The 144,179-nt window shown below is 39.0% G+C and overlaps 5 protein-coding genes across 8 annotated transcripts; 1 reads left to right on the top strand and 4 right to left on the bottom strand.

The window, feature by feature from the left end:
* Positions 1–25,509: 25,509 nt before the first annotated feature.
* On the bottom strand, positions 25,510–33,896 carry LOC306773473 (glucoside xylosyltransferase 1-like). The gene is made up of 7 exons (XM_079263291.1): positions 33,665–33,896; positions 32,789–32,999; positions 32,531–32,662; positions 32,199–32,450; positions 31,971–32,094; positions 29,855–30,027; positions 25,510–26,844 (listed from the first exon to the last, which is right to left on the bottom strand). Exons 1-7 carry the CDS (start codon positions 33,856–33,858, stop codon positions 26,683–26,685), a joined length of 1,248 nt encoding a protein of 415 aa, XP_079119417.1. The 5' UTR covers positions 33,859–33,896; the 3' UTR covers positions 25,510–26,682.
* A 3,673-nt stretch (positions 33,897–37,569) lies between these two features.
* Positions 37,570–53,948, bottom strand: yaf2 (YY1 associated factor 2). Its single transcript, XM_079263172.1, has 4 exons — positions 53,826–53,948; positions 53,309–53,434; positions 40,370–40,525; positions 37,570–38,092 (listed from the first exon to the last, which is right to left on the bottom strand). The coding sequence occupies exons 1-4, from the start codon at positions 53,849–53,851 to the stop codon at positions 37,849–37,851; spliced, it is 552 nt and encodes a 183-aa protein (XP_079119298.1). The 5' UTR covers positions 53,852–53,948; the 3' UTR covers positions 37,570–37,848.
* A 415-nt stretch (positions 53,949–54,363) lies between these two features.
* zcrb1 (zinc finger CCHC-type and RNA binding motif 1) lies at positions 54,364–58,606 on the bottom strand. Its single transcript, XM_079263227.1, has 8 exons — positions 58,498–58,606; positions 58,298–58,398; positions 58,167–58,195; positions 57,915–58,026; positions 57,687–57,794; positions 57,432–57,541; positions 57,273–57,345; positions 54,364–55,016 (listed from the first exon to the last, which is right to left on the bottom strand). The coding sequence occupies exons 2-8, from the start codon at positions 58,379–58,381 to the stop codon at positions 54,873–54,875; spliced, it is 660 nt and encodes a 219-aa protein (XP_079119353.1). The 5' UTR covers positions 58,382–58,398; positions 58,498–58,606; the 3' UTR covers positions 54,364–54,872.
* Positions 58,607–58,651: 45 nt separating this feature from the next.
* On the top strand, positions 58,652–79,329 carry pphln1 (periphilin 1). Of its 3 annotated transcripts, XM_079263548.1 has the most exons (11): positions 58,652–58,690; positions 59,271–59,312; positions 59,463–59,527; positions 59,735–59,947; positions 63,452–63,513; positions 64,767–64,883; positions 65,257–65,435; positions 65,929–66,015; positions 67,845–67,900; positions 72,721–72,858; positions 78,340–79,329. In XM_079263548.1, coding segments are annotated over exons 2-11 (1,191 nt in total). In that variant the 5' UTR covers positions 58,652–58,690; positions 59,271–59,311; the 3' UTR covers positions 78,613–79,329. The 3 variants fall into 3 exon arrangements, with proteins under 3 accessions (XP_079119674.1, XP_079119676.1, XP_079119675.1); XM_079263550.1 differs by lacking the exon at positions 64,767–64,883; XM_079263549.1 differs by lacking the exon at positions 65,929–66,015.
* Positions 79,330–83,965: 4,636 nt separating this feature from the next.
* On the bottom strand, positions 83,966–114,789 carry LOC306773084 (prickle-like protein 1). 2 transcript variants are annotated; one of them, XM_079262809.1, is made up of 8 exons: positions 114,668–114,789; positions 92,948–93,145; positions 92,045–92,158; positions 89,912–90,049; positions 87,524–87,727; positions 87,249–87,435; positions 86,009–87,001; positions 83,966–85,916 (listed from the first exon to the last, which is right to left on the bottom strand). In XM_079262809.1, exons 2-8 carry the CDS (start codon positions 93,131–93,133, stop codon positions 84,949–84,951), a joined length of 2,790 nt encoding a protein of 929 aa, XP_079118935.1. In that variant the 5' UTR covers positions 93,134–93,145; positions 114,668–114,789; the 3' UTR covers positions 83,966–84,948. The 2 variants fall into 2 exon arrangements, with proteins under 2 accessions (XP_079118935.1, XP_079118934.1); XM_079262808.1 differs by lacking the exon at positions 114,668–114,789 and adding an exon at positions 95,791–95,842.
* Between the last annotated feature and the right edge of the window lie 29,390 nt (positions 114,790–144,179).

The raw sequence follows: 144,179 nt of genomic DNA, 5'->3' as shown, positions 1-144,179 counted from the left end.
TCTCCATTTACTCCAAACATTACAAGGGTGATTGTGTGGTTTCTACAGATGCTGCTCCTGCTGTGCCACCCATGTCTTTTAAACCGCATTCCCAGACCTTGCAATGCTAAGAGTCGCTCTTTTCAAATAAAAATGCATGCAGAGCTGTAAGACTCACAATAAAGGTGGCTCAACTTGTGTTTAATGAGAGGTATGAAATATTCAGAAGCCCAGCACCAGTAACACTTGAGATAATTGGAACAGAATACATAGAAAGGGCAGGGTGGTGGGAAACAAAAAAGACTAACTGTTCTTTGGTCTGATGGAGGAGAAAGATGATGTTATATAAATGAGAGCTCACAGTTTCTGCACTTAGTTGCATCAGCATGATTTCCATCTAGTTAATAGCATTTCACCGGAAGGACTGAATGTTAATCATCCGAACACCTGAAATTCACACCAAAAATTCTTTGGAGTACAGAAAAAAGCAAAAAAACAAAAAAAAAACATGTAAAACATGAATAACAAAACTGTGACATGGTGGCTTGTACATACATTTTTAATATTAAGATATGATTGAAAGCCTGTTTGCTTCTCTCCAAAACACAACAGGCATGATGGCGGCTGGTTACAGCTAGAAGCCAGCCAGTCTAAATCCTGGTTTATCCTGTAGGGTGAATGCTTTGATTGAACAGTGATGTGCTCAAGTATTGATCTGGCTGACTGCTCCTGTTCTTGCTTAGTTATTACTGGTTTAGTGAAGGCCTCATGATGGGCTTTGTGGTTCAGAGGGCTGTGCTGAGAATACTAGCCCTGCTCTGCTCTGCTGGGGTACTTCAAAGCTCCCTTGAGCCCAATACAAAAAACAAAAAGAAAAACACCGGAAAACCTTTTTTTAAAAGAAAAAACACATGCTCGTTAAAAAGGTTTAAAGACAACTAGGATATTTTTCCATGTAGACAATCAATGTACACCTGCTTGGAAAGTGGAAGCATTAACAGACATGTCAGGGTATAAATTGCAGAGTTTTGACTTAATAACTCGGGGAAAGCCATCTGACTGTGTGAGACTGTCACAGTTATTTCAGCAAACATATACTTAGATATCCAAAACTAGAAGTTGGGTTTATAAAAAGTATCCCAACTGTTGTTCCTCGTTCCATATTGTTTTATATGTTTAATTTGTTTTTATCTATTGTTTAATTATCTACTGGTTTGTCCGAAAGTGTTCTTATAGAAATGAAAATTCCTCAAAGATCCGCAACAACTTTATGTCAGATACTGTTAGAAAAAAGAGAATGAACAGGTAATGAAATTAGACTTGATTTAACCTCACTTTCAGTTTCATTTGCAGGGTTTTAGGCAAAGTTTGACCTGTACAGCATGAATTTATGAATCTATGCATATATATTAAAATATCAGATATGCCTGAATGCTTTCAGTGTTTGATTTAGGTCAAGACGCATCTTCACATTAGCATAGAACCTGCAGGTTTACAATACAATATTCTTATAGATGATAAATATCTTTGGCATTGTTTTAAGCAATTTGTTGCTGCTGATCACTGTTTATGTAAGTAGTTTTCACTAAACAGCTACTTATAAATTATGTGATTTATTTAAAAGAATAAAATAACATTTGAACCAAAAGGGAAAAGTATGCAGCAAAAGGTTGATAAATTTCACAATTTCAATCGGTTTGGTACATTTAAGACTTCAGGGTATAGATCATTGTACACTCAAGTGTTTTCACTATGTTACTTCATCCTCCTTCACAAGCAGTCTCTGGACGGCCCACTTGGAGGCGGGGACCCTAACCAAGTGCCATTAAGCCTGATGAAAGCAAATTGATTTCAGTGGCAAGAGGATTTTCAGAGGAACAAGTGCCTGTGTGAGATTATCTTAAACACGGACAAGGCGTGTTTTTGCTCTACTTGGTAACAGAACACAGATGGTGCTCCCTTCTTCTACAGCTCCTGTGAAGCTGTGAAAAATGAACACAGGAAATTAAACCCAATATGTCCCACTTGAAGCAATTTATCTGGGTTTACAAGAAGCTACACTGCGATGTTGTTGTTAAGTAGAGGGAACTCTAATCATGCTGAGAACAATTTGGGGAAAGTATGCTTAAAGTAGGCTACTTCAAGTCTTGAGTACTGAAGAAGAACAGCTGGAAAAAAATGACATGATCACCGCAGCAAACATTTCGTATCTTAACTGCAGGACGTGCTTGTTCATAGTGAGATCATATGGCAATGGATACCAAAGATTTGTTCATGAATGTACTTGTTAGGTTGTGGATTAACATGCATGTATTTTGTGATATTACAAGGAATCAAAATATGTAGCAATGTCTACACTAGAGGTCATCAATACACAGACCGCAGTCCAGATCTGGACCACAGACTGTATATAAAGAGATGGATGAAGCCTCCATGATGTCACCCGTAGGTTTCTGAAGAGCTGAATTGAAGCTCGGTGGTTCCTACCATCGCCATCTTGGGAGCGTCATGCACGTCGTCTCCCCTGGAAAATACAAATATGGGCAAAGAAGTGGAGCTGAGAGGGGAGCCATGGCGGATGATTGACATCGAGTGAACTCCGAGCTTTCTGTAGCTAACGGCTAACCGAGCTAACCCGGGAATAACGGGAGATAACAGGAGCTAACCAGCTAACGGAGGTAAGCGGGCTAAAGCTAAGTCACGTTGTTAGCCGGCTAAAAACCGCGGTTGTTCTACGTTCTTCTGACTTGAAGCCGGAGATCGGTACCTGTCAATCAAAAGGACACACCCCTAAATATGCCAAACTTCGAGATTAAATTACTTTTAAACGGGCGAGTTAGAAAAAAATTCCCTCGCCCCATAGTTGTCATGAATGTAAACCTGACCTATAACCAAAAAATGGATTTTTGAACCAGGCTGTAAACATGTTTATTTCTGCTGTGAAGTTAGCCTTTTTAACATGGGAGTCTATGGGGATTTGCTCTGTTTAGCAACCAGCCCCTAGTGGATGAAGGGGGAACTGCAGTTTTATGCACATCCACATAGGCTTCACTTTTAATTGCTGGAGGTTGCCGCTTGGTCTGGACCCAGGAGCTGTCCCGTACAAACTTGGACGTGAAGCCAAGACAAAGTTCTGATTTACAATATAATGAAGTACATCAATTTAAACAGGTGCAGCTTTTTTGGTTTAAGGGCTAAGTACAGTACACACACAGACCAGTTTTATGTGTTTACTGAGCCCTAATGATACCATTCAGTCAATCAAGTCTTTGCGTTCCAGCCGGTGAGCATAGCAACTCGGCAATGCAGACTTATGCACGAGTTTTAATTTGAGGAAAATAAGTTGGTAGAAAGATGAGAGAAAAAATGAAAAGTAGCAATTCATGTACTTAAAAAAACAAAAGAAAAATGTAGACAACCAAGCTGTAGAATGTTGGATATTAAGCTGGCTGTGTCACAGAAAAGTTGAGCAAAAGAAGGGGGAGATGGATAAAGTAAGAGAAAAATACATGTAAGACATGATTGTATTTCCTGCTGATTTTATTGTGAACAAGGTTTAAACAGTCACTCTGTGATTAGGCTGAAAATATTTTCCAATCAATGCCGATCGAATAAGCTGAGATGATTAGATGTTTATTGCCAACAATTTCCCTGACGTCATCATGTATAAATCTGTTGTTCATGCATAGTAATACATTTGTTTGCACTGACACTAGACCAGTTCAGTTTTTACTCACACAATACAAAACAGGATCCAACTTTTCATCTTGCACATCAGTACTTTTAGAATTTGTCTGGAAAAAATTTATATCCAAGGATGAAAATCAATAGAGGGTTTATGTGAGCAAAATAATCTAAGAACATTGGGGGGAATCAATAAAAGCAACTTTAAGCCACAGTGACTTCTTCGACAGCATGACAGAGAGCTGCAAGCGTTGAGATCAATCTTACTAATTAACTGTTTCATACAGCGCAGCTCTCCTAATATCTACTTAACAGCAGCTCAATAAAGACCAAAACTGGATATTCAAAGTATTGCTTTGGTCTCTCCCTCTGACTTAACAAATGTACACTCACGCAACGATCGATTGAGTCGCTCTTATGATTTGTCACGTTAATCCTCAACACTCAGCTGCATCCTCACATTTTGGTTCTCTGGGAGCAGGCCCTCTCCTGATCAGCAGGAGTAATTGTCTCACAAGTGATTGCCATCTGGCGATGTGAAGTGTTCTCCGACAATATGAAACAAACATGAGCTGTAAATGAATAAGCATTAACAGATGACAATGTAGTACAACTCCATGTTGGTGTTTCTTGAGGAGAACACCGTCTTCTGCTTCAGACTTCATCTATTCTATTCTACGATTCAATTCTAGTCATTTAGCAGATTTTTTTTTTATCCAAAGCAACTTGCATATGAGTGAGAACAATAGGAGCACGATATCAAACAGTAGAGGACATCATAGGAAGGTGCTAGTGGACTGTCCATCTGTTGTCTCCACGTTGGCGTAGAGAACTTATTTTCTTTCCCATTAACTTGTTTGCTAATTGGAACATCTTCAATGCCTCATCGATAGTGGGACCAAAAATATATTGAGTGTGCCTTATATTTCACAGGTCTAGGATTATTATGACCTCTCTGAATGTCTGCCTGCATATTCTGGATTCATAACCTCCCTACCAAAGCTCAGGGAATAAAAATACCATGATAAAAAGACAAGAGAAGGGGGAAATCTTCACCTCTGATTGGCTCTGATCCGCAGCTTCACACTGTGTTGTGTGTTGGTTTGAATTTCAAATCAGTTGTACATGAGACATCTGGTATGGCAAAGAAAAACACCATGAGAACTGGAGACAGTTGTAAAACTTGGAATATGGTGGAATTTGCTCTTATATGGTTTTTGTAATATCCTCAAAAATTTAGGAGTTTTTCACAATGCCTGAGTAAAATTAACCAGAAAAGCTGGATGAAAGTTGAGTCCCCCCAAATGTGTGACACTGGAATTAAGTCTCCCACAGAAGTTCAGCAATCACTAAGAGTTTTTGGTTTTTTTTTAATTAAGAAATTCCACACTTTTCAGCTCTAAGAAAACTGAAAGAGATGCATCCATCTCTGCATCACTGGAGTGAAACTATACTGGCTGATAAATCTTGCCTGAAAACCAGAGTAGCCTCCATCAAACTCACCCTGTGTCTTTGGCCTGCACCCAAGGTTGCTGGGAGAAAATCCTTGGGAAATAAATATGAAGTGGGTGACAAAACAACTAATGTGAGAGGCTGCTGTGCATTTAAAAAAAAACATAATTAGAAATACCTTGGACATTTCTGGCTGTTTGAGCAGCCGTAAACATGACCCATAAAAAAGCCAGAGGAGCTTCCTTTCACCAAATTCAAGTTCAATTAGATACAAAATTATCATAAAAAAGATTAAATTCTGGAAATTTGCAGCATTGCAGCATCATGAGCAATTTCATTTTGAGACAATATGTTTTATTCAGTTTCCTAACATTTTTCTAAACCTCATTCTTCTTCACAATAACCTAAATAATCATCTGTGTAATGATCGAAAAGAAATCCTTAACATGTATTAAATGAGTTGCCGAGAGCTGGGAAAGTTATGGTGCTCCTAAACGTTTTGCTGGTACACCCAAATGAACTTGTTTACAGTCTTTTACTGTAAACAAGTATGAACAACTGGTCCAAAGTTTTGATGGTACACTATCATTTTGTTTGTACACTCAGTACTGTCCTGGAGCCATTATTGCCCTGCAGCATCCCAGGAAGGAGAAATGCTCTTAGCTGCTTTGTTTTCCAGGCCAGATATCATATTACTGCTCTGTTTTACCTTTCTGCAAATTTTCTTTACTCAATCAATTATGCTCTAAAACTCAGGTTTTAGAGCATAATTATACTAAATTTTTGGGTAAAGATAATTTACTTTTGTTGTTAATTAATTTAAAATCAATTAAATTATCTTCACAACATGAATGGTTTCCATTTGTAACAAGTGATTGAGTTCTGTTTATCCAAGTTCATTTATGAAGTTAGCTCAATTCGAAAGTTTGATCGACTCGAATATTTTAGCACCAGTTGTCAAAGACTGCATATTCAGCAGGAAATGTGATTGCTATTTTACAAATTTGAATTATGTGCTTTACAATGTGTGTCTTAATTAAACAAGGATGTTAGTGATGTTTTGTTATGTTTGAATGTTAAAGTTTGCACCATTGGTGTGAAGGATGGCATGACATCAAGCTAGTTATCGCTGCAGCAGAAATAGAGTTGTTGACTGACGACTGATGTTTTCTCTCCGTATTGCTGTAAAAAGCTCAGATATTATAAACTAAACATGTAAAAGTATACACTTAGTTTTATCTTTTTTTTCATACTATACAGTATAATGTGAATGTTAATTTACTTTGGGATAAAAAAGACCTTTTTTTTTTTTTTTTTTTTTTTAAGAAAAAGCTTACTTTCCCCAATATTGCATCGGTGTTTGTGACAGAGGTGTGACACATTGTTTAGATGCAGCACAGCAGTAATTTGTTATTTCTGCCAAATGAAAATGTTTTTTTTTTTCTTTCATTTATTCATTTTCTAAAACACTCCAGCTAAGGGTTGCAGGAAACTTGAGCCTTGTCCAGCAATCATTGGACGAGAGGCAGGGCAGACTCTGGACAGGTCTCCAGTCCATCACAAGATCTAAAATGTATTTGTGACACAAAACTGCAGCACAGAGAAGCTGCTGTTCTCTGCAGAAACACACTGAATTAAAACTTCACAAACTGCTGCATACTGTGGCATTGTGACTGTAAACATTATGTCATTTTATGTTGTTTTAATCGACACAAACAACAGAACATGGCTGAATGATATATGCAACAATTTTCCAGCAGTCTAGATCGTGTTTACTTAAACTGTAGTACCTACTGCATGGTTATTAAATTCAATCCTACAGGTTTTCAATGTGTCCCTACTCCAACATGCCTTACTTTAATTAAGTTAATCCAACAGCATATGCTGTTCTGCAGAATGATTGATTAATTATAAGTCAGGTATGTTGGAGCCTGAATATACTAAAAACCTGCAGGGCAGAATTAAGAAGCCCCAAGCCAGTGTATTTTTTTTTAGGTAAAAGTGAGCTAAAACTGCAGTACTTGCAGAAAAAAACCATTGGGCTGTGATGACAAAGCAAATTATCAGATCGCTGATGCACTATGAGAGGGTATTGTATTGGAAAACAAAACTCACTGACAATTTAAAGTAATGTTACCATGTATTGGAAAGATATCAAAAGAATCTAGAGTGCCCCAAGTACTTCAAACTCCCTCAATGCCAATTTGATGGTATATGAGGGAAATTGGTATCCGCAAACCCCTCATACTGCAACCAATGGTGCCAAATGGGTCAACTGCACACTTTTCTGAATCGGACACACTTAACTTTGAAATGCCATTCAAGAAACCTGGAAAACTACACTGCTAAAAAAGAAACTAAACACTTTTAACCAGAGAATAGCATCAAGAGAGCGCAACTGCTGAATACTGATCTGATCAGTATAGCAGAGCTCTTCATCAGTTTGAACAGCTTTGAGGAGCAACAATTAAATGAAAAAAAGAGTAGTTTTAAAGGTGGAGACCACTGACAGTTTTCTCCTCCTTGTATCACTACTTGTATCATGAATAGTTGCCTGGACCTTACAGAGGTTGTACAGGCCGTCCATCATTAGGTGCCAAATGCCAAGAGTCTCAAGAGAGTTACTGCTGCAGTGCTGGACAGGTTCATAAAAGGTTTTTAACCCATCAGCAGGACTTGTTCAAGAAAAAGAGAGGATGAATATTCAGAGCTGAAAGAGGGAATTTAGTTAAAGTTTATGAAACACTATAAAAGCACTAAGAGCACATATGTGCCAACAAGTTCATTTCTACCCATATGAAGACTCCTTTTAAATGTTCCTGTGTCTAGGTTAAATCTAAATCAGTGAATCTAGGTTAAACTAAGACCCATTTTCAGAAAAAAACATAAAAATAGTATTTGCATAAAGCTGCTAAAAATACAGGCAAATAAATGCTGTCAAAAGCAGCATCCTTGTGTAATAAGGTAAAAAAAAAAAAAGAAAGAAAGAAAATAGAAAAATACAAAAACCTAATAATGCCATGATACCACTTATTGTATTTGTAGTATTTTTTTACACCACAAATCAGACATTATTTCTCTTCCCTTCCTCCTGCTATCATTATTTTTAAGGTTTATCCTCTCTCCTGCTTGTTACTAACACCAACTCTTCCCCGCAGGGCTCTCCATAATCATGTAATCCACCCATTCACCTTCTTAAATCTCTCTTATATTTACCTCCAAGTTTTCCTGAGGGTGTTGAGGCCTTCTAACAAACATTAAGTTACAGTTGAGCTAATACAACAAATCCAATCCTGCGTGGCTGATAGAGGAAAATACCTGAGGAAAGCCATGGGGGAGAAATGTGGCTATTAAAATCAAACTGCTTCTGCACATAAACACACAAAAACACCCTAATGGAACCCATTGACAACTTCCCCTCCCTATCTGAATCATTGGGGCCACATGTCTGTATTGTGTCACAACACATAATATAAATGCAAATGGTTAATCATCTTTTCTGTGGCCCACAGCCTTTCAGAAATCAACACGCATCCCTCAGCAGACATTCGTGCCATTATTAGGTTTGTAGGCAAACAATCTCAGGTACGATCAAATAATTAAACTTGCATTTTTGCATTGCCATGCCTTGTCTTCAACCAGCCAAGGGACATGCTGGCATAATGGTGTGTGGACCCTGCATGCTTTTGTAGAAAGAACCTCATTTTTTTAAAAAAAATATTTGCTCATATTTGTGTCTGAGGAAAAGTGAGGTTCTATATCCAAATTATTATTCTGTCTGTTGCTGCAATGGAAAGAGTGGGATGTGGATTATTAAAGAATATATCTTCATAACAGTAAAAATGGTTTTGTGCATAATGTGCAATACACTGTTTCCTTTCATTTTTCATGAAGGTAGAGAAGCTTAATTACAATTTAAAGCCGGTGTAGGCATTTAACCTTTTCTGACACCAATACATTAGCTGCTCTTCTTGCTCGATAGAAACACCAGGGAACAGATCCTCAGAGTCACACCAATTACTGCTTTGTGGTTGAAGTCGGCGGTCCCTCACACGTTGTTGGGAGAGAAAAGGGAGAGGAGAGTCCCACCTACCAGAGGTGACTGTATATGGTAATTAGGACAGAATACTAAGATACAGAAGCTGCATTTTTGTGGATTTCAAATCAAAACATATCCGATATTAGAGGTCAGCGTGGCTTTTTTTAAAACAGCAAACTTCCTCTCATTCATGCTTGTGGAGGGTAATGAAACCAACACATAAATATTTAATATCCTCAGTCTTCTAGATGTGTTTTGACAGTGATGGATCGTGTGTAGGAAGCCACATCTACCTATTAAAGCCATTTGATTCATCTTTTATAAGAAGAAGCAGTAAATTTCTAGGTGTTTTAGCCAGTTGAAGGATATCAAAACATTGTTTTGCAGGAGGGGCAATAAGGCTTGCAATTATTATGCAGAGAGACCCAGTTCTGGAGCAATCCCTTGTGATGAGTGAACTCAAACTAAAGGCTACAGTATTCGATTTGTGGCTTGCAGCACTTTATTTCTGAATAATCCCACCCACTTCCTGCATTCATAATTGCCTTCATGGTCATGTTGGTGGGGGATAAAAAGATGCTTTTGTGTCAAAAAAGACAATGTATTCATTTAAATGCTCCAGGCATGTGACTACTGATGATGGTAACAGTTTCCAAAGCTGTACTCACAAGTCAAAGAGGTCACTTCCTCCTTTGGTTGCCTTTTTTTTTTTTTTTTTAATTCACTTTTAGGCATGAATCCCTGAAGAATAAAAAGTGCAGCTTTAGTTAAGGAGCAATCAGAAAGCAAGAAAGAAACCGTGGAGAGGCAAACGCTTTAATGTATTATGAAGGTGAAGCAAAACAAACGAAGATTTTTTTTTTTTTACTGAAACATTGCCCAGATGCGTTGCCATTAAGCTCCCCGCTGCTTTACTCAAACAACTCAACAGATCAGAAAAGCAACTAATTCCCCTCAAGGCGCCGAAAACATTGTCTTGTCAAGGCCCCGCCCTTTTTTGTGCACGGTACATGGGCTCTCGCAGTGCATCTGTCAAAATGCATACTCTCCCTAAAGCATTCCCAGACACCTCTATCCAAGGACAAATCAATTAGCAGTGAACGACAGGCAGATGGTTTTGAGGGATGTCAGTGCCTGCGCCTCAGGTGAGAGGCATCGGATGGCAGCGAGCAACTGTCAAGTAGGATACTCGTCTGAGTGATTCCCCCTTGTCATCCACACACACACACACACACAAACACACCTCCCCAGAGCCTCTGCCAATATCAGACACATGCTGCCACAAAGAGGTCGCTCACATGATACTAAAATCAGCGCTCAGAGAAGGAGGGAAGTGTGAATATTTCATAGACATATTATCAAACCGAATCACAGATTAGCATTCCTTCCAATTTTCCTCAGGTGATGCTAAAGAGGCGCTGGGAATCTGGATTTTTCTCTCTTATGTTTGTGGATTTCAAGCCCAAAAATCTGGGATCAGACGGTGAATAATTTAAGGATGGTGACAAAAAAAAAAAAAAGTCACGTGAAATCAAACTTTTTAATCCAGGATTTCAGCATTGAAGTAAGAATGGCGTTCTTTGTGCTGACTGTGTACTTGCAGAGTGGCAATACATCAAGGCGCCTAATTATGATTTCCCAGCATCTTTCATTTTACCTTCCGACAGATGAGATAATGAACTAACCAAATTAGCCAAACTGCTTATCTGCAGATAACCCAGATGACCATTTGTTCACTTCGTAATTGAGGTAAAGCGGAAGCAGGAACAAAGGCTCCCTGTAAAAAAACTGTACAAAGAAATAATATGGAGCAATGAGGAATGATGAGAACCCGGTGGATAGAAAGGCTTTTTGGTGAAAAAGCCCATTTTCTACACTGCTATAATTAAGACAGACAAAGAAAAAAAACAGCACAGCACACAGTGGCAAGCTTGGAAAGACAATGGGACAGAGCTGCAAAGATAGGAAATTGTTTATTATAAGACAAACAGGAAAGAAAATGTAAAGAAGCTCAAGAGCATCTAATTTTCAACAGTGAAGGTGGAAAAATGCCATTCTGTGTCCTCATTTAATATTTTGGCTCACATCTCTTCCTCTATTGTGCTGTTTTCAAAATATTTTCATCAGCCTAGCATATCAACTCCACCTGTCAAACAGCCAGCTTCCAATCATGGAAATGGACTGGCATGACTGCCAAAAAGATCTTAAGGCTTGCTAATTGAGATTCATGGCTTCAAATACCAATCAGATAAAGTGATTAAGGCTTAGCTTGTCCAGATCTTTAAATCGTAGCTTCCCCTCCCAGAGCATCATCCTCTGATAGTTCATGTCTCATCCTTTCATTATTAAACTCTTTGTTTTGAAGCAGCGTTTCAAGGGACGACTTCGCACAATTAGAAGCTGTAATTATTCTTGTGCAGAGATGTAAATATAAACAATCTGCGTCTGTCCGTGTCTTCAATAAGCTTGAAGTGTGGGAGTCAGCGGCTGGGCAGCGATTTAGCCATTTGACTGTTAAATTACAGTCACAAAATGCACTGCGGGATGCCCACAAATAACCGCTTAGATGTGTGAAAAGTAGATTAACCATTTTCCTTTTTTTTTTCTTCCTTTTTTGAAAACAGTAAAATATTATCTTTTGTAATTGCTTTTGCATCCAGTCGTCTGATTTCCTGCCAGTCTCTTAGCAATATTTTTACATCTAATATACTGGAAAATCAATGGAGAAACTGATAATAACAGATGTGACCGATTTCTCAGGCATTGAAGGTGGTTATAGAAAGAAAAAGGAAATTGTGCCAAGTCTGTGACAATGATGCAAGTTCTTTTCTCTTTAGATCATAATATGACAGCCCAGATGGAATAATTATCATTTGTTTAGCACATCTGTTGTACAGGTGTAAGTAGGAGGAAACCGGGTGTTTAAAGCTGTGACATAAACATCAAATGAATGAATGATTAATATAAATAAATTAAATCATCATCAGATGAATAACAGACGAACCGTCTCTCAATTTACTTTGTTGCACATGAACAGAAAACATAAACTAAGAAGGTGTTTGCAGATTAATTTTTCTTTTTACTGTTAATTAATAACACAATGCTGAAGAAAAACAAAGGTATATTGCATAAGTACAGCATCCAGACCACCTGTGGTTTGAACACAGGTTTTGTTTGTGAAGTTTGGCTCATTTGGGGAGGTACGAATGCACATGCAACTATGTTCCAAATTAAAGAAGGTAACTCTGGTCTGCCTGCAAATGTAGCTCTTGGTTCGCTTGAAGTGAATCAAATACAAGAAATATATTACAATTTGCAGGACTTTTTGGTTAAACATAAGCAATACATACAAATGTGTTGGACAATAGGTGGCTTTAGGTGGGAGAAATGGCTCACAGTCATATGTGGAAGATCATGATGGAAGTTCTGTTTTATTGCATTGCCGCTAAATGAATTTTAATCACATTGTGAGGTGCCTAAAGATTACAAACTTTAGTTTTCAGTGTTATTGATCAGCTTACAGTAACAAAGTTTCTGACCTCAAAACTGCATTTCTGAGTCGTTTAAAGGAGACTGACATTCATTATACACATTCCGGGTCCAAATTTTCTCAGAGCTGTGTTTTGTTTTTACAGCACCATGACACACACCAGCAGCTGCAAGATGGACAATGAAAAAGCCGAAAGTGCAAAAATCTACCAAAGTTCAGTAGTATCGCTTTAAGCCATTTGCTCATATTGAGCTACAGCAAACATACCGTATTTGTTCATTCATTCATTCATTTTCCTAACCGCTTAATCCAATTCAGGGTCATGGTAGAGTTTATCACAGCAGTCTTTGGGCAAAAGGCAGGTTACACCCTGGACAGCTCACCAGTCCATCGCAGGGCCTACCATATTTGCTTTGTTTTATATTTGAGCAATTCAGTGAGTGTCAAAAAGACTTTTTAAGCAGCCAAGTTTACATATGTTTTGCTGTACATGTTGAGACGTAGGAAGTCAGACTTGGATCTGGTTTGCAGAAAAAACCCAGTTTTGCACAAAGACTTTGACCCATTTGCCTCAAGTCAAAACTCAAATATGGGAATGACATACCCAAGCTAACTGTGTTCCAGTAGCAAATTAGGAAATAGGTTTGCTGTCTTTAGCTTATCAACTCGATAATTTTGCATTACACTGTATTTTGTGCATGCCATAAACAGCATTGATCTGAGTTCAAATGGAGCCAAAAAAAAAGCTTACTGCTAAAACAGACACCCTTATTTAGATGTAACAACTTGGAAAAATACCTTTTATTCCGACTTAAACAGTCAAGAAATTTATAGTCAGAAACTTGTATAAATGTCACAGACTTTATCATATAAAGATTCCCATTTTACCCTGCCATTTTCTCCTTCAGACCCCATGCTGATGACAGCCAATTGCCTTCTTTATATCTCATTCTGTTCGAGGTTTGTTTATGTTAAAAGCTGTTTTTATTTCTTACTATTGTTACAAAATAATCCAAAGTGAACTCTGTAATGTGCAATTATAAACTAATTCCAGTACAATTTAACTGAAATACACAATAGATTCAAACAATTGAAGGACATGATCTTTTTCTTGTACACAGGCTACTAGACCAGATTTAAGTAATGAGAAAATATGAAGTTTTGTGCCCTTTTAATAGTATAACATTTGCTCAGTATACATGTATAAGAACTAAAACAAAGATAGAATATTTTGTTACAAAAATCTCAATATTTCAATAGTGGTAGAGTTAGATATCGTAACATATCAGACCCAGCAAATAATGATAAACAACTGCTTTTTGTGAGAAATTATGTCAGTTAAATTATAGAAGTAGAAAGATATCCAAACTTCAAAAGGTAAATATCTAAATAAAAGTCTGGTTTTCCCCTTTACATCTAAAGCATTGTGCCATTGTCTCTACTCTGTGTACAACAGGTAGGTTTTAGCAACAAGGATCCACCAGGACTTGATATTCCTTTCATTAAATGTGTAGCAGTAGTAAAGTAAATGCAGATAAGACAAAAAATAATAATAAAATAGTTTGTGTATGTTTCTAAGACCCTCCAATGTAGCATCATCTGAAAACTCATTGAGAACTCATTGGTAAATAGAAACGAGGTGCTATCATTCCCATGAATGACCTTGCACCACGGTGACAGCCTAATCACCACACTGAGAGCGCAAATCACTCATGATCAAAAGTTAAAGCCTTAATTACCATTGGCGCAAAGAAAGCAGCTGACAGCTGAAATAGTTTGAACTGATGCCACTCAAACAAAATGCAAGGAACTACTTTGCAAGCGCGACACTGGTGTCATGAGTTTGTGGTAAATTATGGTTCTAAGTTGTCATCATAGTGCATCAAGGCTCACTTAAGCTGCCATTGCTTCATTGCTGCCAAGTGAATACAGAAAAGTGTTTTTGTATGAATACAGTGACACTAAGTCCTCTCCAGCTGCTGGCTGAGTTCAGTAATTAATAAATTGTATGAAGTAATCTTTGGTTTTTCTTGTTGACTCCATCATATTCATAAATACATCTCAAACCAGCTGTGATTCTAAAAACATAGAGGGGGGGGGGGGGGTTCTGTACCCAAAATGTTAATTAAACCATGAATTGAATGTGACCGAGGGAAAAAGCAGCAGCTCGTATCTGATATCAGTGTGGAAGAAATGGAGCTCATGGAAAAAGGGAGGAGTCCATTCACCTTGAAGAACATTAAGCTGATGGCTGAAGCCAGTAACACACATTTTCAGGAGCATTCCACTGGATGTTAAATGAATTTTGCATTTCGACTCATTAACACCTCAATTAATGAATCCTTGCAACATGTAATCACTCTTTCGGACAACTGGATCATTGAGGGTGCAAAGCTTTAGAAGTCATCAAGCTGCGTATGACCTTGATTCAAGTCAGATTGAGTTATTTTTGGAGTGGCCAAGATAGAGCCATTTTTTTTTTTTTTCAATTGAGATGTTCGTCCTGCTGAGCCCACATATCAGTGTCGGCTTATTTTGCTTTGTTACCCTCGTCTTTCTCTCGTTGGGTCTCGACGTCTGTGCACTCAACAGCGTCAGTCACTGCTATTCGCCAAGTGCCAACTCAGTGGGGGGAATCCCATGGTGTTCCCAAACCAGCCGAGAGTCATAATCCCTCAGGTGTGTCCTGGGTCTCCCCCAGGGTCTCCTCCCAGAGGGACGTGCCCGAAACACCTCACCAGGGAGGAGTCCAGGAGGCATCCTGACCAGATGTCAGAACCACCTCAACTGGCTCATCTCAAACTAAAGACCATGTCATCATTTGTTGAACATTATATTTAGTTTCTCCCATTAAGCTGTTTTTTTCCACTTTTTGCATTTGCTACAACAGACTCAGAGCACATGACCAAAAACAAAACCAGAAGTACCAAGAAAAGCTGGCAGCTTACAATTCTACAGTATTTCAGATACTTTCCCGAAGTGACCACAAAATGCCATAATATGTGTACTTCTGGGTCTGGTGTTTAGACCATTTGTCTTGATGGGAAAATAACTTGGAGAGAATAAGTACATGGAAAAATAAAAAGCTGTTTATTTAACAATATAAGAGTCCATTGTTCTCCATCATGCACTTTCCTAAGACAATAAAACAAATGGATTGGATCCTGTTGTTAAACAGTACTTTTCCCAAAGAATTTTACCAGGAAAAGCCGTCCTTGTGATTACATTTCTTCCAATAAAGATACATCATTAATTTCTATTATAACTAATGCCAGCTGAATCAGCCTCTTTAACTGTTGACAGTCATGATACCTAAACCCCACTGAAACCATACACTCATACTGCATTTCCATGTTAACCTATGTTAACCAGAAAGTGATTATTGATGCGTTTTTTTCTCAACTGCTCCCAAAGATTAATATTTTTTTCAGACTTCAGCTGGTTCACATTTCCCCATCAAGTAATGTGCCTCATTTGTAACTATGTCTAAAAAATACATTGACAAAATCTGAAGTTACCTTTCTCTCATTGCCATTAGATCATTTACATGCTGGGATACGCTCCAGCTTCCCTGCAATCTTGAATTGGATTCAGCGGTTCAGAAAATGGATGGATAGATCATAAACTTCTTTATTCTCATTTAAAAGTTCATTCATCACTTTTGAATGTAGCTTACTTGTATTCAATAGTGCTAAACATCAGAAAAAATTTTAAAAAAAGAAGTTTTCTGCCAGAACGTTTCGGGGTAATGCTTCTTTTTGAGCTGAAGTTTGACCATCACTTCATCCGCTTGAGTTTTGGTAGTTTGTTCATGACTTTGGTCCAGGACTATATATAGCACCTGTTAGGTTTGTTCAATAGAAAACAAGCTGGATTTGAATTAAAATAATTTGTTATTCATTCTTAATGTGATACTGTACTACAAAACAATTCCTTAATTGAATCTTGTCCTATACGATGTTGTCTTACTAGATGTAGCCTGTTTACCATTATTTTGACACAAACAAATTATTATATAATTTCTGGCGAGTCTGTATTAGGTGATGATAGTGAAAATAACTAACTGACTGAGCTCAATAAATACAACTGGTGTCTGTTGCTTTCAAAGTACTACTGACAGGAGACATGACAGCATTGACCTTTTATTTCACTTCATTTTCCATACTAACTTTAGACAGTATGTATCCATCTTTGAGGGCAATAATTACGAGTTCTTCTAATTACATCCTCTTGTCAGTTTTCCTTCATTAGGATGCCTTGTTAGTCTCGTGTGTTGCTATCACGGACTGATCACAACCATCAGCCTCATATCCTGTCTCGTATCCTGCACCCGGAACAATGGGAGAGCTAAGCTTAATGAACATCACTGATAAACATTCAGATGATTAATGCAACTTGGCATTAAGCCAAGGTGCTGGAGCATTAGTTGTTATGTATTTTACTCATAGACTTCATTTAGGGAGCACAAACCAGGTGGTGATGGAACATATATGCCAGCTAAGCTTCACGCTTCACTGCTTAAACCTGGGGAAATGAATACAGCTGTACATAAACTGAAGGAAAGAGGAGCATTTAGAGTCTCCACTAAATTATCCATGTTCATGTGTGTTTTGTGTATTAGGATGATAAAATTGCTCACATTTTCACCTGTACATCTCATCACATAACATTATGGGGTAGTAAAAAGGATTTAATTAATGGGACAGATCCTTATCGTCATGGGAACAGATGGGAAGGATGTTGCTAGTATGTTTTGGCACCTTGAAATAGGTTGGAGAATTACATGGTGTGAAGCACTGCACACAGACACACGCACACACACACAGACACACAAAACCCTTCCATCTATTTGCAGCAGACATTTTGCTTTGTCTTAACAGAGCTTTACAGGCTTGCATGTGTGTCCAGGCAGATCAATAGGTACTCACTATAAAATGGACCCAGGCGTAAATTAACACACCAGGGAGCAGGGAGGCAGCACCAGGGTGTAATTTGGACAAACACACCTCTGCTGTCTGAGTAGACAACAAGTACTTAGGTGCAGAAGTTATTGTAATATCCTCATATTTAATTAAAGAAGGATTTATGAAGGCGTGTTAAAACAAGGTAAACATTATTTACTATCTTTAAACTCAAAAGTACAATGACATAGACTTGGCACAGCAAGAAAAAAAACCAATATGTTTGATTGATTAATTCTTTGTTGTAACAATGCTTCTTAGCAAGGATACAGAACTCTGTTTATTTCTCTCATAAATGATGTCACATTTGTAAGCAAAATACATGTATGTTATGAGCAGCAGAGTTGAGTGGGTTGTGCCAAACAGCTTTTTTCTGGTTTTTCTTCTGAAAAAATATATTGACTATTGAACAATTTATTTATTTAACAAATGAGGAATCAGTAACATGTAGAGGAACTACTGTGAACAAATACCAATAAAGAATAAATTGATTCAGAATAAAGAATTGGTGCTCTAAAATGAAAATGACAATGTTTGCAAGTTGGCCATCACAAATTCTGATGACATCAACAGATCTCTGTCTGCCCATAAAGCACATTTCATGGCTCCGTGCAACGCTATTTTTGCCAAATGGATCCTATTGTTTATTTACCTTAGATATCCACATTGTCTTTGCATTACATATATTAAACACATTTCTATCTATCCACATGTGCAATTTTTTGTTTCCATTTTATTTATTAAAATCTAATTTATTTATTTTTTTATATTTTAATATAATCCAGAGGTGGCCAAAGGCTAAAAAAAGAAAATATACAGATAATTGAATTATAAAAGTTGGTATTACATACAGCACAAAAACTCATTTTTATACTGTTGGTTGTGTGCAAACAATAAAAATGTAATTGTTGGTATAGAAATTATAGTAGTTTAATCAATTCCAGCCACAGTACATGCACATCATTTTAATGCAGCAGAGCGCTGTAGAAGCTTTGAGATTTACCGACCTAGGGAGTCAAGGACAAGTTTGGCAGTTTAAAGCCATTTTGTTGTGGACTAATGCACGTTTAAATGTAAAAGTAAAACTGGTTATGCCATAATTCATCACAATGCATATTAAAAGTGCAGATGAATACTAAACCAATTTTTCTAAATTTGCTACCCCTGACATGTTCAAATAATGCTTGGGGCCCCAAAAAGGCTCTTGCCGGCCCTGACTACTTCATCTCCTGCCTCAAATGCAAATTGAAGTAACTTCTCCTGCTCAAGGCACATTTTATAATCAGTCTAAGCTCATGAATCTTCATTTCATCTAAACTAAGACTGGGAGAAAAACGCTCTACCTAAAATGTTATCAAAGTGTTTAATAGTATGGTGCATGTGCTGCCTATAGGCATCAGCATCCCCTGCAGGCAAACTCTTGCTGCCGACCTCCCCCTGCATGCTGATCACACACACCTAATGTCTCACTGTATTCATAATTAAACATGCCATGTTGGTAAACGTGAAGTAAAATAAAATTACATCTCAAACTTCCTCTATGACTGTAAATAAATATGTAAACCATCTTTGACTCAAGCACAATGCTCTTTAGAGCCAAAAAGGGTGTGTGCACAACACACCTGCATAGATGCAAATATGTACACAGACACAGAAGAGACTTGCAGACATCGTCCCAAATTCGCTGTGTGCACGCAGACAATAGCCTCCAACTCCCCTCCAGCCTGGCAGGTAATTGCTGCCTATGGGGGGACAGGTGCCTCTACAATAGAGCGTCACTGTCCAGGCAGGCTCTATTCACTGCCACTGTAATTACCTAATTGAAAAGCCCACAAGGGAAGGGGAGATGTATGTGAGTGTGTGCAAGGAAGAAAGTGTGTGGAGAGTAGAGTAAAATATGAAGAAGATAAGCGCAGAGCTTTCAGAGTACAATACAGCTCCATACACTCACTCATGCTTGCACATGACTGCACATGCACATATGCTTCAGTGACAATTTGTTTGCACACAGGAACAAGTACGCACATGACTACACACAAAGAGGCATGATGTCTTTTCTGAATCAGATCACTCTGGGGGTAAATATTGTCTGGTGCTGTTGGGGGATGAAGCAAAGGAAGGGGGTTGTAATGGGAAATCTATTGTTGTACTATGAGGATGTAGCAGAGAAAAGAGGGGGGGGGGTCAAGGTACAGTGAAATATAAAAGCAGCAGGGTCACTCTCATTTTTTATGTCAGATTTTCTGTCTCAGCACCCACTCTGCTTTGGATTCCAGTTTCTAAGAAATCTATACGTAAAAAAAGAGCAGTGACTTTTTTGTGTGTTTTGAGTGTTATTTAAGTGTGTGCATGCGTTTTTTTTTTTCTACAAGCATATATTGCAACACATGCAAATCATTGCCCACCATGGTTCTCACATTCTCTGCATAAATGCAATAACCATATTAAATTAACAATAATTACTTGTGTGTTTGCCTCTTATTTCTAGAAATGTTAAGAAATCATTTTCAAGAACACTGAACTTACAGTGAAATGTTCTTTATTGCTCAGAAATTAGAGTAAAATGAACGTTTTTTGGATGACTGGATAGGTTACTGCTCTTTTGAATGAAAAATACACCAAAACATCCAAGTTATTACAATCATAAACAGAACTTTAATTTTATTTAAATAACTAATTTTGAATTACTTTCCTGTAGTGAGCCCTTAAAACTCCTTCTTAGCAAGAATTTGCTGAGAAGGACATTCACAAATTTCTTTTAAAAAGGGAGAAAACCATTTAAAAACCTCACTCAGGGAGGCCGGCCATCTGCCTTAACTGTTGGGGTGAGGGACATATGAGGGATAAAAGGACGGAAAAGCAGAACAATAAAACATTTTGGCATACTGATTAGGCCAGCAACAGAAGATCAGAAACGTAGCAGCTTGGAAACAAACCACAATGCTAATGTTAAACTTCATTAGTTCAAAGTGATATTTTTGCATAACTTTAAAGATAGAAATATTCTCAATATCCTCAGCAAGTTCCAAATATTGGGAACTGGACCCAAGACACAATGAAAGTTGCTTGTCAAGACCTTTGTGTTAGACAGGGAGTTTAAATTATTCTATATTTTTCCAGCTGCCATGGTAGCATTGTATGAGAATTATAATCCCTCTTGCTCGTTCCTGTTACAACTTTTAAATAATTTTACAGAATGGATTAAAGAACTACTGCCAACTTATATGAAACATGTTCATTCAATTCAGAAACTCTTCACAGACAAATACTATCTTGTAAATCTAATCTGGATCTATTTCATTTGGTTACCATAACTAGTCTTCACATATCTTTAATATTCTAAAGAAAAATCTCTTTAAATGAATGAGTAAAATCAACCTTGTTTTTCTTTTGGAGTTTTAACAATTTCACTATAGGCAGATATTCTTAATCACCAATATTCTGATATTGGTGGCCAGTAGGGGAAAAAGCTTATCAGGCTGCAGAAAATGTTCTTTCCCCCTTTTTATAATGTAGAATAAAATTGACAGAAAGGCTGAGAGACTCTCGAGTTTCTTTTTTTGCAAGCATAATAATCCATAACCGTAATGACAGAACGAGCTAATTGCCAGCTTAGCTTTATTCAGAGTTAACATATTTGCAAGGCATGACATTGTACTAACTGATCCAAAACTTTGTGTAAAAGTAAATATTGAAAGCTGTTGAAGCAATTTAACCTAAATCCAAGTTTTTATTTTATAATTTTTTGACCGCATGTAATAAGACCTGTTTATCTTGTAATGTAAGCCAGCTTGGCTCAGTGAAAGTGGCTTAGAAATTTTTTGAAAGACCCTTGACCTAAGCAGATCTAAATATCTAAACCAATTATAAAAGGTGGAATATTGTTGACATTTTCTTAGCCCCCACGTGCAGCAGCTTTAACCTTAGGATGCAGGAGCAGCTTATGGACAGAACAATGAATCTATAGCCTGTATTTTGACATATTTCTGCTTTGATATTCCTCTCAAGACACTTAAAAACCCTCCTGAACCTTTTTGTTTTATTCATCTTTTTTTAAAGCAACATCACTATAACCTTATATTTTATAAGACAATTATGTTGTTGTTGTCCTTGGATACAGTCACTGCACTGTAGCAGCCTTGTTTCTACCTAATGTGCCCATGGTACAAAGCAAAGCAGCTTTTATCCCCAAGGCACAAATTCAAGTGGGTATTCCTGAAATGTTTAAAGGTAAAGAGCTCTGCATCCTAATTCTCGAAAATGCTTTACTGCTATTTTTCTTAGCACCACACCCAAAGAAAATCTGTGTGGGTTTTTTTTTTTTTTGTAGCTGCAGTAGGGATGAGAATTCTATTTCCTTCCTCTGCTGGTGCAAAAATAAACAGAAAGCAGACACTGAAACTGGGTCAATCGCTTAGGTGTATTTCTAAGGGATTCTTGTTGAAATTATGTGTAAAGACAGGTGTTTAGGAGTATGAGAGGGTAACAGAAAAGGGGATAGAAAGGGTAAAATGAAAAGACTGGCAAAGAAAAAAATATAAATCAGACAGCCTGATGTCGGCTGGGGAATCCGTCGTGCTGCTGTTTACAGCAACACCATTTCTCCCAGAGCTGGATAGATATCATTTGGCTTGGCTTCATGGCATTAGCCATGTAGAGCCTGACAAACACTCGCAGTAAATAAGCTGTGAGGTAAATAAAGCAATCTGCTAAAATACCTGCCAATCTTTCTGACATTCTTTCTACTGAACGGATCACTGAAGCAAATTTAGTGTTAACGTGAGCAAAGTCGTTGCATTCCACCTCAGTGGGCATCAAACATACCCTGCAGTCATACACGTGTAAAAAAAAAAAAGTCTTGCAAAACATAGCAGTTTGTTTGTGGGGGACGTTTGGGCCTCTCATCTCCTGCAGCAGTGACATGTAGACTCTATTACAGCATGTAAATGACCCCCTGCTGTGTTGTCAAGAAGTATGGGAATGACATGCATGCTCGAGAATGCAGAGCAGAAGTTCAACCTAGCGCCATCATTTGTGTAGGTATGTATTTGAACATGTGTGCATTATATTGTGCATGTGTAAGATTTAATCTGTCAGAATTATGACTGTTTTGCCTTTCTGTAAGTAAATCCACATAAAGAGAAACTTCAAAGCACAAATATAAGCATAGAATTCCCTGAGACCATGATGAAATAGTTACTACTTTCCAATAGGACACACGTTGAAAGTGGTTTAAAATTCAATGATTGCTTTTATAAGGCTTAATGAATAATTTATTCTCTTATAGACCATTAGTTAACCATGAAACAAAACCTCGCTGGGCTCAAAAGAACAGTTTGAATTCTTTCAGAGCTGCAGAAGTGAAATAAAGACTGTATGATGAAACCACAGAGACTCCCTCATTGCTCTATGGGAGCTCGAGCATCTCTCAGATCATTGTTGGGTTTTATGGCTGTAGCTTTACAGACTCAGCATTCATCGAAAAAATGGTCTACATGTATTTTGGACAGAGAAACAACTTAGTGAGTCCTCGGTTTTATCAGCGACAGGGGCGTCGCTAGACATAAAGCTTTACTGGGGCCTGTGCCCAAGTAGATATCAACATTTTTCATGAAAACCTGCTGCTTCCAAATATTTTCTGGTATATATATACATATGTATATATATATATATATATATATATATATATATATATATATATATACATATATATATACACATATATATATATGTGTATATATATATATATATATATATATATATATATATATATACATATATATATACACATATATATATATGTGTATATATATATATATATATATATATATATATATATATATATATATATATATATACATATATATATATATATATATATATATATATATATATATATATATATATATATACATATATATATATATTGGTGGGGTGGCAGTGGCTCAGGAGGTAAAGCTGATAGTTCACTGGCCAGAAAGTTGGCAGTTTGAGCCAGACGGCCGGTCCCAAGCCTGGATAAATGTAGGAGTTGCACCTGGAAGAGCATCCGGCAAAAAACATGCAAATACAGCTTCCATGCTGGATTGAATCAGTAGGTGGGAGCAGGTGATTTGAAAGGGAAGGGCTTTATCCCTTGAGAAACGGACAAAGCTGAAAGGGAAGGAGGAGGAAGAGACTCAAATAACAATAATGCCCACTTACTGTAAACATTGTTATTCACAAATATAATCTTCTCTGGACATCTGAGTGTATGGAAATTCCTCACATTTAGAATTTTTTCAACAGCATATTGAACTTTCAAATCTAAATGAGACTTGAAGTCATTCCAGACCAGTTTTTCTTCTTTTTATCTGCTTTAGAGACATATTAAAAGGTACAGCCCACATTTCATCTTTAAACAATCTGCAAAATAAGGCTCACAATCTTTATGACAAGATGCATGATCACAAGTTTATACGATTTTTCTAGAGAGAGATTTTTGCCCTATGAGGGGCCCAATACAAAGGATGTACAGATATTGGCCTGTTTCCTACTTTGGTTTGTAAGGAACTGCAATATGGCTGCTTATTATCAATCATATTGCTTGCCTTGCACTAATGTATCAAGAGCTATATTTCTGCCTGAATATTAAAGACAGGCTGTTCATGCTGCACTTATCAAACTCTGTTTATCCTCTGGACAAAAGACACTCCCAATACCTCAGTGGGTGTTACATTAACAAATGCATTATGTTTTCTCTAAAACAGTCTCTGCTTGTCTTCTTTTGATGAAACCATTTTGAGGTTCAACTCTTGTTTTCATGCAACCTCCAGAAAGATCGAGCTCTAAAGCTACAAAGTACTCTGATTGCTGTATCGGGTATGATGGCCTTTTTCTTTTCTTTCATCACCAACACACTCCATCAGCCTTTTCTCTGCTCTCCCACTGTTCACTCATCGCTCCTCTTCAACACTGTGCCGGTGACAATAGCAAAAAATGGCCAACCTTACATGTAGTTTTTTTTCCATTATTTCTCTCTTTGTCCATCATGAACGCCCACACATGCACACACGTACATTTAATTATCCTGCAGTGTCCCCACTTTGCCTGCATCTTCCACTCGACCCTCTCTAAAAGCTGGAGGTCGCAGATTTATTCAAAACTCTTTCCCTTGCTGCTGTGAGTGCACAAAAGAAATAAATTCTGAGATAGTTATAACAGTATAAAACATGTAGTTTCAGGAAAATGAAACCTTGGAGTGTGTCCTATCAACATGAGCCTCGATTCAGACTATTGTCTCCCTCCCCATCCCTGGGGACCAGGCTTGTTACATGTTGCTTTCAGGCGCATGGGTCAATAGAGGTAATTGATAAGCTCTCATATGGATATATAGTGATGAATGAAGGACATTTCTGGTGCAATGAATCAAACTACCTCTGGAGCCATAAATGGACAACTGTATACCTCACCTAATGGGAATAAACATAAACTCATCCCCCGTAGTCAATGGCATGCAGCGTCATAGATGGACACCTATAGGGTTGCAATATTGGTCCATCACTTACACTTTATGAGCACCCCAGAACTGAGGCAGGAATAGTGAAACATCGGGCGGCCCAGTCATAGATTACTGGCAAGCCCATTGATCTGTCCAAGGAGGTGTTGAAAACATGGTCAATCTTCAAGTTTAGATCTTTATGATGTCAACAAAAAAGGCCTCTCCTTGATATATATATAAAAAAAAAAATTAAAACAGAAAACTCAGAATTTATTTTATCTTTTTAATTTAAATTGTATTCCTACATGAATCATTTTCATACGCTCACTTTCGTCTGTGAACTTGCAGATATGAAAAATGCTGCCCTCTGGTGGTTAAATACCAGATTGCTGCGCAAAAAATACAACAAACTCAAATGGTATTAAATGGTATTAAATGTTATAACCCAAATATCTGCAAAAATGTTACATGGCATCCCTATCTTGTAACCATACCAACACAAACATCCATTTCAAATACATTCAGCTGTGAAAATAAAACATCATTACAGACAAAAAAAAAAATTCTTTGGCATCAGAGAACTCATAGCTTACCACATTCTCTCATCTTTCATTACATGGATATGCTAACATATACAGCTACAATATCATGGTTAAATTCACATTCTCAAAATTTTTGTATGTCTAAACAGAAACTTGCATCCTTTTAGTAAAAAAATTTTTAAAAAGGCAAAAAAATTAAATTCAAGTCAGCTTATAATAAACACAGAAGTGGAGACATCAAATATGAAGATTATGACTTTATGACTCAAAACAGCTTTTTTGAGAAAAAAAAATATTGAGACAATTCATTCCCCCCCTCAACATCAAACATATTAAAATAATCCCAAATGAAATGACTGAACCATGTACAATGTTGTACAATTTGAAATTTATGCACATTTTTTAAATGGTCTTTGAGTGGTTTCTAAAAGATACAAAAAAAAAAAATAAAATGTGCTGTGCAAACATCTTGCAGGAAACCTGTCCAGCCGTGTCGGGGTTAACAACTCTTTTTAATAAGAGCATTTCACAAGATTCAATATATTCTCCAATATGGAAAGTCCAGCGCTACTCTTAGCTTAGGCACATTCAGTCAGTAAGCAAAAGTACATGAAGAAGAAAGTGATACAAGGAAGAGGCTTACTGGAATTAAATTTGGTAATGAAACACCTGAAGGATAAAGAAAATCCTTGTATTAATCTGTAACAAATATAAATCTGTGTTCATCACTCCAGTTGAAGTAGGTTTCAGGGATTTACATCATGTTTTTATCCAGAGCTAACGCAAAAGGTGAGCACTTATTAGTCTCAGTCTGACACAATCCCAGCTGTCTTTATTGAGCTTCAAGCAGCTGTTCGCCAGAAGAACTTCACACCATAGCTGCCTGAAAGCTGTCTGGAAATGGAACGGTTCAACAGCTTTGTCAGGTACAAACTTGTTGTTTTCTACGTTGCAGCTGTTGTGCTTTGTTGGAAAATAACAAAACAAGTCTGGCCCGTGGCACTTGAGTTGGAAGTTAGGCTGAAGCGCGGTCCTGCTTTTCTGCCTCCGTCTCGTCACTGTTCGCGTTGAGCTTTGCTGCTGACGTTCGCCAGGCTGTTTGTCAGGGTTTTCGTGAAAAGCATGTGAGATTTGCCGCAGTAAGTGTGTGTCGCCTTCAGCAATTCCTTCTCTAAAGGGCCCAACAAAGAAGAGACGGGGTCTGTGCCGAAAGTATACTGCAACGAGAGAATTTGTTCAATTTCTTTGAATTTTAAAGTAAAACCATGATAAAGATGCACAGCAAAAAGAAAAAAAACCTCTTGATATGTGCAGCTATGATTGAATAAATGGAATCCAAGCATTTCTTTTCCAGAATAAATGAAATAAACTAAACTGTTAAGGCCTGTCGATGTCCTTCGGGACAGCAAATCTGACTGGTCAGCCAGGCTAAACATAAAGCTCTCTGCGGTGCAGGAGCCACTTTAATGTTATAGAATTACAGTCCAGCTATAAGCAGAAATTGCAGTCGAAGTTTCATGTCTTCCCAATAATGAAGAGACCTTTACAATGCTCTGAGGAAATCAAAGGGGAATTAACATCTTTTATGCCAGCTCATTTGCTTGCAGTTGGATCCTTGATATTAGGTCACAAAAAGAATGGCGTTTTTACGAGTGCATACTTATACACACCCGCTGCTCGTAAAGTAGCATTTACAGTTGGTGTATTGATTTTGTGCGGCTGATGGGCCACGGCTGCTGCGCAGGCTCCAACTCCAAACCTACCGCCGGCTGTAAAAATTAACTGCTGCTTTTTGCAGCGGTGAGAGGGAGGAGGGGCCGCATGATGGACTGACTGCCGTGGTCTGCTTGAGACACAGACTGGGGAAGCAGAGCTGACTGAATCCGTGTTTCTTTGTCTAAAGATGGAGAGCATGAACACTTTGTCTCCACTTTATTGGAGGAGATTAACATCTGGAATAATAATTCTGGTTAAATTAGGAAGGCTAATCAGTCAAAGGAGGTAAAAAGATGTGATCTTTAGCTCGTAAATGATAGATGGTTTTTCTTTATTTGATGAACTGGAATATCAGATATGTGCCAGTTGATGGTTTCAGCATCGTGCAGCCATCACAGCAGAACTTTTTATATGAAGATAATGCAACTGCCTTGACTCCAACATCCTGCTGGTTCAATACAATTCAGCAGCTGTCGTTAATGTTATTAGTTATATTTATCTGCTGCTCACTTTGAGGGTATAAAAAAAAGAGGCTCATTTCAGAGCGGATCAGTGCTCGCCTGCGCTTCAGCCATCTTTAGCATGTTTCTTACTTAAAGGCACTTTAAAATGTGAGTTGAGCATTGTTTTAAGTTCAGTTTTCTGTTAATTAGTGGCTGTATTTGCATTCATGTCAGCATTTAAATAATAATCCCACTAAAACTTTATTGTTGATAAGACTGTCATCTCAACAGCATTTTTCTATCACAATAATCCAAACAGGGATGTATTTAGAGTAATTAATAATCTAACTAAGCTTTGGGGAGTTTGTAAATCTTGCACACATCATGTGATGGTCTCTGCATTTGTTGGTTTGGCTTATTGTAAGCAGCTTGAGGCTAAAAAACCCATAATTACTTGTTTTCCTAGACTAACTTGTTTTTAATCTAATATCCATCCATCCATTCATTTTCTTAACTGCTTACTCAAATTAAGGGTCACGGGGAAGCTGGAGCCTATCCCAGTAATCATTGGGCAAAAGGCAGAGCACACCCTAGACAGGTTGCCAGCTCTCAACTGAATATCTTAAATTCAATTAATAAAACACAACAATAATTTAATTTAGAAAGTGGTGAGTGGTTAGGACAAGACACAGGATTCCCTTGTTGTCTTTAGTCTGAGCCAGATGGTTTATAGTCAAACTTTTTCCAAATAAAATGTTCTCATCTGTATTGTTACCACACCTGATAACACACCAGTTCCTCATCAGAAATTAGCAATAAGCCACACTATATGTGTGCTCTCCAAGCAGCAAACGCTCTTTTAACAGACCTGCGTTGCCTCTTTTTCTAGCAACATCCCCTATTTTTAACCCACCTCACAATCCATGCCCCCTTGTAACTCCAACTACCCTTTGCAGATGCAGCTTGTTCCTTTCTGTGCAACCTTATTGGTGGATTAAAACAAAAGCCCCAGGTTGTATTAGTGCAAAGCAAGCCTAACCAGGCTTTCATTGTTTCTAGTGCTTGCAACCTTTCAGATTCCACCCAGCCTGCTACAACTCATAAACTCTTTGCTGTGGCACTTTTCTGAACCCTCGCTGCGAAGTACTGCTGTGCAAGCAGCCTGCAGATGAACGAGATGAAAAAAGATCTGTCCTGATATTAACCACACAAGAAAATTAATCCATAAGCCTGCATCCTCCTAGCAAACCAGAGCTGGTCACAAATCTATAGAAGTATTGCTGTCGGGGGGGGGACATTTGAGCTGCACCAGCACACTGTTCATGAACATGTGTGTCTAGTACTGTAATTGATCCTGTCCAATAAAGTCAGTCTTAACTGCGAGCCATGGATAAGCCATCAGCCTGATCTATGTTCAATAGGAAAGCAATGAGACTCCCGGCGTTGATGGCTTCATTAAGTAAACGCCACTTGTGTCGTCAATATCGTTATAATGCGGGTAAGCAACCCATAAACATCCTCATGGGGGAAATTAGCTTTCACTCCAGCCATCTGTATGTGGTGGAGGTTTGTGTTCTTCAGGGCAGGCATGAGTCCGAAGCACTTTGGGTCTTTAGGGTCAGCACCAATCCAAAATCTCATCCAGGAGGGTGAAGTGCCGAGGAGCAGAGGGGAGCAGGTGTTCAGCTAGGGTTACAAGGGGGGGAGGGGGGGCTTTTCATCACATGTTGAGCTAAATTACACCCACAAGACTTTGGAAAAATCTTGTCAAGACCTCTTTTTAAACTTTGATATGTCCTCGAGACTTTACGAGGCGCCTGCTCCTTTTCCCTCACTGATGAAAACAGGAGTGAAACGGGCACTCACAATAATGGCTCTCTCCTTTCTTTAGAAAGGGACCTGGTATTATGAAGCCAACAAAAAACTGACCAGCACGTTCTCATTACAGCTGCACAGATGCAAGTCTTGGCCAGAAGCACTTTGATCCAGTGTGAGTGCTGGCTCAACAACATGTTGGAATCAATATAAATGAGATGCATAACCCACACACTTGCGCACACATACCAACCTTTTTTATGGCCTCATAAACAGCCCTAAAAGCAGGCTGTTTGTTGTCATGGTAAACCCCTCTATTTCCATGCAATATGTAGATGCCATCCTCCTCAGCTGAGGCACAGTTACTGCCATAGATGCAATGATCTGGCCGATAGTTCCACTTGCACGGAAACTCCAGCAGCAACTCTAAAAACGGAGGGTACACACACACAAACACACACACAGAGCACTTGTTAACAAATAGTTTGAGTAAACCTAGTTTTGAGTGACACGATAGCTGCAGTAAGTTGCTGATTAATCTGTATGTTTACAGACATTTACACTCACTGGTCACTTTGCTAGTACTGGTATAGACCCCCCTTTCCTCTCAGAACTGCCTTAATTCTTCATGGCACTGATTCAACAACATTCCCCATAGATATTGGCCCTCATTGACATGATACCATCATGTAGTTGTTGCAGATTTCTCAGCTGTACATCCATGCCTTGAGGTGAATGTTGACTTGAGAAGGAACCAGAGTAAAGAAAACACTGTGTACATCATGGGGGGAATAGGTGGAAGGGGTGAAGGAATGCAAGTGACTTGTGGTTTAACTTGACAAGAACAACAGAAAATGCAACACAGAGGCATCTACAATAAGAGACAGAGCAGATTTAACTTCTGTTGGAAGCTGGGATCACTGTCTTCACCAAGCTGTTGCTGAAGTCTGTTGTGGAAAGCGCAGTCAGCAGTGCAGCAGCATCAGCACCTGAGACAAACTCCATTAAGACGGTTGGTTTTGTTCTGGAGATAACTCCACAAACAAACAAAATGGTGAGGAAAGTGTGTGTGTTTGGTGAGAGACTTTAAGTTCGCTGCCAGACAGAGGTATGAAAGGTTTCGCTGCCAGCAGCTTCCTTTGTAAATGACACACTTACTTAGGAATACTCAGGCTGTGGCATATTATGTTAAATTGGTACTAAGGACCCCAAAGTGGGCCAAAAGAAATATTCCTTGGACTATTCCACCACCTCCGTTGCTACAAGGCAGAATAAATCCATGATTTTCTTTATTTACACCAGATTCTGACACTATGATCTGAATGTTTTAGCTAGACCAGGAAACGTTTCTCCGGTCTTGTATTGTTTTGATAAATCTGCACAAACTGTAGCCTCAGATGCCTGTTCTTAGCTGACAGCAGTGGCGCTGAGTCTAGCCTTCTGCAGCTGTAGTCCATCTGCTTAAAAACTGGACGTGTTGTGCATTTTTGTATGTCTTAGTTGTAAATCAGAGGCTGTTTTAGTTACTATTTCCTTTCTATCATCTCCAACCAGTCTACCAAGTCTTTTCTGACTTTTTGACATCAGCTTGGGAATTTTGGACTTTACAATTGCAGCTAAATTCTTCATTCAGATGCTCAGTTTGATCTGCAGCAAGTCATCTGAACGATGTCATGTGACAGCCCTCTTAAACTTTGCTTTCCCTCCTTTTTACTTGTTTGTGTTTTATTCCTTTTGCAGCAGTTTGGTGGATGAAGCCCATCAAGGTGATCACCTGGCCGGCCCTCCTTACATTCCAGCCAATGCAGCCTGATGGTCCCTTTTCCACCTTCTCCTTTCCATGTTGGCTTTTGTTGAAAGCTTTACTTTTAGTTGACTCATAAATTCTGTTATTTTTAGTTGAAAATCCGTCTCGTTACATTTTTGTCATGGCTTTTTGCTTTCCCCGACCAACATGGCTCTAACAGTCTTCACGCCCAACTAATGCGATGTGATTGAGTGATTAGCCATTTGTGCAAAGAAAAGTTTTTAAACTCATAAACCTAATAAAGTGACCAGTCAGTGCAAATGATTTGAGTTTAGTTAAACATAAAGGGGAAAAAAGAGAGAAAAAATAAGGAAAGCATAACAAAAAAAATGCTTTGTTTTAAAGCTGTGGGAGAAAGCCAATCCTAACATATCCCATGTCTCAATATTTCCATGTCTCGATAACATATTAACATTCATTATTAGAAAATATAACCTATAATAAATCCTATTAGAATGAAAGCAGACAGTACTGATGCAACGGGGATAATATTTACAGTCATACTAATACTTAATAATAGTAATATGTTTATTCATGATGATCATGATGGATGCAGTCTTACCAGGGTTGTAGTGAAAAATGATATTAAGAAGATCCTGGTCTCCCCAGGTTATATTGAGTTTGTATTTCTGGAGTAAAGGCATCAGCAACTCTTCCCAACGCAGCCCCACTGATGTCATATCATTCTGTCGACACAGACCAGTCAATACAAGAGTCAGACTTCTACTTCAACCACTGAGGGGATGGGGACATCTTGTGGTGAATTAAAAGCAGCACATGGACACATTACCTTGAAGAATGCACTCCTCATTCTTGTCATGTTCATGACCATTACGCCTGAGTTGATGCCTGTCCTTCCATAGAATGGGTGCCGGGCAAAGCGGTTGTACCAGGCAATGCGGGGTTCCTCGTGCTCTGGGGCCATAGCAGCCAGCTGAGTGGAATTAAACTGGGAAAGGAAACCCCATAAACCATCTACAGGCTGCAGGAAGAGGATATCTGAGTCGACGTACACGATTGAGTCGACGTCCTTTAAGATCAGCTGCAATGCACAGAAAAACTGAGTAGCACATATATTGTGAGAAGAACATATTTGCACAGATTCTGTGATCAGAAACTCACAGGTAGGAAGAGCCTCTGAGAAGCGCAGGGTTTGAAGAGTTTCTTCCACTCTGCTGCATTCTCACTGGGGAAACTGATGGAGTAGATGGTGTAGTCAAACCTGGAGCGAACGAAACCAAACCACGACTCCAGCTGCAACACAGACAATAAAGAGTCGAGCAAGTATGGCACACACCCAACAAGCACTTCTCATTGTTTTGTTTTTTTTAAGTAGTAAGACCTGAATTACAGAAAAATGTTTTAAAAATTCCTTCTTACAACTTTCACGAAGTCGGCGTGGAGCTGATCTTCGGCAAAGATGTGCAGGTAGAGGTGTTTGATGCTGAAAAGCACAGCAGACTTGATCATGTTGAGAGTCTCGTCTAGCCTCTCCCCGCAGGCCACCACAGCTAGGTGCATGGGAGGCTCAGGTCTGTGCTTTACACTGTTACCAGCGGCTTCCATCTGACCGTGCTGACGCATGATGAACCTGAAGGAGAGGACATGGTTGGAGCTTGCATCTGTGATCATGCATAACGTGTCTAGATAGACCCAGGTTTTGAATAGAAGCAACAGACCTGAACACTACATCTCTAACTATATCATATCTTAAAATCAAATAACCAACAATCAAAGGATGTTGAAGTTATTTGTATTTATCATAGCTAACTCTAAGATGCTGTCCTTCATAGATGAACAATGAGGTTTTGGTAAAAGCAGTAATCTCTGCAGGGGGTTGAGACAACTGTTGCATCCTCTTATAAACCTTTAATTGTTTCTACTCATACCTTCAGATGTCTTGCAGCAACTACATGGCGTAACACATCATGTTTTTGTAAAATCACACCTTTTATGGACCGTTTCTCAACCATTAAAGACCTGTGTGGGTTGTGGGACGTAAGGAGTTTCCCTCTGTTGGTTTTAAGAAGAGGGGGAAACAAAAGCAGAGGCAGGAGCACACCTTCTTGTGCCCAGATCAAAATGCAAGCTACATCCCATATCTTGCAAGTTTTAGTATCTGCCACATTCCTATACATCGCTGATGTTGGGGCAACGGTCCCCCAACGTATCTGCCCTCGTTTAAAGTAATATTTTCAGCATCAACTCTTATAATTTCAACTTCAGCCCATAAAGGACTTGTACATCTAGCTGTACCTATTGTGCCGGTGTTGATTCTTTGGCCCAGTCTTGTCCGCGGTCCCTCGCCTGGCTCCGGGGTCTCTCGGTGGGTTGACGACCCTCTTCGCTCCGACCGGCACGTCCGAATAAAACAGTTTACTGTACACATACAAACCCGAAAATACGGCAAACACCATGCACAATATTAGTGCACGTATGTAACGCCGCATTATGAAGTTTGAAAGCGAATCTCGTAGCTGAAGTCATGACACAGAAAGTAGCGTTACGCGAAGCTAGACGCCATCATACATAACTTCCGATTAACGTTTAGAAAATAAAACTCTTGTTGGATGTGGCGGCGGTGACAATGTCGCCCTCTGGCGGTCAAGTTGAAGCATCGCAACTTTGTCACGCCAGACTTGACTGTTGTTACAAAGCAGGATGGATCTCTTATTGACACCAAAATCTGATACGACCACCTGAATACTCCAGCTTAAATGGAGACTTGAAAGACTAGGCGATGTTTTTTCAGTCTTCTTTACCGACAGCTGTCAGTGTGGCTTTCATAGGTTACTCAGTGCTGCGACCCATCTGCTTCAAGGTCAGACATCTTGTGTTGCGAGATGATCTCCTTCATGTCTTGGTTGGAGTTACCGATGCCTTTCTATCATCTGCAACCTGTATGCCCGTTCTCTTCAGACCTTAAGGCACTGTAATGCAGATATTTACCATTTTCTGCAAATCCTTGATGTTTGTGTGAAAACCCCAGTTCATCAGTAGTTTCTTAAATATTTAGATTAATAGCTAGCTATCTGGTTTGTCGATCTCCCGTGAGAGAAAATATATTAAACGTTAGTTTAGTCTGGTCAGCGTGGGTTTAAAAAAAAAAACAACAAAAAACCTTTACTTTGAAGGTTGCATACAAGACTTCCGGTTCTCCTCTGCTTCTGTCCATGAACCTGATGCAGCTCCTGCAGCAGAAGCAGGAGGCCAAGACCCTCCGTGGGGGAAGGGTGGGAGCCGAAAGTGAATGGGTCTTACCTCTGAAAAGGCTCATTCAGTGTGGCTTTAAGGGTGCTCTTTATTTAGTTCGGTTCAATTGTCAAACAAACCTGGACGTCAGTTAAATTTTCATTAAGTGTGGGAACTTTGCGTGTCTGTGGAGCTGGAGAGGGCACAAATGCACAACACTCAAACCAAAGTATGCAACAAAAACAGACGTATTTTTAGTAAATATGGGGGGAAAAAAAGCTATTTTTTTTGCGACAGTAATTCTGATGTCATACATGATTTTTATAAACTTGTTTTTAAGTTCCACGTAGTTCAGCTTATTGTCTGTAATGGTGTTTTTGCTTCCCATTTTAATGTTTGGTTTTGTGGTTTTGTTACAGCCTAAGTTGTTCTCTAAAATCTTGTATGGCTTAATTATCCATGTTAGGGTGTCATGTGTTTCTGTTTTTTGTTTGTTTGTTTTCAGTGACAATGACATGTTTCTTGTGTGGAGTTTGAAAACATGGCTTCTCTCCAGGTACTCCAGCTTCCTCCCACAGTCCAGAAACATACTGGCGACCTGACCAGGATGTACATTACCTCTTGCCCTGTAGCCACTGGTAAGGGCTAAGTAAGCACACACAGGAAAACAACTAACAACAAGTAAGACGGTGCTTTTAAAGGTCCACAGTTGAAGCGCATTCTTTATAACTATCTTATTTGGGTTAATAAACAGTAATAATAAAAAAAAAATAAAAAATAAAAAAAAAATATATATATATATATATATATATATATATATATTATATATATATGACTCCTGAGGGGGTAAAAACTGCTTAAGAAAGACACATTTTTCTGGTTTGAATATTTGTTATTTCCTTCCTCAGACATGTAATAACTAAGTTCACACATTTTTAACAAATAAGCATGGCAAAGTGGGGGAGAAAAAAAAACCCAAAAAACTATCAATAAGTGACACCAACACGTTATGTGTCTTTCTACTTTTTCCCCAAATGTTTATCAGAGCAGTTCTCCTTGTGTTCACACACACCTAGTCCCAGCTAGAGCAGCGAACCAAAGAGAAAACACATTAAACAATACTTACAAGCTAAGACGTAGCCTGTCCCACAATATATCAAGACTTTAATATAATCATGCCATGACAGTTCTCAGGATGTGTGCTAAAATGTGAAGTAAAAATCTCAACAACACTGATATGATGAATAATACAACCACGTCCAAACATTGTAGTACAATATTTTTTTTTTTAGAAATATCTATTTTCTCTTTAATTATTCTACAGGGTTTATAAGTTGTGTAGTTGGGTATATCTATGGTTGTTCTGCTGGGACAAGTCAGTTATTAAAATCCATCATACTGCAGGACTTCAGACACGGCTCATTAAAGTTCATGTCCAGAAGTGGGTTCTTCCCCATGTTGTATCCAAAGGGAGGGCAGAATCGGCTTCCTGTGCTTCTCCATTGGGACTTCAAGCAAGTGCAGCCCTGTTTGTGCAGCACAGACAAATCATAAGGAGCATTCTGGTGTCATTTTCAGCTACAGTGATAAACCCCACTTGAAATGAGCACATAAAAGAAAATTAAAAACACACAAATAACGTATGGTTCATCTGTAAGTTTACAAATCTGTGTAGAGTTCAATGTGGGTTCATCATATTCAAGAAGGTCGGTAGTGCTGGATAAATATGCTCAAAAAATTTAATCTGTAATCAGTAATTTCCCCACAATACCAGATGACATGAGGCCACAAAGGGGGTTGGCATGGTTTGCAACAGTGTTAAGGAAAGGTGGGTGCACGACAAGTGTGCAACTGCTGCTTTTGTAACACATCCTGCTGCCTCACTGATTTTAATTAAGGTACACGAACGCAACACAGCACCTCATACCTGCTGATGAAACATGAGCAGCAGCCACAACTATTTTCATGTTGCAGAACTAATTTACACTAATTTGTTGAGACTTCAGACTTCAGTGGAAAAGCGTGAACAGCACTTTTTTGCCTTGTGTGTCCCACAAAACAATCAGAATATGTTAACCTAAACACATTCAAATAAGCCTAACTGAGTCGGACCAGAGCAAATGCTTTTTTTTTTTTCCCACTTTTTAAAACTATATCTACAGTTTGGGATCCCAGTAGTGTTTAAGTGCTACTTCCTTGCACAGCCGGTTTGAGGAGGTACAGCTTGTGGGGGGTGATTAAATGTGGTGAAAGAGTGTCATTTCTCACCTTCTGAGCAGCATTATTATAGTTTTTTTTCTGTAATGAAGGCTGTTTAGGTGGTCTATTGGGGGTTTCAAGAAGCAGTTGTTTTTACATGGACTCAAAATTACAACACAAAATGGATGGCAGACATTAAAAAAAAAAAAAAAAAGAAAAAAAAAAAGAAAAGCAAATCATCACAAAATTAAACAAAATGACACCAGGATTAGCTGTTTTTTTTTTTTCAAATCACACTGTGCCTTTTCAGCCTTCAGTCAGACTTTCACAACCAAACCTGCTTAAAATATTAAATCCACCACAAGATTTCAGTCACTATGTTGTGTCCCATAAAAACAAAGAGAAGCCACTCCAGACGAGACGCAGTCCAAGAGGAGAAGCTACGAGTCTCAAGATCAAGAGTGGCAACTCTGTGTGTGGGCACTGAGGATTCAGGTCGAAACGGGTCCGTAACGATTCCAGATGGAGGCGAGAAAATTCCACACTGGGGGCCGACGAGGCCGCTCAATGATGAGAACATTAATAAACATACTGTAGAGGAGAAAGAAAGGGGGAAAAAAAAAAAAGAAGAATAGGGAAGATGATGATGAAGAAAAACGGGGATCCAGCACCTTGTCCAAATCTAGACATATTTCTCAAGTAAGTTCTGAAAAAGTTCCTCATAATATTCAAACTGTTTGAGAGTAAATATTCTCGCAGCAGGTTCGGCCAGTGTGTGGCATCCTTCTGGTTCCACTGGACAAATGTCTCAAAACGGCCAGCGAAAAGCTGCTTTTTGTATTGCTTTCTGGAATCTCTTTAAACTGACTCAATGTCTCAAATTGTTAGTACCTTTAAAAAAAAAAACAAGAAAAAAAGACAGACAGAAGCAAGAGTTTGTTCTGATGACCGTGCGGCTTTGCAAAAAAAAAAAAAAAAAGCAGGATGCTCCATTTGTGACCTAGAGATGATATGTGGGTGGATGCCAGGATGTTTGAAGGGGGGGTGGCTCAGTGGGATTCCCCGTTGACCGAGCTTCCCTCTCCTCGAGGCGAGGAAGAGCGGGACAGGCCCTTCTCTGTGTTTTCTGAGCTGGAGCCGTTCTGGCTGTGGAGGTCGGCCGACGAGGTGGAACTGGAGGACGTGGACGAGGGTTTGGCCTTCTCCTTAAAGTCCGTTATGATGACTGTCAGGTCCCCAACCGTCACCTCCAGGTGCTGGGCGCTGCTGCGGTCGATGTTTTTTAATCTCGGCCTAATGACAGAACAATAAAGAGAAGGTTTAAATGTATTTTGAATACAAAGAGCTACACAGAAAATCCTCCATTACTTGTTGTTTCGCTTTACAGGAGCCAGACTGCCTGATGATCCTTGTTTCAGGTGGTATCAACAATAGTTCTTCATGGTCTTCCTCAGTCATTCCTTGCACCTGAGCATCTTCAGTAAAATTCAGTAAATTAAGACCTTTTAACACTGACCTACGTATCATTCAGGCATAACAAAAGCGCCTAACTGAAGACATGAACCAATGTTGTGTCTACAAATAACACGACAACTTCCAAAAAGCTATAGGGTGATAACTTTATCTAATAAAGACACCTTAAATCTGGATTAGCCTCCATAGATGTCAACATTATTGGAGCTGTGTGAGATTGTTTTGACACAAGTGGGGGGGGGGGGGGGGGAAGCCTCTAGAAATCTGCTTCAAGAAACCTGAAGATTATTTAAAGAAATAAAAAGGTTGAATTGAGATGATTTAGGTAAGGATTAAACAACTCGGAAGCGTGCATTAGACCATTCTAAGGTACTCCGCGGAGTGCCTTAGAATGGTCTAATGCACGCTTCCGAGTTGTTTAATCCGCTTATACCTTGGTCCCACAAACTGTAAACACTAAAAGAAATAATTTATAATTGCTGTAAACTCGCTAAATGTGGTTAAACATAGGAACTACTTTTTGTTAGTTTTTGTGTCTTAGCAACCGTTGTCAAGAGAAATAGAATGCCATGCGCCATAAATAATATTTATTCACATCACACACTTCAAAAACAACCACAGAAATAGCTAGTAGGGAACAATATTTGTAAATATATATATCATACAAATTAAAAATTGGTTAATCTGCACAGGGGTTGGTAAATTAAAACTAAGTTGAATTAGATTCATTACAAATTACGCACTATTTTAAACCAAAATTTTTAACCAAAGAACAATAGGCTATCAAAACATTTAATAAACAGGCCTATTGAAAATTAAAATAATAATAATAATTAATAATGTATTAGGCTAATAAAACTATTTCAGTACAGAGAGTGGATCGGCAAACTGCGTGATGCGTAATTATGCATTGCGCATGCTTCAAACAAAATTTAACTGAATGTTCCCGTTGATTGTGCAATTATTAAAACACACTGGCGCCTTTTCCTCGCTGGATTTTTTCTTTGGCAGGGATGCTGCTGAGTCTTTTGTTGAGCCCGTAGACAGAATTTCGTGTTCTCTTCATCTTTTTCATTTTCAATCTTGTTGAGTTCTTCTGATGTTACCTGCTTGTAACGTTGCCTAGCTTGTTCTTTTATTGTTTCCTCTTCTTCCCAGTCATCATATGTTTTGTTTGGTCCAAAAATGTTAAAATTGACCTCAAAATCCATATTTCAGCGTCTTCTGTTATTATGTTATGGTCAGCCGTTGAAGCGTGTGTGACGCGTTGCTATGGTGACGCGCGCGGCGGAGGACTACGTTGGTGATTAAACTTGCCGAACTAACTGTGCGTTTAGACCAATCTAATGCACGCCAGTTGACATTGGAATTCTCACTGACCATGGTATAAATTGTGTTGAACAATGTACACTGTAATGGCTTTTATGTTGGCAAGTTTACACGTATCTCTGCACCTCATTTAAATCCATTCATCTATTCTATTGTGCTTATTCCAGTTCAGGGTCGCAGGAACTATTTCAGATTTTCCTGCCAGTTAACAAAAAAGAATAAAGATGTTGCCTCACGAATTTTGCAACACAAAGGTTACATGCTTGTAGGAGAAAAGAAAACTCAGTCCATATTACTGGTTTACTTCAATTTTATTTGAGTTAAATCTTGATAAATATCTCTTATGCCCTACGATGGACAGCTGGGATAGGCTCCAGCTTCCCCGCGACCCTTCATTGGATTAAGCGGTTAGGATAATGAATGAATGAATGAATGAATATTTCTTATCAAAATGACAAGATTTTTTTATTTTATTTTGGTATTAAGCCCAGAGACATACATAATGTTGGCACTGCTGACCCCTATTTTACTTTGTATTCATTGCTATCACACTCCTTTTAAATTCTCCATCCTAATCCTCAAACAAACAGAAACACTATATTGGATTTAATTCACTCAATCTCACTTAAAACTTCAGAATCTCACTTTAAATTTCATAATTTCTTTCCCATCCTTTCAAGACTTTATAAAATGTGACACCCTATAAGGAGTAACTTTAAAAAAAAAAAAAAAAAAACACCTAAAGCTAAACTTTGTGTCTCTCATTACCTCATCTTCTTGTGACTGTTCTTCTTGAGTGCCGGTTCTCTGTCGCTCTTGTCCCTCTCAACTCGCTCCTTCTTCTCTTTCTTGGGCTGCGACGGCAACACGAACTGCTGTGTGACCTGCTGCTGAGAGACGAGCTGCGAGACTGGACGAGGTTTCCTGATCCGGCAGGGAAGGATGGTGAAGACGTGAAGCAAGGGAAGAGAAAGTGAGAGACGAAATGTGGCAGATTAATGAGAAGGAAAATCACAGTGAGCACACGGCCTCATGCTTGCCTACCGCCGTAATAAAGAGCCAATAGTCGCTGCCAGTGCTGGTTAGGACGGTGCTGCTGAAGTGCTTTTAACACCGGCACTGAACAGCAACACACACACACGCGTTCTGTCATCAGGGAAAAATAACAGCATACCTGGACTTGTTTTAACACTCATACAGTCTAAATAAGACCCGTCTGCGCTCTCAAGATGACTTCACAATACCTTCATGTAAGGCTGCAAACTGCTATTCAACCTGATTTATGAATATTTATCAATGCAGCTTTCTAGTAACCATTAAATCCACATGAAAATACACAGCAGCATGTTTTACAGGTGAGATGAGACAGACACTGCTGCTCCCCCGCAGCCAGCGTCTCTAAGACAGATGTTACCGTCCAGCACGAAGGACGGCTCGTTCTGATGGCAATTAGGTTGTAGCTCATTGGCTGGGTGGTTATCTGGATGCAGGTTAATGATCTGGGGAGAAAGGCTGCTAGGTTACACACACACACACACACACACTCTTTGTATGTACGGGTTTCCTTGTGTGGGAATGAGCTCAGACGCTAGATCAAAGCGTAAGGTTTAGTTTAAAGAAAAAGCAAGTCTGCTTATACCTGATGCAACCGATACCTGCTTTTATCTTTCAGGCATCATGTGGCAAGAGCATTGCATCACCTTGAAGATACATGGGCAAAAGTGGAAAAAAAAAAAACTAATAACCATGAAGGTAAAGTCTTTGGTGCAATAAAAGCTAAGACTGAAACTTCAAGGATTGTTGCTTGTATCTCCTCCAGGAGATCTTCTACTGCAGCGTGTTTGGCTGCGAGGACATGGGAACAGAATCGAATCCACACCATATCTGATAGTGACCTTTTTTCATAGCTCAAAACTCATAACTGCCTGCTTCATTCAGTTGATCAATTAGCTGGTGTGTAACAAGATGCTTTTCTGTCTGCATGAATTGTTCGAGGTGTATTAACCTGGTAGAGGTGTTTCAGTGTCCTGAGCTGTAGCTCAGGAGGAAGAGCAGTTGTCCTTCAACAGGTAAGTTGAGGGATCGATTCCAGGCTTCCCCTGAAATGCCGAAGTATCCTAGGGCAAGACACTGCCCCCCGATGTGCCTATCGGGGTATAAGTGTGTAGAATGAGTGTGTGTGTGTGTGTGTGTGTGTGTGTGTGTGTGAATGGGTGAATGTGACAAGTAGTGTAAAGCGCTTTGAGTGGTCTGTATGACTAGAAAAGCGCTATAGAAGTACAAGTCCATTTACCATTTACGGTGTCTCTGAATGGACAAATATCTCTTAAGCGAGGACTCCCTGACTTTAAAACTGCGGAACTGACTTTGTTTGGTAGTTGCTAGACAAAGCACCATTTGGGAGAACACCTAACCCTTAAAACTGAAATCTTTTGGGGTTTTTTTCTTCTTGTTTTTCTATATATAATGTATATAGAAGCTCAATATCCTTTTTTTTTCTTTTTTTAAAAATCAGTCATTGCAGACATAATTTTTCTTTTTTCCAAGACAGATATTGTTGGCAATGTAAACAATAACAGTAGGACGCCGTCGATAAAAGGCCCACAGCATTAGACGGTACAAGTGTACACAATTCTGAAGTAATTACCGCCGTGCTGTCGTCGCTGCAACTGGATTCATTTTCAGATGAAACTCATAAATGTCAGGAAGACTTAACGACATTCAAAACTGTGTTTGGCATGTCAAGTCATGTCCATCTTTGCAAGATGTCAGTAATTTTTACACAAAGTACCTTTGAAAGTTGCTGCAGCACAATATATTGTAGGCTGTGAAGATATGCTTTTGTCCCGATTCGATGCAGATTTTTTTGGGTGCCGATTCAATTCTCATAATTCTTTGATATTGCTTAATTTTTTGGAAATTAACACCAACAAAAAAATTGTATAAAACTTTTTTTTGCTCATCATTTTCCCTAATTTCCAGTAGGAAAAAACAACACAGTAGCCAGATCATCATTCTGCTGCTATAATGCCCAAGGAGAAAAGTAAAAAGATCAAACAAAAACAATAAAAATGACAAATTTTTTAAATCGATTTTTTTTTAATTAAAAAAAAATTTGAATTTTTTTCTTTCCTTTAAAAAAAAAAAAAAAAATCACTTGTGAAGCAAAAAATCCAGATATTCAATTTTTTTAATTCCTTTTTCTCACCCCTAATATACTGAACGTTATCCCCAGCACAATATCAACACGGCCTCTTTTTGATGCACTCGGAGCAGCTCAGTTGATTTAAAGAGATTTTGTAGCATATCTGACTGAAGGCTGTTCAGTGAAAAAGGACAAACATGACAGCTGATGAGGAATGAATACGAATGAGGGAAGAGAAAAAAAAAAAGGACATTCTGTCACTTCTTATGTAATCAAGTGTAAATAAACAAAACTGTAATTACACAAAGTTCTGTCTTTTTGAGAAAAACACGCCCGTATTTCTGGGCTTGCTACAGAATAATTAGGACTCTGGTTACATTTTTTTTATGAAAAAAAAAACAACAACAACAAAAAAAACATTCATTGAAGGCAGATGACGACAATTTCCTGAGAAGCAGCTTTTCAAACAAAAAGGTCCACAAATGGCTTCAATCCATGGAACATAATGTACTTAAATGTTCCTCCTCACATCTTCATCCTGCAATGTCTACAGCCTTAAACATGATGCATTATGCAACCGGTTTATGTGATGCATGAGGGCTGTAATAGCATCTCTGTCAAGGACTCTGTGTGTTTTGTGGAGGGCTGGCGAGAGCCATAGCCGAGAGGCAAGTGTGCTGAAAAGGCCATCTGTTGAGACGGTCCACATTTCTAGCTATGATTCTTCATGCACATGCAAACACATTCGACGCACACATCGCAGCATGATATCTGCTGCACCCAAACATGAATGCAATTTAAAATGAAGTCCATGTGAAGAAATAATCACACGATTTGAAACGGATGCAATGGACTCAGACTGAGATTTGTACACATGACTGCACAAGTGCGTGCCAGCGTGCACACAGCAGAGAGGAGATGAAGCATGAGGGAATAATGGTGAAATGATATAAACAGGGTTTTCTGGGCCATATTTAGCAGCTTTATTAGTAATTAGACCCAAAGATAGCTTGAAAGCAGCAGCAGCACCATCGCCTCATGTTGTGAAATGTATCCAGGTCTAAATGCTGTACTGGTAAAACTGAGCAAAACCTGGCTTCCATGCCTCATAATGTATAAAAGCTAATTAGTGCTTGCCTAATTTAATCATAAGGATGACAACACAGAGCAAGTATGGAGTGGTTTTTAAATATATTCGACCTAACAGGATCCATCTGCAGAATTAGTCCGAGCAGCTGGACAAGCGCTGCGCTGCTTTGTGTCGCATTATTCGCCAAAACAAACCTTGGTGTCCTATTTAACTTGGTGGAAAGGCTTCCACCTCACTTTCAGTGAGGAAAATATGGGCTCACCTTTCTTGTTCTCAGAGCAAAACGATTGTTTAACAATTCTGGGATGACCTAAATTGGAGTCCAGCTTCAAAGAGGCTTTTTTTTCTTTTTTCCTAGAGATATCAACGCTCCCCATAGAAACTTAATGTGATGCTAACAAGGCAAGAGTGAGATGCAAATGGATCTCTTGACCTATATAGCTGTCTGGTTAGGAAAAGATGGCGAGATCCTCTAATGTGTCGGTCTTGTCAGCAAGATGAAGCAGAACTGATGCTCTTATTTTATAAATGAAAGGCAGAGGTTGTATCAAATGCTCTGCACTGAGTTTTTGAGTCATTTGCTGTTTCTTTGATATTCTACACCTTTTTCTGATCACACAACAGCAAACAGAGGCTGTTAATGTGTCAATAACTGTTGATAAACCTCTTCGATTTTTGTGTTCAGTAAATTTAATTGACTGTATCCAAAAAATGAGTTACTTCTGCTCATTAATGAAGGAAACCTGAGCTAGTTTTGCTTGAAATGCATTCTATCACTCCATCACCTGAGTCTAATAATGTTATGTGCCAACTGGGGTCGATGATAAGCACATCCCATCTTCTCAGCGTGTTTCAGTGAAGTTGTTAGCTTCCAACAGAGCCCGCTAAATAACCTGAAGGTGAACAAAAAAGGGGGAGGGGGGGTGAAATCCAGAGTAAACAGAGCTGCCTCTGTTAACCCAATCAAACAGTGTTTATCTTGCCACTTAGGCCTTCACTGCTGGCCTCCCTCTGGATGAAGAGTGTGTGTTTGTGTGTTTACTGGCTGCAAAAAAAAAAAAAAAAAAGCTGCACATAAAGTAACAGCTTTTTCTGTCTGACATTAATACTGGCTGTTGGAACAGCTGCTGAAGTCGATATTTGCTCCACTCGTGCCATCCATTCTGCAACAGCTAATGGAGTCTCGTGCTGGGAAATTAGGATGATACGAGGAGAGCTCACACACACACACACACACACACACACACACACACACACACACACCAAACTTACTTCAGAGGCGAAAAGGAAAGACAGACAATAACTGCAACCATTTGTTTTCTTCTCAGTTTGCAGGATGTTTTTAGGAAAACTGTATTCACTTGGGGTTTTTTTTTTTTCACTGACTTTAAGTTTCTTTATTTTTTCCATTGCACATGAATAAACTAAATAAACACGAGCCTAGCACTTGGTCTGGCATGCCAGTAACTGTGTTATGGAACCACAAGCTAAAGGCAATCATGCCTCGTCCTGCAGAATAAAGGCTGGGAAACCCCCCCCAAAAAAAAAAAACCCTTTACATCTTACTGACTGGGAACTGCAGCTGACCTCTTCTCAAATATGTCTCACACACACACAAACATGTGCACACATCGTCTGCGGCTATCTCACTCCTCTGGCCTTTTACACTCTTCTCCCTCCTTCTAAACAACCTGCTGACCTCGCACTCTTCCCCCTCCAACCACTGTTCTCCATTCGGAAAAGAAAAAAAGTCCTTTACTGCCGACGAGCTTATTATCAGAAAGACTATTCAGTTGTGTTAAATCACTTGTTAGTGAGATTAAATTATCTCTACACCTTCAGGGGTTTTCTTGTGATTAAAATGGACCCTAGCAAAAGGGAATCATAGCGCTGCGTTACAATCCTATAAGAATTGTAAATCCCTAAAACATCAGCAACACAAGTTAAACGAGACTGCTCAAGGTAAATTATTAATTAGCGGATTCAATATTTAGATAAATATAGTAAATAGTGGATAAAATCACTTACATTTTTACAAGCAGAGGTGTAATCTTGTAATATCTGATCAGACCAAAACACAAAGATGCAGCTTATCATCATTACATAACTTAGAAAATGTGTTTTAGTTAATATACAAACTGATTATTCCCTGCCTGTCCTGCCTTTGTTTTGTTGCTGGAGAAACACAAATGTTTGACCTTGAACTACTTCTTACTGTGTATTCGTTGCAAGTATTTTTTTTTTTTTTACTTATTTATTTTGAATAAAACATTTTGAGACAGTGATCCAAGCTCTCATCACGACGCGGCTCAGTTACTGTTACTCACTTTATGTTGGTCTTTCTCACTTATCTGTCTCGGCTCCAGCTGGTATGAAACGCTGCTGCGCGTCTTTTAACAAGTACACAGTACAGAGAACACAATTTGTCCTGTTTTAGCTTCACAGCACAGGCTGTCTGATCTTTTTAGAGTTCATTTAAAATTCTTTTATTTGTTTTCAAGATATTAAATGTGCCTGCCCTGTCCTATCTGTTGAATGTCCATTTCCCTTCCTGGTCACTCAGGTCAGCTGACCAGCTGGTCTTGAGTGTGCCAAGGGCACAATGTAAGCTCAGAGGGGACAAAGCTTTTGCAGCGGCAGCTCTTCGGCTGTGAAACTCGCTGCCACTGCATGCTAGACAGGAGTTCTCACTATCTCACTTTTAACTGTTTTATTAGTCAAATACAATTATTAATTTTTGATTTTTTTTTTTTAAATACATCTTAATCTAGTTTTTATTAGTTTTAGTGGTATTTATGCTGAAACTAGTAAAAACTGAGTAAAGAATCATCCAATGCATTATTAAAAACTGAAAGGGCGGTGAAGAACCATCATCTTCAAGGAAGAAATGCAGCTAAAAATAAGAAATCCTGAATGATTCACATCATTTCAGACCGTCTGTAATGGAATCTGAACTGCTGTTTTGGCTCCCTTGAAGAAGAGATCTTGTCATCTCAAGGCAACTTTGCTTGTAAAATAAATGTGAAATAAGATTTTTATAAACATGCTAGAGAGAATAAAAAGTTGGACTCTGGAGAAATGGAAGAAAGTCATGCGGTCTGAGTCCAGATTTAGCCTGTTCCAGAGTGATGGGAGCATCAGGGTAAGAAGAGAGGCAGATGAAGTGATGCAGCCATCATGCCTAGTGACTACTGTACCAAACTGTGGGGGCACGGCTATGATCTGGGGTGGCTGCAGTTGCTCAGGTCTAGGTTGAGAAATCGTTTATGTCCAAAGAATGAGGTCAGGTTATTCCATCAGTAGTTTTTTTTTTCTCCTTCCCTGATGGTATGGTCATATTTCAAAATAAAAATGCCAGGATTCATTTGGCTCAAACGGTAAAAGAGTGGATCACGGAGAGAATCCAGACCTTAACCCCATGCCTACAGGTTCTTAACCAAAGAAAGAAAACCATTAAACCATTTTAATCTAGATAAAATGACAGAAATGCCTGCTTAAAAACTGAATATTACTGCAATAACACACCTGCTATCTTGACTGCATGGGGGTCCGTAAAAATGAAGCATCTCGACAGATCAGTTGAGGCCATTTCATCCAATAAATACTTGATCTGATAATGAGGCGCAGGGGAGACGCGGCAGTACAGAAATCTGCAGATGTTTGGACTGTGCCTTATCAGCTATCAAGTGCATTGTGTGATGAGCAAACGGCTCACAGGACAGCTGATGGTCTGCAAATGCGCGTCAGAGCATGCGGTTCTAAACAAATCTCACCCCCCAACCACCCTCGTTCTGTGATGATTGTAAGATTGCTGTGAAATAACTCATTTTACGCACTGCTGAACGCCTTCAATCCAGGTGTGTATGTATGTGCATCAGGTTTTTTTTTTTTTTTTTTTTGTTTTTTTTTTTAAATCAGCAGGTTGAATGCTGCTCTTGGGAGCTCCTCCGACCCAATGATTAATGCCTTTCCCTGCCTCTACATGCTACCACTTTGTGTGTGTGTGTGTGTACAACAGAGAGACAGATGGCTTTCCACGTCCTGTGGTTTATGACACCTTCTACAGCCCGCTGGCCACACTACGCTACATTCTCTTTTCACACAAGCGCCTGCCTGCACAAACACATAGTGCCATGCATCAGTGTCACCGCAGTAATTACAGGCTTATCACGTAGCTATAATCTTCAGCCACATTGACGTGATAACAGCCAGATTCATTGTCTGCTGTGTACACTGTGTCTATGCTGTGTGAGTGCTAATATCAGTAGCCACACATCTGAACCAACTGTTCCACTTATTACAAGAGGTTATCGTTTGAATGCCGCAGCATCTTGAACTCTCTGCTTGGATATATTCTGCTTTACGTGTACGCAATCTATTGGAGAAGATACCATTTTCAATCATTTGTTTTATTCTTGCTACGCTTGTTTTGCATTCAAAGTAGTAGCTCATAAAACAGGTTTGTCTACTCTGATTACGCAATCTGACATTATCACAGTACCTATGCCCTTTTTCCTAAATCGGAAAAATAAAAGCTAAATGTGTTTCGTAACACTTTTCTGTCTTAGAAGCTTAGACTCACGGAAAAAAAAAAGTCGCACATCAAAGGTGTTGCAGAATAATGAAACCAAACCCAGCAGCACTTAAACAGAATGAAAACACATGCTTTTGAGGTGTTGCTTTCACTGATTTGCAGGTTTAGTGTAATCAAAGAAGGGAAAACATGCATTAGCACTGTCAAAAAAGAAAATAAAAGCATGTGGGGTTAGCTCTTGGGTGCATCGTAAATGTTGTTTTAGTGCACACCTTCCTTGTGATGTGGGCAAAGAATGTTGGGAAACCTGTATGTGATCCAGTATAATCATCTTCTTGGATAGACCTAAATTTTATGTTGTGAAATTTTCTCAGATTTCAGAATTCCTCTTTTGATCATATGATTGCGTGAAGAGCTCTCAATTTGGAAGTCTTAAAAATTAAATAAAATATAAAGAGTCGACTTGCAAATCTCTGCATCCTGAAATGATCCGAGTTTAATGTTGAAACTCTCATCAGGAGGTCTGACTGGAACCCAGACCTCTTTTTATTACAGAGATTGTGCGACTTTATCATACGTCCAAGTGCCATACATCTCTATTTATTCATTTTTTTATAAGTCGCGTGATATTAGACTGGCAATTTGAATAAAGTGGTAAAAATGCAAATGACGCAAATACACATGCCTTCTGACACGCCTCTTTCAGGAAGCTGATCTGCAAGATATCTGTTACATCTCCATCACACGTGGTGCTTCTAAGGTGGTCAGGGTGGCATTTGGCTGCACTTTTTTTAGAGATTTGATACCCATTATATTACCATGAAGATACATAACAGTGCTAATCTAGTTATATGGTAGCACTAGATTAGTTTCAATGTTGCAAAACCATGTTAAATCTGGAACCACATGTTTATTTTGTTGATGTGAAGTATTAAACTGCCCTGTGATGGACTGGGATACTGTTCATGGTGTCCCTGGGATAGGCTCCAGCTTCCCTGGGACCCCTAATTGGACTAAACAGTAAAGGAATATGGATAGATAGATGGATTAAAGTTTAAACTTGCTGTTATATGTAATCATTTCATCGTGCTCAAATCCTGTATTATTCTTAAAAGCAGATCAGATGCAAAATTGACATTATCCATTTCATCAGAACCTCACTAACAGCGAGGGTTAGACGGTGGTGGTCTCAGTAAATTTATGAGAATGACAACCATAAACAACGTCAGATGTGAAACAACTGTTTATAAAACTAACAGACGTGTTAATATTTAAACAGACATATTTCCTCTGAAGGGATTATCATTTGTAGTGTTTATTTATCTGTTGACCCTGCAGTAATTAAATATGATTCCTTAAACAAATTCTTCTTTGCATTAAAACAGTAGGCATTCAAATCCAACCCACACCATGAGGAAAGACTCGTCTCTGCAACGCTCTACCATGACTCACAATCTCCATTTCACACATCAGACAGCTCCAGCAGGCTGATCCTTATCTTATAACTGTAATGGATGTTGACTGAAAGGAGGTACTGGCAGGATTCCTAAAGTTCAAATAAAAAAAAAAAATGGCAAAAAATAATAATAAATTAATTATATAAAAAAAGGAATACTATTAAGAGATCTGAAGATGTGGCTAAAATTAAGTGGAAGCTTGCATTTTTCATCTTTTCCGTAACTTTAAAATAAGAAAAAGGAAAAATCCAGCATGACATAAGCTGGAAAAGCACAATAATGGGCTCCTTTTACTGCACATGGAGCTGCTGCAGAGCATGAAAAAAAAAACATCTAAAACAGCAGAATGCTGACGGGTTCCCGGCTAGTCAGAACAGCTCATGCTTCTTTAAGCAGAGCTGACGAAAACCTGGACATCAGTCACTCTGTCAGAAAGACGCCCGGGGTTAAGTTCAAATCCAGGGGAAAGAGGGAGAGAAGGGGGGCAAAAGATGGTCACGTAGATAAAGAAGAAATAACAGCGGAGAAGGGGTGAACACAACTAATAGGAACATGACCAGGCTCGGTGTCCTGACCTGCAGTAATATGCTGTAATGCTGCCAAACTGGCTCCTGAATGTGGAGAGTTTCCCTGGTGGCTCCGACTTGTCAGATCAGCTCAGTGAACTGTTGCAGGTGGTGTAGACACCAGAGAAGGTCACACACACACACACACACACACACACACACACACACACACACACACACACACACACACAGCTCTATTATACCCTGTGTATTATTTATCTAAGGAGAGCGTTAAGGTTGAACAGCTGTCTGTTTGCAACACTTTAAATGATCCGTTCATCTAAAACATGCTAGCTTTCCTTCTACATGTAAAGCTTTCCAGCAAGTCTCAGCCTGGGAAACTCAGCTATTATAGGAATCAAACCTGTGACCTTGCAGTTGTGTATTATGTTTTTAAAAGAAGGACTCTTACATCTGCAACGCTTGCTTTCAAAGTCTGGCTCTGAGCCCAATAACTTGAAGGAAGACTTTTTCCTCAGCAGAGACTTAAATTAATGACATTGTTTGATATGTTGTGATCCTTTAGGACTGCTTTAATTAAATAATGTGATTTAGCAGGTTGTGGTGGTGGAGCAACAGAATTTTTTTTCTGCACTAATTTACACAAATGTCTGCACTAGCTTTGCAGCAAGGGGAGTATTTTCTCTGCAAATGAAGGCAGAAAGGCACAGAAAGAGAGCGATTTTAATTAAACTTTTCTGCATGTGAGCAGGTTCTACTACTTTTTTTTTTTTTTTTTTTTCAAATTTGATTTGACAGATTTAGCAGAGCATCAGCCAGTTTCCATTTAGTCACACTGTCTTCCTTTTACATCATCTCCTCAGATAAGTGAGTCCAATTCTGCTGATGTATCCGTGTCTGCAGTGGGATTCAGAGCCTTGACACCCTGCTTTCAGTAAGCCGCCTGCTTTTCGACTCCTGCAGGAGATCATGTCACATCACACAGAATAGATCGCCTTTTATAAATCATTCATCTTCCAACTTGACAGACATTTTACATGCAACCACCATATCTCCCGCTGTAGTGCATTTTCTCTATTTCACATCTAGTCTTCAACCAAAGAAAAATACCAGATCCAGTTGAGCAAAGTGACATTTTGTGTCAGCGTTATGATCTGATTTAAACTACTTGTGGGGCTCTCCATGCTCCTGTCAAGCATTAATTCATTACCTCGCAGCAATAGCTCAGTCATGCTTATTTAGTAACCAGTGTAGGAATTGGCTCCACCATTTATATTCTGCATGTCGTTCGCCCTTTAGCACCTTCAGCTTGCTCGCATAGAAATCCACTTGTCCGGCATGTTTGTCCATTAACAGCTGCGATCACCTGTGCAGCCACTTTTTGCTGCAGTGCCAGACCACGTCTGGCATGTGTGTGTGTGTCTGTTCACGCGTGTCCTTCTGCGTGAGCGTAACCACAGTGCTCGAATACTTCTGCGGCAGCGTTGCAGCTGGAAAGACGGGGAGGTTATTGACGTCAAACCGAGACCTTCTCGCAGACAATTTTTCTAAATTTGTCGCTTAAACGTCAGGGGCTAGCGGCGAGGAATCTTCCGTCTTGAGTCCACGCCAACTCCTCCAAATTATCCAGATGGGGAAGACAAAGGATGCCACAGCTTTTAGTGTCAGGAGGATTCAGACAGGTTCTTGGCAGAGCTGAAAACTGCTACTATTGACCCTCTCCTGCACACAGACGAGTCAATGGAGTGTCCACGAGAATCAACACTTATGTGCAATTAGACGGGACTAAAAATCATGGAAGCATGTCAGCAACTTAAGCTAAACTCAACAACTGTGCAGCTGAGTGTTTATGAGTGCGCTTGCGATCAAATGTACATGCAGTCATGTCGAAAATTTGCATGATGAGAGCATCTGGGTGTGTGTGTGTGTGTGTGTGTGTGTGTGTGTGTGTGTGTGTGTGTGTGTGTGTGTGTGTGTGTGTGCCTCTGATGACAGCAGGCTGATTAAGCTGTTGCATAGTAATGAGCTACGGCTGTCTGTCTGGCAGCTGCTCTGACAACCTCTTTTCACAGCTAGCCCTCCCACCCACACACACACACACACACACAGAAATAAACACAAAAGGTATCAAAGATCTACTGTTGTTGCGTTGTGGCTTAATCATTGGGAAAGTTGTGCTAATGCAGAAGAGGATAATTAGTGATGCATTAAAGAGGTAGCTCATGTAACAACACATAATGTGTCCCACAGCCAAGGCGAGCAGATTACACTTCCTCTCCTTCACCCTTTGTTTTCCCCCTGATAATGACTGCCACTCTGTAATAACTGCAATTTCCTGTTTTAAATCACTTATGTCAGGGGAAACATCAGCCTCAGGCGCAGAGGGCACAAAGGGTGCACGTCCATGCTGTTTATTTGTACGTGCGAGCATCCATAAGCGAGTTCATGTGCACCCCTCTGAGAGCCATTTATTCCTCTCCTCTTGGTTACAAAAATCTCGGGGGCAAGAAGATGAATGTGTGCACCTAAGAGACGAAGCTCTTGTTGATATTACAGTGTCACCCACCTGGACAAAAACAGTCTAATGTGCAGAGTAAGGTAGAATTAGACAATTCAGCATAGTGAGTTGGACTGACTTTGCATACATTTTCTTTTACATGCACAAAAAAATTAATTGATAACTTAGTTGAAGAAAAGTAAAAAGGAAAAAAACAGCACTTTGTCTATGTATGGATTGCATACAAGATATTCACAACAGTCTGGTTTAAACATGTAACGTCATACATATATTTATATATATATTAAAAAAAACAATTTCTTGAATCAACTCCTGGTTCAAGCACACGAATTGCAAAGAGAAATAGGGTGGTATTGCCTCTGTATCCCTCGGGACCCCCTTACTAAGGGCCGCAAATGCCAAACACATCAAAGCTAGCGTAAATCCATCGCCTTACCTTGTTGATGTCCCCTTCCTGACATCACACATCATGCACTTAAAAGCCTCTGCTGTGTTCTTGTACGTGCACACGCTGCAGTCCCAAAACCCCTCGTCGGAGGAGGGCTTCGGTTGACGCTTCGGCCTTTAAAAAAAAAACAAAAGAAAAAAACAATACATGTAAAAACATAAAAAAAGAGAGATTTTTAAAAAAAAATACAAAATCGAAAGATAGTGGGAGAAAAGCAAATGAGACACGAGTGAGTTCGGCTCTCATCCGACGAGGCTATCGATAGCAAACATCTGGCTGAGCCTGTAGGATTTAGGAAATCATCTGCAAGCGCGCTGTGATCTGACACTGTAATTGCCGATGAGGTTTAACACCCGCACGCGGGCTCCTCGCACGCGCACATAAACACACGCAGAGAGAGGGAGAGACCGGAGAGAAAACCCATTTTTTTCCCCCCTGTGCGCTCGCCGATGTTCGCTCCCCTCCCCTAGCTTGAATTTTTAGGACACGCTGAGGCGCTAGTTACCTTGTGGGGCTCCTCTTGTCGCCCATGCCAGACCAGGGTTTATTTAGAAGAGCGGAGATGAGCAGAAGTGTGGTTATTTGAAATTATTTTAGCAAAGAAACGATGCGCCTGTGCAGCTCGGCTTCCAGCTGTCGTGGAAACTCCGCTTGGGAAATAAGCACGTGACTCGACGTGACCAATCAGAGGCTCGGTTACTTCCCGAGGCTGACATTCCTCTTCATGAATCAATGATGCGTTCACGTACACCATGTACGTTCCTAAATCTTTGTGTTGTGGCGGCTAAATAATTATGTGACTGATGTGAAAATTGAGCTAGTCTTTATGTATACGTCACAAAATAATTTATTCACATCAAATTATTTTCAAAGTTATAAAAAAGATACATAAAGCAAAAACTAAAAAGAAAATCTGAATATAAATTTTAGACATCAACGTGTAGAACATTTAACACAACACGATATACTCGTTTTGCGCCATAATGGTCTGTTTCTACATCTTGTAACGTCTAACATAGTTAATTTATACATTTATGCAATTCCCACTTGAAAAGGAAATCATTTTTTTCTGCCACTTCTTTCCGGCTGTGGTATACCATACATCTTGAACCTTTTTTGTCCCTGGCATCTCTGTTTTGGCCCAGTACATTACATGTCGCAGCTGTTTATATCACAATCGCATTTACCTGGGAAATCCTTGGCTCACTCTACATGCAGACATGGTGAAAAATAAATGGAAAAGTGACAATAAATATTAGAAGACAACTAAACAACTCGACTAGGGTCTTCATTAGTTCATTTTCACCCTGTTTTTAAAACAGAAGTCTTACATTGTCTGATTTACCTCTTTTGTTTCCTTATTTTCAGCAGATGGTCATACAATATACTTATATGCCAGAGACATCTATCACTACAATTAAATGAACAACAAATACATGAAAGAAAATTTAAAAAAAAAAATTGTTAAACTAAACATTCCAGTAAAAAAAAAAAAAAAAAAAAAAGACTCCATCCATAGTTAGTACTAACTGTAGCAAGAAGTTATTTAATATCAGTCACTGAGCTCTTCTTCATCGCTGAAGTATGCACTCTTTTTGATCCTTGGTTTCTTTGAGTCTGAGGATGTTGAAGCTTGAGCACTGTCCTCTTCTGCCTTCTTCTTCCGTTTTTTCTCCTCTTCTTCAATATGGGCTTGCTGGAGGGACAAAACAATGTTAGAAGGCTAATATGAGTGTCTAAGTAAATCTATTGATTTTACAGATTGTACTGTGAAGAGCAATTTATTGAGGTTTTCTCTCTTCTTGAGTCTGTGTGGTAAAAAAAAAAAAAAAAAAAAGCCAGACAAGTTAACATTGTAAAGCGGTCCACCTTTCATTCTCACTGACTTCTAACCCTATTGCAAGACAAAGATATTGTTAATTTAATATTCTTAGTGTAAAGTTATATATTCTTTATAAAGCTGTGTTTTGTTACATCTAAAAGCAGTAGTCAGCATCTCCAATTGGATGCATGTGAGACACAGAACAAATGTTTTAGTTACTGTAAAGCTTTTTCAGTGGGATAATGTATGGGCCAACAGATGTGATAATTTAGCAGGAAATGGACATATTTTAGTTAATTAAACACTGACCTCTTGTCAAAAGGGTTCATTTTCAATTAAGTTTAAATGTATGTAGAAGATGTGACCTTGTAAGTGTTGTTCCATTCTAAATTTACTGCCTCAGATATCATCAGGAGAAGAATAAGAGAAACAATTACAACTCTTTTTGCTTTTACAGACATTTTGTGGCAACCTGGAATGTTAGCAGCTCATCCTTTAAGTCTTTGGGGGTGAAAGATAGAACTACTGCAAATCAACGTTAGGCTGAATTCATGTTTAACTTGTCTACTCAAGAGTGAGGCAGCCAAGTCCCTCTGAAGATGATCACATGCAGTCCAAACATTAACAACCATGTGGACTGCTCATATATTTTTAAGCAAGCCTGATTAAATGTAATGCATGAAAAGATTCATCATAGTTGACTCAAAATATAGCATGAAAAGGACTCTGTGTGTCCAGTGTTCCTATTTTTAATCACATGTGAATGTAAGGCTCTAATATACAAAACAAAGACAGAAGAGGAAAATGTAGACTGTTGTTTTCCTCAAACATTTCCTGAGCAATTTTCTCAGAGTGAAGGGTTATGCTTGGACTGCAACAACGCTTAGGTTACTAGTAAAATGTTTCCCAGCTGAATACTGCATTGTAACTTGATATTAATATAATTCACATCACCTGTTGGCAGCAATGGGAATACCTGCATTAGAATAAACACTTTTTTCAGTAACCTTACTGACTATTGTAAGATGACATCAGTTTTTGCTTTGGGTGAACAGAGGTTTCACATTTGTTGGAACTGTATTGTGCTATTGCTACAGTGAAGAGGAGAATGAAGACATAGGGTTGAAACAGGATACTACTCTTAATGGCCGAGCAGAAGAAAATTTGATATGTTCTGTTTTGGCTGGGTGCAAGCGAATAAAGGAGCATCCCTTGTTTGGGCCCAAAGTTGTTCCCAAGTTATTTCTCTTTCTCTACCTACAACCTAGATTCAATTAATAGTTGATGCTGAAGACTCAAATAGCATTGCACAATAATTCTGCACAATGAAGCTCTCATTTAAGTGGAGAAATAACCAAGTGGCCTAAATGATAATTGACTTGATGAAGAGTAAAATGTCATGGCACACTTGGGTAAGCAGGAAGACGAGGAGATAGTCAGGACATCCTTCAGGTGGAGATTAGTGTCAATAATTTTTCTCTTAGAATTTAGCCTGCTAAGTTTATTTTTAATTCATTAGTCAAATAAAAAAATTCCATTTTATTTATTCCATTTATTATAATAAATAAAGATACAGATGAATTTCAACTTTGGTTAAAGGGAACATGTTTGAACATTTAAAAACTTATCACTATTTTCTTGTAATATTTACTTTTTCAAGTAATTAGTTCTTCAATAATTAAGCTATTGTTTCCTCACATCAGTGTCAAACCAGATGTTAATTACCATAATAATTATCAGTTTCAGAGACAGAAGGGTGGGGGATGAGAGAATGTGAGGAAGATATGATCAGGTGTGTGTAAAGCACTTTGTGCTGCTTTTGGTATAAAAATGCTTTATGTATTAAAAGGTTTATTTTAAAGAAAGTTGTAACTCTTTCTTGTTACTCTTTTACTAATGCTGTCACTTTTATGGATAAGTAACCATTAACTACTATTAATTACTTTCTTTAAAAGTAACAAACTCAACACTGCCTGCTAGTGGTATTAATGTTAATACTTCTAATAACTTTAATAATACCTGTCTATATTATTAAAGCCCCAAAATGTTAGGCCGTTGTACTTCAAATAAAATTGTTTAATAAAATACTATGAAATATAAAAGGTCTCCTTTGTATTTATGCAGCCTTACCTGAAAGGCAATGGCTTGACTTAAACTATCTAAAGCTGGGTCCTCTCCCTCTTCTTCACTCTCTTCCTCTTCACTAGATGGAAGAAAGAAATACTCTGAGAAACAGACAATAATTAAAAAAGGAAAAAAAGTGACATTATTGCTCACAAAAATACTTACACATGCTCAGGTTGTTGTACCCTTTTCTTCTTTTTCTTTTCCTTCTTCTTCGGAGGTTCTCTTTCTCCAAGTATATTTTTGGGGCACGCATAGCTTAGATGTCCCGTATCCTGAGATTTTTTTTTTAAATAAAATAAACAAATAAATAAAACAAGGATTTTTATTCAGGAGTGACAGAAATAAACATACCTGCATTTGTAATTAAACAAAAGCTTCTATTCCACAAATGAAAAACAAAGTTAAGTGCACACTCACCCCACATTCATAGCATTTAGACTTGTCTGTGTAGTTTCGCCTTCTTATAAACTCAGCTGCTCGTCCATTGTCTATGGCAATGCTGGCTTTAACTGTTCTGCCAAATAACTAGAAGTGACACACAATTTCACCCTGAAAAGTCAGCTTCCATGGAAGAAAGATCACTGGAAGGTAAACTGTATCTTGCGATAAGTGGCATCATGCATGTGAAAACTCTTAAACGCTCACCTGTTTGTTGTTCACTGCTCTTGCACAGTTATGAGCTGATTCTCTGTCCAGGAAGAGAACAAATGCCACCCCTTTACTCTGTCGAGTGTGTTTGTCCTTAACAATGGTAACCCTGAGGTGCACATATTATGAAATTATTCATGTATCTGGACCTGAAGACCTTATGCTGAATTTAGAATCATAAATACGGACAATTAGGGATTGCAAACTATGTTTGAGAAGTTTAACCGCTTTTTAGACAGGATTACTTACTTAACAACTTTTCCATACTTAGAGAATAGCTGAAATGATAGTGCGTTAGACGTTTGCAAACAGGCAGTGAGGAAATTCACTCTTTTATTAAACAAATTTAGCGCCATGTATATTAGTAATACTTAAATTACCTTGTGTAAGTCATTGTTTGTAAGAGAGAATGGCAGGTTTGACACATAAACTGTGCTTTTGCTTGGTGCTAAGCCTCCGCTCATTGCAGGAAAATACGACACTGCAAGACAAACACATGCTGATTATTATAAAGTCTAACGAAATGAGGCCATTCAATACGCCTTAAATGTTATAACGTTGCACTCATGAAATTACTTACCAGTGCAGATATCACTGATATAATACGATTAAAAAACATTAAAACAACATAGTTGTGGTATTTTGTACTAGTCTTCAGATTTAACGAATAGAAACAAACTGGATATCTGTCGCATTTTGATGACGCGTACGTGTTGCCCAGTAAATAGCCGTAGCCACCGGGGAAGGCTAGGGTAACTAAACCATACAGGAAGGTGAGGTTGTTTTGCAATTTCGTGGACAAATATTTAGCTTTTGTTGGTTTTTAGCATGCATTCATCTTGCGATGACCATAAATTACCGTATGTAATTTTTCAATTTTTTTTCCTTTTTTAAATTATTTAATTTTTTGTAGCTACAAAGATAAGCTAACCTGTTCATCCTCAATTACAACAGGGCTAGCTAATTAGCTTTTCTAGCTTTGCCTTTTGCATAGATTTGCATCGGCGTCATTATCAGCACAAAAAAGAAAAATGAAAAATTGATTTGTTGCTGTTACATTTGGGTGCCATATAGAGCAAAGTGCTTCTGAATAAATGGACAAATGGGAACCCGACGCGTTCAATCAAGTGCAAGAATAAACTTAAGCCGGTTCAGTTGTTGGATCACTTTTTAAAGCAATGTATTTTCTTACATTTGTTTATTTATTTTGCTCTATACTTGGTTATATTTAAAGCTATATTTTGGGATTTTCCGCAAACACCTTCTCTTATATCGTGTGCATTTTTCAATAAGCTCAAGTTTAAGCAGCCGCTTGAAACCATGTACATTAACGCTGTATGAATATCTTTACAGATTATTTTGAAGATTTTTTCACAGAAGCCCTTCAGTCAAAAAGTAAGTTTGCTACCAACTCTTCCAAGAGCATTTTTTCAAAACTAGTTTGATCTTGATAAAGCCTGTTGGAGAAAATGAGATGAACCCTTGTCTTAATCATTGTTTTGTGTACAGTACACACATAGCATCTTTCATTCATGTCATTTGCAGTGACATATAGAAGAGACAGAAGTATACGAGAAGTTTATGACGAGCGCTTTTTACCAGATAGGCCGGTGAGTGATTTACAAAATATATCTTTTCTACCTGTTTTCAGATTCCAGTACAAGTAGCACAGTTATTTACTCTTTTTATCATTATTTTGTAAGCAACATTGAGTTTTCCTGCCAAATTATTTGGCAAATACATGGAAAAAGTTGCAGTAGTTTATTGTTTTAAAACGAAGTTTAAATCAAAATGATAAACTATACCTATCTGTATAGGGTCCGTATCCACGGGCAGCTGGAACGGTGGAAAGAAGAGGCCCCTTTGGAAGGCCAGAGGATGAGTATGGTCGGGGTGGCTACGACTATGAAGGAGGTCCCCGTTTTTATCCTAACGGTGGTGGTCCCCGACCTTACCATGAAGATCAGAGGGGCTACCAAGGTGATGGCCTTCATTTTCCTGAGCGAAGAGCCATTCCACCAGCTAGGAGGGTAAGACTGTCTAATAAATTTGTTCTATTTATTAGTATTTTTATGCGTAAAATAGCTGTATGGATTAATTTATAAGGAAAATCCGAAGGATTAAGAATGATCCACACTGCCCAAGTATAAAAAGAATCTGAATTAATTAAATTTAGTTTGTTGGTCCACAGTTAAAGATTTTATAGTTTTCGGTTTGACTTGAAATATTGTGTAAAATTTTAATACAAGCAGAATGCAATGATTAGGAAATTATTTGAGCTTCCTATTTGACTGACTATACTCAAAGTGAGCATGAAACTTTGAAAATAAGATTTTTTTTATTTAAAAGCTATGTTAATCAACATATTGGTCAGGAATTTGTAAAATTAGTGACTGAAAGCAGACTAAAATTGTGATTTTTTTTTTTTTTTTTAAAAAGTTGTTTGTCATCCTTTGGGCTGTAAATGACTGATTCAATTTTGGATGCATCAAGACATGGACGTAGAACATTCTAAATTCATCCACAAATGTTAAAAACAAAAACACAAAAACATCATCATTAAAGGTAGGGTCGGAGATCCTGGAAAAGTAGTTCGAGCAATCTATAAGTACACAATTTAAATGTCTAAACCCCTTTCTTCAGACTTCTCATTGAAGCCATTCCTCCAAATCATAGACACATTCAGTGCTTGTTCCTGAGGGATCACGAGTGTGTGCACCATATTTTAGTGTAATATGCAATTCATTCCCAAACACAGTGTCCCAACCCATTATTGGGTTGCGGGTGATTATATGTGAGTTGCCAAATAAAGTATTTTCCCTTCAGTCCGCTGTCCTGATCAGCATTTGAAGGTGCAGTTAGCCTCTCTGCCACATGAGGAAACTTATTCATTTTTAACCACACAATGGTTTCCGATCTTCCCGGAGTCTATCCCCGGTAGCCAAAACAATTTTAACCTGTACTGTATATTTACAGTTAAAATTAACTGGCACCTAATCTTATAAAGTTCAAGCAATATAGTAGAAATGCTCTTGGAAAACATGTCCTATCCTACCTTTAATGTGTTATTGTTGACAGAATACAGAAATGAAAATGTGAAAAAACAATAGTAAAGTGGTTGGACATCCTAAAGTGTTTATAAGCTGGTTAATTGAGAATTCAGACTAGTAACTTCTGCTTTTATACCCAGCACAAGGAAGCAGTTTGATGTCTCTGAGAATGAATTAAACTTGAACTTTTGAACTTTTTGGCAAATGTGAGAAACTGTGAGAGATTCTCATAGACATAACTCCATCCAAGTTAAAACCATAAAGCACTAAAACAAACATCTGCGGGGCCCGATATCACTTTTAAGGTCATGTTCACAACTTACCTTTTGCCGACAAATTTAATTTTTGTAAAAGGTGCCGTGTTCTCCTGGATAAAAAGGGAAAAGATCATTAGTTTTGTATCAGTGCAAAGTTTGTTGTTGTTTTTTTTTTCTTTTCGAAACAAAAACATCATGTGGGACTATACAAGTACATCTCAGAAACTTAGAATAAAAAGTTTTCGTCACTCGTTTATGAATGTGAAAACTGTAATATTATATAGATTCATTACACATAGAGTGAAACATTTATTTCTTGAAATTTTGATAATTGTGGCTTACAGATAATGAAAACCCAAAATGCAGCGTCTCAGAAAATTAGAATATAAGATCAATGAAACAGAAATGTCAGGCTTCTGAAAAGTGTGTTAATTTCCATGCACTCAATACTTGGTTGGGCCTCCTTTTGCATCAATTACTGCATCAATGCAGAGTGGCAATGGAAGCGATCAGCGTACAGCACTGCTCAGGTGTAGTGGAAGCCCAGGTTGCTTTGATAGCAGACTTCAGGTCTTCTACATAGTTGGGTCTGGTGTCTTTCATCTTCCTCTTGGCAGTACCCCACAGATTTTCTATGGGGTTCAGATCAGGTAAGTTTGTTTGCCAATCAAGCACAGTAACACCATGGTTACTGAAGCAGCTTTTGGTACCTTTGGCAGTGTAGGCAGGTGCCAAGTCCTGCTGGAAAATAAAATCGGCATTTCCATAAAACTTGTCAACAGAAGGAAGCATGAAGTGCTCTAAAATGTCCTGGTAGATGTCTGTGTTGACTGTGCACTTCAGAAAACACAGTGGACCAACATCCGCAGATGACATGGCTCCCAAATCATCACTGACTGTGGAAACTTCACACTGGACTTCAGGCAACATGGATTCTGTGCCTCTCCACTCTTCCTCTAGACTCTGGGACCTTGATTTCCAAATGAAATGCAAAATTTGCTTTGATCTGAGAAACAGTCCAGTCCTTTGTCTCCTTAGCCCAGGTGAGATGCTTCTGTTGTTGTCTCTGGCTCAGGAGTGGCTTGACATGAGGAATGTGACATTTGTCGCCCATGTCTAGGATTCGTCTGTGCATAGTGGCTCTTGATGTGCTGAGTCCAGCTTCAGTCCAGTCCTTGTGAAGCTCCCCAAATTCTTGAATAGATGTTGCTTGACAATCCTCTCAAGGCTGCGTTTATACCTTGTGCTGGTGCACCATTTCCTTCCACTCAACTTTCCATTAATATGCTTGGATGCAGCACTCTGTGAACAACCAGCTTCTTTAGAAATGACTTTTATGGCTTTCCCTCCTTGTGGAGGGTCAATGATCGTCTTCTGGACATCTGTCAAGTCAGCAGTCTTCCCCATGATAGTGTAGCCATCTGACCCAGACTGAGAGACCATTTAAAGGTTTAGGTATTTTTATGTTCTGCAGGTATTTTGAGTTATTTAGTCGATTAGGGTGTAACACTAAGTTTTTCTACAATATTCTAATTTTCTGAGACGTTGCGTTTTGGGTTTTCATTATCTATAAGCCACAATAATCAAAATTTCAAGGAATGAATATTTGAAATGTTTCTGTGTAATGAATCTATAAAACATATAGGTTTCACATTCTGAAATGATTGACAAAAAAATAATGAACTTTTACATAATAATCTAATTTTCTGAGATGTACCTGTATGTAAAGTGGTCATTTGCATATCTATAAAGGCACCATTAACACAGATATAAATGGGGAAAAAAATACAGGTTTGGAATAATATCTTCTTCAGGATAAGCTAACATGTAAATGTGCCTGCCTTTATTAGAACAGCACAAAACAGCTGACACTGGGAGTGTCATTACAAAGGCGACTCCAAGCTGCTGCATCTGAAATCCCTTGTTTACTGAATTTAAGAACATTTCACATTTAAAAGTAAGCACTTATTTTCCAACATTTATGGAGTTTTGTTCAAATCAGCTAATAGAACAGCAACACTTGTCCCAGCTCTCGAGTGTTGCTAGCTTCAACTGTGAAATAAGCGTATTTTTATGTCTAAAATTAATTTTGTGGGTTGAACATTTGTCATGTTGTCTATACGGTTTGCTATTAAGGGTTTAACTGCCGGGGAAATAAATTCTATTTTTGTAGCGTGCATACTTGCAATTAATTGAGGGGTTTTGCACCTTTTTCATTGTTGTGTAGGAGGACTATCCTTACAGAGTGTCAAGGGAGGACCAACACTCAGGGCGCCCTTTGGAATTTGGGTAATTTTCTTCTGTTTATATGTGAAGAACTAACATTCTTACCAGAAAACCCACTATTATTTACTACAAATTATGGTATTACTTTGCTTAAATCCAGTTTTGAAAGCAGAGGATAGACTATTCACATGCACTTTTTGAACAAGTCCTCTGCATTTTAGTTTGTCCTGTTTAGGCAGAAGGGATAGCCCCAGCAGGAGTTGGCCTCCTCCTTCCAGGTTGTTTGTTTACATAGTAGCAAAATATAAATCATGGACTATTTCTGACCCAGATTGGCCAGCTTCACCTTATTCACATGTCATGGTGTCATCTGAAATAAAAAGTCACGTATTGCAGATTATATTTAATTGTATGTTTATTGAAAGTATAAAAGAAACATATTTGTGCATGTTGGTGCCAAATATTCAGAATACATTCTGAAAGTTTGATTTAAAGGAGGCTGAAATGAGATGCTTTTATTATTTGGCTTTCAGATTTTGGAAATGTATAGAGTGTATTCTACTAATACTAAAATCACATTCAAAATAGGAGGGAGAGCATCAGGGATATTATTATTGTGGACACATTTTATAAAGGAAATAGTTTATGCAGAGGAAAAAATTCAAATATAAAAGAAAAATGAAAATGAGTTGCAAAATTAGCTATTTAACATGCTCACAGGAATACAAGGCTCTTACTTAAACAGTCCCATCTAGGAGAGAGAAATTAGGTTAGTTGTATTGATTATTTTGGTTCATGTGGTGCACTAACTTGTAAATTTAGTCAAAGAAACACAGAGATATTATTTTAAATATAGAAGTGCTGCAAAGAGTGATGCAAGTTCTACCTAAACAGCAAAAGAACAAATAAATAAAGGCTGCAAATATTTATTTTTCAGCTGAGAAGGATTTGTTATTGTGAAGCAGCGGAAATTTGAAACAGGTGAGGTATCATCTCTCTGGATTCCCTGAAAGATCTGCTGAGGCGGCATTTTTTGAGAAAATGAAGCATTATTTATCTTTTCTCTTGCTTCTAAATTCACAGAGGAATATCATGAAAATCCATTTAGCACAGATTAAAATCCTCTTGCTCAGCTGCAGAATACTGTTTTATGATGTCAGGCGTAAAGTCTTAATTGCACTTGGCAAGGGTGAACTGCTTATCTCTTGCTTTCACAATAAACCTTTTGCTTGTCTAATTAGAGCTCCATCTTTTGTAACTTGTTAATCTACAATTTGTGTTTCCAACCACAAACATTTCTTTCCAAACCCATTCAGTGCCCGTGCACCGCCTCCTCACAATGTGCGAAATCAGGGCATCTATCCAGCGGCCCGATCACTCCCAGAGAGTGGAGAAGACACATTAGTGCAAGCCATCCGGAACCTGGACAGAGGGTATGAATATAGATCTGCTGCATCAAATGGTCAGAACAACCTCTGATCATTACTAAGTATATATTACATGTTAACTACTAGAATGAAAACCCAGCAATATCTGTCAGTCATTATTTACAAGGACATACAGGGAACAACAGTAGTTATCAATATAGTTCAATTCATTTCAGACTAATTGCATGTTGACTTGAACTGCTAGATGGCAGCATTGTTGTGCATGAACATAAACTAAATGGAGTGTCACAGCTGTAGTGTCAGAGGTTTGGAACCTAAAAATGATGCTATGAGATGATGCAGAATGGCTGTTTGCTGGTTTGGATTTGTCAGATCTGATCCACATATCGCCTCATTGTGGTTCTTTTATTCTTTTCAGGGAGGAGAGAGACCCCTACAGGAGAAAAGCAGCCCTATTTCCTCCCCTCAGAGAGCGTTCTCCAGTGCGCCGAGATGTGGCCCGCTCCCCCCACAGCCGCTCTGGTTCCAGCGTAAGCAGCAGAGGATACTCTCCAGACAGAGCCAAAAGCCTGCCTTTTCCCTCACAGCAAGGAAAGAGTATGTAGAAGGTTTAGATTCCCTTTCACTGCAGTCGCATGACGCTGTAATAAATGAACTGTAAATGGCTCGATGAGCTATTTATAGTTGGAACAGGTTATAATACAACAAAGTGATGCCAACAAGATTGGATATAACTTTGAACGGCGATAGTTTAAATGTGATAAGCACTTGCATTACTTGGATTATTATAACAGACCGGCAAATATGTGAAGCAAGGCTAAATACAGAACACAATTAAACAAGATAAGATTGTTGTTTAGCTTACAAAATTTTGGCAGAACTCCTGTCTTGCTTTGTCCTTACAAAGAAGACAGTCACCAGTGAGTGAGACATCAATCATTTCAAAAGCTTCATATAGATTATTCAAACCAGAAAAAGTACCACAATTTAGACAAATATTTAAAGCCCCAGAAATGTACCTTCATTGTTTCCCACTTCTATCATTTCATTGTGTCTCCCTGACTGGATATCTGGCTGATTGGCTTTTCAGGCGTGGACGGTCCAGAGGGTCACACAGGTCTTTCTGAGCAGCTCTGGGGGGCGCTCTTTCCTCAGCAGAGTGGACATGACACTTTGGGTCTGTACACTAAAGACATGTGAACAAGCTTGGACTTGGGTGATGTTCTCACTTGCATCCTTGTTGATTCAGAGAATCATGAGATGAGAAGGATGTAAAGAACAAATAAAGTTAAAGTATTATTACCAGATTGGAACTGACATTTGCAGGAAACCATGAAAAGGAAAATCAGCTCCATTAAATTGAGGTGTTTTTTTTTTTTTGTTTTTTTTTTGTTTTTTTAACACAGATTTTATTTATTTGTTTATTTTTGTTTCACCCAGGTCTGGAGTGAGTTGCATCATGAATTTAGTTAATTAATTCAAAGATAGCTGGAACTTTCCTACGTTAGGATGTTCATGCCTTTTTCATTTCCTGTTAAGGAGATACTTCAGCACTTTTAGTTTCTTCTGCACTCATGCATGCCCAACAATCCCTGAATTAAGTTACATTCTCAGATTTTATTTCTGCTCTTTCTTTAATAACGGGACAAAAGAAGTGCTAAGGTGTGTCCTTGCTTTCTGCATGCTGTTTTGTTACCCTCTAAGCCTTAAAAGTTCCCTTTTTTCTTCAAGTATTTATGTTGCTATTCTCAGTGTTGCTTATCTCTCCTTACATTCCCATTTTAACTGGTGCTTTTCTCCCTGTGAGATGAGTGTGTAGTGTACATTGGAACAGAACAGTGCTATATTTTAGTGTTGTTTTAGCAGACTTAGATGTTTATTTTTAGAGCAGGATGATAAGAGTTATGTGTTAGCTTAGCATTAGGGCAGTGAGTTTAAGCACGACCCCTTAGTTCCTATGACGTACAGAGCTGGTGACTTTGCGGTTTGGTCTTCCTGCAGGGTTTGAAGAAATTTATTCTCAGACCAAGATAACTGGTAAGTACAGCCAAGTATAGTTGTTGTAGAGAGCAGCGTTTGACCAGGATGAGATTTAAATGGCCAGGGCTTCAAATAAATAATAGGTTTCAGAAATATTTCCCCTCATCACGCTCATTGATGAGACTGCCTGCTGTCTTCATTATTTTATTCTAATAATTAGCAGTCACTGTTGTGTGGCTATCAGGAGGTCATACATCATATTATAATGGGCTGGCATGTTAAATAAACTATACTGTGCATGTTATTTCAGTCCAGATCAATGAAAACAAAATGAGGTGACATGCAGAGGATTTGTTTCAGGTATATTAAAAGTTTACCGTCGTTAAAACTCGATCTATTCCCAGTCTGAGTAACCCGAGTGGACAGAAAGCGTTTCTAATGTGTCCTGCAGGCAGCCCGGTCCATCTGCCACTTTGTCAGGGCTCATAAAGATGCCACCAGGTCGTGTGTAGAAGTTGAGGGAAAAGGTATAGGATGTCTGATTGATATTCCTGAAGCCAAAGCTGCCACTCTGGGCTGTTTTCGTTTCATTTCTCAGAGTTTAGAGTTCACAATTGGTGTTAGTTGACCACAAATCCTTGGACAATGGACATGCTTGTAGCTTGTTTCAGGAAAAAAAAAAAGAAAAAAAGAAAGATGGTACAAGAGCTAAAGAAAAGATGAGCAACTGGAGATTTGCTGGTGTCCTTAACATGTTTGGAGTCTGGAGCACAACTATGACCCATCTGTTTCTTACCATTTCTAGCTTGGGTAGAAATCGTAATCATTATTGCCATAAAGCAGATTAAAATGCATTTATCAGTCATACTAATTCTCTCTTTCCATAAAAATTCTGCTTTTCTTCCTTCTTGTCATCATTTTCTTAACGCGCATCTTATTTTTCTTCTGGAACAAACCTCACAGTAGCGCTGTTTTGAAACTTCAATGTTAATTCTCTTGTCTCCTGCTGTCGCCCTAAAACTGTAGACAAAATCCCCGGCCTGTCAAGAGAAGGTTCTCCACATAGTGCAACATCTAATAAGGTGAGATCAAACAAAAAAACACAAGATGAACATAAAAGGTCTGTTTTCCTATTTATTGGTTGCCATGGATTCTGCTTTTGTCGTTGTACAGCATGGTGCATCTGGAACTTCTTAAGGTCCGTCCTTCCTATAAGCGTTTAGTCCTGCTAAAGCATGTTAATGGGTTTTAAAGTGGTGCTTACACACAGCATAAAAGCCATCGGGCCTTCGCTTTGTTTACCTGCTGTGTAAGCAGACTTCAGTCACAAGAACTTTTAATGGCATTGGGAAAAGGGTCAAGTGTTGACAAAGTTTGAAGAAAGTACTTTTTAAGCATTGAGTGTGTATATCTCATGACTGAGTTGCAAATAGTAGTTTGTTTTGCTGATACCATCCATCTTCAGTTATGCAGAGGAGTGTAAATGGATTCAGATGTGATTAGGAGCAGTGTGTCTAGCAGTGGCCACCCAGAAGTATAGGGTTAAGTCAGTAGCCCGAGTCATAACTTTATCACATGATCTTAACTGCAAAGCCAGCAGAAGTCCCTGTGGAGCTCACCGACATGTGTTTACGCTGTTTACAACGAACAATCATTTCCTTATACCAGTGAAAAATATGTCTGTGTGTTGCTGAGTGTCTGGTAGAAGGAGCAAGTCAGCAGTCTTGTGATTTTTTTCCCCCTTTATTTTATTTTTCTTTTTAATAAAATTTTGTGCAGCACAAAGCTCAGAGGCAAAGTCCTGACATACCTTTCAGAAGATTTTATGACTAGTTTGCGAAGTGCAGGACAAACCTGAGAGATTCCCATGTCAAAGAACTATTTGCCCTCATCTGCTCAGACATATGAAGGAGGAGGCAGTGTAAGGGTTTTTAGAGTTAAACATATTCTGCACTGACTTATTCCATTACTAAAACTTACTGTGGAAATAACAGCATTCAGTGAAGTTTGATTTGGCCAATGGCTCTAAGAAGTTTTGATACGTGTAGACAAATACCAAATTTCTACCATGTCAGAAATATAAGTGAATGAGTTATTGAGTTAGTTTAAGTGCATTGCCAAAATTCACTATGGATATGTTTGACAAAAAGTCACAATGTCAATTAAGGATTATCTCATAAGGTTCATGCATTTTCTGACAATTTTGGGGGTTAATTGTTCTTGTAAGTATTACTTTGTTTTCATTTGTGACAGGGTGTGTTGGTAGTGTATACACGGTGGATTCAGGGTGGGATAAATGATGCGTTTGGCAAAACTGAAATTTCTTTAATTTTTAGGCATTATTTTGAATTGCACACTATTTGGATAAAAATTATTAGGCCACCATTGTTCATCTTCATCAATTTGTTTGTTTTCCAAACAAATTTACCTTTAATTGACCCAGGCAGGTGAAATGTACATGACATTTAGATCAATCACGGAGGTCTAAAATGTTTTCTGCAACTGTATGTGTTGTTTTGTTTTGATGCCTCCTGTCATTGAAGTGTCAAGTTATAAATGTTTTTTTTTTTTTTTTTTTAAGGTGGAGTATGTAAGATTTTCAATATTTCAAAATAAATTAACTAATAAAATAACTACAATCATTATTAAATAGTTTTTTGAACATGTGGGTTCCAGTCTGTCCATATGTGATGCGTTTTTAAATTACAAGTTTAATTAATGACAAATGACAAAAAGCACTTTTTTTTTTTTTTTTTTTTTTTTTTTTACTGGTAGGCAAACATTTAAGAAGGGTCTTTGTCATTAATTAATTAAACTTGTAATTTAATAACACATCAAATATGGACAGACTGGAACCTACATGTTTTTAAAAAAACTATAATTATAATTGTAGTTATTTAATTTAGTTTGTTTTTTGTTGTTGTTTTTTTTTGTTTTTTGTTTAAATATTGAAAATCTTACATACTCCACCTTTAACCAGAAGTTATTCTCTGAACATTTAATGTTTGCACTATTTATAACGGAGAAAGATCTATGAAGCAGAAGCACATCTAACTTTGGCATGATATGTATGACAGGAATACATGCTGTACTATAAAGTTTGTGTGCACTCCTATGATGTTCTGCTTCTCTAAAAAAAAGAAAATTCTTGAGAAGGCTGACTTTTATGAGTAATGATAACCTCTTTGATGGCTCGAAGGTGTAATGAATGCGGGCTTATTGCAGGTTGCTGCTGTTTCACATAACTGGATGGAATTGCGTGTAAATTTGCAGAAACCTTGCAAATGTAATGTTATACTTAAACTCTAATACTAAAAGCTTAGCTGCTCTGAAGTCATAACAATAAACTGCAAGTAATAAAAATACATTTCTAGTTTACTCCTATTGAATAGAAAGACCAGCAGGCCTGATGGAAAGCATTATGAGATCTTTTAGTTCAATTTTCCATCAGAGCATCAGCCGTTCTGGTGTTCTCCACGGTCTGTGGTGAATTTGTGGTTGTTCCTTGCAAGTCTAAAGACTTTAAACCGGCTCTGCTTTTGTATTTACTGCTTTAAAAGTGAAACTTAGAGTCCCTGACACAGAACCGACAAACTAACATTCATTACTTGTAACATTTTTACAAGTAGAGCATAAATCCACTTTGATTAGAACGGCTATAAAACTGCATCTTAAGCTGCTGCTTTAATGTCAGTCGTTTTAGGGTTGTGTTGTGGTTTTCTGTGAAGTAATTCTTAAAACGTGCCATTAGATCACAAGCGTTTACATGTGATAGCACCATTTAGAAGAACTCTCCGGGCAGATATGTTTTCTGTGCTTTGGGTTTGCTAATTTATAAAGCCGAGTGATCAATAAGTGTCGCATGATGTGGAAATGTCTCTACAACCTCTGCATTTTTCAAAGAGCAATCGTTCGCAACCCAATCAGCTACTGTGGTGCCCTGCCCTTACACACGCATATCTATTTCTACGACTGTTTGCTCTTGCCCGTGGTGCATTGTTGTTCTCTGTACTCTGGGCACAACCCTGTAACCTTGACCAAGATGAAAGGCCTGCGCTGTTCCCCAGTAAAAGCTTGATCTCATGGCCCGGGTCATTGCCTGCTGTGGAGATTCAACAAACACACACACAGGCTTTCTAGAGCCATCCTGGGCTAAATGACCAAAGAAGGGGACCTAAAGAGCAGCTCCAGCGCTGGCTGTGAGCCAGGGTGGTCTAATGTGGGGAGAACTGGTCCTGAAACTGACTAAAGGTCACCAGAATAGTTCATATCTGACTCAGTTTTTCCAACCACATTGATCACTGAGATCTGTTGAAACGGGACCAATCTAATCACTGCATGAGTGGATGTTGTCATGTTTTGCTTTTGAATTCTGTTGAACTTAATGTAGCAACCCCTTTAATACCCAAAAATACACTCTGTTGCCAACTACTTTGGCTCTGCATTGTTAATTGGAAGCACTGGTGCCAAAGGGTGTGACCCGAGACCGTTCCTTTCCCCCCTCGACATATTTGGTAGCTTGAGACATATGCCATCAAAGAGAAATAATTCATTTAAGCACAGAGACGATAAACCTCCAGTTGTGACGACTAGTTTTACATCCAACAAAGTAAGAGTTTAATATCTCTAAATGTACAAAACATGTTTCTTTACTTTTAGTTCTACATTGAAATGGGATTAGTCACACCCCTGGATTTGGGACATTTTGATTTAAGCCAGTTTGCAGAAATTGTATGTACCAAGCTTTGAATTGAGCAGAACATTTCCAGGTTAGGACGCACCCAGCCACTTGATATGAAAGGCTGAGGCAGAATTTTTTTTTTTTTTTAATTTATATATAACCAAGGCGAAGGAGGCTGCAGACTTACAAACTCAATCTCTCATATGTGCACAAGCTCATCCAAGGGACTTCTCCCCAGCGTTGCTTCAGGGAGTGATAGAGAGAAATAATTGGATGACTCTTTTATGAGTTGTGCTTTTTATTTTAGGCCACACTCTGCTTTGTGATGTACCATCGCCTGTAATATCTTTACTCGGCCATCTAGGGATGGAATATGACTTTTTCTGTGGCCTGTTTCCTGTTAATCTACGAGTGGACTTTTGTCATGGTTGGGTAGCTCTGCTCCGTGGCCTTCAGACTATAATAGTATCAGAAAATGAGTAAAGAAATTGAGTAGTGATCCAAGTTGGCCTCATTTTTCCCTTTTGCACTCTTTTGGCTTTCACAGTCAGATTTAAGATGCTCGAGTTTCCAGTCTGCCCACAAGGAAGCTAATCTTGTGGTTGTTCTATTCTCTGAAGATACTGTTTAAAACCACTGCTGAATTTTCAGCTCTGTAATTTTGCGCATGATGGATTAGTTTACCAAAACGCAGTGTGTTTATCCATTGTTTCTAATCCGAAAACCTACTTGAATGTTGAATTGGATATTTTTTAAAAGCATTAATTGCTGAATGTTTTGCTTGAATTTGTTTCTGTGAATTATTTTCAGTCAGATATTCCCCAGTGTAAACTCTGCCTTTCCTATTTTAGAAACTACAACAGTTAGGATTCACCTTTCGTCACTACTCAGCATCATCTTTTCTTTGATAAGAATAAACAGTCTTCGAGATGGTTCACAGAATTGCACACGTGTGGATTTAAGTTACTGACTCACAACCTTTCACATCTTATCCTGTGCTCTTTGTCGTGTATTTGCAAGCATTATCTTGATTTTTGTCAGAGTATTTGTCTTTTCTTTTTTTTTTTTTTAAATTGTCACTTCTATGATTGTCTGCATTACGTTATTTGATAGATGGGGTGTTTTCATGTCTCTCTCGCCATGTTGAAAATAACTTTTGCATTTGCTTCTTTTTGAGCTTTGCTTTAGCTGTGACTCACATCTTTTACCTTCTCCCTTCAGGAGGAGAGCCATCCTCCAGAAGGAGAAAAAGAGGAGCCAGTGGTGGCTCCTGCCGTTGAAGAGAGCCAGAAGTCCACAGACAACTTTCAAGAGAAGCGAGCTCTAGCCATCGCAGCCAAAGCCCAAGAGATTGAAAAGGTATTGCTGAAAAATGAGGATCTTAACAAATTAAAAATAAGTTTTCTTATATCATGATCTAGAAACTTGATTCGATTGATTGCTGCTGCAAACATTCTTTTTTTCTTATCCTGCAAACAACATACAGTTTCTTTCTACTGTATATTATCTACAAAGCCATAAAAGTTACTATGTTGTATTGAATGGAAATGCAAGCATATGTTAAGCATTCAGTCGATCTTAGTCTGGAAAATTCAGCTTTTCCAGTCCTCTCATTAAAAATTGCTAATTTGTCAGACTTTTCTATAAATGTCAGCTTGGGCCATTCATGGCACAGAATATATATACTTGGCTCATGTTTCCATACATGTGGTGGCATTGGCTTCTCTAAATCACACATGATTATTACACTGAATAAGCATTACTGAAGCAGATAGCTATTGGATGCTGAACCAGGCAGGAAATTAACTTAGTTTGGGAATTGTACATCCTGTAATTCACTTATTATTCTCTCTGCTACCAACCACGTGAAGTGATGGTGCAGGAAGACGATCTTTTTGGGACCATAGGATCAGTTTCTGATCGCACAGGGCGCAGCTCTGAGTTTGATTCATTTATGGAAATTTAAAACAGACACCTCCTCATGGAAAAATCCAGAGCAAGGCCGCTGCTAAACACAGCTTCGGCGTGACGTAGGATTATGCTTACAATAAAACAGGAGGTAGACCACTTAACAGAACTCAAACCACCTCAGGCTGGTGGTTCTAACTGTTGAGTTATCTAATGAATACCATTCCTGCACCAGAAACCGCTACCGCTGGTTTACTGAGAACATTAAACTTGAGCTAGCGCTGCCCTGGAGCATACATCGAGCTCATGCATTAAAATGCACCGCTGCACCTAAAGGCTGTTGTGTTGATGTTGCTGACGTTGCAGCTTGTGGCCTCTCTGTATAACCCACATCTGTCTCGCTCTCTGTCCTACATGTGTCTTCCTTTACTCATTTTGTGAGACAGTTACTTAATATTTGAGCTGATTATGGTTTGTTCTGTGAAATATGTTTGTCATACAGATCTATCAGAAGTCTTGAGGTTCATTAATGAATTGTATTAATGTCTGGGAAGATAATGGTTTAAAATGAAAATGGAGAGGGGACAATGTCTCCAACTTTCACAGGAATATGAACTTTCAGGCTTTCTATCCACAGTTTCTCATTCTTTGATAACCATCAATTTCTGCCTACAGTTCCAGTCCCTCCCCCCCCCCTCTGGCTTTTTGTGATATCCAGATCATGTGCAATGAAGGTTGTTTGTTATTTGGCAGCTCTCACTCTGTCTTTCATGAGAGGCAGGATTGTTTGGTCATAGAGGGGGAAAAAAAAGCAATTGAATCAACATATTTCTTGACTTTAAAATTAAAAAGGGGGGAAAGATCGTGGAGTGAAACGATGCCATACTTCCATTTTTATTTTAGAGAGGGAAAAGTATTGAACTAATCAAAAACAGAGAGACCTGCTTTCACATGTTTACGCTCCCAAGTGGCCAACATATCAACCAGCTGCTGTAAAATGTAAGAGAACTTGTCTGATTGCTGGCGTGAATTTCCCAAAGGTGCACAACACTCAGCTCAACACATTGAGGTTTGCCATTCATTTTCTGTCTGCAATAACAACATTCACTTTCACATGTGCTCTGCAAAGTGGCAGCTGTATTCCTCATGCAGTAGGCGCTTGTTTGGAGCAACTTGACAAGTGCCAGCCAGATGTTTTGGCTTTTTGGACTCTTATCTGGTCTCGCCATCTCTTCAACACACACAGGCACAAGATAGCAGAATCCAGCAGTCTCTCCAAAGTTAGCTAGCTGTCTTTTACTTCTCACAGATCACAGGCTCGGCTTTCCATCATGAAGCAGACATCGTGCTGGGCTGCGTTGAGCAGTTATGTTTGCGTGGCTGTGTGAAGCCGGCCTGCTGAAACTCAACCTGAGCGCGCTCTCTTTGTCGAAGTTGACTTTGGCTGCTGCACTGCCAAACTGGTCATAGTGAGTGACAAGGCATGGGAGGCTATAAAGGTTTTGTTTTACGCTTCATCACTCAGGCTTTGACAAAAAGGGAGTTTTATATCATTTATGGAAGAATATAAATAGTTTTGGCCACACGACAGCCTGCAAGGCCCCAGTTCGTGCATCTTTGTTCTGTTTCTCTCATTTCTGAGGCCAGGCATTCTCTCACACTTCTAATATTCACCCATAATTTCCTAAAAAAAATAAAAATAAAAAGGCAGTCTAAAGGAGAATTTTTTTCTGCAAGGGAATGGGCAGAAATGAAGGTAGGACAAGGAGGCACATGTCCCCTAAACCTTGAAGAACCAACGAGTTTTCCCACTAATATGTCCCACTTATCGCCAACAAGTAGAAAACTAGGATAACTTTCCAGATAACTTAACCAGATAACTTTGATTATTTATTAGTGTTGTGAAATATGGAGGTCTTGCACCTTTTAGAATCATAGAAATATAAAGACAGTAGTGTTAAAATCACCTCAAAGGGCAGATCTATACATGAAGTCAAGAGAAGAATATTAAAGTAAGTGTTTGCCTGATAATTTGTTCTTGAAAAGATTTTTGTTGATGTTGAGGTGAAATACCACTCATGTCAGAAGGTAGACACACAAATTCCTGACAGATGCTCCACCCCGAGTCCAGAACTGGTCTTTTCCTTCCTGATTGGATAACAGGAGGATTTGAGGAAATGTGTTTGAATACAGGAAAGCACGTTTTCATCACATTGTTGTAGAAGAACAATTTTTCCTACATTGAAGTTTCTGCCCACTCACTGATTAGATACTTCCTGACTTCATTTGACCAATAAATCCACTCTGTTATCTGCTGTCAGCTTAGACTATAGGACAAAGATAAAGACTATAAAGGAAGGTTCCCTCTTACCAAACTCGGCCATCAGTGGAAGTGACAGAGGGTTCGTGCTGATCAGTTGGACTGATTATTACATAACAAAGTTCTACTGGATAATTTTCTGTGCATGAGGAATATATAAAGACTCCCAGAGGAGATGGGTTTGTTTGTCCTGTAAGAGTTTGTATCCTGGTTGTCGCTACAAATTTCCTCTTAAGAATTATTTAATGTATTACTTTTGCTGTTCGTTTGTGTAAAACTTCAAGGTTTCAGCTTGAGTTGCAAAGAAAAAAGAAAAATAAATAAATCTAAATTTATTGTAACTTTGTAGATTTAACTAAGTGATTTCTGTGGGATAAATGCAACTTTAAAGTAGTCTTTTTCATGTAAAGACTTGATTAATTTATAAATAGGAAGTATTTGTAATGATATCTAATAGAGACAAGTAGCTAAATGCAGTTTAAAATAAGAAGAATGTGATTAAGCCTCAAAGATTTTTTTTTTTTTTTTATCAATTTATTTTATTTTTACTACTTTTGGCATAAAATGTAGTCTTTGGATGTAAAGTCCAGTTAATTAAATGATCAGTCATAAAACATATCAGCTGTAATTGTCGGAGGACATTTAAATAACAGACAAGAAAGAGATTTCCTGCTCAACATCAGAAAACATTCTAAAGCAATAGTTGATAGTTTGGAGATCCTGTTTTGGCTGCTTCGTTTTTTTGGGGTTTTTTTTGTTTGTTTTTTTGCTTTCCATCAAACTCTTTACAATCAGCGGTCATTACAGTTTTTCTTAGAGCCACATTAGAATGGCAAAGTCAACAAGAGACATTTTTTTAACCATAAAAACACAAAAACGGCCAATTAGAATATTCCTTTTTTTTCTATCATGATTTTTAGTATGCAATACTATAAGTAAAGAGTATTTTCCCCATCGTGGCCCTAATACTGTGTCGTGCTTTTGTATTGTTTTTATTGTTTGTTTTTTTTCCTCTCTCTTTCTCATAAAACTTGCTGTCTGCCCCACATGTCCTTCTCCATCTTTTTTTGTTAGTCATATTTGGCAGTCATATTTTTCTGAGGAAATGCATCACTTACTGTCTCTTCATGTGTGTGTATATATAGTCAGACTGGCATTGGATACTGGGTGTGGCTTAACACTTCAACTACACAGCCAAGCATTGTTGTCAAGTTGGTGATACTTTCCATGCTTTAGTAAAAGAAACAAAAATTGTGTATAAATGTTGCATGGCTTTACTGCGCTGTATAAAACATCTAAATGACATATATTTTAATTTAATTATTCCATTATTTTACCAACATCGGCTTACTGTTCACTCAAAAAGGCAATTAGTGGAGTACTTCTAATATTTGGCAACTTTTAGCAGGCCTTAACCTCTCTTCCAATCTTGTGTTTGGATGAAATAGTCTTTTGAAATATTCATATTATATTATATTTATTGCTTGTATTTTTTATGAAATCTTGATTTGCTTAGCTGCATGAAGGTCAAGATCTGCACGAGTAACACGAGTTGAACAAAACTCAGCTCAAGTGTGATCAACTCGATATTTGAACTCCAGGTGAACTCAAAATGCAGTCTGAGAAATTTCTGGAACTACAAATGTTATCAGCAGATTTTTCATATCACATGCAGATGTATTTCTACAGATTACATCACTAATATCTCCCCATTAAGTTGTTTCTTTCCAGTAAAGATTTATAAACTGCTAAATGCATCATTTGAAATTTTGTAGCCAGTGTTAATATATCTGTAAATCTTGACTTGTAAGCTTTTAAGTTCCAACATCTGGTGCAATCAACTGTTGGTAAAGCTCCACTTTGGACATAAATTTCAGTCTTTATGAACCTTGTGAGTGTTTGCTCTTATACAACAGCAGGCATGTTCAATTTTCAATGCATATTCTGGAAAGATGCCATCTGTTGTTGCAAGCATATTAACTCTGTTTGACAGCAGATCTTTATTTGGGATCGCTTCTCTTCTCCAAGCATGTGCCCTGTTCTAGGAACATTGTGGAAATCTATAAATAAGCCAGCGAGTTCGAGCGCCCTGCAGCACAGAAGCCACCGTCGGTATCCGGCGAATGAGAAGTTGCCCTTGCCTGGCCTAATTTTACACAGCACATGCACATGTGCACATGTGTAAACACATGCAACAACACATAATTCTCATCTCCTGGATGTGTTTGTGTGTCTGCCGGCAGCATGTAGACTTGATCTGATAAGTAGATGTGTTAGTGGGTTAACTCACTTCCACTGACTCAGGAAGAAGAAATGACTTGGTGACTGTTGCCACAGAGACAGACGATATAAAAAAAGGAAAGTTAAGTCTCTCTGATGATGGAGTATTTACACCAAGGTGAGGGGTAGTGCAGGAAGGAAAGGGCTCCCCCCCCCAACACACACAGTTATTAGCTTTTATCTGAGAGCTCTTGGACTTTTTCCTGAAATCTACATCGTTATATCTGTATAAATGTATTTGAGTGTTATATGACAATAAATTTATTCTCTAGTTCAACTATAGCAGACAAGGAGCTTTTATAATTTCTAATGACCTCTCTCTTCACATCCAGGTGTACCGTCAGGACTGCGAAACGTTTGGGATGGTGGTGAAGATGCTTGTGGCTAAAGATCCCAACTTGGAGAAACAGCTACAGGTTCCCCTCAGGGAAAACCTCGGAGAGATCCGCGAGCGCTGCCTAGAGGACCTCAAGAACTTCATCAGTGAGCTGGATGACGTGGTCCGGCAGTCAGAACCCTCCTCCTGTGACTCCGCCACACCCTCTACATCCCTGACGGCGCATAAACTCTCAAAGACAGGAGTCAACCACAGCTCAACTTACTGATGCATTAGCCTAATCTGCTCCATTAATGTGAGACTAAGCATGGTGGATTTAAGCGGCCTGGATTTGGGATCGCTGGACTGAACATTCTGAAGCACAGCAACCTCAAACATAACTCATCACAGAGATGAACAGTGTTATTTTTCATCAGATCATTTTTACCTTCAAGGAAATTATTAGAAATATTACTGCTCGTTTTCAGTTTAAATGTTTTTTGGTTTTTTTTGTTTTGTTTTTTTTAAAAAAAAGGAAATTGTTTATTTAATTTGACACAAATCTCCCATTGCTATAATGGTTCATGCCTTGTTCAATATTTAACCTTGTCTCATGTTTTTTTTATTTTTTTTTTTTATTTCTCCATTTTCAAGCAGGATTACACTTTCGTTTTGTTTTTTTCCTCAGTTATGTGAATTCTTCCTTTGTAGCATTCAGATGTATGAGTTGGTGCTGCTAAATTTATCACAGTTCAACCTTGTATAAATCTGTACTGTTGAGAAATACCAATTGATTTCCATTTCTTTGTGTTGTTTGTTTTTCCAAGTTAAAATCCTTAATCCCTCCCACAAAAACTCAAATCTAGATTTATTCTTATGATATAAATGGTAACAACAATGGTTTTATGGTGATCTCTAAACATATTCCTTAAATATATTCTGTCAGCATTGCAGATCTAGCAGTAAAGTGTTCTGTTTCTCAATAAAAAAAATAAAAAAAAGTTAAATTTCATAAAAAAAAAAAAATAAAAAAAAAGACACATTCTGGTATTTTTTGTAATGGGAGATTTGCATAACTATTCAGGAAACATACATTATGAAAACAATCTCACTTTCCAACACATTTTGATACTGTATGAAATATGAATAAAAAATAATGGAATGATGTCCAAATCTTAATCAAGTTCTTATTTACCATAGATTATAGAAAGTAAATGTTCAATTTAAGACATTTTACTACTTCATAAATATGTATCGGATAGCAAAGACTGAAAAAGTACATTGCCTTAAAAAGAAACGACTGAAACTAATTGGTTACCAACAACATTTCAATTACTGATTGGTTAATTAAAAAACAAGCTCCAGAGATGGCCTTGGAAGCAAAGGTTACCAGAATAATAGAAATCTGCTGAGTAATTTCAGAATTCTCTTTGATTAAGGTAGAATTGTAAAAAATCCTTTTTAAACTGTTTTCAGTGCATCATATCAAGATGCATACAGTAGATGCATGTGATATTACAGTTTATTATTATGGTAATCACTGCACAGGACCAGTTAATCTTCTAAAAATCATTGTCTGGGCATGCACATAGCGGCATCCACAAATACAGGCTAGAGTTCTATCATCCAAAGAAGAAGCCATATGAGCCATGATTCAGAGATGCTGTGTACTTCTCTAAACAGATTGAAATAAACTGAGACAAAGTGGAAAACTGTTTTGTGGTCCCAAAAACATCAAAACATGAAATTCATGTAAAAAGTCTTTCAGAACAAAGGTGAGACAGAAAACTATTGTCAGCTTCCTTGTGTGTGCTCATACTAGATAAATAAAACCTGATTCTTATTGTTGACTTAAAAAACATACAGTCATATTCACTATATATATTTTAGTTTAGATCCATTTACCATTTTCTCTGGATTGCACTGGAGAAGGGCCATCTTGATTGTTGTGAACATGGTTTAAAATCTAGCATCTCTGATGGTATGGGGGTGCATCCATCCATCCATCCATCTTCTGCCGCTTATCCGGAGTCGGGTCGCGGGGGCAACAGCCTAAGCAGGGAAGCCCAGACTTCCCTCTCCCCAGCCACATTTGCCAACTCTGCGGGGGGGATCCCGAGGCGTTCCCAGGCCAGCCGAGAGATATAATCCCTCCAGCGTGTCCTGGGTTTTCCCCGGGGTCTCCTCCCAGAGGGACGTGCCTGGAACACCTCACCAGGGAGGCGTCCAGGAGGCATCCTGACCAGATGCCCGAGCCACCTCAACTGGTTCCTCTCGATGCGGAGGACCAGCGGCTCTACTCTGAGCCCCTCCCGGATGACCGAGCTCCTCACCCTATCTCTAAGGGTGAGCCCGGCCACCCTGCGGAGGAAACCCATTTCAGCCGCCTGTATACGAGATCTCGTTCTTTCGGTCACGACCCACAGCTCATGACCATAGGTGAGGGTAGGAACGTAGATCGACTGGTAAATCGAGAGCTTCGCCTTCTGGCTCAGCTCCTTCTTCACCACGACAGACCGGCGCAGAGCCCGCATTACTGCAGACGCCGCACCGATCCGTCTGTCGATCTCGCGCTCCATCTTTCCCTCACTCGTGAACAAGACCCCGAGATATTTAAACTCCTCCACTTGAGGCAGGACCTGACTCCCGACCCGGAGAGGGCAATCCACCCTATTCCAGCTTAGGACCATGGTCTCAGATTTGGAGGCGCTGATTCTCATCCCAGCCGCTTCACACTCGGCCGCGAATCGCTCAAGCGAGAGCTGGAGATCACGACCAGATGAAGCCAACAGGACCACGTCATCCGCAAAAAGCAGGGACCCAATCCTGAGGCCACCAAGTCGGATCCCCTCAACACCTCGGCTGCGCCTAGAAATTCTGTCCATATAAGTTATGAACAGAATCGGTGATAAAGGGCAGCCTTGGCGGAGTCCAACCCTCACCGGAAACGAATCCGACTTACTACCGGCAATGCGGACCAAGCTTTGACACCTGTCGTACAGGGACCGGACAGCCCTTACAAGGGGGTCCGGTACCCCATACTCCCGGAGTACCCCCCACAGGAGCCCCCGGGGGACACGGTCGAATGCCTTCTCCAGGTCCACAAAACACATGTAGACTGGTTGGGCAAACTCCCATGCCCCCTCCAGGACCCCAAAGAGGGTATAGAGCTGGTCCACTGTTCCGCGACCAGGACGAAAACCACACTGCTCCTCCTCAATCCGGGATTCAAATATCCGGCGGACCCTCCTCTCCAGGACCCCTGAATAGACCTTACCAGGGAGGCTGAGGAGTGTGATTCCCCTGTAATTGGAACACACCCTCCGGTCCCCCTTCTTAAAAAGGGGGACCACCACCCCAGTCTGCCAATCCAGCGGTACTGCCCCCGATGTCCACGCAATGCTGCAGAGGCGTGTCAGCCAGGACAGCCCCACAGCATCCAGAGCCTTAAGGAACTCCGGGCGGATCTCATCCACCCCCGGGGCCTTGCCGCCAAGGAGCTTTTTGACCACCTCAGCGACTTCAGCCCCAGAGATAGGAGAGTCCACCCCTGAGTCCGCCAGCTCTGCTTCCTCATCGGAAGACGTGTTGGTAGGATTGAGGAGGTCTTCGAAGTATTCCTTCCACCGACCCACTACGTCCCGAGTTGAGGTCAGCAGCTCCCCATCTCCACTGTACACAGTATTGACGGAGCACTGCTTCCCCCTCCTGAGCCGCCGGATGGTGGACCAGAATCTCCTCGAAGCCGTCCGGAAGTCTTTCTCCATGGCCTCGCCGAACTCCTCCCATGCCCAAGTTTTTGCCTCGGCAACAGCCAAAGCCGCATGCCGCTTAGCCCGCCGGTACCCATCAGCTGCCTCCAGAGTCCCACAGGCCAAGAAGGCCCGATAGGACTCCTTCAGCTTGACGGCATCCCTCACTGTTGGTGTCCACGAATGAGTCCTGGGATTACCGCCACGACAGGCACCAACGACCTTACAGCCACAGCTCCGGCCGGCCGCCTCAGCAATAGAGGCACGGAACACAGCCCATTCGGACTCAATGTCCCCCGCCTCACTCGGGACATGGTTGAAGCTCTGCTGAAGGTGGGAGTTGAAGCTCGCTCTGACGGGGGACTCAGCCAGGCGTTCCCAGCAGACCCTCACAACATGTTTGGGCCTGCCAGATCTGACCGGCCTCCTCCCCCACCACCTGAGCCAACTCACCACCAGGTGGTGATCAGTTGACAGCTCCGCCCCCTTCTTCCCCCGAGTGTCCAAGGCATGTGGCCACAGGTCCGACGATACGACTACAAAATCGATCATCGAACTGCGGCCCAGGGAATCCTGATGCCAGGTGTACATATGGACACTCTTATGTTGGAACATGGTGTTCGTTATGGACAATCCATGACGAGCACAGAAGTCCAATAACAAAACACCATTTGGGTTCAGAGGAGGGGGACCATGCCTCCCAATCACTCCCCTCCAGGTCTCACTGTCATTGCCCACGTGAGCATTGAAGTCCCCCAGCAGAACAATGGAGTCCCCAGAAGGAACACCCTCCAGCACTCCCTCCAAGGACTCCAGAAAGGGTGGGTACTCTGAACTGCTGTTCGGTGCATAAGCACAGACAACAGTCAGGACCCGTCCCCCCACCCGGAGGCGGAGGGAAACTACCCTTTCATCCACCGGGGTAAACCCCAACGTGCAGGCACCAAGCTGGGGGCTGATGAGAAGGCCCACACCTGCTCGGCGCCTCCCACCATGAGCAACTCCAGAGTGGAAGAAAGTCCAGCCCCTTTCGAGGGTACTGGTTCCAGAGCCCAAGCCATGCGTCGAGGTGAGTCCAACTATATCTAGCCGGAACCGCTCAACCTCGCACACAAGCTCAGGCTCCTTCCCCACCAGAGAGGTGACGTTCCACGTCCCTAGAGCCAGCTTCTGCAGGGACGTGGAAGCTTCTGCGGATCGGACCGCCAGGGTCCCCGCCCCTTGCTGCCGCCCAGCTCACACTGCACCCGACCCCTACGGCTCCTCCCGCAGATGGTGAGCCCACGGGAGGGGTATGGGGGGGGTGCGCATTACCAGTAATATAACTGGTGACTTGAATAACTGGAAAGACACCAAGTGCAATAGCAACATATGCCCCTCTTCAGACAAGGACTTGCATATTTTAACAAGCTATAAGCTACTATATACCACCTGTTACATCATAACTATATGAGTTGTAGATACTACATGGCCCTGCAGTCCAGACCTGTCAAGAACTAAAATCATTAGGTGCATCATTACATGTAAAGCACAACAAACGAGTGTAGAGCAGCTAAAATCATATCAGATAAGAGTGAGACAACATTCTTCTTCTACAATTGGTCTTTTTACTTTCCCAAAGCAGTAAACATGTCCCCTTCATGTTGCTGCTATCAAACTCAAAATCATACATTTGTATTGAAATGATAAAATGCCACACTCACAGCAATGTTTTTTTTTTATGTTCTGTGGTGAATAAAACATTGCATAATATACTGTTTTCATTGACATTTAATGCAAGTTAACATTTTAAACAAGGGTTGTACTTTCAAAAAGATATATCCATTAAAATCCAAATATTTGTTGCACATCACTGTCAAGAAAAGACTGAAATCTGAGGTTGATAGTGGATCCAAACTCAAACAGAGCATTTATAAAGCTTTAAAGAAAAATATTTATTACAAGCGTCTTTACATCACAAAGCATTTGTTTGGTTATGTCAGAGGACTAACAATGAGCAAATGAAAAAACAGGTGTTTCAGGAGTTGGTTTATAAAAAAAACAACAACAGGTGTTTCAGGAGTTGGTTTATAATTTCTACACCAAAACTCAATAATGTGGAACATGTTTTACCAGACACTGAGTGAAATTCAGAAACATGGCACTTTATTGTGAATAAAACGGCACCAGGTTCATTGGTTCTCAAATATTAACAAGTTTTTATTCTTTTTTTTTTGTATTTATCTAGAACTGCTAACTTTTCTAAATCATACACTTCAAACAAAACATTTCTTGAAACCTTGGATATAAAAATACCAGTATTAAAATCTTAACTTAGTATATACATTTTCATTTTGTGCTACTGTGCATTAAATAATTATTTGGTTAGTTTCTATTTTCTACTTGAATGATCACCTTCTGTACAGTCACTGCATTTTTAATGCACAAATACAAAGGTTTTGGATGAGCATTAACCATTAAAAACAACAAATAAACAAGAAATTTAATAGTAAAAGCTGAAATGAAAAAATGGGTTTAATATCAACTGTACATCAGCTCCACCTGGATAGTCTAAAAAAGGCCTCTAACATGGGTCCAAGCATCTTATTAGTGCTGAAATTTGGTAAAAGCCAGTATCTAGGTCAACTTTGCATGTTTATTTTTTGTTGTTGTTGTTTGTTTGTTTTTTGTTACCTTGCATTGCACAGATACATTTTCTTTTCTGTCTCAGCTATTACAACTTTGTTCTTTCAACTTGCCAGATGTGATATGGAAATTGATATGGCCAAGTACATTTTATTAGCGCTGCCTTTTTAAAACCAAATTTGTCTGTGAGGCAATTACAAAGAAATGAGCTAAAAATCTTCACTGTTAATGTCAAAGCACAAAAGTTGTTAAGAAATTATACAATTTTTGGAGCGTTGACTCTTCCGGCGACCAGTCTGTTGGCCATGGCTCTGGGAAGTGAGGGCTGTGACTCTTGTTGGGTAGTCTTCTGCATAGTAGCGCCCAGCAGCTCTTGGCTGAGGGATTGGCTGGCCCAGGAAATAGCCCTCCTCCTCAGAATCAGAAGATGAGGAAGAACAAGTAGAACACCAGTCGTCTTCATCTCTATGGAAACCCATGACATGTTCAACCCGTGGGTCACTTTGCATTGCGCTGCGAAGCATATAGTCAGATCGGGTTTGGGAGTAGGCAAGGGGCAACATGTGTGAAGGGGGCTGGGGCCGCATGGCACCAAATGGAGGATTTACCAGTTCCTGCTGCTGGGGCTCAAACAACCTCTGTGCTCTTTCCATTGGCATCATGTGAAGAGCATTATACGAGCGGGTTTTGCGGCTCCTGCGGTGCCGACCCTGTCGGTGGTGGTGCTGCCTGCGGCGCCCATGATGACTCACCGAGCAGCTTCTTTCTCTGCCCATCTCATCTGGGCAGTATGCCCTCCTCTGTGGTTTCTCACTCATTGGGTGCTTTGCAATGCTAATCTCAAAGTCTTCATTGTATCCATTGTCCACAGTGTCTTCTGAGAACTTGACCATCTGAGGTGGCCTGGATTGCGACTTACTCCTCCTCAGAGCTGGGGCTTGAACAAAGGATGAAGGGAGGCCATCTGAATGTGGAGACAGTGGGTGAAGTCCTCCAGATGGGCCTCCTCTGATTGCAAGGCCCATTTCCGTCTCTGTCTCATCAACTCCCTTTTCCATGTTGAGGTTGAGAGAGTTGGCACTGTGGTGAAGGTGAGAGGAATTGAATGTCCCCATGTTGCTCATCTTTTCACAGTCTTCTCCCACGGAGGGATCCTGCATGGCATGAAGCGTGTAGACAACTGGTCTATCTCTGTTATCTCCATCCACTGATGCACCTAAGAATTGTGGACAGAAGAGATTTGTTTTAAGTGTGTAAGTGATCTTTAAAGTAGGTAATGGAATCCATGCAACCCAACACAATCCTTACCAGTAATATTTGAGAGCGCCAGGGAGTCCATGGAGTCTCCAACACCCTTCTCGGCCCTCCTCAGCTCATCAGCAATGCATTCAAGGGAGTCTTCGTACCACTGCCTGGTGTCTGGCCAGAAAGCCTGCCCTCCTGCTCCAGACTGGTCCTGGTCTTGGTCCAACTCCAGTTCTTGGATTTTTCTGGCACTGGCAGGACCTGGATGACTCCCATAGGCTGAGTCTCCAAGCCCATCCTGCGACTGAGCCCAGTACATTTCAGGCAGGTGCTTCTTGTCCATCAATCCAGGGCTAAGGCTGTTGGTTATGGATTGACTTGAAATCTGGCTCTGGGTGGGACTGGCTGGGGTTGGAGAAGAAGCATTAATCCCCATAGATGTAGCATCGGGCTTAAGCCAGGGATCAGAGACATTAATCACCCTGTCACTAGTAGGGCTGTGGGATTTTAGGGTCGGCTGCTGAAGTTGGTGTAGCATCCCACGGTCACCAAACTTGAGCAAGAGCTGAGTCATGTAGTCCTCATGTTGAGCCCACTCCTCTGGATCCTCCTCTCCTCTGGCATCCTGCTCCTCTCGCTCCCTCCAGAACCGCTCCTCTTCCAGGCCAAGACAGGCAAGCTTACGCCCCACAATATCAATATCGCCATCAGCATCTCCGTCACCCTCGGCATCCTCAAATTTGTGCTCATATGAGGGGACGGTGGCAGGAGGGTTAAACAGCTGCGACTGTCTCCACTGTTCAGCAGGCCTGCTGCTCTTCCCCATGCGGACACTCCGCCGGGATTCACGTGAACGGGCTGACTGGAATGCAGAATCTGATGAGTCTGAGGCGTGAATATCTTCCCCCTGACTACAAGCCTTTGAGCAATAAATACGGCCTTGCTTGGGCAAGAATGGGCAACCCAGCAAGGATGTTTTACACTGGGCACAACAGAAGCACTGATCAGTCGCATGCCAATGTACACCTTCATATGTCATCTGGGCATGGTCAACACCTAAAGGATTGTTTGATCAAAAGAAAGACTCATGTTAGCAAGATTGTGTTTTCAGCCTGAGGTACAGCAAGACTTGTTTAGCTCCCTATCCCAGTCTTCCTAATGGCTCTAGCCCTACATTTTGCAGAGGTTTAAGTACCAATATCCCTAATGTAAGGGATTAAAAAATATTGGGTTGTCATGATTCCAAAATAATAACCAGAAAAACAGGTACAAAGATTTTTCTCACATCTTCCAAATAGCTTACCAATGTTTTCACCACAGGCCTCACAGTACTCTGCATAAAGTGACTCAAAGCAACCACAGCAAAAGGGTCGTCCATCTTTCATGATGTACCGCTGCCCACCCAGCATCGTCCCGCACTCAAAGCAGGCAAAGTGCTTCATGTGCCAGTGACGACCCTCCGCTTCAGTGCACTCATCTGCAAAGATGATCTTAGAGAAAGATTCATACCACTGTTAATTCTATGTAGACTTACAAACACTGAAGATACTCGTTAATGCAAGTCACACTGCCACCCACCTCATCACACGAAGAGCATCTGGGTTTGAGAAGTTCAGCGTGGTGTCTTCCGCAAAGGATCTTGCCATTTTGGTAAAAATAGATCAGATCCACCAGGAGTTCTTGACATGTGGTGCAGACAAAGCATGCTGGGTGCCAGCAGGGGCTCGGTCCAGCTCTAGAGGCAAAAATTGCCATTTCTCCTCCATTTATACCACCACAACACTGTCAAACACAAATAATAGATAATGCCATGAAATTCACATTTTAAATATATATTCTTGGGCATATTATTGTTAAAAACATTTATGTTGAATGATACCCTATAATGAAAATCAAGCGAGGGTGGCTGTGAATAACATTTTAAAATTGGCATGGACTATAATCATTGGCTAGAGATAATGGCAGCATAAACAAAGGGGAAAGCTGTTACCAAAAACATATCATATATCTACTGGAGTTGCATTCACAGTGATAGTATGACAGGAGCCAAGCAACAGGTGATCATACGAGAAATGCCAAGGAATATGATCCACTTAAAACAAATCTGTGAATCCAAGGCAATCTTTATTGAGGTAAATGAAACTGAGGCTGCTATAAAAAAAAAAAAAAAGGTAGTGCTGTTTGGATCTTTTCAGCGGAAGACACGTGAATTCACTGACTGAATTTATGAATTCACTGACTGAATTTTTAAGCAATAAATTCCTTTTACTCAAAACAAACAATGTTGATGAACTAAAAGCTAACAAGACAAATTCCAGATTAAAGTTCAGGTTTTTATTTCTTGTTTAATCAATGGTTGTTTCACTTCAAATATTCATTGGACAGCATCTTTGCCTTTAAATATTAAATAAAGAAAACTGTCCTTGGTCTTATGAGAAAAGATCTTATGACTCCATAGTGACTATCAGGGTGTCTAAATGTGGAGCCTTTATATAACTAAGCATATTTTTGAGACAACCATAGGCAGCTATAGAATAGGATGCCCAGCTGTTAGCCATTATTACGAGTTTGGACAGTTAAGGGTTTTAGATCCGAGAGTGTCGTGTGTCCGTGTAAGTCAAGACATAGGGAAACTGGAGAAGTGTGTGTATGGAAGTGTTTTAATGCCTTAATATGTCCATTGGTTAACAATAGAGCATGTTTATAGAGCTTTCATGAATGTGCATGCATGCATTTCTAGGATGTCTGTGTGTTTCTTTCCGCTGGTGATCCTGTGAGTTTTTTCCGCGCGTGTGTGACCTTGCATCCCTTCTGTTAGCATCTGTGTCTGAGTGGTGACAGACTGCATCTCCCTTTTCAGGGGGAATTAACGCAACTGCATCTCATCTACTCCTTCCGGATGCCTGGCAGAAGATGTGGCTCACTCACTTGTCATGGATGAATTCAGCGGAAGCCACATAACACCAATATTTATGTTTCGTGTAATGGAAGGAAGTTTGTAAGAAATATGATCCAGGATGGATTTAGTGGCACTAGATGTTATGCTCAAAACAGCATTGCTAAATCAAGAGCACAGAAGGGAAGAGGGTCAAGCTTTAGGGCTGTTGCCATTCTTAAGTTTGTTCAAAGCTGATTATGACTCAACCACACTTTCTAAATGGATTAAAGCATCCCAAAAGTCCACATTACCAAGAGGATTATATATATATATATATATCTATCTATATATATAGATATATCTATATATATATCTATCTATCTATATATATATATATATATATATATATATATATATATATATATATATATATATATATATAGATATATCTATCTATATATATATATATATATATATTTATATATATATATAGATATATATAGATATATATAGATATATATATCTATATATATAGATATATATAGATATATATAGATATATCTATATATATATAGATATATATATATAAAAAACAACAACATTTCTATAAAAGTTTGCCATTAAATGTCTTGAAACCAGCTGCACTCACAGAGCAGATCTAATTATCCCAGTTAATATGGAATTATCTGCCACATACTGTGACTTGTTCTGAAAAAACTCAGGAAAAAGAAACCCAAAACAGGATTTTAAGACTCTGCTTAAGAGTTACTAATTAACCTGATTATTCTTTGCAGTCTGTCTTGCTGTGATATAGATGGGTGGCAGGAAATTGGTTGAACTCCTCATGAGGAACTGGCCTCTCCGCACAGCTTAAACAATTTCCCCGTTTCCTCTCCTGCTCTAATGAGGAAGTTTATGTCGGTGATTAAAACCACTATGTTAGCCAGTCAGGATTGAGCCTCAGGCTGCCATGGACATTTGCACATGATATAAATAATGGAAAACCCACTGGTTGGTTTCTTTGTAACAGTTATCTTGGGGTATACATATGTGTGCAGAAGCCTGATTGTGTTTCATGAAGGACCTACATTTTCACAGCGGGTGTGTTGCAGAGCTCTAGGAAGGATCTTGGGTATCCCTCGCCCCAATGCCTCCCTCTTCCTCTGCGTGCTAAACATGTGGAGCTCCCGCTTTTCCTCTTCTGTTAGAGAGTGGCAATAGCGCACCTGTTGACAATATATAAGTAGATAAATTTACAAAGGGAAAAAAAGAGGTCAGGTTATGGCTACAATGTAAAACTGGCAGGGAGAAAGCTAAATTAGTACTTCAAAACATCCACCCATTACTGATGATGGTCCTGCTTTCATCTTTGCATGCAACTTTGGGGACGAGCATTTCACAAAGTCCTTATATGGCTGAAAAAGGGTTTAATTAAAGCTAATTTCCCCCCACAAAGCCACTTTGAAAAGATGGCATGAGCAATACATAAACCCTTCCTCTGTGTTTAGAGATGGGGATGAAGGTTAAGATAAAAGACCTAGACTTGTCCTAACAACCAGTTCAGTTGTTCTCTAAACAACAGTAAACGATGGCGGTGTGCGAGCTCACACACACTCACTGTCTCTTTTTCTCCCTTTCATACACATGGTGCTTATCCTTCCTAACCACAGCTACGCAAGGAATCTTCCAGCAGTTTGACTCTTTGATAGCCAGGTTTGCCAACAAACATCATAAAACCACTCAGGCAAACACCGTTTGCATGTGTTGAGTGTACCTATTGTGTATCTTCCATATGTGCACAAAGAGACCATCTCAGTCAGCAGCACCCCTTTCCAACTGTGGCAATAACCCCCCATCATATCTCCTAATGTAAACTCTATTAATGAAGACGTGAAAGGAGTGCCGGTTTACACACCATAAAGCTGTTATACAGGCGAGAAAGACGTGTTTTACTGTTACACAACTTTTGCTGATATTGTCTTAGTTTTATTAGAAAACACTAGCAAGACTGTGTAGACTTTACTCAGCTGCATGCTTTAGCTAAGCATTGCAATCCAACAGTGATAAATAAAAATAAAAAAAAGTTTTTTACTCTTTACTTTAACAAACTTCAAATTGTAAAACAATTTCAAAATTTGTGTGAATATAAAATGTTTTTTTTAGTTTAAGGACATTAGCTAACACTTAATAGCTTTAGCTTAATTAGCCCCCTTTTCTTCTAGCTTTCTTTAGTTTTGTGTTGTGTAAAGTACCCGATGCTGCAAACTACTTTTTTGTTAAACAGTTGATTTAAATAATTTCCCTCAAACACAAGTGTAAAATTTTGTGCAAAAAGTAAATGTCTTGGGTATAATTCAAGAACTTTAGCTAACATTTGTTTTTTCATAATGATAGTGTTACAGATACTCTTTTCAGACTTAATTTAACAAATTTTTTTGGTCATATGGTTTTAATTGTAAAATCTTGTAAAGATTTACAAGATTTTTTTTGACATTGTAAAATGTAAAGCTTTTTTGGTTTAATTTGGGAACCTCACATTTTTTCAGCTTTTCTTTTTTTTTTTTTTTTTTTTTTTTTACATTGTGTAAGATATCTGGTACTATTTTCATGACCATCTCCAAATCAAACTGACCCTAAAATATGATATTAAGAATATACGGACACCAACTTTGTTACTAACAGCACCAATTAACTATTAGCACCAATTTCTTGTATACCCACATTATTCCTTATTCACTAAAAAGTACTAAGAGTCATCTGCCGTCAGAGATCACTAATTCACAAGTGCAGTGTCAAACAAATGTGCTGATTTACACAACTTCTTTCTCTATTTTCTGCTAGGTTAACACTAAGGATCCTGTAACACGCAGTTGTTAATGCATTCGAACTCAGAGCCATTTGCAAATCCACTCCATACAAAAGCTGAAATTTCGTACCCTGTCTTTCACTATACATTCACACAGGACTGCTATGACTAACAGCAATCTGCCAATAATAAATGGAAACCATCTGTAGTGGGAAACAAAGCCTAAAAGTACCTGGTTTCTAAAGGAAAACAAAGTGTATAAACTGAAAAATCTGAAGCAATGGAGTTATTGTACTTTCTTCTGAACAGATCATATTTATCAGATTTTTACTGCTTAACTTTTTACTCTCTCATTTCCCTGCTGCTCACTCCCACACTGTATTTCTTACGTTGTTTTCTTTTTTTTTTTTTTTACCTCATTGTCATGTGGCGGCAGCTGATCGAGAAGCTGACGGATCCTGTGCTTCTCTCCTGGGCTATTGACATACGGCACTTTGTCTTCAGGCAGACAGCAGAAGTACATCTGGACCTGGATACCGAAACACATGCATGAACTTAATCAAATAAAGAAATGTGGAATCTAGTCAGATCATTGGTAACGTCTTTGCTGAGCGGCTTCAGGTGGAAAGACAGGAAAGTCTTTTGCCCTCAGCCAAGCATAGCAATGCATGTCCTTCTTTTGTGCCTCTGTGGGCCAAACATGTCAATCTATATCCAGTCACAGGCGCCTGACTGTGAAATCTCTCCACACACAAAGAGACTGCAAGGGACTGTAAATGTTAATGTTTGCCTTGGTTAATTTCCCTTGACAAGAGAAACGGAAACATGAGGAAAATGTCTTTGGAGCTTTGCGCTTCCACGAACAAAATGTCCCAGTACTATTTTTTTAAGTGAAATTAAATGAATATGTGTATCTTAAATACACACGATTAAATCCAAAGCCAGATGCTACACCTCCGCTTGCACCACTAATCCGCTGGTAGGGCATGGGCAATATTAACCTTGTTTGAACTGTACCCTTTGCAATTAACAAACTGTTTTAATTTTTCTAGACTTTGTCTACAGGTTATTAAAAAATGGAAGTGGTTTGCTGAGGGTTAGCTTTGAGAATGAACAAGACAAAAAAAGAGATGCATTGTTTTTAAATCATCATATTTACAGCTGTGATGAAGCGGCAGCCTGTCCAGGGTGAACCCTGCCGCTTGCCTGCTAACTGCTAGGATAGGCTGCAGTTTCCTTGCAACCCTGAACTGACATAAGCAGTATAGAAAATGATAGAATAAATGAATGAAGATAATAATGGAAGAAAATCTCTAACCTGCTCAGGCCTGAGTCCTGGTGGCACCCAAGCATACTCCTCCAATGCACATCCAGAGTCATCATCTGAGGTGGAGCTCCTCTGAAATCCCACAGACACTTTTCCCACCTTTCCCAATGCGCGAGCATCCATGTCCGGGCCTCGAGGTAAAGGGCGTTCCCCTCTTTCGTTGCGCTCCAGGTTCATTGCACAAGTGTGCTGCAAACAAAAAAAAAAGGAATTGAGGATTCAAACTGACATAACCTGCCTTTTACTTTTTATATTTTATGTTTAATCCCTCTACTGCTAGTTTAATATATTTCGCTTTAATTACCCATAAAGCTCTGGATTTCTACCTGCAATACAGACTGGCTGGGACTCTGTTGATTTAGGACTTTTTTTCATACTTTTCTAAATTCCTCTGCAATTCACTGTTTCTCAACCGTCACCCTGATTCATTTTATTTCTCAACAAGATAATTGTTTTTATCCTGGCAGTGTTGTAAGACTTTAACATGATGGCCTGAAAAACATGAGATGAGCAGAGAACAAACAGTGAAGAAAGATCAGTTTCTCCTGGTAACACAAAATCCCTTCATAATTCAAACCTCTTCAGTCACAAATAACAGAATAACCCATCTGTTGTTTCCCGTTAATGTTCACACGAAGACAAAGCAGAGGGAGTGGACTCTGACATATGAGAAACAACTTTTCCAAATGAAGCAACAATCTTCTAAACAACATCCATCCAGCAAGAATCTACATACAGCAGCACTGCAAACAGCTTTTTATTTTTCACCCCTTTTACAACCTGATAACAGTTGGGTTGGTACGTGAAAAGGGACTCATTGGTCCTGCTGTGGTTTGTCTCGCCTCCACCTTCAGCAGTAGCTTCCTTATCTGAGCAGCTAGTTCTCCAGAGTCCTCACAAGCTGATAACAGAGCTCAAGGTGTTGAAAAGGCCACTTGTCCATTGGCCCTGCCAGGCTCTGCCTCTTTGACATGTAAATCCACACCAGAATGAAACTTGTTTGGGGAAAAAGACAGACAGAAACCTAACACTTGCTCTTCAAACTGTATGTAGATTAGATCTTTAACATACGAACGGCACTCCGAGGGGGGGAAAAAAAGTCTTGATAAGTTCGACTGACTGATAGGTTTCAAATGCTTAAATGGTTTTAAATTTAAATAGAGGCAAAGTAAAGGAGCCAGGTGAGGCGGGGGTTGAATTATGTTGAAGTCAGTAAAACTGATTTTTGGGTTATTTCTGCTCTATCAGCCTAATTATAATCTTAGAGTTGTCCTGTTAATGAAGGATTTGATGTTTGTAAACACTTTCAATTTAAAGACCACAAATCATCTGCAAAGCTAAACTCTGAGGCCCTATCCCTCAAAGATATGTCACCCTCCAGGCTTCCCATATCACACCATGTAGTTAAACCCCAGTAACAAGACTGGGCACAAATTAGGACTCTCCTCAATTAGCATACAAGGCTGCAGAGCTCAGAATTTAAAGATCAGAAATGCAGTTAAAAGTCAACCTACAGCTCTTATCACGGGACGAAAGGGTATTTGAGAGTCTCTTTGTTCTTCAGCAACTAATCCATCACGTTTTATGGTAGGACAGATACTGTTATCACGCAGAAGCTTTTTTTTTTTTTTGGCTTGTCCCACGTTATCTCATCTAACCAAGTTAAGATTGGTAAACACTGTGATTAAATAAAGTAATCTTTTACTTTTCTCAAGATAATTTTGTGCAAATAAATAAAGACACATATGCATATTATATAAAGTTGTCGAAGAAATTGTGCATTGTTCTCTGCACTTCATTCACCACAACAAAGCTCTTCTCATTATCCCATTAAAACAAAACTAGAAATAGTATGACAGACTTTTAAACCTTTATAAAACTAAAGACCAATACTTTGATCCTGACAAAAAATAAATATTTATAAGTGTACTTAATTTCTTCACTTTTTGTGTACTTATGCTGGTCTACTTTCATGTGCTCAATTTTTGTGCTTGCCCTTCAGTTCTGCTGCCTCTCGTCCTGTGAGCCACAGGGAAAAGGTGACTTCAGATTCCTGAGCCAACATACACAGCCACTCACATTTCACCATGTCACCACTTGGCAAAAACACAATGGCCGTCTTTGTCAAAAAAACCAAATCAGAAAGTCCACCGATTCCACCTCAAGATGCAGACCGTGGTGAAGATGTGACAGAGGAAGGTGAAAAAGGTTAAAAAGGGAAAATGATTTTTTTTTTCTTATGAAATAGGTGTCTATAGAGTAACAGTACTGTGACTGTGTAAACACAGACCACATGTTGACCTTAAGCTTTACTGATGTTTTTAGAAGAGATCTTACTGAACTGAAAGCAACACCAGGCAAACTAAAGGAACATTTTGCAACTCCATAACAGTCTTCAAGATGGAGGACGTTGATTAAAATTTCAAACTGTTAAAGGCTGATGTGCCTGGGTCAGATGCGAGGCATCTGAGCTAAACTTAAAACTACCTCTTTTGCAAATATCATCAGGATTTATTCAAGGAAATCTACTGCATAGCAGAGTTCAAAGTCTGAGGTAATTGCTCTTCGAATGCTGAAGATTATTGTTTTAAGGTCAAATGAGTGTGAAGGAATACACAGGAGATGCAACACAGCTGGAGAAAGACCACCTGCACAGACTGTACACACAGACATAGGATGCCAAACCTAGACAAGGACAGAAATGCACAAACACAGGATCACAATTATCAACACATAAAAGCAATGGTTTGTTGTGCTAGAACACAGTGGATGTGTTCTCCAATTTAAAATATGTCTGCATTGCAAGTTTATGGAAGTATGTTTTTTTTTCTTACCTCCAGGAAAATCATCTCTCTTTCCAATTTAGCATAAAGCCCTTATTCACTTCCACATTCCCCTGGTCACACAGCCCCCCAGCTTTGGCTTCATTTCTGCAGCATCAAGCTCAGTGAATCCGTGCTCTAATAAGATCCAGATCAGTCAGGAAGTATCCCCCCCAACAACACACACAACCCCTCTCTAGTCTTGCTTTTGAAATTCAATGTTAGTTTAGGAGAGGAGGAGAGTTTAAGTGGCCAACTCTGTCGCAGTTGAGGGGAGCAACGTGTTTAGCAGTCCAAAAAATGTAAAACTCCAAAGGAGGAAAAGGCAGAGAGGTGGCGTCTCTATCAGGAGTGACTGATCCCTCTGTGTGTGTGTGTGTGTGTGTGTGTGTGCTCTCAGGGCAGCCGAGCCTTGCCAGCCCCTCCCTCATTCCTCTCCTCCGCCTGCCACTGCACTTCAGTCTCACACACACACACACACACACACACACATTTACACACATTTCAGAGTCAACAACCTCTTTGCCCTCCCTCTCTATCTCCACACCCCTTCCTCCACCAGCACGACACCAAAGCCCTCCATCCTACACCCCCTCCCCAACTTGGCAACAGGATTCCTTAGAGCCAGATGACATGTCTACTTTCCACTCATTTCTTTGGTCAAGCAGTTTGCCTTTTGCTCTAAAATATTTTGCTACTCAGCTGTTCTTTCTTAACCGTGCAGAGGAAGTGTGTTTTCCTCCCTTTAAAGCTGATATTTTCACATTAATGTAAAAGCATGACAAGCCTCACTCTTCTGAAGGTTTTTCCATGATAAAATGTCTTTTGTTAATGCAAATATGTGTGTAGTGCCGCTCTGTCATTAAAGGCTCCAGAGGTTATCCAGTCAACCAAAGTCAATTGCTTTCAAAATGTCACATTTATTTGTATTCAGCAGCTGATGAGATCACGCTGTGCATAGTTAATGTGCTTTCACCCCATCTGCTCCATACCAAACAGATAATTTGTGCATAAATCTAAGGATTAAAATTCTTCAAGGTTTTCAGAGAAATAAAGCACTTGATTTGAAGTGATTGACTGACATCACAAAGTCAAAACATGGAACTTTAAACATTATGTTTATGAACAAGTGTCAGCCACTAGGGACAGTAGACACAAGCTATAATAATAGCATATGGTTGGATTGCTTTCCTGCTTAGTTTCTGTCTCACATAAATACACACACACACAGCACTGAGAATGCAACGTCAAAATCATCCGGTGAGGTTTCTATTCATCAATTGCAACTTTAAAATAATATGGCTGGTGATCTGAAGGGACCTACAGGAACCACCAGCTTGTGAAAAATAATTCAGATATTTAAAAAAGTGATTATTATTATTATTTAGAGCCTATACTGCAAGACTATTACTTGTATTACCATTGTTATGATATTGCACTCTTTTGCAAAGGCATTTAGTTAGTCATACCGTTTCTGTAACTGATTGTAATATTAAAAAGTTATGGTCTAATAATAGTTTTGATGGTGCAAAGATCATCTCAATATTTGATAATAACCAACAATACAGTTTTGTTTTACAACTATATATAACCAAACCTGAAATATATAGTTGTAAAATATAAACTGTGTTGACCTAGGCAAGAGCAATGCCAAATACCAAGCTAATGCTAAACACTCATTTGGAGACTATGAGGATAAACATCTGGAAAGCTGGATATAATGGAATTTAGACAATATGGTAGAAAATAAAAAAAAAACCAAAAACAGCTGACATTTGGAGAATGATTGACTAATGTGTGGATGACGGAAACCAAAAAATAGAGCAACATAACACACCGTTTTTGATGTAACACAGAAAAAAATCGTATTTGTCTCTGGTTGCGTGTGAGCTGTACTGTACAACACTCCCCCTGCTCCCACGATTTCTAGTGGTACTGCTTCATTTGCTGCTTTTAGGTATGCAGCTGCAAACCTACTCAAACCTTCTGAAATATACATGAAATGAATCCAGGGGACAGACAGCAGCCTCCATCTGTTTGTGTATTTAGTAAAAGCTAATTAGCACACAACTATTGCAAGACTGTGAAGTGAATACTGGGTGTATCCATACTTTTTGTCATCCTGACAAAAGCCCTTAGCTAGTTGCTAACTATGTCAGAAAACCAAAACAATAAGCTAAAGGACTATAAATCTCAGTAAAGCTGATAAGTGCTGTAATGGCCCTTACAATGAGAGCTGACACCTGACTGACTGTATTCTTTCTCACACACAAACCCTTCCATAACAATCCCCTGATGTCGTCTTGGTGTTTCTTGGGTTAAATATTGACCATGCTTCCTCCTAAGTCGGCCCCATCCATCTCAGGAAATTCTCATGCACACGATCTGTGTGTTCACTCTGTCACCAACATCATCACCCCCTTTTTGAGTTCTGAATGAGTTAGAGGAGTGGGTCCCCCTCGTTTTCATTCTCACTTCAGCTGATCACAATGACACTATTGTCAAACAACACTTCACTTCAGGAAACAATCCAGCAGATGTAGCGGTGCAGAAATTCATTCCCCAAGTGAAAAGTTGCACTAGTAATGGTAAAAAGTGAAAATTTCCATCTGAACTGTGCAAAAATGCAGTGCAGGACAGCAATCTGTCCACAAACCAAATTCCTTGAATATGTCTGAGGACATTTGTTGTGATTATTTGGTCAAGTCCTACATCATCTGTCATTGTGAAAAGCTGAAAAGCAGCAATGGCTTCATTTACAGAGTCAAAAATGACAAATGCGTTGACTCAATTGTCTTGTAGACAAAGATTCCCTCTCCTCTGACAACTCCACAAAGTTTACTTGCAGAGAGGGCAAAAGAGCTGTTTGTCACACGCCAGATGACTTGTTAAAAATGAGAAATGACTCAGTTGGCTAATTAGCTTGGGAAACTGAGAGAGATCCTCTGTGTGCTTTGCCCACATGGTCTTCTTTCCTAGCATAGCAAAGGATATTTGAAAAGGAGAGGAGAGGGAAGTTGAGTCTGAGGATAGACCTTTCAGAAAAGCTCATCTGTTTCCAGGGATTTGGCATTGCAGTGCACAAGCCATTCTGCATTAAACCCTCCTAATAATGTTTCCTTAGATCTGCATCTGGATATGCATTTCAGAAGCTCTACAAATCTCATCCAGGGAGATGGGTCAAGAGGAAAACTTCTTCTTTTGTGACAGACAGGTACTTAATTCAGATAATGAAAACAGGCAATGAGTGGGTGAAGAATGCTCCTCCTGCTTTATCCCAGACAAAAGGCAGAAATCTGCCTTTCAGACTGGGCCTGGGCTTGTGGCCAGAGACCTATGGTTCTTTATAAAACACAAGAGGAAAGTTGACCTTGCTGTCTCATTTGTTTCCTCCTAAAGGGAAAGAGGGTGCCAAAGTGTGAAAAATTAATCTTTTTTAGAGGATTTTAATTGATAGTATTGCAGGAGTTAGTAAAAACTAGTAAAAACTATATGCATCCTATGTCACACCAGGTTCTTATGGCTTAAACCCATAGCATCTTTACTTCCTAAAATTAATTTATAGCTCAAAAGACAAAACAAAGGGGAAAAAAAAGAACCAAATGAATGTGTCTTGGTCATTATAAGGCAAATGACAATGTGTATGTGTCCTCTGAAAAGCTATTGGACGCTTGCAGTGAACAGATAGTGCCCTCATTGCATTCAGATGTCACAAACTGATGAGCAGGAAGCTACTAATGGAAAGTTTATGCAGTGACCTTTGACCCAAGAGTTTAGTTTATGCAGGCATTCAGATGAGACATCATTAAACAGAAAAACTGGAAGCATTTGTGTTGCTTAAAATGATCACTTATTCCAAAATTCAGCTACAATGAAGCTTAATATCTTTAAAAAAACAAAAACAAAAAAACAACAACTTTTGAACAAAAACCTTTTCATTAAGTCTCTTCTAAAACTTTCAAAAGCTTTTTTTCTGGCAGGTCAGACAATATCTTGTGACTTTTCTGCATCTGTAATTCAAGACCAAGTCTAAACGACCCACTTACTTCACATGTGCACAGTCTTCACACAGCCGGACCACTTACTAGTCTGTTCTAGCAGCACATTTTTAACTATCTTTTTGGATCACAACTCCGCAGGTAATTCAGCCTTTTCTTGATCTTCATTGTGCTGTGTTTACAAAGCAAACACATGATTACCAGGAAGATTGTGCTGTGTTTCCATGTACACCAGTCTTACAAACCAGTAGGGCTTCATTCCCAAGAGGCAAACAGCCTGATCTTTTAAAAATAGGTGTCAGGGGGTACGTCCCTTTTGGTTGTTAAATTCAGAACTCCAGAAGGACAGTAACATGTCTCAACACGCTGCAGGGCAGACCAATCTCAAACATAGCACGGAGGCCATTCCATATTCTAAAGGGGCATCAAGGGCAAATACACAATGAAATACACAAGACTGAGCAAATAGTTTCACAGGATTAAAACCAGAATCAGTGTCTGAAGTTTATACATTTATAAAACTGTTTTCAAAGGTCATAAATACTGATAGGGTGTGAGTCTCTGATTCTGAGCTAGGGCGAGTTGGTATACATGGGAGTTGCCTTCGTGTTTGGTGGTCTATCTTTCTTCTCCTTCTCAGTTGCTGCAAAAAGTGAAGTAGTATGCTCGTGTTGAGCTGCTACTTCAAATTTATAATAAAAATAGCTGCAAAATTGTTCGTTTTTATGTACTTTTTACAAGTTACGACTGAAAAGACGAGAAGCAGGGAGCCAACTTTGTTTATTTCTGGTATACGTCATACGTCACATGCACCCTCTGTCCAATCAGAACCCTTCCCAACCCGCAGCTCTAAAGAAGAATTAAGTCAGGACGTTTTTCATGTAAACCTTCGTTCGGAATTATTATTTTTATGTAAACTTGTAGGAGAATACGTTAATTCTGAATTATTAAATTCCGAATTATTAATTCCAAATAAAAAAAAACATCATGTAACTGTAACCACTGTGACATTAACAAGGAAAGTACAGAGAAACATGAGTAGAAACAATGTTTTATTCTGAACAGTTTAAATGAGCAATTTCCACAATGGCTAACCAACAGCTTCAACAAAGATCAGATTCACATAAAGAGCCTAGGACTATGTTGAAAATCACATCTACTATAATTCCAACATTCAACCCTATTCAGCTCAATTCCTGCTGACAGATGCTTCTCAGCAGCCTTTCATGTCAGGAAATGGATCTTAAGCCCTCTCTAACAGGGTCCACCGGCTCAACTTGCTGTCTATCAGGTCTGTGGAGTTGCTTCCTAGTGGTCCTGCCAGGTCAGTGTTAATATTCTTTGACACTGACCATCTGAGTGTAATTCAAGTTTCAAGTCATAAAGAAAGCTTCTTCTGAGATTTGTTAACCACTACAGGGTGTCACCAAAACACCTTTGGGACAGTAGAAGAAACAATAAAAATGCTATAAAATGCAGGAAATTGTCAACTGGGAAGTGAGCATTGGGGTACTGGTTGGGGTTAAGTTTGAAAGCCTCAGATTTAGATTTTTTTGTTTGTGGACATCTTTGCTTTTTAATATGTTGAATAGAAAATGATTTCCTAAAGGATATCAGAGCAAAGTTGTTTGATTATTACCACCTTTTGTAGTGTTGCAAGACCATGAAGGCAAGGCTTATTTAAGCATGGCTTAGATAAATCAAATGTGTAAACACTACTAACGAGAAACATAATCAACAAAAAACTGGAGCAAATCTGCTGTAAAGCTCTATTGTACCAAGATACACCTTCCTAAATCCTCTGGCACTGCTAACAACTTCAAACTCTTGATTTAGGATTATGCTCCTATAGGTCTGCCGTACTCCTGTTCCATGCAGGGTAAAAGATTGTAAGAACTCAACCTGTGCAGAGGCAACACATTCAAATGCTGCTTAAAGTTAGCTTATCTTAAATATTTCAATTCCACCACAAAGTATTTCTGCCTTTTTTTATGTGACAGGACAAAGCTAAACTGTAATTTTGAATCATTTGTGTCACAAAAACTGCCATTTTTACTCAAATGAGAGCCAAATGTTCCTATAGGATGACATGCAAAAGTCTGCCATGATCGGGCTTTACACTAGCACTGCAGCAGAAGTGGATGTGATACCACATATATGAATAAATGGTGCAGATATTGTCTGAACATTAAGCTCCATGTTATAAAGTCTTTGTAATGTCTGAATCAGCTCATGTATAACAGGACAGGTAATGTTTCTGAAAATTCCCAGGAAGCAATTTCACACTGATGCCTTTTCACATCACTGGCATACAATGGAAAAAATGCAGACGTGTGAGCCTGAGACATATTACAAGGACAGGGATCCTCTGTCAGCTGGGTCAGATGCTAAAACCAAAACCCAAGTTATCTGTGCACTACCCATCTCCTAAACAAAGTCAAGTATTTCTAGAAGTACTTGTCACTACCTCGTCTGACCAGAACTATTATCAATCATCAGCTTATATGCACCGAATCCTTTTGATTTTATTTATTCATTCCCAAATATTTTGTTTCTCATGGTAGGATAATTCACTGCATAATTATCATAATCCCTGTTTCAATATGGCTTTACATTTGTATCTGTTACTCTCTATTGTGTTGTCTATTCTGCTGATCCCAGAACATGAAGGCAATCTTTTTGAAATTTCAGTGGATATTTTGTAAATCCCTGCACAACTCACAGACTGATCAGAATACACTGAGGAATCATGCTATTTCAGGGCTGATGGGTAATTAAAAATAATGCAGACTTAACCCATACATTATTACAACCATCCTTTATGATTTAAGTCTTATTTGAACTGCTTATTATGTTTCTCCATAACCTGAATCGAAGGACGTCATAGTCCTAGATGTCCCTGCAGGCTAAAGTATCCTGTCAAGTTGGTTGATTTTAGAACATTGAAGGGTTATATATCAAGTGGGAGAAAACAACTGATGAAAGGTAATTAAACTAATTGCTATGCTTTTTAAAGTCATCTTTTTTAATTACATATCAGTCTAGTAATATTTCATTGACTCGTCTTCTAACGCTACAGGATGTCAGTATTGAATATTGTTTTTCCTTCAGGTCTTTTTTTATTCTTTTTTTAAACACATCTATGAAGTGCATTTAAACATTTTACCTCCCCACAATTATTCAATGTCCCCTAGTTTTTTTTTGTTTTTTTTTTAAATTTTATTTCAAGATCCAATTTATGCTTCCTTCACAGGTATGTCCATTTCAAGCATTGTCATACATTGCTACTTTCTAACTCAATGTGTCTTTTACATTGCCATGGTTATGAAGTCAATTCATTCACTAGTGGGCAGTTCTGAGTTCAGAGTTCACTCCTGTGTTCTGAAATCGGTGTTGGACACTGGTTGGTGGTGGTTATGCACCACTATAAAATTGTTTGCAACTGCCCAACACACACACACACACACACACTTTAAAAGCTCTTGCCAATCTCTTTAGGTGTGGTCTATAGAGATGGCCTTCTTCTTCTTCCTCCCATTCCTCTTTTTCCTTTCTGGTTTGTTTCTTTTGTTGGTCACATGTCAGCTATACCGGCAAACACTGACCAAATGGTTTCTGGTGGTATTGCTGTGTTTGCTGCACCAAGCAGCAGATTAACAACGCCTCTGAAAAACACACCAATTCCATGCATAAACTATGCAGGAGACAGAAGAGAGTGTCTGTCCATCTTCGTCTTGTGCGTTGAACATAAATGTGCCTTTATCCTGGCAGCTGAACAGATTAGATGTTTTGCTATAAGGTTATATTGAGAAGAGTAATGATACATAGAGCACTCACTCTTAAAGTTTAAAACAGTAGAAAACTATAGAAATGTCTGTTTTTTTTGTCATGCAAACTGTGTGTATTTGCTGGCATGTAATGGTGTCTGTCAGTCTGTGAGGCAGAAAAAGGAGAGCAAGGAGAGTCTTGTGCATCCCATCCAACTCTAATTTGATATTGTTAAGTGATGCAATCCCTCTTTAATAAAAAGCCAGAGGACATATTTACTACAGCTTGTGTATGTGTGTTTGGTTTTATGTCATTACGGGGACCAACTTCTGTTCAAAGTCTTTTTTATGGGTTAACACTTGGTTTTAGGGTTTAGGTTAAGAATTTAGCTTTTAAGATTAGGGTAAGGAGATTTGTGCCAATGGAATGTTCCCATAAAGATATTGAGACAAATGAGTGTTAGCATGTGCTTTTGCATTGTATGATGTGTGCATATGTATTTTAAAAAATGTAATGATATTTTCTTTCAGAGGAACTTTTTTTAAAACTTTGCAGAGACAAAAGAACAGGCAGATGTATCATAAACCAAATGAGGAATAACATCATGGCAGGAAAACACCGAATTACTTCACTTGAGTGGTGAGTAAAAAACGAACTCCATGATTGGGCCTCTGGTGGAAGGCTTATAGACTGTATTAATTTCCACTGAATACATTGTGAAGTTTTTCAGCTGCTCTAAAGGAGCTGCTATTAGCCCACACATTTCGGACTGACAGATGGCAAAAGATAAGAAACCAGTTTGTATTACTTTGTTGACAGAGGAATACAAATGAAGCTTCTGCAGCACCTGTCAAAACTAACCTTGTTTTTTGTTTTTACAGAGTAACAGATAGCTATGATTTAACAGAGATTGTTACCACACTACCCGAATGACATTTAGCTCTTCTACCACTTCAATCATTCATTTGATTGAGATGCAGTGTGCGTTTTCTCAGCCAAAAGAAACTCAATTTCCCAAGGGAAACAAAGAGATTAACAATAACAAAAAGAAGGTGAAGCACAGTTAAAATCAGTCAAATCTGATGACATATTATACGACTCAGGCTGGGAAAGCTGTTTGTGCAAATTTTTATGTGAGTAGGTAAATGATGGTAGGTTACATGATGTTACATGATGTTTTTTAATTCAGAATTACATAATTCCGAATTAACGCATTCTCCTGTGAGTTTACATGAAAATAATAATTACGAATGATGGTTTACGTGAAAAACGTCCTCACTTAGCTCCTTTTCAGAGCGGTGGGTTGAGATAGGTTCTGATTGGACAGAGGGTGCACGTGACGTATGATGTATACTGGAAATAAACAAAGTTAGGCTCCCTGCTTCTCGTCTTTTCAGTCATAACTTGTAAAAACTACATAATAAGTAACAGTTTTGCAGCTTTTTTTTTTTCATGAATTTAAAGTACCAGCTCAACACGAGCATACTACTTCACTTTTTGCAGCAACTGAGAAGGAAAAGAAAGATAGACCACCAAACACGGGAGGCAAAACAACGCGCATCATCGGGACAGGACAAGGTAACGAGCATGCGCAGAACTACTGGAATTAACTTAGAGCGGAATAAAGGTTTACATGACAGAGGAATTAAATAGTTTGGGATTAAAATGCAAATTAATTAATTAATTAATTAATTCTATTCTGAATTAAGTTTAATTCAGAATAGAAATTTGCATTAGGAATTAAATTTGCATTAGGAATTAAGTGTTTACATAGTCATTTTTAATCAGTTTAAAGATGAATTAAATTTTTATTCGGAATTAAAAACTCCCATGTAAAACGCAGCAATTGTGTTTACTCTATGTGCCACACCACCACCCCGCCATGACTTTTGCATCGGAGATAGATGTAGGCCGGGGATTGGGGTTGTGTACACAGAGGTTTAATGATAGGACCCTGGAGGGATGGCACATTAGTCAAGTGGAACATACAAACACACACTGACACATACACACACAAACCATTTGTGTCGTACACAACCAACACCATCACTTTCCCATGATTTAGCATTGGAAACACTGCAAGAGCTGGGAAAGACAGGCCCGACCATGTTTTGTGGCCCTGGAGCACTTTGTCACACTGGCTATAATTTGGTCTACATGTGCTGGCACAGTTCTCAGCCCTGCCAAGCACTGGAGAATGATGTGTGTTTAAAGCCATGTAACTTTCTCAAAAGCACTTTTTTGTTTAGGCTCTGGTATATTACTAAGTCAGTAATTAGAAGATTTTAAAAATAGATAGATGAGCCATTGAGTTATATCCACATTGGCAACAGGAACGTTTTGGTGGTGGGATTGGATGTCACAGGGGTGACAGATATTAAGGCTATGTGTTGTATTAAAATTGCTTTTAACTGGGCTTAAATAAACTCGCAATTACAAGGAAAGTGGCATGACTGGCCATTTTGCAGGGTTTATGTCTCCCTCCTCTCCCAGGGACTGTGGTTGGATTTGGCCTAGCAGCCGCTGATGGCATTCCACATGAAGCCTCTAGTTTTGGGTTGTGTAATTTTGAACCCTGTCTTACACTCTCTCTGTCTTCCCTTTTACAACGAACCCCCACCCAACTTGTCTTTCTTTCCACTCACCCATATCCTTAGTTGGCCTCTGTTAATTCAGACCTACCTGACAGTTCTGACTTAAACCTTCTGGGTTTACTATCAGTTCCACTCAGCGACAGGCTTTGCTCTTTAAACACACTCTGAAGACTAATCTGCAACAGATGGGAGATGAAGCAAGGAGGAAGTATAAAAAATACATTTTCTCTGAACTAAACTATAGGGTTTCTGCTAAGTTCCATGCAAAGCCTTAGGGCTGTAATGATGTGCACATTGGCAGCTTCTAGGGGTTTAACAACACAAATTACTCATTATTTGTGTTGCCTATCAACTGCTTATTAGGTATAAGCAGTTGATAGGCAACCAGATGTCTGTATATATTTTAGGTTGAACACTTTAGTTCTTCTCCATAGAGGACATGCAGACACTGTATTAAACAGATGTAAACGTCTGCATAAATAAAAACATATGCAGTCCCACAAATTTGAATCAATGACTATAGGTGCAGAGACAAACAGGGCCCCACATGTTGTATTTTACGGGTGGCTGGTTACAGATAATGAACCCTTTAGCCTTCAGTTTACCATGGGGTTTTTGAGGTCATTTGTGTAAACAGAAAAGACATTTATTTACCACCTCATTAATTGCATTTAAACTCCTTTCCACAGGCAAAAATCCCCCCAAACTAAAAAAAAACAACAAAAAAAAAAACTTCATCTCAAGCTCTCACTGGCTTACCTCTTCTCCATCTCTGAGAAGTGGAACTGTCCAATGTAAATAATATCCCACTTTTTGTTGCCTTGACAGGTAGGGACTTGTTTAACAAGGGAGAAGTAATTTAAAATTAGGGTATTTCCTTAACAAGAAAGAAAGATTTCCAATTAAGATACAGGCCCCATTTAGACAAGAACAGCTTGCATATGTATAAACAAATGAACTTGGTGCCAAAAGAAAGCTGTAAATAAAATAAAAAGGAATATAATAACTATGTTTTTTGCTATGCACTTTTTCATTATTAGCATTTACTAGTATTCACTCCACAGAAATTTCTGAGAAAGCATTTTACTAAGCTAAATGCAGCTAAATGCCAACTATCCTCCCAAATAGCAGCATGACTAAGAACTACTACTAATACTATGACATGTGGAGTTCAGTGGGTTTTTTTTTATATATTTTTTTTTTTACATAGATCAGGAGTCTTCTGTGATCCAAGAAACTTGCGAAAGTGAATCAAAACTATGAAGTTGCTGGCTAGGAAAAAAAAAAATCACTAAGCCGAAGTAGTTCTTAAAATTCTTGATAGAGTTGCGAAGAATTACCCAACCAGGAGGTATTTTACATTAGATTAGATGTTCTTTCCACAGCAAGAAGTTCAGGGTGTTTTAAGGTAGCTAGCTCCAAAAATTGCTGGACATTCAGCAACTGATTAACCTCTGAGCAAGCTATATATAGCAAAAACAAGCAACCTATAAGAAACAGAATGAGGAACAACAGACTGCTACTCACAGTGTTTGGCCATCAAGAACATAACCATTGTTTGATCAGCTGATCCAACAAACAGCAATGAAACAGCCATCTTGGATACGTTCACAAGCCACATTGCTAAAGCTGCTGTGAAATTAATTCTTCATTTTCTGTGTCTGGTAAATTTCACAGTAAACCGGTAGTATAAAGGCTAAAAAGGCCAAATTTTTAATGCCTGACCTTCATGACCTGCATTGGAAAGGCAGTTATTACCAGCTGATCAGCTTTTGTTTAAAGATATTGATTTACAGCTGCCTCAAAGAGCATTTCAGACTAAAAAAAATAGACTCCTACAAATACTCAAGCAAAAGTAAATGTGCCACTTTTAGCCAATTAGGTGAAATCTTGTCATTTTCCCCACCCTCACTTATGCTGTGTTTATCACAACAGGCCATTTCCTGACTCCCGGTGGCATCAGATTGGAGGGAGGGGAGCCATTTCCCCTCTCAATGAATTAAAAAGCTGGTTTTTCCTTTGGGATGATGCAAGCAAACATGGAGACACAGTGACAGACAAGGCATGCCTCAAGAGGCCTCTGCAGAGACAGGCGACCACCCAAGGTAGCGTTAACTAAATGTTGAATCTCTCTGAAATTGTCCAACTTGCATTTTTCACAACGCTTCAGATGTCTTCCACATGACATCTGCTCCTGTTTAGCGAAGCAGATTGACAATCATCAGTACACAGATTGAAGTGAGCATCCTGTGCCATCTGAGGCTTCATGCATTTTGACAGAGGTGAAATGGTAGAGTGAAGGAAAGGAAAGCAGAGAAATGCAGAGAGAAGGGAAAGCAGCAGATTGTCCCTGATTAAACCTGACTTGGGACATTGAGCTCAGGGGTTTGTCCAAGCCTCAAAGGGAAAATGTCTAACACATGAATCCAATTTAAGGAAAAGAGGCCAGCATTTATGTCATGTTTTTATCCTTGAATCACAAGTACAACTTTTTTGTGCTCTGGTTTTGAAATATTCATACAAACTAAGTTGTTTTTGATGTCTTCAACCTGTAAACATGACTTTTCAAGGTAACAATGGCTCCATAATAAATGTTCACGTCTTTATTCAGTCCAGTATTTTACTGCTGCCTGTCACAACAGTTGTCCTGTGGATTTGAAGCCAGTCAGCTGTCTTAAAAAAACAAAAAACAAAAAACAAAAAACCCTCCAAACATCAAGCTGTGCAACTTGATCACAAAAACAAGAATTGAGATGATTTCCCACCACAAGTGATGTTGTATGACTGATGTAGCGCTCAACAACCTATTCTGTTATGGAGACCTTTTATGTTTTTTTCTCCAATCAAACACAAAACCGAAAGCTATCATTTGTGTTGTGCCTCAGGGTGGTCATTTGACTGGGAATAATTACGTGGTTGTTGTAGAGTGATTTTGTCTTCCTATATGAGACTATGTTCCTATCTATACTTTTTTTTTTTTTCCTTTTACCTTTACTTGAGCTTTAAAGCTTTTTAATTATTATCATCTAATAATCATAACCTTTAATGTCTCCATAACTGCTGAAGCTGGCGACTGGCAGTGTCTGGGCAGGTGTGTGTAACTGTGTGAGAGTGGCTTTAATCATCATCAAACAGAGCTGTGTGTATAGGTAATTAAGTTGGTGCCAAATCGACTCTCACTCAGAGGCACAAGTCGGGAAGTCTCATCAACAACGCAGTTTTGCATTGCTTAGCAAGAGCTGCAGGCAACTTTATTTCAGCTGCAGGTTTTGACATAGAGCTGAATGTAACTCTCCCTTTGAGTCCATTTCTCAGTGTTGCAGAGTCTTCTAAGCCCTGGATTACTTTTCCTCCCCACAGGCTGACCATAATACCAGGTTTGTGGAGCCAATGCGGCCTGAAGGGTTTGGTCTGAAACCACTCAACGAGCACAAAGATCATGATTAGTGTTTGTACATGAAGGACTGCTGTCCTGGCCCCCAGCAGCCCCCCCTCCCGCCCGAACACACTTACACATGAACTGACCAGAATTGATGCCTGACACCCTTTTAAATCACACAAGGCATAAAAAAAAAAAAAAAAAAGCAAAAAAAACAAAAAACAAATGTAGAGTAACAAACTGTTATATATATATATATATATATATATATATATATATATATATATATATATATATATATATATATATATATATATATATAATTTTTTTTTTATCATTGATTAGTTTTTTTTTTTTTTTTTTTTTTTTTTTGAGGATTGTGGCAGTGAGAAGACAGGAAAGAAGTTAAACAAAAATTCAAAAGGCAAATGTTTTGTTTTTTTTTCTGATCAGTTTTTTGCTTGACATGATCCTGCCCTGTACAGCTTTCACAACTACTTTAAAAGCACATTAAAATGTTACTTTTTTTGCATTGTTTATTTTTTTTTTGGGGGGGGGGGGGGGGGGGGGGGGGGGGGGGGTTCTGATATATTTTAATGCCATGTTTTATAAAAATGTAATTTGCTGCATGAACCACCCTTTTCTTTTTATTTGATTGTGTCCTCACATTAATGTTGCTACTAAATGTCTAAATTGACTATAATCAAAGGAAAGAGAAGTCTTCATCATTGATAATATTTTTTTTTTTCTCAACTGGTCCCTTTAAAATATTACCCTTGCCACATGCAGCTACCCCACGTAGCTACCTGGTAGACACTGATGTGTATATGCACAAGGGTGTGTGTGTGTGTGTGTGTGAGGGAGGGTGTGTTTTCTGAGGTTTGGAATGATTTACTCAACTCTATACTCAATTAATTCCTGTATGACAGAACAAACTTGCCTGTGTGTACATGTGTTGGTCTTAGGCTCAGAGAGGTGAAAAGACAGAAGTGTTAACTTACTAGGAAATGAAACTCTCGTTCATACACACATATAAAAGCACACACACACGCTTCCCATTTGAGTGCATGTTCTTTATTAGCAGTATTTATTTAATCTGATGCATGTCTGTGCTCCAAGTCAAACACTCGGACAGAAGATGTGTTTGAATGCTGCACGACCCCCCTGAAGTACTTTGCAAGCGGTATTATACAGTATTGGTCTGTGCTACCTACTTTTTAGTGATGCATGTTGCAGTTTTTTTTTCTTTGTACCTTTTTGGACTGAATTGAGTCTTTTTGAACAGAAAGGTGGGGGCGACACGGCACATCAAACAGTGTTACTGCTGTGATCAGACGAAGTGTTTTAGCAGTGGAGCCAATGTCTCTAAATCCAGAACACCCTTAGTTGCTGAGCAAAAAAGGTTTTCCAGGAAAGTGTCCAACAATATCAAAACAATCCCCAGGCTGGATTTCCTCTCTGGCTCTCTAACCCCACCAGAGAAGGAGAATGTGGATTGCACATGAGAAAAAAAAAAAAAAAAAAAGAGAGAGAAGATATAAACAGCTTCTGTTTTTAAAAAGGTGGTTCTGAAAAATATGTCTGTCAAGTCAGAAATTAATTAAATTATTAGGGGCATCATAAAAGATGCAGTGCAAAAAGTCTGGGATGCATTCAATCCATGAACTTCTCCTCCCAACGCTAGGCACATCCAGTATTTTTCTTTTTTTTTTAACTCTGATTGGCAACATCAGTAAGATCTGACTCACTTCCTCCTCCTACTCTCATCACTCTGACACTTTAAAACAAAATTCACCTTTTCACCTCAAATATAATCTGATCAAACTTAGCCATTGTGCACACAGACCTCTAGCTGTGAGAGAAGGATATTGATATCAATCTGACACCTGCACTGATGGTATCCAGCTGCATCATAGTAAAAGTGACAGCTGATATGGTTTGTCATGTATCACGCTATTTCTTCCAGTGCTGATCACGTTTACTCAGCTTGTTTTCAAAGCTCTGCTAAACTCTGTACAACTGGGGACTCGGATCAGTTGGGGGTTGCAGGCATTCACCTGTTCGAGTTTGCTTTCACATTGCACTTGATCATTCATTCATTCATTCATTATTCTAACCGCTTAATCCAATGAAAGGTTGCGGGGAAGCTGGAGCCTATCCCAGCAGTCTTTGGGCAAAAGGCCGGGTAACACCCTGGACAGCTCACCAGTCCATCGCAGTGCACTTGGTCAAACAAACCAAATCCTTAGAATAAGCTATTTCCCGCCTTGCCAGTAGCGCTGCACCAGGAAGTAGTGAAAGAGAAAACAAGACAAACAACGAACAAGAAAACTTCAGCGACCATGTAATGCAGAGCAGCTTCCTGCATTTGGTTCACTTGATGCAAACTGACATCTAGGTTTTTGGCAGAGCAGTTTACTGTCATATTCTCATCTCTTCAACTGAATCAGACTTTCTGAGCAAATAAACTAGACTTTGATTAACAAGAGCTGGTGTGAATGCACTCTGAAAATACTCCACACTTGTTTAGACCACATAAAGTCCAATAGCAGCATGAAGACTCCATCCAAGGACATTACCCTGTCTTGTCAGTTTTTAAAGAAAGTTGTCTAGCTTCATATAACTTCCCCATTACATTTTATGCCATATGGTTGGGTAGTTTTTGTCTGACTAACTACAACTAGAACTGAAAATAGCCCTCCTCTAGGACTAAATTCTTATAGTGTAGTTTGAAAATAAAGGTTATCCAGAACAGTATTAAAATTGAATGGATTCCATCTTTGCACAGGCTCCACATATCCTCCAAATTTCTTGAAATTCAGTTGGGTTCATCTACCTTACCACTATTTTTCAAAGCATTTTCATAAACTTTTTTTTAAGTAGCTAAATGATTATTTCAGCCCTGATTATTTCTGCATTTGCATTGAGACCTAAGGTCCAGGTTAGATTAGGCAGATTAAGTAAACTGACATGTGAAATGTCTCTTCTTCCCACCATGCTGGTCCCAGCTGCCAACACAAAACAGTCCAACCAGGAAGTGCACGCCAGCTGTTGTATGAAGTTGTGGGTGTTTTTAATGGTGCCTTATAACAGCTGTGAAACGATTGGGGATTAAGGTTTTATTGCTAAGATTCACTGCTTTGTTCTAACAATCACCACTGCCATTCATACATGGTAGACACACACAGTGGTCTCTCTCTCCATTCACTCTTGAACTCTCTCTATCACTCCAGCTGACTTAAAATGCTGTGTTTACAGACTGTAAATACTACTTCTGTAGTACATCTTAAAGCAAATACATATGACACAAGCCATGACAGTGATTAAATTCAAGATTAGAGCACCCTGAACTGCCTCCTTTACTAGTGCTGTTTATGGCTGTAAAATATCTTGCCTATATCTTTGTTTAGCTGATGATTTCTGGAGCAAAAACTGTCAAGTGGAAAGACAGGGGTCTCTAAAGCCTGCTAGTTTTTGGAAAAGTTTCCTACAACAAGCCTTTTAGCCTTGTAACTGTAGAGCAAGTCCTTGTTAGACATTTCCTTTTGGTAGCTTTTAAGCTAACTAACCTGATGCACATTTAGAGGTATGCTTCCCAAAAACAATCCATATAAACACATTGTTTATGGTATGTCTGTTTGACATCTAGCAAGCAGTGGTCAAACCAAACAACCAAATCATTTCAGCTACTGCCGGATTCAAGTCTCACATGTGGTCCAAATGGCTAACCAATTAACAGCAGCTTAACTTCTGAGACCAGTCTCTCTCTCTCTCTCTCTCTCTCTCTCTCTCTCTCTCTCTCTCTCTCTCTCCTCTCTCTTAAGTTAAACACACACACATAAAGCACATATAGGCTGAACACACAAGCAGTGACAGTTTACAGAAAACACAAAAACATGAAAATACATACAAATGCATGCATACAAGTACTAAAAGTAATGGACACAGAGACCCATAACCACAGAATCAGTGCCACACACAGATGTGGACACACACACAAAGACACATACTCATTAACAAAGGCTTAGCATTGCACTGAGTGTGTACACCCCCAGCAAAGTCTGGCTGACTGGCCTCCCACAGAGGGGGAATACACCTCAGTCACCTGATCCTCGGCAGCTCTGATCCTATATCAACTAACAACAAGTATTTTACATGCATGAGGGCACTGTGAGGGAAAGCAAGCTTGAAATCATCATTTAAAATATTTCATATTTAAACAGCAGCAACTGAACAGTAATTATCATACACTTTTTTTTTCTTTCTTTTTTTTTAAAAATAGCTGTCATTGTTGCAGTGCCAAAAAAATACAAAGTTCACAGCTCCAAGTGCAGCATCTTCACAAATCTATCCCACCACTAGGTGCCACCACTGGATTCATTTCAGATCACAGCAACTTTTAAGTTTATCACAGCATTTTACTATAAGATGTATACTTTTCTGTCTGCTCCCAAACAATACTTCATGCACACTGAATATAATAAAACAAAGTATATATTTTCCATAGATTTCAGCAATAAAATCAGATAAAAGTCAGCAGGATGCAGTGAAACTAAGGAAACACATTTTACTGGATCGTTCAGTGTGGTTAAAGTGATGTGGATTCACTTCGGGGTGTTTCTGTGGATTTGGAATGTGGTCTGTCAACACTGATGTGTTTTTAAAGAGTTCAAAAGAACCCGTAAGAACTCTCATAGAAAGAGAGAGAGAGAGAGAGAGAGAGAGAGAGAGAGAGAGAGAGAGAGAGAGAGAGAGAGAGAAAGGACTCAGAAAGAGAGAGAGCCCACCTGAGTGACAAGCAACAGCTGAATCCACACATCTGGAAACCAAAATATAACCCACCATTAAGTGCGTATTTACGCACACACACTTCACAAGCTGAAACTCTCCCACCAACTCACCCAACCCACTCAACCAACCAAGATTCACTTTTCCCCCCTCTCTATTTCTTCTGCTTCTGGGAGAAATCAGTCATACTACCCACTTGATTATCTTTTCTTGTTTGCGTCTGTGTTTTGCAAAAAAACAAAAACCTAATCTTTCATGGCGGTTTCTATAAGATGCAAATCTTTCTCTAAAGCAAGATGTACTTAAACCCCTGCAAGACTAGACAGAATACATTGTTAAAGTTCACAAGAATAAACACCCACCTTTTGGAAAAGCTCGCTGCAACGACGGGCTGATTATTCCTTTAATCAAGATATAAAATCACAAATGTGGATGCATCCGGGCTTTGTGCGCAAAGAAGAGACTGGAGAGGGGGGAAAAGAAGAAAACACCAGTCAGAATCGTTCTGGGTCCCGAATCAGCTGAGTGATGGAGAGTTTCGGTGCATGAGCGTGAACAGATTCAGAGAAGGACGCTCACTGGGGCTGACCTGAGCGATGCGCAGCTCTGGTACCAAATTAAAGCGTCCAGAAATGACATTAGCGCTGCGCTGCGCCGATTGGCTTAAACTCAGAGCTCTCTCCGCCTCCATTCCTCCTCCACACACCCACACTCACACGCCTCACCCTCTTTCTCACTTACAGACAGATACCAGTCCAGGAGTGCGTGGATGTATTTTGGGGTGTACGTGTTTATAAAAGAAATAACTTTGCACACTATCATATGCAGTGGTGAAGTGGTCCCTCATGAAGTGGGTACACTCTCAATTTGTCGCCCTGAAGTAGCACTGAAAACGCTGTTCCAGAAAAAGTGACATGTAAAACTACTCTATTTTGTTCACCTAAAAATTACATCAATATATTTGCTCATAGTAACATAATTTCTGCTCTTTGGTTTCAGAGAAGAAGAGTTATGAAATTACTAAACCAGAATTGGCACACAGACTGAGACAGGCTAATAAACATAGTTGTGCTCATATTTATTCATACCCTTTCATTAAAGAAGGAAAAAAACAGCTGCCTGTAAAAAAAAAAGCTGAAATTGACTAAAGTAAAAATGAATAAAAATTTTATGAAAATCATTACATTATTTTCTAATTCTGGTTTAATAGAAATATATTTCTTAAAAAGCAAACAAATAAGACAATTTATTAGATATTACATCACACATAAACTAATATTTTGTTGAACAATCCTTTCCGCTACTGTCAGGTGTTTTCTGTTCCTCTCAGTCAGACTTCTGCACCTCTTGACAGGTATTTTGTCCCACTGTTCAACTTTTCTTTTGAACAGTGCTCTAATTTGTCCAGGACCAATTTTTTTTTGTTTTCTTTCTTCAACTCAGTTAAATGAAAAAACGGTGTCTTGTCTAAATTATATTTTTGCAAATTTTTTGTTATTGTTCTTTTTTTTAAGTCTCCAGTTATTTGAGTGACTGTTGTAAATTCAGCCTTTTCTTTAATGAAAGGGGATGAATACATATGAGAACAACTGTGTATATATATATATATATATATATATATATATATATATATATATATATATATATATATATATATATATATCTTTATTATGTCTAAAGTTAACAGAGCTGAGGGCTAACTACACCAGTAGCATAGGTAACCTTAGCTCAGCTGCTGAACGACGGAGGTACAGTATGTGAATAGAGATGTTTAATTGTAAAAAAAACAGCACCACAGGGGGCTTAAAAGTGGGTATACTCAATGCTGAATAAAAAAGAAGTGGGTATACTCTGTATACCTGCGTCTACCCTGGACTACACCACGGATCATATCCAAACTTGAAAATGGAAAACAAGCCCAGATGGGCAGTTAAATCCAATCAAGCCTACAGTTTTCTCTCCTGTCTTTGAAGCATTCACTGAGGCAGTCTATCATATGGCTCCTGCATGCACCAGGCAGCAGTCTTCTGAAACTAAATCCTTAGTGCTCCTCATGCTGTGCTCTATATGATTTGTTATTCCAAGCCCCATCTCAATTATATATGATGTGAAAGCACGGTCCTTCAGCATTTCAATAAATCAAAGTAGCTTCTTTTGCTCGCAGACTTAGAGGACTGTTAATAAATGTCTAAGTGTCACAAGATTACCTGCTGCTTTCTTGGAAAGCAAATGTCAGATGTTGTTATCTACATCAGATATGCCAGTAGTACGCTATACCCCAGTGTTCAGCTGTAGGATTTCACAGTTAATTTATGTGTTCTTTGCTAGGAATGTGAGAGTGTGTGATGATAAAAACAAGGCAGTTCTGATGTTTTTCACATTCTTCCTTGTGCAGGATTAGAAAGGTTATGAAATAGCATTGACCTCTTTATAAATGTCTGCACCAATTAGCTTAAAAAGTATTTCTTGATTTGGGCTATTTCAGAGCTAGTGAGCAACCACAAACCAGTTCTTCATGTTTAAACAGCCAGAGAGCTGATAAAACTGGTTCCACAATGACATAAACTGCACATTTTCTTAAGTGACTGGGAGGGCAAGTTTATCAACAAAACTAAGTAAATCTTTTAGACTGCTAAAAAAAAAAATCTAGCATAGTTTGGCTCTTCCAGAGCTTGATGTGAAAGTGAAGCGGTAGTGTGAAGGCTGTGAGGTCATTGGTCATCTAATTTTCCCTAACTTTTACTGTTCTGCATTAATAAAGATAGTTGCAAACACATCTATGTTTGTGAAAGCTATCCGTAAGGGCAAAGGGCATGTTGTGGTGAAGACAACTTGTTGTCATGCCTCACATATTGACACTCGGTCACAAGCAAGTTCTGTGGCTTTTTACATACCCTAAAAGCATCATAGTTTGCATGGTTTGTACCATAGTCAGGCACTAAAGCAGTATGGAAACCGCTATGATAAAGCAGAACAGTAGTAGAGTGAAAGAAGTCAGAAATATGTCAAATATTGTCAAAAACAAGTTTCTATTCCCCTTTCTCCTCCAGGCCACTTTTGCTTGTATTTGTTGATAAACCATCACTACAGAAGAGACAAACTTCTCCTGTCGACATTTACTCTTCATACCACCAGTGTGTCTACTAAAATGAAGGAGGGATAAGTGGACATATGCAGCTGTTGAGCAGTTCTGTGAGTAATAAAGCAATGTTAAGGGGATACCTTGTGCATTGCAAACTGATATGAAAAGCCCTCCCATGCAGTGTTTGCATGTGACAAGTTGGATATGAAGATGCAACACTCATAAATGACAAACCACTCCTGGTGGTTCAGAAACTGCAGCTGGTCAAAAATACTGCCCTATGGATGGCACAGATGGCCTACTGCTGTTTGCAGCTCTAAACTATGAGATAAAAAGAGTTCGTAATATAAAACGGGATGATTTAAACCATTTTCTATACTTGCATATTTCAGTCCATTGGAATTATATGGAGTCTGTCACAGCAGCTGCGAGGTAAGAGGCGGGATGTATCCTGGCGAGGTCAGCAATCTATCACTGGGTCAGCACAGACAGACAGACAACCATTCAAGCGCCAAGTGAGATTTTGGGGACCAATCAACCTAACTTTAAGGTTTTGTGGGAGAAAGCCAGATTAGCCAGAGAGAATCCAACATAAATGGAGAACATGCATGCTCCAGGAAGAAAGAGGAAGAGTAAAGAAAGACAGATAAAGGTCTGACAGAGACAAATAGAGAGAAAGATAAGAAGAAGAAGAAGAGAGAGAGGAAGAAGAAAGGGAGTTAAGGATGCACAAGGTGGATGAGGGAGAGAGGTGGGCGAGGATGGGGTCGAGAGAATGAGACAAACAGAGTTGAGGAAGTGAATGGAGTATATGAAGGTTCACCAGGTGATTAGAAATGTGGCTGAGGTGCAGCTCTGCTCCTGAACTTTAGTCAGACAGTTCAGTCTTTTAGCTGAAAATGGTGCACAAAAGACATTAGCCCCTCAGGATTTCATCTGCACGGTTCCTTTGTTCGTTTCCTAGTACCACCATAGTTTGTCAAGCTTATGTCAGTCAGTTAGTGCTGACTTTTTACCAGAGTTTAGCTTTTTATTGGTTTGCAGTTTAGTTTCTTGAATACCCTGGATGACCAGAACTTCCTGTTGGTTTTAAAATAAAATAAAAAAAAGTTCTGCACTTGGGTCCTTCACCTGTCTTCCATGGATTGTCATTTGCTTTATCCTCTCAAAGGTCACATAGAAAACAAAAGACATGAAAAACATTAGTTGGAATAGAATATTGATACAATCAGCTATCATCTCATCATTAAATTAAGTCGTTTTTTTTTCTTTTCTAAACTGCAGTAAATGGAGAGAGGGAAGTCCTGATGATTATACAGATATGTTTATATAGCACACATTTATTTGCTGGCTTCTCTGAAAGTCTGTAATAGTTTAAAACTAAGTCCAGTACAATATTAGAAGAAACCAAATCTTGCTTACTGTTATTGTAGCTGCAGAACTTTAGTTTTTGTCTTTAAATTCTAAATAAAAAGGTGACCAGAGTGTCATTCTTACCCCAGAGCTGAATATATATATAAAAACAGTTTAGAAAGTAGCAGCGATATGTGGAGCCGAGCACTCAAATGAAGTTTTCAGCCTCAGCTGTGGAGTCAGGGGAGCTAGAATAGCTGTTTGAATGTCCGTGAAGCTGGCAGCGAGACAGGCAGAGCAGGTAAAACAGTGTGGCTTATTGTCCCTGCCAGCCAGTTAGCCCACACAGCAAGGGAACCCACGGACGCCCTCGTTCACCCTGCTGGCTGCCGCTCTGACACTCTGACAGCTTGATTTACAACTTTACAGTTAACAGTTCATACATTAGACACATTTTTGCCTGTTTACTCGTGCTCTCAGCTCACTTACGGTGCGTCGCAAATAAAGAGCATTTTAAGCCACGCAAACAGGTAGGCCGACTGTAATACCTTAACATTTTCTGGGGAAATCCGATCATCTTCTGTGTCTCTTTCCACCTGCTCTGCTGGCCTCAGCGCAGAATAGAGCCACTCTCTGTACTTTCCTTCAGCTCTTTGTGTTCCCTCACACAGACATCTGTAACATTAAGCCTATTTACAACAGACACAGAAAGAGGGAGAGGGGTATAAAAGGTAAGCCTATAGGCCTACGCATGCAGCCAAAGAGGAAACGAGGATCAGCGCTGTGAGCGGCGTACAAAAGGGGCCTCCGGGTCAGCAAATCCTGCCCCCCGTCACCCCTCTGCTGCATGGCAACACAGCATGGTGGATAAAAGCGTCAGAGTCGTGCACGTTGTACATCTCTGATCTCACGTTTTTCTCTCCTCTTGGTCTCCGCTCTCTATGGAACACTGCTTTGAAAACAATCCAGATTGATGTGGGACTGCGCAGTTTGTGATGCCGGCTTGGATGTCATGAGCAGTGAATGGCAAACTGCAGCATGAGGAGGTTATCTTCTTATCAGCATATCTGGCTTTCACAAATAATAAAAGGCATTCACACCATCTGTCATGCAGTGGCCTGCTTGGTTATCCCAGATATTTTTGTCGTATTAGTAGGATTTGAGAAAGGTTAGATTTTTTTTTTTTTTTTTTTTGCACCACAGCTCATGTTTGGTGATTAATTTCAACAGGCAAATGTTTACTGGACTCATTAGTTTATTTGAGAGCTGCAGCAGTAAAATAAAAGTGGCTTATAATTTCAGGACTGCTCTGAAAAGTGATATCTGGCCATTAAAATGCTGGAAAACCACACGCCGTGTCATTTACGTGTCTAATGAATTTCAACATTTAACCCCGTGAAACTATGTCCGAAAGATGAGCCCGCTTGTGCGGAGGTCATGACCTGCTCACAAACTTAAATACTCACAAGTACTGCGATGTAAATCCAAATATTGGCCTTTTAAAAGCTTTGGATACAAATAATGTGGGTTTATTTAAAGCATACTTTTATTTTTTATTTTCATTTTACCACTTATGAGCCATCCGTTCCCCCTTTCTGTGACCCTGTATAACCCATCTCCATAACCTTCAACCCCCTCCTTTTGTGACTGTGAGGTAAGCAGTTCCAGATTTGGCCTGAAGGAAAACTGTCAGTCACACTGTGGGAATCTGGGCTGCATTTCTTAATGCCCCAAACGTTCTCAAACATTCTTTAGGAGACAGGGAACAGAAATCATCCTCTACCTTTTGCTATTATGAATGTCTGACTAAGATTTCACAATGCGTATATGCATGTCTGGTCAGTTACTGTCAGTCATATTTATCTCTTTCCAATCTATGTTTTCTTTCCCTCCCGTCATTTGTCTATCTGCTTGTCTAATCTCTTTCATTACCAGAGGCAGAATTAATGTTGGGGGGTTGAATTGTTATCACTGTGTTGTCTGTCATCAGACGCCTATGTTCCCTCAAGTCAGGGTGGATTAGGTTACTGTAAGGATCTACAGTGGCTGAATGACTGTCATACTCTTACAAATTATGTTGTGTATGTACGTACATGTAGAAATGTGCCGGTTTTTTCAGGAAGGGAGAGAGGTACAAAGTTAAATGGAGGATTTGACACATTTTAAATACATCTGTGTTGAACAATAAGGAACTGCTTATAAGAAGCTTTTGTGCTTTCATTTAGTATAATATATAGTATAATGTACACAATCATTTACTATAACTTTTGGTGCCAATTCTACAGGTTATCCTCATGGATGCACAAAAGCATGAAAAGAAAAAAGAAATAGCAGAAAGAAGTGACTGTTGGTGAATTCAGAGCAATTAGTGAGAACAGCAATGGAGATAATAAAGTAACAAGAAAGCAATAAAGTTTTAAAATGGAATTCATGAACTTATGATTATGGCATGAGAACATGAGCACATGAAATACTTAGTGATAAATTTTTTGATGGTTGATTGGAGTAGTTTTGCTATGTGAACCAACCACCAGCATCTTGAAAGGCTCATTTATCCTGTGTAAATACATCTAAATACAATGCAGCTTTTATTTCTTTGTTCCTTTCACTGCTTGCACGTTACCTATACTGCACAACGCTGCCTGCACAGTTCCAGTAGAATTACTCCATTTTCTTCGTCAAGGCACCTTGGAAACAGACAAACAGACTAAACAATGCACATAAAGGTTGCAGGACATGGACAGAAGGCTAAAGTGGTCTTCCATTTAGGTTATTTTTTGGAGACTTTGCAAGCAAAAAGACTTTAAAACAAACTATTTTTGTGATTACAGCATACACACATCCATCTGAAGGCACCCAAAACTTCCATAGTTAGCAAATCAGCTGCTTGCTAGCCTGTGGCTAACGTAACAATAACAAAAAGGTCCCATATGGCACACAAAAACTTGAAAGGTATTCTGGAAATAAAAACAAAACAAAAATCATTTTAAAAAGAAAGTAAAGATACCTTAGTTTAGAGGCGCATAGTAAAATTAGTGCTGCTCTACTGGTTATTGATGCAGACATATTTTGCAAATAACAGTCAGAGCAAAGACAGATATTTTAACCTTTAACTTAACTGATTGTGGCAACCTGGCTTAATGAGTGGCACACCTCCTTAAGCTGATTTTCAACAAAAAGAAAAAAAAAAAAGTAAAAGTTTGTTAAAATGACCCGTATCTGGAGCACAATTTTACTTTGAGTGAACCGCTGTTGTCAGACTTGTTTTACGCACCCACTCTCATCAACCTGAGGTTAATGCCAGTGCCTCATTGACTTTCAAGAGAAACACATAACTAAAATGACAAGTGTACCTTGAGATGTGGTGTGACACCTGAGAGGCTTCTAAAGCCAACTATTTATGAGAGGAAAAACTCAAGAGTGAATGAGATGGAGCACAACTCTTCCTCATTTTTGGAATTCCAGCCACCTCTGAATGGGAATAGTTGAATCAAGTAAATCAATAGTCTGTGACCCCCTACAGAGATAGTTTCCTGACCGTTTGCTCTTTCTACATACAGGTGTGTGACAGCGAGTGAATGCACTGGTTAAATGTTAATCTCATTAAGTAGATGTGTTGTTCGTAGCTCAAGGCACATCTAGTTCCTACACACTCATGCACAAACACCGCTCTAATTAGGCGAAGAACACACATCACATCCGGCATGCTACCTCCAACCTGTGCAGGACTTCCAGCAGTTCAGCCACCATAGCTGGCATACCTTAGCACTTTGTCAGACACCCCCGAGAGAGCGTGACTGTTTGAGTTTTTGACCATATTAGGTTGGGTGGTCACTAAGCTCAACCTGAGTGGATGGAAGTTGTTTCATTGCTGCCTCAGCCTTCCTATTTTGTCCTTGCTCCTAAATACAGCATTGAACATGACAGTTAATGCCTGCACTAAAGGTCAATGCTTGACTTTGATAAAAATGAACACCAGCTTTTAAATAAGGACATTAAACGGATGCACATGGGACAATGTGTCTGCATCACAAAGCGTGTGATGCTTTCATCTGAATAAGCGATGCAAGGGTTGAAATAAATGCCTCCTGTTTTCAAATTTGTGTTTCATTAAAGACCCTCAAAAGTTTAAGCAAAGGGATCAAATATTTCCATTAGCTCTATCAAAGGTATCAACAGCTCAGGTTAGCTCTAGATGCATTGACTGTGGGATATTAGAGTCCAATTCCAGTGCTTGCTAATAAGCTGTTGTTGAGTGCACAGCTTCATAGGCTGAACAGTTTCTTGCACAAATATTCAGACATTTATAGATATGATTTGTTCACATTTTTCCAATCTGAATGGATGAACTTTTAATGAGTTCTATAAAAGGCACTTACTATCAAAGAAATGTCCAAAAATGTTCCCAACTTTAGTAGACCTCATTTAGTACAAATGATTACATTACCTGCTTCAGGCTATCCAATATCTATTACACTGAAGATTGGCTGTTGAATTTTTAAGGCATTTATGCTGCATTGTGGCCTGGTTTAGGTCTGAAACCATATAAAAGATTTCTAATCTCTCTGTTTGCACTTTGATTATCTGAATATTCCATCTCCAGTCTTCAGTCTATAGATCTTAAAGTCATTACTTCATTTTTTTTAAGTTAATACTCAACCATTCCTGCATTCCATTGTCTAATTTTTAAACCTTTGCAGACCCAAAGACCACCATACACAGTCATTTCTTATACTCAAACAGCATTGAAGCATTGCATTTTAATACGGATATGTGTTTATTCCACTCATTATCATTAGTTGCACATCAGTGAAAAAGCAACAAAGAGACCAGGTAATGCTGGTCATTTACTAAAGCTGTAAAAAAAAAAAAAAAAGAGAAGAAAAAAGAGAAAAAATTACCGGTTGTGTTTAATTAAAAAACATACAGGAGCTGCAAGATACAGTATGAGGGGGTGGGGGCTCACTGGTATGTGTCAGCGTTATAGAGGAAGTGCTGCAGCATGTCAGCTGTGCATAATGTAGCTTCACCGTGATTTGACATTTATCAGCTGCAGACTGTCTCTCAGGTTGTTTAATTTAATCCTGTGGTAGGCATGTGTATCATCCCCTTGAGCAGAAGTTCCATTAATGTCTGCTCCTTTTGTGATTTAATTTTTTTTTTTTTCATTTTCATATATTTGTTTCTTTCTTCTTGCTTTTTTCTCTTCGCTAAGACTCTGGCCTCAGGGATGAAGTGTGTAACAGCGCATGCAACTCCTAAGCCATTCTCAGGAATTTCTCTCTCTCTCTCACAGACACATCCACACACTCACACACACATATGCAATCCAGGGGGATATGTCAGCCAAGGTCAAGGCTACAGATCAGAGGGAGGGTTAAAGTGAGGAAGGAGAAGAGGAGGACGAGGGATCATGGACAGGAAAACAGGGGTGAAAAGAAACCTTGAGTTGCACTCTCGACTTGGGCGGCCAGGGAGAACAAGTCAAAGATGTATTTTCCTGTCGCTGTTAAAACAGCAGCCAAATACGTCAAATCCTCCCTTTGGTCCCAAGACCGCAGCACGTCAAAAACAAAAGAAAATACGAGGAAAATATTTCATTTGCAAACTCTTAGAAGTCTTTGCAGCTGGGGCGTCTCAAAGGTCTCTTACACTGTATGAAGTTCCAAACTGCTATTTAATACAATCTCATATTTACTGGGAACGATACCATTGTTTTATCCACTAAAGAGCTGCTAAGGAAATCTAGGAGCTTTTTGGTGTGCATATATATATATATATATATATATATATATATATATATATATATATATATATATATATATATATATATATATATATATAGAGAGAGAGAGAGAGAGAGAGAGAGAGAGAGAGAGAGAGATTATATATACATATATATATATATATATATATATATATATATATATATATATATATATGTATGTATATGTATGTATATATATGTATGTATATGTATGTATATATATATATATATATATATATATATATATATATATATATATATATATATATATATATATATATATATATATATATATGTATATACATATATAGTGATGATGCAATGCTGTATTTTCTACACCCAGGGAAATGTGCAGGGTCTTAACTAATGCTTGCAGCCTCGTCCAGCAGAAAAAAAAACAATCTCCCGCAGGCTTTTAAAAGAAAAGAAAAGCAGATTCTAGCCAGATAATCTGTCGTCATTTTTCTGTGAGAAGAAACAAAACATGTTCTGGCAACAAAAAATGTTTCTGTCTACTTTCTGGACTCTTGTAACACATCATCTTCATTCAATATGTACGATTTGGAGTTCAATGAATCACTTGTGTGATTTAAGAATCAGGGATGTGAATTTGTAATGCTCAGAGTTGGTCTGTCCTCAATGTCCTCAATGTATTCCTGTAGACACTTGGCTATCTCCACACAGAAAAGCCCAACTAACCAAGAGAGGGTAGACCCCAGAACTCTCCTGCTGTGAGGTGAGAATGCTAACCACTGCACCACTGTGTCAATCCCACCACAATCATTAAATAAAATCAATGAGCTCCATAAAAATGATGAGCTCAAAACCAGATGTGCAGTAGCTGCTTGTTCTTGCCTCCTTCATGCTGAAACATAAACTGCAACAGGTTTTATTCCTGATTGATTTTACACATTTTACCAAAAAGCACTTCTAACACTATACATGTTTCACAGATTGTTTGTAAGATGCTCAATAAAAACAAACAAAAAGATATTAAGCTTGAAAAACAAGTAAATTCTCATACTTCTGGAAAAAAAAAACAAAAAACCATGGTGGTTTGAGGAAAGGAAAAAAGTGTCTCACCACAAAAGTTTTGGTTTAGTGCCATTTATCTGCCAAAGTCCTCAAAGGTCTGTGTGGTCCACTCTGTGGATCTCCACATGCAGCATCAAAATGTCTGTCTAAACAGACTGGAACCAAACCAGATGCGCAAAAATCCAACTCCCAGTTCAGTTGAAAATATAGTGTCAAGGTATGATGTGTAACTATGGTTCAAGCCGTTCTGGCTCAGGGTAAGTTTGTTCTTGTTTCCAACAAATGTTGCAACACAAACCTCTTACTACCTTCCAACAAGTCCACCTGGATACAGAAATAAAAGGCCAGAGGGTTGCTTTGAATTTTTACTTTGATTCAGTTACCTGTCCTAAACACACACACAGATCAGCTGCTGACTAAAACAGTTCATCTTCTTTGTTGTTTTTTTGTTATCGTCATTTCCGGGTTCTTCTTCTCGGTCAGTTTTCTCCTTTAGGATCATGCCCTGAATGTGGCGACATCACTCTCTTGCTCTTCTTAAGCAGTTTGTGCACAACAACAAGAAAACCAAGTAATGAACAGTTTGTATTTATTGATCATCATTCACTCATTGAATATGCTCTCTATAGACAGAAGCACATGATTACAAAATTAGTTTGTTTGTGTTACTTTCTCCACTTTTTCTACTCTTGACAAGGTGTACTGAAAAGCAAAAACATTCACTCTTGTCCTCAGTATAGTCTCAGTTCTCATTGGTGCACCAAAAGGTTTTTTTTTAGAGCACATGGCACCACATATGAGTTTTCTCAGCTTTGTCCCATGTTTTCAAGGTTAATTTACAATCCACTATTTGTTTCCAGCAATTTTCCTATGAGGCCTCCATGACAAGTTGTGGATCCACCCAGTGCCACTTCATTTTAGAACTGCCCCCATGTCAACATTTTTCACAGGATAGTAGTATGTGCTCTTACAGACGTATATACTTCATTATTTCCACTGCATTTTCTGTCACTCAGGTTGGTATGTTACAGTTGGAATAATCCATTCAACATGTGTCCAGTGAGTGGGTGTGTGTTTTGGTGCATGTCTGGAGACTCTGGAGGTTCATCTGTGCAACATGTGCCCGGGAAGTTCTGTCAACACCTCCGTGAAGAGTGGAGAAGAGTGGAAGAACTGTGGTAGCCAGGAAGAGAGGAGCAGAGGCAAATGGAGGATATCAGGGAAGGGAAAAGCTATAAAAGTAAAGGAAAAACGAGGGAGGATTTGAGGGATAGTTAGGGTATGGGTAGAACATGCAGTATTAAGGGAAGAAGTTAAAACTCACTGGTTTTGTGGGGGGGTCTGAGAAAGTTTTCCCTTGGATTTAGCCCTTTAGACAAAAATGTTGGCTCTCATCCACTGAACATGCCTCCTCCATGCCTGGTCCATCTATCATTCTGCCTGTAACACTTTCTTTTTGTTTTGTTTTTTTTTCCCCTTTCAACTGTCTCACGGAAGTATTGACAGCCATATTCAATCAAGTGTAGACACTTGAATCATGTTGTTTGCCAAGCGCAACAAAGAGACATGAAGTTGATAAAACATATTTTATAGTAATGTTATTTTATTATAATCAGTTATGTTGTAATTGTGGAGTGGTTGGTGAGCGACTGATTTTCTTCTCTGACATCAGACTTGTTGCGAACTCAGCTCTCATTTTGCACACCACTAGTAACAAGTTCCAGGAACAAGTTCCAATAACTTTGTGGAGTTTTTTTTTTTTTATTAAGTTCAGCTAAGATTTAAGTCATATACTTACAACATATAAATAAAAAAAGATTGCTGCATAAAAGGTATATAAAATTGAAATGCAAAGTTTTTTTTTTAAATCCTAGTCCTTTTTTCTAAAGATGACACACAAAATATAATAGATGCTGAAACAGATGATTTATAATTTAATAGTAAATATGAGCTTTTTTTAAATTTTAATTCATCACATACAAAAAATGTTAAAACAGGATGATGTTTACAATGACATAGCATTGCTTTTTTTTTTTTTTCAACAGTTGTGTGGGGAACAGATGCTGAGTTTAGGGAGATGACTGTCGACTCAATCTGGCCCAGGATTGAAGCTGCTCTATAGTCTTAAACTTTGTCTTGACTTTTTTTTTTTTTTGTTTAAAGATGTCCGGGATACTTTCAGTAGGTGAATAATCTGGACTGTTCAGAGCTAGAACGTTTCTCCTGTGATACCATCCTGTCATAAATATAATATATGATTTAGCATTTAGCCTTGCCACAATCTAAGGCCTTCCCTGAAAGCGATGTCGTCTGGAAGGGAGCTGATATTACTCTAAAACCTCTCTGTATTTTTCAGCATTAGTGGAACCGTCACTGATGTGTAATAAGCTCTAATACAACCCTAAACTGTCAGTGCTGAAAGCCTTTAAACTGTTAGCTAGATAGTCCCTCTTCTCGTTAGTATGCCGGACATGGCATTCATTGTTTCCTTAAAGAATTCAATTTTTGATTTCATCTGACCACAGAACAGTTTTCCACTTTGCTTCAGACCTTTTAAAATGCATTTTGTCTCATGACATAATGGCTCAGTTTCTGAATTGTGTTCACATTTAGCTTCATCTTTCCATGATAAAGCTTCAATAGCCTTTTTAGGCAGGTGAACTACTTTCACCGACAGTGATTCCTGGAAATGTTCCTGAACCCATGCAGTGATTTCCAGTAGAAAATTATGTCAACATTGTTCACAGTTACAGTGAAATCATAACGAGTCACCAGATAAGTGAGGAACTTACAAAACTGTGGAGTGAACGAGGGAGAGTTGGTTTGTCCTAATGAACTGGAGCGAACAATTAAGTGTGTCAGTGCTGTAACATTACACCTGCATGAGATCTCTCTGGACTCCTACATGGGTGTAGAATAACACGCTCAAAGACGGGCTCAGGTGTGTGAGTGGCAAAGAAAAAGAGATGCAGATAATTGTTTGGAATTCTGCTCATCATTTATCTACAGCCCCAGTGTGCATCTCTTGACAAACTAGAAGCAAAGATGCCACCCTCGGGAACCTATGTTGTTTACCAACTTGTACATGCAGCACAGGGAGCACAGACTAGTATTATTTTGACCCTGTGTTTTGTTTGGCAATTTGATTGTGATCAGTACCAACAATTTAGCCGTCTTACTGGCAAGTCCTCCTGTCATACATTAATTCATTCACTTTCCATCCACACCTATCCTGTGTGTAAGGAAAAACCCATTATGACACAGTTGCTGGGTTACGTACCGTCAATAATTTCACTTAAAGCCTTCTGTTGCCTCTTGACTTCATGCAGCATCAGTAGCTAATGTCCTCAGTGACACATCAATACAAATGTTACACAAAGACTTTCCAACTTCCTGGTTGTACTTGGTTTGAAACTGAAACCTGTTTTCTTTTTTTTGTAGACCCTAAAATATTTTAATAATTTTGTGACGCACATTTAAAACTTAGAAATAGGGTTTGAATGTTGTTAAATCATTGCAGTCTGTTTTATTCAGTTGTTTTTGTGCAGAGATCCTTCACCTGATTTTTGTTGGGGCACACCACGCTACATTAGGGTCCGATGATGCATAAAGTCACCAGAGTGGTGCAATGTTGTGTGGTGCTACCCTCCCGTACCCCCTTCAGCTGATCTTTGCAGGTTGCCTCAATGCCTACGTAGAGAGAACAACTATCGATTCCCTTCTACAGGCCTAATGGGTGCTTTTAATGCAAATTGAATCCATGCATGCTGATGTGCATGCAGACACAAAACACAAGTTGTGCACAAAACACACCACCATAGATGTCTGCTAGCAAGCACACCATCATCATCCCCTAAAATATGTAAAGAAAGTGATGACAAGGAGGATTTTTGCCGTCTCCAGCTGAGGTTATTTGTTTAGTTCACTGCTTTTACTGATTGCTGTTTGTGTTTAAACCTGCAGAGCATTGTTGTTTGTCTGAATACAAGTAATGTCAACATGTTTACAGTTTAAGAAGAATAAACACAGAGAAAGGGAGAAATTCAGAGAATTAAGAGTGAAAAAACTCCTCAAAAACAATGACCAACGTGATTCTAACTTGAATTTTGCATCTGCATTGCGCCTGGTTTCTTCCATCTCTGCACACCCGAGAATGTAAGTGCATACTTGTTATGTGTTGTGATGCCATGCTGCTGCTCTTTGCCGCGTTCTTGCCAGCTCTGACTCACCATTAGTGCTGCACAGGGCCGCTGCCTTGGCACCAGATATATTAACCACCATGACAGCCAAGTCCCACAGAGTCTGTGTGAATGTGTGGTGTGAGGATGAAGGCGGGCAAAAACAGAATTGAAATTAAAAGCATGCAAATAAATTTAATGAAGGTATATTTATGCTAAATTTAGCATCTTTCACTTTCTTCAAGTTTGTTTTTAAGGAAGCTTTAAAGCTGTTTGATGGAACATAACCATCTGCGTGCAGCAGCAGGGAGGACAGGAACTGAGGTCAAATCTGCTGAGATGAATGAGTCCCCAAGGAGCAAAGCCATCTAGATGCCCCTTGAGATAGGTTCACAATTTTTTTTTCTTTAAGTCTCTTCATCCTTTGGTTTACTTAATTATAGTTCATTTCCTATTATAATGTGTGCACAAAATTTAAATGTGCCCAGGCAGCGCCATCTTGATAACAGAAGTAATTTGCAGGCAGAGATGCAGCATTGTTTGCTTTGCACCGCTAAAAACCTCTCTTTATTTCATCCATTCTTACAAATGCTCTGTCTTCATTTCGATCTGAAAGCATGGTTTTATTATGTAAAAGAACAGCTTGAAGCACAGCTTGAAAAAATAAATAAATAATTTTTAAAAAATGAGAGACCAGGGATGGTTTAGTACAGCAGCAGGATTTAATGATTAATTTGCCAACAGATGACAAGCCTGCAGGATGTACACAGATTACATAAGGATAGAGATCTTTCTCTCAACTAACGGTGTTAATAATGAACTTTTGCTGTTTGCAGTTAATTTATAGTACATGAGTGTAACAGGGTGCTCGATTACTTTTGTCATGCAAGTGTAGACCCACTTGTCATGTGTGTGTGGGTGGAAACATTTTAGTGTGAGCATGCTGAATGAATTAATGTCTCATAAAATCGATTTTATAAATAAGTGGGTTGATTATTCATCCATGATATAGATGTCCGATTGGAGCGAGCTATAAATAAAGAAGGCAAAAAAAAAAAAAAGTGCTGAATGTCTGCGATGGACTGGCAAGCTGTCCAGGGCGTACCCTGCCTTTCGCCCAAAGACTGCTGGGACAGGCTCCAGCTTCCCCGTGACCCTTCAATGGACTAAGCGGTGAGGATAATAAATGCATGAATGAATGAAAGTGCTGAATGTGGCATTCTCAGCTCAGTTTGATCAGCAAATTGTTGGCTATTATTGTATAAATGTATGTTTTACGAAATGACAGCATGAATTTGGACTAAGTTGTTAAAATGCCAGTTTGAGCAGCTTTGATTCAGAGCATAACCAAGCCAGCTTACATATTGTTGTATATTTAGTACCCACAAGTTACAACAATATTTCCAATGTGTGTGATCATCATAAAGCTACTGATTTGTAATGATGATTGCTGAAACATTAAGAACACTGGAGACCAGTTTTTTTTTTTTTTTAAGTACTTCGTTTAGAGATTTTTTTAAAAACCTCTGATCATCTAGTTGGCAACTTCAATGCTTCTCTAATAGAGAATGCACACATGACATCTCTGTGGCTTTCACCGCCATATTGGATGGCATAGCCTGAAACAACCAATGACCCAGAAGAAAGTAGGAGAAAGTCTGGCTCATTCATTGGCCGAGGCAGAAAACAGTTCATTCATCACAAGTTAACAATGGAGCAACAATAAATGTATGCAGTCTTGGGGCTTCTGTTTTTTCCTTTGGTTTACTGGATAGTTGGTTTGCTTTCTCGCGGCATTTGAACTGAGACTCCCAGTTTCCCAGCAGCCAAGAGTTGGCTTCTTTGGTCAGTACCACAGTGTGAAAGTGTGTTTCACTGCTCCAAGCAAACTGGATGATGTGGCAGCAGACCAGGGTTTATTTAAAGCGGACCAAACACTGCAACTGTGAATGTGACATAAAAGAGCTTGAATGTTTTTTTTTTTTCTTCTGTCAACTTTATCTGGAACATATTCCTTTTATAAAACTAATGTGATACACTAATTTCATGGCTTTATTTTCCTGCAAACCACAGATAAATAAGGCACATTCATTTCAGCGCTTTGATTCAAATCTTAGTCCATTTGCTTGGAAAGTCTGCTTTGTTTGGTGAAATGTGAACATGATTCTGATCTGGTTCAAAGAAGTGGACTTAGTCTGCGTACAAATGCAAGTCTTGGTCCATTTCAAGTAGACCAAATACAGGAATTTCCTTGTGCTTGTGCTTTAGCCAAGCTTTAAAGCTGTGATTTTTTTGGAATTGCATCCAAAGCTTGGTGATGTGCTTAGCCTGAAGATGTGTCTTGAAATTTTAGGTACCAATGTCACATAATTAACATCACCAGACATAATATGCATTTCACTGTGACATTGTTTTTTATTATTTTCACCTACGCCTTCTTAATCACACATAAATCTGTATGACAAGCGGTGTCCCCTTTGCTGTTTCACTAGCTGAAAGAGCTTCACATGTGCACTGGCATGTGCAGGACTGACTGTGTTCTGAGGTGCTGAATACACAGACCGCATCTGGATTTACTTTCCACATTGCTTCTTTTGTTTGTGGACTGACTAATCCAGTAAAAAGTCAAGAGCAACGGAATATGTATGTGGTAACATGACTTGTAACCAAGCGGCAACCTCCGGCGGTTAAAAGTGAAGCCTATGCGGAAGTCCATAAAACTGCAGTTCGCCCCTCATCCGCTAGGGACTACAAAACAGAGCAAATCCCCATAAACTCCCATGTGAAAAAAGGCCAACTTCACGGCAGAAATAAACATGTTTACAGCCTGGTTCAAAAATCCATTTTAGGTTTAAGAGGTCAGGTTTACCTTCATGACAACTATGGGGGGAGTGAATTTTTTTCTAACTCGCCCGTTTAAAAGTAATTTAATCTCGAAGATCGGCATATTTAGGGGTGTGTCCTTTTGATTGACAGGTACCGATCTCTGGCTTCAAGTCAGAAGAACGTAGAACAACCGCGGTTTTTAGCCGGTTAAAAACATGACTTAGCTTTAGTCCGCATACCTCCGTTAGCTGGTTAGCTCCTGTTATCTCGGGGTTAGCTCGGTCAGCTCTTACCTACAGAAAGCTTGGAGATCACTCGATGTCAATCATCCGCCATGACGCTCACGGCGCCCCTCTCAGCTCCACCTCTTTGCCCATATTTGTATTTTCCGGGTGAGATGATGCGTATGGCGCTGTCAAGATAGCGACGGTATGAATCTCCCATCGAGCTTCAATTAGGCTCTTCAGAAACCTATGGGTGACGTCATGGAGACTAAGTCCATCTCTTTATATACAGTCTATGCTTGTAACTGGTTTTATTAACTGCAAAACTAAAGCAACAAAAAGCTTATCAGAGTCACTTGGTAATGCATCACGTCAAATACTGGTAATCTGGTTGACTCTGGAATACTTCACATTACATTGCAACTGGTACAAGTATTTCAGTTATCAAAGAGTTTAACTATTACCATCGCTGAAAAATATAACGATAGTGTTATAACTTGTGAAAAACTGCCCTTTATAATAGAATAATAGAACAAATAGAAAGATTGACAGGTTAAAAGAAAAAAAAAAAACTCAGATCATCACAGCTCATTTTTATTCCATGATTATGATTGGTCAATTGATCTGCCTGAACACAAGGTTAGTTGTCACTAAGGGACTTGCACAGGCAAAAGGCTAAAATCAATTCACCAAATGAATCAGATCCATTATGCAAAACATTGGTCCATCACATCGGTGTCTAGAAACATGCTGGATGTTCAGGTTTCCTGTAAAGTCCCATGTCACTGTTATGTACTGTTATGTATCATTGGCTGGTAATGTTGTGATGTAACTATTAAGTCTTAACTACATGGAAAGTATGAAACATGGCACACTAAGGAAAGAAAGAGAGGAGAAAGCCAGTAACATACAGTGCTTTCACTCAGAGAAACACAAACACACACACACACATGTTCATACACAAGCTTACTTAGCACAACCAATCCCCCTAAGATTCCTAATGAAAGCTTTCATTATACGTGTACGGCCACTACTTAGAGCGTCTTGCAGACTAATGATACCCATTTGCACCACTCTAAACTCTGACACCAAAGACTGGCTGTAAATCACTGGCTACACGTTGCACTAATTAATAAAGCCGCGCCAGACTCTGTGACTCTGGGGAAATTTAATAATGTTCATAGACAAACCTTCAAAGTCAAACTTGATTATTATAACAAAAAACCGAGGAGTTTTTTTTTTTTTTTCTTCCCCATCCAGCAACACAAGTCAGTGTGTATTTTGAATCTGTTTATGCTCATGTATGTATGTGTGTGCAAATGTTGAATGTGTGTGTTTGTTGCCTTGGGCATCCAGGCCTTCAGCCCTCTCAGTGGGAATTCACCCTTGTAACTGCTGAGGTCAAAGTGTAAAGACCCCAGACTACCAGGGGGGTCAAAGGTCCTTAGTCTTTAGAGGAATCGGTGGCGACACCCGGGACCTACAGGCTTGAGTCAACAGGCTGAGCGTTGCATCGAATTTGACAGTTCGAACTTTACATGAACGAAGACAGAAAGGCGTTCTCATGCGTCCCCAAACAGATTGCACAAGTTGCATCATGTAGGATCAAGACTGCTGAATAATTAGCTTGGCGAGCCTTCATATGAGCTTTTGCCCTTTTGGCATCTCAGCAGGCTCATTTAGCCTGCTTTTAGCCAAAGGACACAACACAGAATGACCTTAGTGTACTCCAACAAAACAAAGACATTCACAGGACCGTGTGTGTGTGTGTGTGTGTGTGTGTGTTAAATGGTTCTGAAATGTTTGGAGAAGACAAAAACATGCCAAAAGTTTATGGTTTTTCAGCCTTGCAACAGTGTAATACGAGATGTATGAGTTTCTTCCTTTTTCAACAATAAGCTTTAGCTAATTTACTGTTGATCTACCACTTTGGTACAAGATGAGCCCCACTGATTTAGGTGAGTCCCTGACTGTACCTTGTCTTTGTCTCCGGAGGGTGATTTGTCACTATGAAAACGAGCGCAACCATCAGTTTGCCCTGCAGTTTATGGTGTGATCAAGTGTATGTATAAGAAAAGATATATCTCTGGCGTCTGTGATCCATTCATCCATACCAGCTTACATTTCGAATGACCTTCAATTGTCAAGAAGCAGAAGCACGAAAATGTACTACTTAATAGGGCATCTCTTGCAAATTTAGTTTGGGAATTTCCTTTTGGCAAAAGTCAATCAAATTAAGTACAATTTAAAGTGTTTAGTCAGAGACTAAATAGATTGGCTGGTGGTGTGATGGATGTGGATTTCCTGCAAACCAGCTTCCACTCAAACATGAAACCATACATCATGCTTGATTATGTCTTACTTTGTGTGCCCTACAGCTCTGACACCTCCGCCAGTTAAACTGATTGCTCGCAAGGAGCGTCACAACCAAACGTTTGCAGCTTTTAAGCTTCCGTCTACGTGTGGAGCAACAGTCCACTAATCACATCACAGCCCTTTAATGTTGTTACTGATCTCTTTGTAAATTCATTTTCTAAAGCACTTTTTCTTCTTCCTGTATGGCCAAACTTTTCATTTTCAATAAAAACACAAGAGTTCAGTCAGTAATTCCCTTCTTTTCCAGTCTGCACTTGAACCAGGACCACCTACGATATGTTTTTGAGTGGGCTCTTGATGCAACCATCCAAGTGGAATAAAGACACTATTCATTGACTCGCTGGCCCAATTGCTGTTGACTTAAGCAGAGGGGGAAGAAAACACGAAAACATATGCTGATTTAGACGCAACCTCCGGCTCAGCCTGAATGAATTTAAGTGTAACTTCTGAGTAGGTTTACTGAAAATAAACCAAATTTGTAAATGATGACCTCCTCATATGAATTAGATTAAAGAACAAAAAAGAATTCTGTACAAAAACATAGTAATGAATGATCCTACTGTCTCCCCCTTGACCTGGATACTATAAAGTTTGATTGTGTTTAACCATTGCTGGTGTGGCACAGTTTTTCTCTCACAACCTCTGCGCCTTTGTTTACTCCAGATCATCTCTTTATATTCAAAAGTGTCCTGCAGGAAGCCCATGCATGTTATACACACCCCATTGAGTCAGAATGAAACCAACGCTGGGCCAAGCACACAATCCATGTTCCAGCAAAGCGTTTCTCCCTCTGCGCACAGGGGGGGTTAGCAATGGAAAAGGAAGTAGCACATGTCCATGTGCTCCCATTCATTGCTTTACTCACCTCCTTCATTTCAACTGAATGCAAGAGAGAGCAGTAAAGCTTGTTACATACTCCATGTGAAGCAAGAACTGAGTTTTTGCTCTCGATGCTGCAAGAACAAGAAAAAAAATCTTTTTTGTCAGGTCCATACATACTCCACGAGAAGCATGTCTGCAGCAGAGGGCAATGTCTGCTTTTATGTGCAATGAATCCGGTTGTTACCGCCGCCAAGGAGGTTATGTTTTTCCCGGTGTCTTTGTGTTCAAGATAACTCAAAAGGTTATTGACAGATTTTCCTAAAAATTCCAGGAGTTGTTGGAAAAGTAAAAATGAAGAACTGATTAAATTTTGGTGGTGATCCGGATCACTGTTTGGATCCAGGAATGTTTTAAAAGGATTCTTTAACATTGTGCTTGACGTAGGTTTCCACTCTCCGAGGGCTTTTCTAGTTTCACATTTAATGAGCAACTTTGTCCACGGCAGGGCGGGTTGTGCATGCGGCTGGGTCTGCTGTTTTAATGCCACATGTAAAAATGTTCGTATGTTCTCACCACCTCGATCAGCTGTTTTATCAAAACAATCCGTTTTACCTGCAACAGCAAAAACGCGGAAGCAGCAACTCTGCTACATGCTCTCTCCTTGTTAACCACGCCCACCTCAAATATCCGACCAATCACACGATACTTCTCTGAGCCCCGCAAGAAAATAGCCCGATGCCAGCCTGATGTGTCGAGAACTGCCTTTAAATGCGTCTGCGAGAACAAAATAATGTAATTTTCTTCTCGGTGCCTCGAGAACAAGAAAAAAATTCTCGCTTCTCGTGGAGTATGTAACAAGGTTTAGTGTCATACAGAGAATAGGCTAAAAGTATTACAAAAGAACAGTTGCCCAGATATGAAAGCAATATAATGTCAAGACACTCCTGTCAAACTTATATTACAATCAAATTTGAGTAATAACTATGATAAGCATGATACAGGTTGATCAATCTACAAGGCTGGGTATTCTACAGAACAACCCAATCCACTACTTTGTGATAATACACCTCAAAGGTAGCTGCTAACCTTAAAAAAAAGAAAAATCAATTCAATGACCTGCCCATGGAATGCAGATGTATCGAATGAGTGTTGCCAAAAAGAGCCACTAAAGTGCAGGTGAGCCTGAAATTTAGCTCATATTATCTTTCTGATTTGTCAAAGTAGTTTAAAAAAAGCCTCCATTATTTGGTAAATACTGTAAAAATTGATCTACCAAACCATCAGACTGGAAGACAAATGCTCTTCTACCTGACCAACAGCAGAGGTGGCAATTCCTGGTCCAGAAAGTAAAAGTCCTGTCCGGCAGCTGTTCCAACCAGTCAACCAGCTGAATTTTAATGAGCAGAGTTTGTTTGCCAGGTAAACGAGCCTGTTAGTGAAAACACCTGTTCTAAATGTACAGGTAGATCCAAAAACATGGCAGGACTTTTACTTTCTGGACCAGGAACTGCCACCTCTGACCTACAGGCAACTGATTCCCAAAATTTCAGAAAACGGATAAAGGACAGATTAAAAGAATAATATTCAAACTTCTTTATAGTTTGGTGAACAACAAAACAGCAAACTAATTTGTTTAACTCAGAAGATATCACACCAGGACAGGGGTGGGCAACTCTGGTCCTCGAGGACTACAGTCCTGCAAGTGTTAGCAGTTTCCCTGCCGCAACGCACCTGACTCAAATCAATGGCTGATTAGCAGATGATTGCAGAGTTTAATGTCAAGTTCTGCACACGTCTGCTAATTAGGTCTGATGTGTGTCAGGTGTGTTGTTACAATTAGTCAGAAGCAGAGTTTTAAGATTGGAAGCTTAACTAGCATCGCTTTAAAGTTTAAATTAGTTTGTTTTATGTTGAAGTCAGTATTGTTTTACTTTTAATTTTACAGCATTAATCAAGGCTGGGGTCAATCAATATTTATAATTGTAAAATAACTGAAAGGACAGTAACAAACACATAAAAAAAACCATCAAATTTATCTTCTTCGTTCTAAGACAAGAAAATGCCACGTTTTCTTAATTGGTTTCAGCATTGAATTTTGTTGTCTACACAGAACATAAACGGTGTGCATTCTAGTATTTAGTTAAACAAATAATATAAATACGAGGATCAGGTGACTGTGTCAATAGATTAAAGCAACCAATCACGAGTGTCCTCACAGCAATTACAGCAGCCAAGGAGGGGGCTGAATCACGCTGACTCGATTAACCTCGTTTGCTTGACTAACCATGAATGTGTGCGTGTAAACCTATGAGTCAATGTATATAATCTTTTGTTCATGTGTGTCTGATTGCATACAGTAAGTTTATGCGTTGTCTGCAATTGCAGCAGCATTCATTACAGTTATACAAGTGCCATGGCCCCCCTGGAGCTCATAAACTTAATATAAACGTAAGAGGCAGGGCCATTTCTCGCTCAGAGCATAATGCTTTGCAAAAAGTCAGCTGGTCTTTAATGCTAGGAAAAATAAAATGTTTTTTTAAGTCAGCAGGTGAATGACATTTTTGCTTTGTGGCACTGTCAGCCAATGCGAGCTGCATTAGCGGGGCTTTATTTAGTCTGTGTAAGAAGTAGAGGGAAAATAGTAACACATACATCGACTCAGAAACACAACAGACTGCTATAAAGTAGTGATGCTCCAATTTCTGTTGGGGTTCAGGATTAGTCAACCTTTTGTTGTCATAATCAGAATAATTTGGGATTAGTTGGGCCACATGGTCATTGTGTGGATTTAGTGGACAATCTGTGAACAAATGAGAACAGAGCTATGATATATTGTTTTGTGTACATGATAAAAACAAACTAATTCTCACAAAAGAGCAAAACAAACAAAAAAATGTTACTTTTTTTTGGTTTTGTTGTTTTGCTACGTTGTGACGCTATTTTATTTACCACTGATCTCCATTCATGCTCTTATTGTCTTCAGCCTATCATTCAGCTCACCTGTCTCTTATTGCAATTTAGCAAACCTGCTTCCTGCTTACTAATCAACCTCAGCTGCACTTAAACCTCCGTCTTTTTTCCATTCCTTCTTCGGTTGTCTTCACGGCACAACCGTGGTTTTGTGACTGTTTGCACTGGAGCTGCTTTTTTTTGTTGGTTATTTAACTTTTAAAGTTATATCAACTACAAACCCCAGGGTGGCATCAGTTGGAAGGGTCCTAATCTGAAACTTCTTTACAATAAGAAAAGTTTATTATTGTTTGACCACCAGTTGATAAAATGTGCATTATCAAAACAAACAAACATGAAACATTTCTTTGGACCGCGTGAAATCTTCTTTTTACGAGTTCCTAAAATGGAGTCTGGCTGCTATAATTGACCTACACCATCTAATATATTTGACAAAGCTCTATTGAGGCAAACCGCGTTCTTTATGCTTAGATTGTAGCCTGACCTGATTAGTTTGTAAGAACCATGGGTTTGGGAATGTTCTGTAATCGGTTGTAGTGAACATTGATATGTCAAAATCTACTGTGACGGTTGATCACATTTTGGTTCTGATCTTAAAGATTTTCCAGGAAATGTTTGAAATTATAAAACACTGATTTTAAAGTCTAGATACTTTTTTATTTTTATTTTTTTATTTTTTATTTTTTATTCCCAAGCAGGGTGAATCTGCTTATCATATTCTGCTTATATTCTGAATCTCCAGAAATCAGACTATGAATGTGGGGAAATGACAGGATATTTTGACTGCAGAAAAAAGAGCTGAACAAAAAGTATAGTCAAAATACAGATATCCTTACTGTCCAACAACTTAAATGGGACTGAAAACCTGTGGGAAGTGATAAATTAGGTAATACATTTCCTGGATTGTACATGAAAACTGTCATGAATTAATTAAAACCTCCTTTAATCATGTGGTTTTATAAAAACAAAGTGGGGACAAAAAGCATAGAAACATTTTCACCTGAACAGTAAATTTTAAACAATTCATTAATTCTGAGAACACAAATATAAACGAAAAAAGTTTTGCTCATCGGACTTTAACAATTGTTCATTAGCAAACTGTGACCATGTAAAGGTTTTGTCACAGTGCTCAATTTCATAACATTTAGATGTGTATTAACACCATGCGAAGGAAGAAAGACTATTTTAATGATCTTTGACTGATCTTAGAGAAACAAGTATTGCTGCCCATGGATAACGGAAGGGTTAAAAGGTCCTTTTCAAATCAAGTTAGGTGAAAATTAACTGCAACTGCAAAGTAAACACTATCAGTCAGACATGGTGGAAAAATTGTGATCTAGGCAAATTCGATGTTGTCTCAGTCACCGAATTAACCATGAACTCCACTGTGAGTTTAAACACATCTGTCTTTTGCAAGTAAAGATAGATGAAGAAATGTCATGCAATAGGATAAAAATCTATTTGATTTAGGCCGGATTGGGGGAAAAAAAAAATGGCATGAAAGTCCTTATAAAACTGTAGAATTTAGGAGATTGCACTTTTTATGTGACTGTTTATGAAAGAAACCATCCAGTTGTTTTAGGCTATAAGTTGCATGTGTGGTTCACTATATTTTCTTCTGTCACCAATAATTTGAAAAGTACATTATTCTATTCAGGTTGAAATAATTACAGCCTCCAGGATTACCGTGAGATACTCAAGGTAACTAAATCTCTTACTGAAATGACTGAATAGACACAATAGTTAAGACTGTCTTCTGAGTTAATGCTGGACACAGTGAAGGTAAAATCCAGCATGGGATGATTTTTTTTGTTTGGGAAATTTTTGTACAAAGACTGATGGACACGGGTGGTTTTTCTTACAACACATATCATTCAGTTTCATCTTCCAACCAATGGAGATTTTGAGCAGATACCTCATTATCCCTACCACCATCCTTTTTGGTTGTCTTGTGGATTGTCTTTTTTATTAAAGAGTTAATATTATAAAAAAAATACATATGTATAAATATAAACTGCTCAAAACAATAAAGGGAACACTTAAACAACACAATGTAACTCCAAGTCAAACACACTTTCTGCTACTGTTGCAGCAGTGAGACTCCTAACATTTGCAAGACTGCGGCACTCGAGGACTGGAGTTTCCTACCCCTGTACTAGTGGTAGCATGAGACGGAGTCTACAACCCACACAAGTGGCTCAGGTAGTCAGTAATGGTATGGGATGGCATTTCTTTGGAGGGCCACACAGTCCTCCATGTGCTCGCCAGAGGTAGCCTGACTGCCATTAGGTTCCGAGATGAGATCCTCAGACCTCTTGTGAGACCATATGCTGGTGTCATATCTGGTGTGTGTGTGATTTTATTTATATATATATATATATATATATATATATATATATATATATATATATATATATATATATATATATATATATATATATATATATATATATATATATATATATATATATATATATAATATATATATATAATATATATATAATATATAAATTTTTATTTATTTATTTTTTTGTGTGTGTGTTTTAGGGGCTTGTTAATCCATCAATGGAACCCCTTTGGATTACAGATTTAAATTCAATGTTATACCTGACATTTGGGATGTGAATACTTTTGATGTGCACCCAAATCCTATCAGTCACTATTGGGGTGATGCTATCACCATGCAAGCTATACAGCCACCACTCAGCCCTGGGTGATCCATGCAACATTCATTCATTCAATATCCTAGACGCTTAATCCAATAAAGGGTCGCGGTGAAGTTGAAGCCAATCTGAACAGTTTTTGGGCGAAAGGCAGGGTACCCCCTGGACAGCTCGCCAGTCCATCGCAGGGTGCATGCAACATATTAACCCAATATTCTAAGATTCCTGACCTGCAGGAATAAGTTATTAGTAGTTCTTAATAATGGAGCTCTGCAGACTGAGTCTTGCTGTGCCCAGTGGCTGCTTTGCTTTAATAACCATACAATCACTTCTTGGTTTGGCAGACTCTCAATATCGCACCATGGTGTTTGCATTCCCAGCTCACTGCCTGTAATAACTCTGGAGCCACGCTGGGTGTGCTGACATGATTCCTTGAGTTGGCTTTGTTTACGCAGAAGGAGGATCTAATGCAGAGAAACATAGTGCAAAATGTTCACGTTCCAGATGACATGCACCCAGAAAGATGGCTTTAACTAAGTTTCATTTGGTTTTCACATTATACCAAATAAGAGAATTTATTTCTGAGTGAACTCTCTGACTTATCATTTGTCCTCCAGCGAAGGCCTCAGAAACCCATCACTCGGAGCTTGTAACTGTCAAGCTGCAGCTTGACATGAACACCTGTAGCAAGGATTTATTTTTATTTTAGGATATTAAAAACAGCGGTGCAGTTTCACACTAACTTTAGGCGTTTTTTCAGATGCATATTTCATGTTTTTAATATGCTTGTGGCAGGAAAATATTTGCTATCTGCTTGTGAAATTCAAATCTCTTTCAGATTTGCTTTGCAGTTGCACGCATTTCATAATGTGCCGCAGGACTGAAAGCATTTTATCCATCTCCAAATTCTGAATTGAACATTAATGGAATATGACTTTTCCTTTGTTTGAATAAAAATATACTGCATTAGGAAAACATATTTCCAACCACAGGGGAATTTATTCAAATCATATTTGACTGGTTCATCATCACAGATGACTCATCTCATTACCATTTTCTGTTTTATAATTCTCAGTCCAGGAAAAAAAAAAAAGACTGAATATGGTGCAATAAAAAGGAAGAACATCTCTCAAGGTGACAGTCATCAGTTTAATTATTTATATTCAGAAGACATTAAGAAGTTATTCCTTCCTGAATCATCAGATAAAGACCTGAGTATTCAGCTGAGATCACCAAACGGAGTGCATCCTCAGGGTTTTCCATCATGGAAGTCATTCAGTCATGCGATGACATGAGGTTATGTGTTATTCTGCAGCATGACATAGAAGCAAGCTTGAACTCCTGTGAGAGGGCTGTTACGTGTGTGTGTGTGTGTGTGTGTGTGTGTGTGTGTGTGTGTGTATTTACACACATCCTCCAAAAACCTGAAACCCAAATGTTCGCATTGCTCACTTGTAAATATCTACTGTATGAAAGCATGTCAAAAACCAATGTTTGCATTGCAAAAGAAAACTTCAGTGCTGTTTCTTTATTTAATCAGGTTTAGAAAAATCCATGTTTCAATATCACTGCAGCACGGTGAAGAATAAAAAGCACAGTCGTCTGAGGATGCTAACCGCAAGAGACGGCATCATTTCTGTATTTAATTGAAGCGATCACATTTGTCGCATGCAGTTAACCTAATTTAATCATTTAAATAACTTTGTAATTACTTACCCAAATGTTTTTGTTCTCCAACTCCACATCATGGCAAGGTTATGTCTTTGGCACTACACAGAAAAACATTGGGTGACACAACTTGCGTAAAGTACCTGCTTTGTTGCACTCCAGTTGCTGATCCATCCTAGAGCATCAATAAGGGACTTCTATTCAGAGGGATATTTTACCTGTTAGAGGGGTACAGCACCACAGGTATTTAGCAAATAATTTAAATTAGACAGAAATTAAAATGTAAGAAAACTGCATCTATGTTGCGAAGGGATCAGTTTCAAGAAAAAAAAAAAAAAAGGTGAGTTTAATTGTATCGCAGAACTCAACAACAGGGCAATTCAGTGCTTTACTGTGACCAGTAAAATATTACAAAACAAGAATCTTAAAATTAAAACAAGAAAGATGGAAACTCTACAATGTCATTTTTAAAACATAAAAAACAGTGATTGAAAAAACATTTTCTACTTATTAAAAATTGTTCATTTTTTGACAGTTTTATAAATTTGCGTGATGCTTTTTTACATGTAGACATATTTGCATCCATACATGCAGGAAGAAGGAAAAACAAATTAAGCAGCATCACAGGACAATTGATAGATTATATTCTCTCCAAGTTTCACAAACTTCCATATGACTGAAAACTTTTTTATATTTTTGTGTTGAAACAACTGAAACAATCTCTACATATTTTACATTTGTCTGAGGTGCTTCCAGCGGATTAAACTGTGAACCTGATTTTGTGTGCGTGTGTGTGTGTGTGTGTGTGTGTGTGTGTTTCAGTTTACTGTTAAAATTAATTTTAAAGTGTTTGATACTTAATGGACTTCATTTTTTTCTTTTCTTTTCTCTCTGTACTTGTGTCACTTTT

The sequence above is a fragment of the Telmatherina bonti genome (assembly GCF_933228915.1).
Source record: "Telmatherina bonti genome assembly, chromosome: 23".
Lineage (NCBI taxonomy): Eukaryota > Metazoa > Chordata > Actinopteri > Atheriniformes > Telmatherinidae > Telmatherina > Telmatherina bonti.
Note: the sequence above shows the minus strand (reverse complement) of the source record. Positions and strands in the feature narration are given on the sequence as shown.

Coding starts and splice junctions, on each gene's coding strand:
- LOC306773473 (XM_079263291.1), bottom strand. CDS start 33,858: ATGCGGCGTTACATACGTGCACTAATATTGTGCATGGTGTTTGCCGTA. Junction 33,000..33,664: donor AATCAACACCGGCACAATAG/GTACAGCTAGAT, acceptor CCTCTCCTTCAG/GTTCATCATGCGTCAGCACG. Junction 32,095..32,198: donor TGAGGAGTGCATTCTTCAAG/GTAATGTGTCCA, acceptor CTGTGTCGACAG/AATGATATGACATCAGTGGG.
- yaf2 (XM_079263172.1), bottom strand. CDS start 53,851: ATGGGCGACAAGAGGAGCCCCACAAG. Junction 40,526..53,308: donor AGGAAGGGGACATCAACAAG/GTAAGGCGATGG, acceptor CTGCCGGATCAG/GAAACCTCGTCCAGTCTCGC. Junction 38,093..40,369: donor AACAGTCACAAGAAGATGAG/GTAATGAGAGAC, acceptor TTCTGTCATTAG/GCCGAGATTAAAAAACATCG.
- zcrb1 (XM_079263227.1), bottom strand. CDS start 58,381: ATGAGCGGAGGCTTAGCACCAAGCAAAAGCACAGTTTATGTGTCAAAC. Junction 58,027..58,166: donor AAGTATGGAAAAGTTGTTAA/GTAAGTAATCCT, acceptor TGTGCACCTCAG/GGTTACCATTGTTAAGGACA. Junction 57,346..57,431: donor GTACAACAACCTGAGCATGT/GTAAGTATTTTT, acceptor TCTTCCATCTAG/TGAAGAGGAAGAGAGTGAAG.
- pphln1 (XM_079263548.1), top strand. Junction 63,514..64,766: donor GGGCGCCCTTTGGAATTTGG/GTAATTTTCTTC, acceptor AAACCCATTCAG/TGCCCGTGCACCGCCTCCTC. Junction 66,016..67,844: donor GAGTGGACATGACACTTTGG/GTCTGTACACTA, acceptor CTAAAACTGTAG/ACAAAATCCCCGGCCTGTCA.
- LOC306773084 (XM_079262808.1), bottom strand. Junction 87,002..87,248: donor GGCCTGTGGTGAAAACATTG/GTAAGCTATTTG, acceptor ACAATCCTTTAG/GTGTTGACCATGCCCAGATG. Junction 85,917..86,008: donor GGCGCTCTCAAATATTACTG/GTAAGGATTGTG, acceptor CACAATTCTTAG/GTGCATCAGTGGATGGAGAT.